Source organism: Fusarium keratoplasticum, chromosome 15 (genome assembly GCF_025433545.1).
Source record: "Fusarium keratoplasticum isolate Fu6.1 chromosome 15, whole genome shotgun sequence".
Taxonomy (NCBI): domain Eukaryota; kingdom Fungi; phylum Ascomycota; class Sordariomycetes; order Hypocreales; family Nectriaceae; genus Fusarium; species Fusarium keratoplasticum.
In genome coordinates this window covers 132087-233087 of record NC_070543.1, presented here as the reverse complement: position 1 = coordinate 233087, position 101001 = coordinate 132087, and the positions used below count along the sequence as shown (strand labels likewise).

At 47.4% G+C, this 101001-nt stretch overlaps 26 protein-coding genes across 26 annotated transcripts; 9 read left to right on the top strand and 17 right to left on the bottom strand.

Annotated features, from left to right (window-relative positions):
* Positions 1 to 10609: 10609 nt before the first annotated feature.
* Positions 10610 to 12130, bottom strand: NCS57_01490100 (uncharacterized protein; the record flags this gene model as incomplete). The annotated part of the gene is made up of 1 exon (XM_053064486.1): positions 10610 to 12130. The coding sequence occupies one exon, from the start codon at positions 12128 to 12130 to the stop codon at positions 10610 to 10612; it is 1521 nt and encodes a 506-aa protein (XP_052906114.1).
* A 1056-nt stretch (positions 12131 to 13186) lies between these two features.
* Positions 13187 to 14038, top strand: NCS57_01490000 (Acetoacetate decarboxylase; the record flags this gene model as incomplete). The annotated part of the gene is made up of 1 exon (XM_053064485.1): positions 13187 to 14038. One exon carries the CDS (start codon positions 13187 to 13189, stop codon positions 14036 to 14038), a length of 852 nt encoding a protein of 283 aa, XP_052906113.1.
* A 345-nt stretch (positions 14039 to 14383) lies between these two features.
* On the bottom strand, positions 14384 to 14960 carry NCS57_01489900 (Zn(2)-C6 fungal-type domain-containing protein; the record flags this gene model as incomplete). The annotated part of the gene is made up of 2 exons (XM_053064484.1): positions 14384 to 14425; positions 14511 to 14960. The coding sequence occupies 2 exons, from the start codon at positions 14958 to 14960 to the stop codon at positions 14384 to 14386; spliced, it is 492 nt and encodes a 163-aa protein (XP_052906112.1).
* A 982-nt stretch (positions 14961 to 15942) lies between these two features.
* On the bottom strand, positions 15943 to 17517 carry NCS57_01489800 (uncharacterized protein; the record flags this gene model as incomplete). The annotated part of the gene is made up of 1 exon (XM_053064483.1): positions 15943 to 17517. The coding sequence occupies one exon, from the start codon at positions 17515 to 17517 to the stop codon at positions 15943 to 15945; it is 1575 nt and encodes a 524-aa protein (XP_052906111.1).
* A 1043-nt stretch (positions 17518 to 18560) lies between these two features.
* On the top strand, positions 18561 to 19209 carry NCS57_01489700 (DAO domain-containing protein; the record flags this gene model as incomplete). Its single annotated transcript, XM_053064482.1, has 2 exons — positions 18561 to 18953; positions 19021 to 19209. 2 exons carry the CDS (start codon positions 18561 to 18563, stop codon positions 19207 to 19209), a joined length of 582 nt encoding a protein of 193 aa, XP_052906110.1.
* Positions 19210 to 20269: 1060 nt separating this feature from the next.
* NCS57_01489600 (Succinate-semialdehyde dehydrogenase) lies at positions 20270 to 20950 on the bottom strand (the record flags this gene model as incomplete). Its single annotated transcript, XM_053064481.1, has 1 exon — positions 20270 to 20950. The coding sequence occupies one exon, from the start codon at positions 20948 to 20950 to the stop codon at positions 20270 to 20272; it is 681 nt and encodes a 226-aa protein (XP_052906109.1).
* Positions 20951 to 22460: 1510 nt separating this feature from the next.
* On the top strand, positions 22461 to 23194 carry NCS57_01489500 (2,5-dichloro-2,5-cyclohexadiene-1,4-diol dehydrogenase; the record flags this gene model as incomplete). The annotated part of the gene is made up of 2 exons (XM_053064480.1): positions 22461 to 22505; positions 22556 to 23194. 2 exons carry the CDS (start codon positions 22461 to 22463, stop codon positions 23192 to 23194), a joined length of 684 nt encoding a protein of 227 aa, XP_052906108.1.
* Positions 23195 to 23818: 624 nt separating this feature from the next.
* On the bottom strand, positions 23819 to 24652 carry NCS57_01489400 (uncharacterized protein; the record flags this gene model as incomplete). The annotated part of the gene is made up of 1 exon (XM_053064479.1): positions 23819 to 24652. One exon carries the CDS (start codon positions 24650 to 24652, stop codon positions 23819 to 23821), a length of 834 nt encoding a protein of 277 aa, XP_052906107.1.
* Positions 24653 to 36680: 12028 nt separating this feature from the next.
* Positions 36681 to 38654, bottom strand: NCS57_01489300 (HET domain-containing protein; the record flags this gene model as incomplete). Its single annotated transcript, XM_053064478.1, has 1 exon — positions 36681 to 38654. The coding sequence occupies one exon, from the start codon at positions 38652 to 38654 to the stop codon at positions 36681 to 36683; it is 1974 nt and encodes a 657-aa protein (XP_052906106.1).
* Positions 38655 to 48139: 9485 nt separating this feature from the next.
* On the top strand, positions 48140 to 51099 carry NCS57_01489200 (uncharacterized protein; the record flags this gene model as incomplete). Its single annotated transcript, XM_053064477.1, has 8 exons — positions 48140 to 48334; positions 48392 to 48979; positions 49037 to 49160; positions 49229 to 49742; positions 49796 to 49994; positions 50047 to 50250; positions 50304 to 50430; positions 50486 to 51099. The coding sequence occupies 8 exons, from the start codon at positions 48140 to 48142 to the stop codon at positions 51097 to 51099; spliced, it is 2565 nt and encodes an 854-aa protein (XP_052906105.1).
* A 3478-nt stretch (positions 51100 to 54577) lies between these two features.
* NCS57_01489100 (uncharacterized protein) lies at positions 54578 to 56104 on the bottom strand (the record flags this gene model as incomplete). The annotated part of the gene is made up of 5 exons (XM_053064476.1): positions 54578 to 54718; positions 54781 to 55177; positions 55238 to 55485; positions 55539 to 55783; positions 55843 to 56104. The coding sequence occupies 5 exons, from the start codon at positions 56102 to 56104 to the stop codon at positions 54578 to 54580; spliced, it is 1293 nt and encodes a 430-aa protein (XP_052906104.1).
* A 658-nt stretch (positions 56105 to 56762) lies between these two features.
* NCS57_01489000 (Carboxylic ester hydrolase) lies at positions 56763 to 58358 on the bottom strand (the record flags this gene model as incomplete). The annotated part of the gene is made up of 1 exon (XM_053064475.1): positions 56763 to 58358. The coding sequence occupies one exon, from the start codon at positions 58356 to 58358 to the stop codon at positions 56763 to 56765; it is 1596 nt and encodes a 531-aa protein (XP_052906103.1).
* Positions 58359 to 59848: 1490 nt separating this feature from the next.
* Positions 59849 to 61333, bottom strand: NCS57_01488900 (Heterokaryon incompatibility protein; the record flags this gene model as incomplete). Its single annotated transcript, XM_053064474.1, has 1 exon — positions 59849 to 61333. One exon carries the CDS (start codon positions 61331 to 61333, stop codon positions 59849 to 59851), a length of 1485 nt encoding a protein of 494 aa, XP_052906102.1.
* Positions 61334 to 62098: 765 nt separating this feature from the next.
* Positions 62099 to 63085, bottom strand: NCS57_01488800 (uncharacterized protein; the record flags this gene model as incomplete). The annotated part of the gene is made up of 1 exon (XM_053064473.1): positions 62099 to 63085. The coding sequence occupies one exon, from the start codon at positions 63083 to 63085 to the stop codon at positions 62099 to 62101; it is 987 nt and encodes a 328-aa protein (XP_052906101.1).
* A 939-nt stretch (positions 63086 to 64024) lies between these two features.
* On the top strand, positions 64025 to 66187 carry NCS57_01488700 (HET domain-containing protein; the record flags this gene model as incomplete). Its single annotated transcript, XM_053064472.1, has 3 exons — positions 64025 to 64445; positions 64495 to 64729; positions 64786 to 66187. The coding sequence occupies 3 exons, from the start codon at positions 64025 to 64027 to the stop codon at positions 66185 to 66187; spliced, it is 2058 nt and encodes a 685-aa protein (XP_052906100.1).
* A 3822-nt stretch (positions 66188 to 70009) lies between these two features.
* Positions 70010 to 70947, bottom strand: NCS57_01488600 (uncharacterized protein; the record flags this gene model as incomplete). Its single annotated transcript, XM_053064471.1, has 2 exons — positions 70010 to 70335; positions 70665 to 70947. The coding sequence occupies 2 exons, from the start codon at positions 70945 to 70947 to the stop codon at positions 70010 to 70012; spliced, it is 609 nt and encodes a 202-aa protein (XP_052906099.1).
* A 3294-nt stretch (positions 70948 to 74241) lies between these two features.
* On the bottom strand, positions 74242 to 75300 carry NCS57_01488500 (Epimerase domain-containing protein; the record flags this gene model as incomplete). The annotated part of the gene is made up of 1 exon (XM_053064470.1): positions 74242 to 75300. The coding sequence occupies one exon, from the start codon at positions 75298 to 75300 to the stop codon at positions 74242 to 74244; it is 1059 nt and encodes a 352-aa protein (XP_052906098.1).
* A 493-nt stretch (positions 75301 to 75793) lies between these two features.
* Positions 75794 to 77430, bottom strand: NCS57_01488400 (MFS domain-containing protein; the record flags this gene model as incomplete). The annotated part of the gene is made up of 4 exons (XM_053064469.1): positions 75794 to 76427; positions 76479 to 76803; positions 76859 to 77156; positions 77224 to 77430. 4 exons carry the CDS (start codon positions 77428 to 77430, stop codon positions 75794 to 75796), a joined length of 1464 nt encoding a protein of 487 aa, XP_052906097.1.
* A 697-nt stretch (positions 77431 to 78127) lies between these two features.
* On the top strand, positions 78128 to 80992 carry NCS57_01488300 (Alpha-L-rhamnosidase; the record flags this gene model as incomplete). Its single annotated transcript, XM_053064468.1, has 3 exons — positions 78128 to 78502; positions 78559 to 79856; positions 79909 to 80992. 3 exons carry the CDS (start codon positions 78128 to 78130, stop codon positions 80990 to 80992), a joined length of 2757 nt encoding a protein of 918 aa, XP_052906096.1.
* An 812-nt stretch (positions 80993 to 81804) lies between these two features.
* NCS57_01488200 (uncharacterized protein) lies at positions 81805 to 83233 on the bottom strand (the record flags this gene model as incomplete). The annotated part of the gene is made up of 4 exons (XM_053064467.1): positions 81805 to 82053; positions 82109 to 82923; positions 82975 to 83147; positions 83214 to 83233. The coding sequence occupies 4 exons, from the start codon at positions 83231 to 83233 to the stop codon at positions 81805 to 81807; spliced, it is 1257 nt and encodes a 418-aa protein (XP_052906095.1).
* A 1137-nt stretch (positions 83234 to 84370) lies between these two features.
* On the top strand, positions 84371 to 86078 carry NCS57_01488100 (Aldedh domain-containing protein; the record flags this gene model as incomplete). Its single annotated transcript, XM_053064466.1, has 4 exons — positions 84371 to 84492; positions 84550 to 84751; positions 84820 to 85695; positions 85749 to 86078. 4 exons carry the CDS (start codon positions 84371 to 84373, stop codon positions 86076 to 86078), a joined length of 1530 nt encoding a protein of 509 aa, XP_052906094.1.
* Positions 86079 to 86635: 557 nt separating this feature from the next.
* NCS57_01488000 (Aa-trans domain-containing protein) lies at positions 86636 to 88484 on the bottom strand (the record flags this gene model as incomplete). Its single annotated transcript, XM_053064465.1, has 9 exons — positions 86636 to 86839; positions 86905 to 87013; positions 87080 to 87150; positions 87201 to 87333; positions 87387 to 87522; positions 87577 to 87899; positions 87960 to 88089; positions 88149 to 88279; positions 88342 to 88484. The coding sequence occupies 9 exons, from the start codon at positions 88482 to 88484 to the stop codon at positions 86636 to 86638; spliced, it is 1380 nt and encodes a 459-aa protein (XP_052906093.1).
* A 691-nt stretch (positions 88485 to 89175) lies between these two features.
* On the bottom strand, positions 89176 to 89875 carry NCS57_01487900 (uncharacterized protein; the record flags this gene model as incomplete). Its single annotated transcript, XM_053064464.1, has 2 exons — positions 89176 to 89639; positions 89695 to 89875. 2 exons carry the CDS (start codon positions 89873 to 89875, stop codon positions 89176 to 89178), a joined length of 645 nt encoding a protein of 214 aa, XP_052906092.1.
* A 490-nt stretch (positions 89876 to 90365) lies between these two features.
* On the top strand, positions 90366 to 96741 carry NCS57_01487800 (Zn(2)-C6 fungal-type domain-containing protein; the record flags this gene model as incomplete). Its single annotated transcript, XM_053064463.1, has 8 exons — positions 90366 to 92288; positions 92791 to 92885; positions 92941 to 93748; positions 93797 to 94423; positions 94484 to 95055; positions 95111 to 95908; positions 95970 to 96030; positions 96085 to 96741. The coding sequence occupies 8 exons, from the start codon at positions 90366 to 90368 to the stop codon at positions 96739 to 96741; spliced, it is 5541 nt and encodes a 1846-aa protein (XP_052906091.1).
* Positions 96742 to 96920: 179 nt separating this feature from the next.
* On the bottom strand, positions 96921 to 97892 carry NCS57_01487700 (uncharacterized protein; the record flags this gene model as incomplete). The annotated part of the gene is made up of 1 exon (XM_053064462.1): positions 96921 to 97892. One exon carries the CDS (start codon positions 97890 to 97892, stop codon positions 96921 to 96923), a length of 972 nt encoding a protein of 323 aa, XP_052906090.1.
* Positions 97893 to 98748: 856 nt separating this feature from the next.
* NCS57_01487600 (HET-domain-containing protein) lies at positions 98749 to 100370 on the top strand (the record flags this gene model as incomplete). Its single annotated transcript, XM_053064461.1, has 2 exons — positions 98749 to 100289; positions 100343 to 100370. 2 exons carry the CDS (start codon positions 98749 to 98751, stop codon positions 100368 to 100370), a joined length of 1569 nt encoding a protein of 522 aa, XP_052906089.1.
* Between the last annotated feature and the right edge of the window lie 631 nt (positions 100371 to 101001).

Below are 101001 nucleotides of genomic sequence, written 5' to 3'. Positions count from 1 at the left end.
AGCTATCTTATATATAATTACTTTTATTCCCTTTATAAGAGACTTTAATATTTTAAGAATTAATTCTAAAGAGCTATTTTAATACTTTTTAATTTATCTTTTAAGGTATTTAGACTAAGATCTAGCCTTAAGTATAATCTTTAGGGTCCTTAAAACCTAAGGGGTAAAAGGTTTAGCCTCCTCCTCGGTAAGTATTAGAGTCTATAGCTATATATTAAGCTTTAAAATTATAATTTCTAGGTTAAGAGGAATAAGGCTAGCTTCTTTAAAAGCCCCCTTAATATTTCTTTTTATTATAATAGCCTTTTATATTATATAAAAGGCTAAAAAGAACTTAGTTTTTAAAATATAAGTAATAAAGTATTTAATTAAATATTTTATTTCTTAATTATAAGTTTTTTTTAATAACTTAAAGTACTTAATATTAAGGGGCTAAAATAAATAAAATAAATAAGGTAATATATAAAGCTAAATAATTTTCTTTTTCTTATAATATTTCTTAAATTTAATAAAATAATAATTTTTATAATTATTAAGGATTAAAAAGTAATAATAATTATTTAATTACTTAACATATATATATAGCAAGTGTCACAGTTATGCAAGTGTCACAATTTGATTTTAGTTAAAACAAGGGTTTTTTAAAAAATTCTAGAAAATTAAAACTAAGCTTAAAAAGGCTAAAAATTAGAAGTTAGTATAATTATACATCATATTACTCACCCTAATTCTTATAGATTATTAGAAAAATTCGTATAGGGAAGTATAGAGAAAACCTATTCGCACTGTATAAATAGCTATTTCTCTATAAAGTAGATTTTTTAAAAATCTATAAAAATTATATATAGTTTATCTATAAGTTAAATAGCTGGAAACACTCTTTTTAAGTTTTTAGCTATTCTATGTAAGTTTTTATTAAAGTTAGAAAATCCTAGTTTTAGTGCACAGTCCAGCTGTGACACTTGCATGACTGTGACACTTGCTTATCATATACGTTAGCTATATATTAATTAAAATATTTTAGTTATTTTAAATTAATTTTATTATTAATCTAATTATTTTAAGTTATTATAATAGCTTAATTACTTAAGAAGTTATTATTTTAATATTAATTAATAAGGTAATATTAGCTTATATTAATAATAAATAGCTAGATTACTTAGCCTTTTATATTAATTACTTAAATAATTATAATCTATTCTTAGTTTCTAAGTTATATTAATTTTAGCTTTAAATACCTTTCTAAACCTATAATAATTATTTTACTTATAATTATACCTATAAGAAAGCTAATCTTATTAAAGTTATATAAATTATCTAATTAAATATTATATTTTATAATTATATTCTTTATAAGCTAAAACTAATTATAAATAATTATTAAGTTTTTATATTTAGCTTTTTAATAATTATATTTCTAAAAAAAATATATCTTAAGCTCTAAGTATTACTTAATAAAATTATAAGCCTAATATATATTAATTAATAATATATTATAATTAATAAGTAATTAATTAGTTATTTCTTTAATATTATAAAGCTAAGGGGGGAATCCTTATAAATCTAGGTTAAGAATAAAATACTTAAGGATCTCTTTCTCTAGCTTAAATAGCTTATATAATTTAGGGATAATATTAGCTTAGGCTTAGATATTATTATATTAGGCATAAAGGGTATTATAAGTAACTTAATAGATCTTTATAATATATTAAAGGATTAATTTTAAGTTATTTTAATAAGCCTAAAGGGTAAGAAAGACCTTAGCCTCTTTATTAGATTATAATATATTGGGTAATTAAAAATTAATTAATTAAATAGTAATAATATAGGTTAAGGGATTTTTAATTAGTTTACTTATCTAATTAGTTTACTTATTAAGTATATTAGGTATTTTTATAATATATTATTAATTATTTATTAAAATATAATAAGTATATTTATAAGTCTAAAGGGTATAATAAGATATTTAAATAATTTATATATAATATATATAGTAATTTTTTATTTATATTTTTTTTAATTTAAATAAATTTATAAGCTTTATTAAGGTTAAATATTATAAAGTATTTCTTAAAAATTAATCCTTTATCTTACTAATAAAAAGTAATAATATATAATCTTTAATTATAATAATATTAAATAGCTTAAAATTAATATAAAGCTAAAATATTTTATTTTTCTTTAAAATAAATATAATAAAATATTTAATAAATTACTTATTTTTCTTAATATATTTCTTTTATAATATATCTTTAATATATTTCTTTAATATTAATAATTATATTTTATTAAGTAAATAAAATTTATTAAAGCTAAGTTATTTTTTATTTATAAATTTAATTTCTAAGTTATAATATATATATTTAAGTAATTTTATTTTAAGTTCTTTTATAAAAAGCTTTTTATAAATATAATATTATAATAAAATATCTTTAAATTTTTTTTTTAATATTTTCTTAATTTACTTAAGGTTTTTTTCTAACATACTTAATAAGCAAGCGCTATAGTCAAGCAAGCGCCGTACCTAAACTATGTACTAAAATTTAAAAGTTTTAACCCTAATAAAAACCGCACTAAAATATCTAGAAACCTAAAAAGTGGGTTTTTAGCTATTTAACTTATAAATAAATTATATATAATTCTTTTAGATTTTTAAAAAATTCCCTTTATAGAGAAATAGCTAAATATATAGTATAAATATATTTTTTTATTACTTATATAAGAAGTAATTTTTTAAAAAATATATAAAAATTAGAATAGGTTTCTTTATAAATAAATAGCCTAACTTTAAGATTATATCTAGTTTAGGCTTAAAATAAATTTCTTAGAAATTTTAAAAGAACTTTTTATTTTAGTAGGATTTATACTATAGGGTAAAGTGCGGCGCTTACTTAACTGCGGCGCTTACTTAACTGCGGCGCTTACTTATTAAGTATGTTAATTTATAAAATTATTATATAATATATATAATAAGTAAATATTATAATTATATAAGTATTATAAAAATCTTAACCTCTAAGCTAGAAATTATAATAAACATACTATAAGCTATTTAATTAATTAAAATTACTTATTATATTTTTCCCTAGATATCTTAATTATTACCTAATAAGTCCTTATATTATAACTAGGCTTATTATAGATATTATAATACTAAATACTTAGTTACGCTAACCTTCCTTAATTATTACTTTATAATAATTTAGCTACTACTTATATATTAGTATTTATTTAATTAATTACTTACCTTCCTTCTTTTATTATTATAACCTCTTTTTTCTATAACTAGGTCTATTTTACCCTTTAGCATTAACCTAGTATTTTATTTACTTATTAAAAGTCTTAGATCTTTGCCCTTATAAGAGCTATTATATATATAATTATCTTTATTTTTCTTATAAGAGACTTTAATACCTAAAGAATTAATTCTAAAAAGCTATTTTAATACCTTTTAATTTATTTTTTAAGGTATTTAAATTAAGGTTAGGCCTTAAATATAATCTTTAGGGTCCTTAATACCTAAAAAATTAATTAATTAAAAGCCTTTTTAATTAATATTAATATCTATAGTTATATATTAAGCTTTAAGATTATATTTTTTAAATTAAGAGAAATAAGCCTAGCTTTTTTAAATAATACCTTAATATTTTTTTTATTATAATAGCTTTATATATTATATAAAAGGCTAAAAAAAACTTAGTTTTTTAAATATAAATTATAAAGTATTTAATTAAATATTTTATTTATTAATTATAAGCTTATTTTAATATATAAAAATATTTAATATTAAGGGACTAAAATAAATAAAACAAATAAAATAAAAAAATAAATAAAATAAAAAAAATAAATAAAATAAATAAAATAAATAAAATAAAATAAAATAAATAAAATAAATAAAATAAAAAAAAAATAAATAAAATAAAAAAAATAAAAAAAATAAAATAAAAAAAATAAAATAAAATAAAATAAATAAAATAAATAAAATAAAAAAAATAAAATAAAAAAATAAAATAAAATAAAATAAAAAAATAAATAAAATAAATAAAATAAAATAAAAATAAAAAAAAAATAAAATAAATAAAATAAATAAAATAAATAAAATAAATAAAATAAATAAAATAAATAAAATAAATAAAATAAATAAAATAAATAAAATAAATAAAATAATATAAAAAAGTAAATAATATTTCTTTTTTTATAATATTTCTTAAATTTAATAAAATAATAATTTTTATAATTATTAAAAATTAAGAGCTAATAAGAATTAATTAATTAATTAATTATATATTAATTAAAGTATTTAAATTACTTAAAATTAATATTATTATTAATTTAATTATTTTAAGTTATTATAATAACTTAATTACTTAAAAGGTTATTTTTTTAATATTAATTAATAAGGTAATGTTAGCTTATATTAACAATAAATAATAAAATTAATTAGCCTTTTATATTAATTATTTAAATTATTATAATTTATTCTTAGTTTTTAAGTTATATTAATTTTAGCTTTAAATACCTTTTTAAGCTTATAATAATTATTTTATTTATAATTATATTTATAAAAAAGCTAATCTTATTAAAGTTATAAATATTATTTAATTAGATATTATACTTTATAAATATATTTATTATAAGCTAAAATTAATTATAGATAATAATTAAGTCTTTATACTTAGCTCTTTAATAATTATAGTTTTAAAAAAAATATATCTTAGGTCTAAGTATTACTTAATAAAGTTTAAAGCCTAATATGTATTAATTAATAATTCATCGCAGTTAATAAGTAATTAATTAGTTATTTTCTTAATACTATAAAGCTAGGGGAGAAATTCTTATAAATCTAAGTTAAGAATAAAATAAATAACAATCTATTCCTCTAAATTAGAAAGCTAATATAACTATAAGATAATATTATATTAAGATTAAATATTATACTATTAGTAATATAAGATATAATAATAGACTATATAGATAATTATAGTTTATTAAATACTTAACTTAGGGTTATTTTATATAGCCTAAAGTATAAAAAGGATTCTAGCCTTAATAAAACCTTATAATATATTAGGTAATTAGGAATTAATTAATTAAATAAAGATAATATAAGTTAAGGGATTTTTATCATACTTATATTATATTTCTTTTAATATAGAGGTATTTTATATTTATTTTTTCTTAATTTCTTTAATATTTTTAATAAAAATTTAAAATCTTCTATTATATCCTAAGTTATTACTTATTATAAAAGGTATCTTATTAATAAAAAAAGTACTTAGCTAATTCTTTAATTAAAATATAAGTTATAATATTATAACTATAAGTACCTAAGCATAAGGTTATAATACTTATTTAATATTATCTTAAATAAAATCCCTTAGTTTGTTCTTTTAATAAAAACCTTAAGGTAATTAATTTTATAATAAATAATTCTATTATTATAATTAAAAGGGGTTCCTTTTAAGTTAATAATTATATAAGGCGCTTATTTATATTTTTATAATAACTTAAGACTATTTATTATTATTAGGTTAAAGTAATTTTACTTAACGTATATGCATAGCGAGTGTCTCAGTCAACCGAGTGTCTTAAAATACCCTATAGTAGGATTTCCATTTTAAAGAGAATTCTCTTAAAAAATTCTAGAAATTTTAATTAAGGCTAAAAATAGCTAAGGCTTTAAATTTAGCTTATTAATATTAGTATAAATAATATATATTTTTATAGAATATTTAAAAAAATCTCTTATAAGGTAGTTTAGAAAAAAATATATTCGCACTATATAAATAGCTTTTCTCTATAAAGGGATTTTTTAAAAAAAAATTATAAAAATCAGATTTAGCTTATTTATAAGTTAAATAGCTAAAAGTTATTTTTTTAAGTATCTAGCTATTTTATTTTAGTTTTTATTAAAGTTTAAAAATCCTACTTTTAGTGCACAGTCTAGCTAAGACACTTGGTTAACTAAGACACTCGCTATGCATATATGTTAGTTTTATTATTTATTAAAGTATTTTATTATTTTCTCCTAATTTATATTTTTAATTCTAAGTATTATTACTAATATACTTTATTTATAAAATAAAAGGCCTTTTAAGGTAATTCTTTCTTATATTTATTTATTTATTACCCTATATTAAATAAAGTATTTAGTTTTTATTATTATATAACTAAAATACTTAAACTTATATTTTTTATTTATATAGGCTTTATAATTATAATTATTTACTTAGCTATTAATTTAATACTAATAGCTTTATTTTATAACTTAATTACTTTTCTTTAGTTTAGTAATGTTTAATTTATCTTAGTTTTCTTAATTAATATATTTTTATTAGTTTTTAATTTAAAAAATAATTTATTTTTTATCTTAAATAATATAATAAAATTCTAAGGAGTATTATATATTTATAATACTAATAGATTTATAGTAATATATTACTTTATATTCTTTTATTTTATATTATAAATAACAGTTATTATTTAGCTAGTATAATAAGGCGACTAAGAAATAGTCTTATTTTTACTTTTCTTCTTAATAAGTCTTATATTAATAATATTAATATAATATCTATAAGATATTAATATACTTCTAGTATATTAGGTATATTTATATATTATCTTATTAATTAAAGGGTATTTCTAGGTATTATGGGTTTTTAGCTAGTTTCTTATAATAGGCTTAAATATAAATTTCTTATTTATTAATTATATCTATATATTCTTATATTATTTAGATATACCTTTCTTATATATTATTTTAATAATAATTATTATTTTTATTATAGAATTAGGGGTAATATTCTTCTTTTTATAATTTTTTATTATTTTTTTAAAGATTTTATTATTTAAGGTATCCCTAAAATAATTCTTTTTATAATTTTAAAGCATTATACTTAAACTAAGTATAATTAATATTATTACTATTTACCTTAGTAATTTAATTATTATATAATAATCTATTATATTAATTTATTTTTTATTATTTATATATTTTATTATATTTTTATAATACTTTAACCTAATATTATAGGCATAGGGTATTATTATATTATATAAGGTTATTTTATTAATTAACCTTATAATAGACTATAGTAGGTATTTAGGATTATATATTTTTATTATACTTTATAATTTATTTCTTATAATTAAACCCTTTTATAATAACTTCTTAAAAATTAATTTATTTCTCTTTTATTAAGAGTAATAATTAGCCGATTATTAGTACTATAGTCTTAGATTATTTATTAAATTATCTAAGTATAGTAATAATATATTATTTTATTTATATGCCCTTAGTAGGTTTAGGTTCTAGAAGTAATATTTATTATCCTAAGATATTAAAATAATTAATCTTTAGGGCTTTAATTAGTTTATAAAGGTATATCTTTATAATATTATTAATTATATAATTTTTTTAATTTATTCTTTTATTAAATATATTACTTAATAAAATATAATAGTATCTTTTAATTAGAATCTTATTTTAGTATATCTTTATTATATTATTCTAAGTATTTTAATAATATAAATAGCTATTTATAATTTATTATCTATTTAGGTAATTCTTATATATTTTTTATTTTTTATAAGGAATTATTATTAAGTTAGCTAATAATAATATCCCTCCTTAATATTATATCATTTCTTATAATAAATCTTTTTAATCTAATTTATTTTATAATATTAATAATATTTAAGCTTAGAATAATTTTATTTATTTTTTTTAAATAGCTCTAAGTTCTATAAGTTATATATATATCTTATAAGAAGTTTTTTTTTTATAGCTAATAAATTTTATAATTATCTTATTATTAATATTAATTTAAAAAATAAAAGTTAAAATTTACCCCCTTTAGCTTATTATATTTTATAATCTTTTTTTTATATCTTTTATCTTATTATTTATTAATTTTAATAGCTAATATAATATATTTATTAAGGTTATTAAATTAATTTATTTTATATAATTTATCCTTAACCTTTAATTTTAATTCTTAATAAAATACTTCTATAAGAGATTTAATATTAAATTTAGTCTTTAAAGTTAATTATCTAAATAAAACTATATAAGTAGTATATAATTTTATTTAATTAAAAATAAATAATTATATAATTATTTATTATTTTTTAATTATAAATTTAAATATATCTTTTAGGGTAATTTTAAAGGTATCTTAGTCTAAGAAAATATTAATAATATCTTAGTCTTAGTTTATTTTTTTATTAAAAAGAAAGTCCTTAGTAATAAGTTCTATCTATATAGCTATAATACCTTCTATAAGTTATCCTATAAATAAGGCCTTAGCCTTAGCGCTTATAAGCTTAATTAAAAGAATTTAAAATATCTCTTAAAATAAATTAAAAATAAAATAAAATCTCTTACTTCTTTATTAAATAATATTAGTTTAAGTAGCTTAATTACTTCTTTAATATCCCTAGTAAGTATAAGGTTAATTATAGGGAGCGATATAGCCTATTGTTATATTTATCTACTAAGTTAATTAATTATAGCATAGAGTTAATAGATTTTAGTAATTATCTTTATAATACTAGGGGGTATATTATATATAGGTAAGTAGCCTTAGTTAATACTTAGGGTACTAGGAATATTATTATTAGATATATTAATAATAATATAATATTACTTAGGGTAATATTTAATAATTTACTAAATAAGAGCTATTAGTATATAATAAGAAGGTATTTCCTAAGAGATAAATTAATTATATTAGGTTTATATTAATATAAGATTAAATAATATATTTTAAAATAAAAGATATAAATTATATCTAATAATATACTTAAAGGTATTAAATATAATTAAGTTATATTAATAACTAAAATAATTAATATATAAAAAAATATAATAAGTATATATTATATATTATATAAGTTATTAAGGCCTAAGTAAATAAGTTAAGGTTATTTATTATACTTTTAATAAGTAGTATATATTAGCTTATAATTATTAAGTTAGGGGAAATAAGTACTAAGCCGTTTTAGGCTATTAGGTAATTTCTTATATATAGAAAAAGGTTAGAGGCCGCGGCTTCTAATTATTATTATCTTCTTTATCTATTATAATAAAAAAAAAGAGCTTTAGGCTTTCTTCCTCGGCGTAATTATTATTATTATTAATTAATTATTTACCTTTATTATTTTCTATATTATTAAGATTATAAAATAATATATAAAATCTTTTTTTTAAAAGATTATAAAAAGAAATATATACTAAAAGATCTAATTATATAATATAATATATTTTATTTTTTTAATAAATTATTAAAATAAGTAATTTAGTTTTAATATAAATTAGCTAGTTATTATAAGGTATTATTAATATATAATCCTAGGTATATCTAAGTTATAATATTATTATTTAAAATAATTTATTTAATTTATTAATTATTAATAAGCTAGGCTTATTATTTATAAACTTAATTATTATATTTATATTATATATTAAAAAACATTTTATATTAGTTTTAATTTTAGTTTTTTTTAAAATTAATATAATTTAAAATATAAAAAAATTAATATTTATTTATAATAATTATAAAAATTAAAGCTATAATTATAATTATAATAATAAAATCCCTAGTATTATATAATTTCTTAATTATAATTCTTATAAATATTATATTTATAAATATTATATTAATAAAAAATATTTTTAAATATTTTTTATTTTTTATTTTTATTTTTTTATATAAAAATTAAAATAATTAAATACTTTATAAAAAGCTTTATTTTTTATAATAATATAACTAAATATAATTCTTTAGTTATTAATAATAAAAGATTTAAAAAAAAAAGCTATTTTATTAAAAAAATAAAATATATTAATTATATAGCTTAAATTTCTAATATATTTTTCTTTAGTAACTTTTTAAAAAAAAAAATCTTATATACTATCCCGTGATCTTAATATTATAGAAAATAATAAGGGCAAATAATTAATTAATAATAATAATAATTATACTAAGGAAGAGAGCCTTAAAGCTCCCCTTTCTTATTATAACTAATAAAAAAGATAATAATAATTAGGGGCCGCGGCCTCTAACCTTTTTCTATATATAAGAAATTACCTAATGGCTCAAAACGGCTTAGCACGTATTTCCCCTAACTCACTATTATATTAATATTAAGATTATAATACTATAATATATTAAAAATAAATATTTTATTATAGTTAGAGCCTCGCCCTCGATGGGGTAACTAAGCCTGAAGATCGTTGGTTCCCGAGCTACTCCGACCTTCTGACTCAGCAAATTTCTCCAAAAGCCAGATTGTCGCAGGCGCTAGAGTGTGTAGTTGTCAAATACTTACTAACCCGGACCCGAAAGGCACCACTAATAAGTCTGTTGAAGTTGAAGAAGGGCTTAGAAGCAGGTTCCAGAGCAAAGCAGTGCAGTTTCAAGGGCGACAGGTGCGACGAAAAGTCCGAGATTATAACAACAGGGGCAATATAGTCCATTGCCAAGGGAAGGCAAGAAAGATGTACGGAAACGAAATAGCCACCAACCTTCAATCACTCGTACATGGTGCGTCTTTCAAAAGGATCCCCTACCCTTCAGGTACAGTGTTCCTTCATACGTCACCCAACTCAATCGTACATCTCAGGATCAGCTAGTTTGAAAGCGTTTCTTCCGTGCGCAAACCAAAAGACCAGAGCATATACGCCGACAACCCCCAGAACTGCAGATACATAGTTCATCTCATCAGCGACGGCCGGGATATAATAAGGAAAACAGAAAAACACGAGGGCGGCTAAGGACCAGGCCAGAGTGAAGAAATTGGTGAAGTATCCAAGGACAGGAAACCAGAAAGGGCCCGGTGTCACCTTGGATCGTCCAGAATAGAGCAGACATAGAATACTGGCTGAATAGGAAATGTACTGGAATAGGATACCACCCGCCACGAGTGAGTTAAAAGCTAGTTTCGAGGCCAGGTAGAGACAGCCCAAGATGACGACCCAGAGATTGGACCACAGGTGGGCCCAAATGGGTGCGTCGTAAGGGGCCCTTGCGATGCGACTGATATAGCTGTGAAAGGGAAACCCGCGGTCTCGGCTGAAAGACCAGGCCATTCGAGACTGCCAAGTATGGCAACCAATTACGGCCCCAAAGGCCGAGGCGGTAACGAACGACTGCAGGGCGATAGCAGCTGCCTTGCTGTTGTAAATCTGGCGGAAGATCTCTAGCGAGGGAACGGTTGCTGAAAGGGCGGCATCGAGGTCCTGGACCGAGAAGGCAAACGCAAGGATAATAGGTAACCCGGTACAGAAGCCCAATGCCACAGTGCACAAAAGGGCCTTGGGGATATTCTTGCGCGGTTGGGGAATCTCATCGGCAAGATGGGTGATGGCATCAAGGCAGGAAAATGACCATGCGCTCGGGTTTAAGCCGATCAGAAAAGCGATGCCGTTCGGCCAGCCGGAGATGTTGGAAATGTTGAGGAGGACCATATGAGCTCCCTGCTTGTGTGAATCTCCCGCCAGGCAGGAGACAAAGACAGCGAACAGCATGGCGGGCGTGAAAATGAGTAGAGACCGGCTGACCCATGGCAGGCTATGCTCGAAGAAGTTGAATCCAAATGCCACCAGGTTAATGATCTGGTAGCCGACGAAGGTCACCCAGGGTTCAGGCTCAAACGACGGATGGGTCATGGAGATCATAGAAAGGATGATCTGGGTCACAACGAGGTTGACTGAAGCTGTGACGCAGAGACCGCTGGCCCAGCTGACGATGCCAATCATGAATGACAAGAATCGACGGCATGAGGGAGGCCCGAGTTTTCCGACCCAGTAGTATTGCCCTCCAGAATGGGGGAAGGCAGAGGCCAGCTCGCCGAGGCTAACGGCAATGCAGAGCCCCGAAAATGCCATTGCCAGGAAGCCCCAGAACAAGACCGGGGGGCCACCAAAAGGTAGGGCATTGCCAAGCCCAACTATCATTCCGACAGCTGTGTTCGTTATAGAATGCCCAAGACCCATGGCAGTCCAGATGGTGAATGGCTCATCATGCATCCGTTGTGTGTTAATGACCTGGCCTTCAGTCGGTTCGTCGACATGATTGCTGCGTTCCAAACCACGCTTGGATGTCGACGTCGCCGTGTCCCTGGACATTGTCGTCATTGGTAGTCGTCGGAGTTGACAAGCGGTGCGGAGTGGAGAAGTGAAAATGGAAGATAGATTGACAAGATCAAGACACGTTGGGTCAAAGAGAACTGTCAGGGAGGAAGGGAATGGATGAGCAAGAGAGATGATAACTGAGAAGGTGAGATTGGGAGTGTCAAAGGCGAAGTCAGGGCAAAGTTTTAAGTAGGCCGGGGGGCTGCTCGAGTGTTGGCCAGAAAGTGACGGGCTGAAGAAGCTGTTCAAGATACAGCTTAATCAAATGACAGGGGATAGGGGTGGCGAGTATGCGGTACCCCAGAGTTTGCAGGTGACCGTGACGAAGCAAGATACGAAGTATAGCTGAACCAGCAACTCGGGTTAAAGGAGGGGAGACGGCATGCATACTTGACTGCAAAGAGCTAAACTCCGAGGTATACTCTCCATAATCGACATATGGTAATAGTTATGAGCTATACCACTTCAGGCCAGAGTGCGAGGACACCTTGGCTCCGAACCTTCCCCGCACGATACTGCGATATCTGCTGTAGATATGATGATTCCAAAAATCACCCCGCGTTTCGGCGGGTCCGAGGAGGTTGGGGGGCAATATCCTTATTCAGGAGAACTGCGAGGTGCAGTTCTCCTGAGTGGACAATCAATGCTGACCTTCGGCATCCATCTCCTTAGCCGCGCGAAGGCATCCAACTCGTACGAGACATCTCTCAATCAACGCACTGAATCTATCATGGAACATCAACAGGGCCACTAATTCTCGCATATCATCTATTAGCGCTCTAGCCGCGGAACGAGTACAGTTTGGGTGCCTACACGTAGTCAAGGACATACCTACCCCGCCATGGAGGCTGGTTGTCGGCGATGGAGCAGCTAGCTACTGTACGCTTTCAGGACTGTAAAGGTTTTTTCGCGGCATCATGAGAAGGAGGAAGGAGGAAGGTGGCCGACCAGACAAGATAAATACGGCCTCTTCCCGGTCCCCTCATGTCATTTTCTCTCCGACTTGTACCCCCATTTCCATCGCCATCTTCGCAGTACCTTATCGCTACCATGTCATTTGTCGCTACCCCCGAAGAGGTCGAGGCCTTCCAGCGCCTCTCTTCTGACCCTCGCTTCTCTCAAGAGCTCATTGCTCTCGACTTTACGACCACACCCGAGTTCATTAAGAGCGTGCTGCCCCCCAACTTTGAACCTGGCGACTCGCCTACCGGCCATATCAGCGTCGGCACCTTTGAGAGCAAGCTCTGCGGCGAGTTTGACTGCGCCATGGTCTCGATAGACGTCAAGTTCAAGGGCCAAACTGGCACCTACCTGCTTGAGCTTATCGTCAGCGGCGACATGCCCGTCACCTGGGGCCGCGAGGTCTGGGGAGAGGTTAAGAAGACGGGCACTTGTAAAATCTGGCGGTCCGGCAACTACCGTTATGCCGTGGCCGAGCGCAACGGCATCCGCCTCATCGAGCTCCAGGGCGAGTTTGGCGATGACCAACCTCCTCGTGTACGAGAGAACACGGCCTATGAAATCAAGGCCTACCCTCACTCCATGGGCAAAGGGCTCCAGTGGGAGCCCAAGGTCAATCAGCTGAAGGTTGTCGAGTACGACACCCGCTGGTCTGTCGGGAGCGGCCGAATCACGGTCCGCGGGACTTCGTCTGATCCCCTGCACAGTATCCCCATCAAGTCCATCAGCGATTTTGCCTATGTCTCCGGCCGCTCCGATTATACTGTTGTCGCAGACTACAACCTGGGCGTCACCGATGCCTACTTGCCCTACCTTGTCGGTCGTCACTATGACGACCTCCGAAATTTCAAGGTTGGGATTGAGTGGACATATATGGAGGACGAAGAGCACGACCCTGAGCCGACGCTGGTGCAGCGACTGAAGACGCCAGCGAAGAATTGAAGCATTGGAGGCGGATCTCGTGATTTGACGGGGGCCGCCCTGGTCCCAGGGTTCGGAGGAGCAAGAGGACTCGCTGAGATAGATATCTATACATGGTCAATTAATACACGCACCTCGTTGCTATTTTGCTGAGTACTCTATAGTACCTACCTGCCGTATGTACCTACACGTACTGCATGGTATGTCACCCTAACCCAAGCGCAAGACCGCGCCCAACCATCACCTCAAGCCAGGAGACCTGTTGACCCTGATCGCGAAGCGACCAAACCTGTTCAATGAGACCTGCACTCGTTGCATAGACCGGAATGCGTGAGACAGATACCAAATGTGAACCCGAGCGCTTCACTAGAAGTCGCTGCTGCGTGAAAGCTGCAGGGAGTTCCGACCCTGCAATGAGCAATAGCGGGCCCATCCAGTTAATAACGGTGTCATTTTGTGGGAGATTTTTTATCGTCTCCATAATGCCAAGTACCTTCTCCATGAGGATCGAAGCGTCCACGGGGTCGATCGGAGTAGAGATGCGCTGGGCCTGATACAACATGATGTCGCCGATGTCCCTGTAGCCTTCCGCAAGTTGAAGGAGCCGGGGTTCATCAGGGCTTCCCGTTGGGGGTTCCCAGTCCAAGAGTCGTCGCCTCAAGTGCCGTTCATGATCAGACGAGTGGCCTTGTCCCTCAACTACCCGACGGTAGTAGTATCCGATCTCGGTGAGGATGGGACACAGCGTTGTAGCGACTCCGGTGACGGGATGGACTGTGGTGCTGAAGGGTGCTCGCCCGGCGGCGCGTAAAACAGCCTCGTCGGTCGGCGGCTGTTGTAAGGCGGGAGCCAAGTAGGACGAAAAGCACTCGCAATATAAGAACAATCCGAGGATGTAAAATGCAAAAGCGTCTGTAGGCTCCTTGTCCAAGATGAGGGGCATTACCCTGCGAACGCCCATCAGGAACTCACTGCCATAGTCCCGACCTGAACGGTCCAACCAACTGGATGAAACGCAAAGAATGAGGGATGACAAGGTCAAGGTCCGCAGTAGAGTCTGTCGATTAGAACTGGCTGATTGTATTCGGGTGATCTCTCCCTGAAGAGACACAATAGCCAAGTTCCTCTCATTCAACGCGTAGCCAAGGCCATTCAAGGAAAAACCATTGCGATGAGCACTGGACACGCTCTGAATCGCGTGGCGGAGAGCTCTTGACCGCTGTAAATATCTTGCCAGGGGATACGACAGTGGATTTGCGGGCGGCGGGAACATGGCCATGACGAGGCAGGCCGTGTCGTACCAATATCGGAGCGTGTCATCTTCGAGGGCCGGCCCAGGAGTTGAAGAGTTGGACGCTGTGATCCAAGGCCTTTCGATTTGCCAAGTGTCAAAGTGGAAGTTCCCCGTGCAAACCTCACCGCGGGCAACGCATCGAGAGCAAGAGGGCTGCTGCTCGTCGCACTTGACTTTTCGGCGTTTGCATTGCTCGCAGCCAGTGCGCTGCTTTAAGGATCTGGACCCAGACCTGGATCCAGGGGGCGGGCGTAATCTCTTGCTCATTTGGAGATGGGAGAGTTGGACCTGAACTGCAGGCCTTGGCACGACTGAATGCATGAGGCCGCGCGGCACGGATTAACGTATTACCGCTCACTCTAGATCCTATTGTAATGGTGTCAAGAGTGGTGGCCGACATAATATCACAACCCTCCCCTCCCAAAAAGGCGTACTCATGTGCTCGATCTCTGGGGCATTGAGCATACCTAGTGATCCAAAAAAACAAATTGAAAATAACGCTGAATTTTTACACCTCAACATCTCCTCACGCATTGCCGATAGTAAGAGACCAAGGTTGACGAATGCCCGAACGTGACTTTTATTATGTTTATCAATTAAAACTGAGGTGCGTGCTTACAGCGTCGCTAACTTAGACAGCTGTTGCATCAATAACATCAAAGATGAACTGACCAGAACCACTAACCACCCAATAGACACCAACCACGAGCCCCCAGATACCAAACACGATAATGGAATAATTCATGGTATCTCCAGTAACTGGCAGATAGATCGGAAACAGCGAGATAACACTGATGAAAATTCCCCAAGCTACTGCGAAGATATTGAGCGAGTACCCAATCCACGACACCTTGCCAATATCAAAATAGCGGTCGGGCAGAATCGACCGGCCGCGACAGAGCAAAACCACAATGGGTGCAATGAAGACGAGCTGATATGAGACTGTGACACTGGACGCGATAGCATTCCACGCCAAATCACCGGCCAAATAGAGGAGCCCTAGTAGTAATGTGGCCACGAACGAGGCGACCAAGGCACGAAGAGGGACGTCAATCTTGGGTTCTACATGTGCGAAGTACGCCGAGAAGGGCACGCCTTGCTGCCGCGCCATGGCCCAAATGAGACGCGATGAGGCCGTCATCACCTGCGACGCCACAAAGATAGCAAGCAGCACCATGATTGTCGTCGCCACGGCCAGTCCGGCTTTGAGGCCTATTGCATTGACGTAGAGCTGCAAGTACACTGCTCCGAGGGTAGTGTTGACCAGCTTGTCGAATCTCCCCATCGAGTACAGCAGAAAGACGCCAAACCCGAACGACATGGCGGTGGATATCGCCACAGAGAGGGACAGGACCAGCGGGATGGTCTTCTTAGGATTCTTAGTTTCTTCCGAAAGGTGCACTACTGCATCGAGGCCAGTAGCAGCGAATGTCGACTGGGTAAGCGAGAGGAGAAAGACCATGGCGTTGCTGGACCATCCGGTTTCGTTGATGAATGTCTTGAAAACGAAGTCGGCCGACTGAGGGTGGAAGTCGGACGCCCAGATGCCGACGGTCAAGAATAGCGAGACCATGAGCCACACCAGCGACGCGATGTTGAAGGCTGGGTAATACTTGGGTAAGATGTTGATGGGTATGTCCAGCAAGCAGATTGCCCAGTAGAGCAGAACGACCTGGTATCGCGGCCACTCGTACCCGTTGAGGAGAGTGACGAGCGCCGTTAGCGTCTGTGCCGCCGCAAAATTGGACGCCGCAGTTCCCGTCAGATACGCTAGGATGTTCATCCAGCCGGTCAAGTAGCTGAAAAGGGCACCGCTGTTTCGGTCCGTCATCTGGGTGATCCAGTATTGGGAGCCGCCCGCATGCGGCCATATCGAGGCCAGCTCCGACAGGCATAGGGCGGTGGCTATCTGGAAGACGCCGACGACGAGGGCGCCGTAGATGAGAGCGACGGGCCCGCCCACGTAGACGAAGGTGCCAGCGATGACGAGGTAGTTGGACCACGAGGCCATGACGGAAAGCTGGTAGCCGAGGAGGGGCCAGAAGGTGAAACGCTTTTCGAGGGCCACGTCTTGCAAGAAGCTGGCGTCTGGGGAGATTCGGTGACTGGTTGAGCTTGCACGTTTCATGGGTTTGGCGCCCAAGGTGTCGTCCTTGGGAACATGGCCCTGTTCAGAGGCGGCGTTGGACAGAGAGGAATGGTTCATGTCTAGTGGAGAGATAATTGTGAGAGTCTGGATGGAGCGAGACGAGATGATTGAGAGTGGCTGTTGTAAGGAAAATTATGGGCAGTTATGATGAACTCTCTCTTTGGTTATCTGTGCCGTTTAACCGGAACTGGCGAGGCAGATATCAAGCGGAGGCAGCTTGGATGAGCATTATCGGGGGGGGGTTTCGATTGCTCCCTCGCACTTCGTCTTAAATGGGTTAGTATGGGGGGACATGCACCCGCTCGCTTGGGACTACGGGGTCAAGTGGCAAGACAACGGGGTGGAATGTTACCTACCCCAGATTGATAATGGACTAGCTAGAGATTTGGATCTACAGTATTACAGTAAAGTACCTATCTACTTATCTACCACACCTTGAACCCCACACTGTTCGCACTTCTTCTTGAAAGGGAACTGCCGAGCGGAATCTGGATGTCAATGCAAGTTATGAGGCGAGTCAGATGGAGAAGAAGGTGGAAGCGAGCTCCCGATGGTTCATTTATTAGCCCCTTGTAAGCAGGCCACCCTGAATGAATTCCCAGGACCATAGTTTCTGGGGGCCCCGCACTGGGGAATTCCTAGCCATGTTTTTGATTTGCTGGTATGGAACTTCAAGGCAAAACCCGACCCCACCCAAATTGCGTCCCCAAATCAGGGGCCTGTACCGTTTCAGGCAAGATAAGTGAGAGTAGAGAGTTATCTTGTGCATTGCTTAGTTTGCCTTCTAAACTTGGTTAAGTTAAAGGGCTGGAAGATCTGAGTCAAGCAGGAGTCAACACGCATCCAGTTGTATTTATACCCTCCTGGCTGTTTGTATGGCGAAATACGGAATCACTCGTACAGATTCATGAAGTCAGTTCAACCTCCCATCCTGAAACACATTGGATAACTCGATGCCTTTCACGCCTCTTTGTTTGGCAAAATAAGGATATCTTTTCCATCCTGTCCTTGCACATTCATTCTTCGTTCTGCTTCCCAAAGACTATACGCCAGTCTTCTCAACTACCTACTTTATCTTCTTCTCTACCAAATCATTCGACATGCCGAGTTCCCTTGGGGGCGTCTATGAGCCGGGAATCGTCGACCCTGGTGTCCCTCGCCCAAATCCCGCCCAGTCTTACTGGCAGACAGAACCACACCCACTGGTCGAGCACCAGTCGCCCTGGCCAACTAGCGCCGTGGACGTCGTCATCATTGGTTCTGGTGTGACTGGGACAAACTTGGCCCCCAACTTGGTGGCAAAGCATCCCGGATTCAAAGTAGTCGTTGTCGACTCGCGCAGCCTCTGCTCGGGTGCGACTGGCCGCAACGGTGGACATATCAAGACAGCGACTTTTGCTGTCTGGGAAGACCGCAAGAGACCTTATGGCATCGAGGAGGCCGCCCGTCTCACCGCCTTCGAGCACAGTCATCTAGATGCTATGATCAGTGCTGTAAGGGAATAAAGGAATCGACTGCAACCCCACATATACTGAAGGCTTGGATGCCTACTTTGACCAGAAGGCTTTTGACAAGGCATGCCTGGCCCTCGACCACATGCGCGCCTCTGCGCCTCAACTCGCGAAACGATATCATGTATACACCAACAGAGACTACCTACAGAGCGCCCCGAAGCTATCCCACCGATGCGTAGGCGCCATCGGTAGTTCCGCCGCGTCTGTCTGGCCGTATAAGCTCGTTACTGGATGATGGCCCGCCTGATAGAGGCTGGAAAAGTTAATGTCCAGACAGGTACCACGGTCCGCAATCGATGACGTTGCCGGGAAGGAGTTTGCCCTCGTCCACACTAGCTGTGGTGTAATCCACGCTCGCTAGATAGTGGATGCCGCAAACGGGTAGATTGGCCATCTCTTTCCAGAGCTACGGCCTTTCATCTCGTCTGTCCGAGGCAATGTGGTGCACTACGGACCAATGGATGGACAACAGCGAGGCGGAAACTCATCAGCACTAGGCTTCGAGAGTCGATATTCTTTCCGGCTACGCTATGCCCCCAAGGAATACGACTATCTGATCCAACGTCAGAAAGGCGATGTTGTGGTCGGCCATGTCAATTGCGGTCGTCGCACCGCTGGGGACGATACCAAGACTGATATGCTGCCCCTAGCTCATCTACGTGGATGCTTTCACGAGGTCGCCGCTCAGCCATCACCTACAGTCCCCGCGGCCGCCCGACACGTCTGACCTGGCAATCTGTGGGCAAGCACAGTCGCGTATTGGTAGCGAAGTTGTAAGACGAGTGAAGCAAGATGTTTATGTAGTCGGATGACCTGGTTTGAGAGGGAAATAAAATGCAGGTAGAGAAGCCGATAGTGACGAGAAATTGATAGTTTATTTGTGTTAGTCGTCCAGATTTTAATACTATCAGAGTTTATGGCTTGTTTACGCGCCGTAGTAGGACTGAGAATCGATTTTTGGCTTTACATCGGTATTCATTACGAAGGATCCTGAGCCTATTTTGTTCCCACCACCATCGTCTTCAAGACCGCGTAATCCCCCACACCATATTTCGACCCTTCCCTCCCAAACCCAGACTCTCTTACGCCCCCGAATGGTACTGCGGCAACGCTGATGACACCGGTGTTAACCCCCACCATGCCAACATCCAGAGCCTCGGACACGCGGTGAATTCGATCCACGTCACGACTGAAAACGTAACCCGCGAGGCCCACCTGGGTGTCGTTGCTAGTTCAACCACCTCCTCCTCGGTCGAAAATGAGTATATCCCCGCCACGGGACCAAATGTCTCCTCTCAAAACATTTGCATATTGGGCTTCATCCCTTTGAGCACAGTAGGAGTAAAAAAGGTAGGCTCGAGGTGCGGTAGCCTCGTCCCGCCAACTATCACCTCGGCGCCTTTGGCCACCGCGTCTTGGACGTGAATTTCCATCTTTTCCACCGCACGAATGCTTGTGGCTGGACCATGTGTCACTCCTTGGCCAAAACCATTCCCTACTTTGAACTTGGCCACTGCCTTGGAAAATTCTCTGACAAAAGTATCATGGATACCCTCCTGGACAAAGATGCGATTCGCTGCTACACAGGTCTGGCCAGATCCCCGGAATTTGGCCTCCAATGCCCCTGCTACTGCATCATCAAGGTCGGGACAGTCGTCAAAGAGGATGAAAGGCGAGTTTTCGCTAAGCTCCATGGACAACTTCTTCAACGTTCCCGAAGACTGCGTCATCAAAATCTTGCCGACGGCCGTGCTCCCCGCAAACGACACCTTTTTGATCTTTGGATGTGTCGTAAGAAGCATGCCAATGACAACGGTGTTCTCCAAGGCTGTGATGACGTTGATTACACCAGGTGCTATACCAGCGCGGTGAGCCAGCTCAACGAGAGCATTGGCCGTGAAGGGTGTCTCCCCGGCACTCTTGAGCACGACTGTACAACCAGCAGCCAGAGCGGGAGCGACTTTACGCGTCACCATGGCGGCCGGGAAGTTCCAAGGGGTGATGAGCCCACAGACGCCGACGGGCTGCCGGACGCTTGCGATGCTCCTCCCAGTGTACGAAGAAGGAATTACTGTCCCATAAATGCGTGGCGCTTCCTCAGCAAACCATTTAACATAGTTTGCTGTATAGGCAACTTCGGCTTGCGCATCGCCGAGCGCTTTGCCGCTCTCCTACGTAATCAAGGCTGCTAGGTCGTCGGCGGCTTCTCGATTTCAGGCAGCCATTGGCGCAACAAGTGAGCACGATGGCGGCCATTTGTCGCTCGAAAGAGAGGGAAAGCGGCATCAGCGGCATGAATCGCTTGCTCTGCCTCTTCAAAGGTGAGATCGGGACAGCTGCCTATGCGGACATTGGTGGCAGGATCGAGGACATCGAATGTGTTGCCATGGCCCGAGGTAATAAGTTTACCGTTGATGTATGCTCGCTCGATGAGAAGAGAAGGGTCTTTGAGCTAATGCGTTGCATCGTCTATTAGTAACCTCTTCTGAGGAAGTTCGCAGGGCATAGACACAGCACGTACAGGAGGGAGCTGATGATCCAGATTTTGAGAGAAGGTCATACCTTGGCTATATCCCTCATAGCGTTGAGATTATCGGCGCCGTGACTGCCTGGTGTTTCGAGTTTGGGACTATTGAAGTGTTATAAGCGGTTTAATCCTCGACAAATGTCTTGCAGAATGATTCTTCTGCTATGATTGAATTCCACCGGCATCGGTGGCATCTGGATTGTTTTTCAGCACTTAATACAACTCATATTGAATTCAAAGCACTGGCCTAACCTCCTCCGGCGGCTATGCGAGCGTCCACGGGTTGACACTCATTTCAGCTTCTACTTTTGTCCTGGTGTATCATGACGCCGTAGTCGGTTGTTTGAGGGCACCGCTTTGGAGTCTTGTGCGGGGAAAACTAAGCTAACTGCAAAGAGACGAAATGCGAGGCTTTGAAGATACAGCGCAGATAAGGGGGTTGCCGCTTCGAACCCTCCATAATTGCTATCCGGACCCCGGAGGTTCAGGGCTCCGTACTATCCAGATGTTTCCTTGACTTGCCCCAGAAACACGGAGAACAGGGGAAGACATTGGCCACAGCCACACGAGTCTTGGTGGAGGTCAATATCTATTTCTGCTTCGAGACAGAATGCCAGCTGAAACACGGGTGATATTGCAAGCAGACGACGTTTTAACTGGCATCCAACTCACATTTCAGCTAAACCAAGGAAAGACTAGTTAGTCTACGCTGACGAATGTTCTGTTACGACGGACGCTTTTGTGCTCTTATATAAAGCTAAACATCCGCCTTCTTGTTCTCCGGCACATCTTTAGACAAGCAAGTCCTACATCTTTACAGCACAGTCTAGCTTTGATCACAGGGTGAACCGCGGCACAAATGTGTTCTTTATTATAGTTGAAGCCCGGCCCTCGATGGGTTAACTGAGCCTGAAGATCGAACCGCGGCACTCATTCTCACCCACCCATCTTCCACCAACATGAGCCGAGAATATGATGGCAAGGTCGCCTCCTTGCCTCCCGAGGTGCCGCCGTTGCACTGCTTGATCGCAATGACGGAACGTCGCAAGCTCAGACTCTTACTGATGAGTTCAAATCAAAAGCCACTTACGTTAAAGTCGACATAACCGACTTGAGCGCCGTGGGAAAAGCCGTCAACGACGTTGTATCCTGGGGTGGCCGCCTCTACTACGCCGTCAACGCTGCAGGCATTTTCCTTGACACTGCCCGTCTCGCCGATGTAACCCTGTCTGAATTCACACAGGCCATCAATGTCAACCTGGGTGGTGCTTGGAATAGCATGCGGGAGGAAATCCGGGCTTTCCAACGCTTGAAGATCAAGGGATCTATTGTCAACATCACATCTGACGCGGGCACTGTTGCAATGGTGGATTGCTCGGCCTGCGTCGCCTCCAAGCACACCCTTGTCGGTCTCACCAAGACGGCCGCCCTTGAGTACGCGCGCGAGGGCATCCGTGTCAATTCTGTCGCCCCCGGCGACGTCGCTACGCCAATGCTGGCAGACTTCGGCACTGATACTGGCCTTGATGTTGATGTCCTTGGATCCAAGCACCCGATTGGCCGGATTGGAAGGCCCGAGGAGATTGCTGAGCTGATCTGCTTCCTGCTTTCGGACCGGGCCCAGTTCATGGTGGGCTTGAATGTCGCGATTGATGGCGGTAACACGACCTCAGGCTACTACATTCTCGATTAGTGAGGCTACCTTAGTCAGTAGGGTTTTGGAGTCGGTCAACCATGTGCGGCTCATAATACAGACGGTAGTTAATATACCAGGCCCACTGTCAAGATGACGGAATTGCACTATTAGATTAGGACATCTACAAAGTAAATGACAAAGAGTACTCACATCAAAGCCCGCCACTTCCCTTGCTTCCTTGTGATGAAGCAATACTGCGAGAGTAGACGGTGTTGTTGAAAGGTCTAAGTTACATTCCACATCCCAGCCACCCACAGATTGGACGATCATAGCCATATGACCTCAACACCTTGGAACTCGTCTTCAACGTTCATCGTCCGCCAGGTCGAGAGGAGCCAGCGTACCGATAGCACTATTGTATAGATTCAAACACTGTGTTAGCATTGGGATATGATGCTATGATGTGTTGAAAATGTGTTCTTTGTTATAGTTGAAGCCCGGCCCTTGATGGGTTAACTGAGCCAGAAGATCGTAGGCCGCATGCAGGCTCGGCTGAGAACTATGGTAATCACGAGATGGAACAACCGTTTAAGATATCGGTTGTTTATTAAGTCTATTCACTATTTTCAAGGGTCTCTCAATCGAACAGTCTATCTCCCCATTTAGAGCCGTAAACCTTCGCTAGCAGGTCTTTGCAATGGCGAGCTTTTCCGCCTTCGCTCTCGCTGACGCCCCGGGCCAGTTATCAAAGAATCGCCCGTAGACGTAAGGTCTGTAGTCCACAGATGGGTCCAGAGGGATTTCCCTGACGAGCCGAGTGTTCATTCCATATCCAGAGGTCCAGCCTGAGTTGACCTCCTTCACAGGGACTGTGTGCAAGGGGTCATCCTCCGTTCCAAGGAGAATCAACGAGGTCTGGCCCTGCATCGCCTCCTGGGAGCTGTAGGTGCGCTGGGTGACCTCAAACTCGACCAGGACAGGATCGGTCTGGAAACCACCGGAGGCACGCATGAGGGCTTTGATCTCGAAGAAGGTCGACAGCTTGGGTTCCGGAGAAGTAGTGAACTCCGGGTCGCCGAGGACAGCGTCAACCTGCATGCGAGCGCCCTTGCGCTGAGCCGTACCACAGACCTTGTGGTGGTTGCCCATCAAATGAATCTCGCCGAGCTTCTTGGGCATGGACCAAACCTCACGGCCTGTGGCAAGAGACTGGTCGCGATTGACGAAAACGGAGAGCGTGTAGCTTCCGGGTGTTCCATTGTGGATGACATCCAAGGAGAGCACGCCAGCTTCCTCGTCCTCTCCAGTGCGTTCGCCATCGATTTCCTCCACGTTGGTGCATATGTAGACTGTGCCGGTCGGGGGATTGGGGACGTCAAAACAGGGCGGCAATACATCTCGAGCAAACTCGTGAGTGGTGGTAAAAGTGACGCCAATAGCATGGTTCATGGATGTCACATGCTCGTAGAAGAGGTCATAGGCCTTGACCTCATCCTCGGTCCAAACGTAACCCATGTTGATAGTGGTAAAGAACGGATCACAGGTAGTAAAGATAAGGGCAACAAGCGGTGTTTCAATAGAATCTTGGAAAACTCCTGGGGAAGCTGCTATGGTCTGGACGTTGACCTTTTTATGTACGACCTGGATTGGATGCCGCGAGTGAAGGTTAAGAAGGGCGCCACAGCTCGGCAGTTATCTAACCATTTTCGTCAAAAGTCCGAATACTGTCGATATGCACTGGCGTCGAACGATTTACTAACGACGTGGGGTAATGCCGGTCTAACCAGACTGGACCAAAATGCGAAAACTCAGGAGAAGGGGTGCTTAGGAGGCCTGCAACGTGATTTACCATCCTTCTACGCAACCCCTCCTTTTACCCGAAAGATAACAACCCTAAGGGCCTGCCGGATCTTGCTCCAATAGCCCTTACTGAAGTGATATATACAGAAGATAAAGGGGGGTGGGAGAGGAAAAATGGACGGAAAATGTATTTGTTCTGACACAAGAATTCCCCGGCACAGCTACCCTGCAGGCGGAGCCGATAAGATACGTCTTTCTGGCCAATAGTAATTGCGGCTTCGCGGGGGTACCCCGCTTGAAAAGTCTTGGCGGCAGATTTCCCCCCGCCAAGACTCGCCTCTGGGCAAACTCCAGGGTCATAAGAGGTTGTGTATCAAAGTTGACCCGAAATTTTAAAAGCAACCCATGTGCCTTGTTTTTGACTGGCTTGCAAACTGGTCTCGGTATGTCGGAATTATTACCATAAGAGATCTAATGCTAGGTTTGGATTGTGCTGATAGACCTAAGAATTGCGCCAGAATTGCAGTCGGAGGGCTCACGGTTGCGTCAGCTTTGACTAGAGACAGGCAACCGGTGCTTTAAGCCGGGAACAAGGTTCTTTCGGTCTACATTCTGCTTGAATATAACCTCTGTGGTGCTTAGGATCGTGTTTCAAGTGGAACAACATTCGTACATGAACTAAAAATCGGACTTTCCAAGACTCACGTGACGCTGTGATAGTAGGTTCATACTTGCACCGATGTGCACTTGGTTTGAATCGTAGTCACTCTTGCTGCTCACATACTGGGGAATATGCGTCATATTTTACATCGCCACCTACTCATATAGCATTATGGATGAGGGTGGCGCGGCGTTGGCCTGGGGCCCACCAGATTGTTGCGTCGACGGGATGGAAGGTGCTCGCAGCAAAGCCATGGTCTGTGGGCTCAATAATGGCGAGGCTGTGATCCAAGAATTTCGATCTAGAGTGCTTCCGACAAGATAAAAGCCCAAGAGGGCTTCCGCCCGGCTTATGCCTCTATCTACAGCTGACAGAAGCCTTGACACAATCACCGGTGGCATGCAACTATTTCTCCATGGCATCCAGATGTCAGAGAATCTGATGGCCTCAAACACGGATGCCGCGCTCGACCAGCAGGATCAATACGCAAATTGAAGAGGGGTAGCGCAAGCCAGATGTTGCTTTTCGTGGACATGAGATCTGAGGTTCAGTTTATCGTTCCTGTCTACTCGTCGAAATCGTCATCGCCGGATAACTGCAAGTGCAGCCTGAAAGGGGTATTGGGAATCATTTCGTGATAACGAAAGACTGCATTCTTTGCCATTTAGTGCTCCTGCCTCAAGAAGAAAGGTCTCAGCACCAACGACTGTGATTTGCGGACTATTTAAATAATGCTGGTTCACTAATTTCAAACCCATCTGCTTGGTTTTCACATATAAGGCCGTACGTTATTGGTAACATTCCGTGATGATTTCCACATACCGTTGAGTGACCTTTCCGTGTTGCGTAGATTCGCCGTCCCCAGTCGTCCTCTGATGAGACCATGAAAAGACCTATTTGAACGCCTCATGTCAGAAAGCGCGAGATATCGCGAGACCCAACTGCTCGGGTGTGCTATTTAGATGTGCTATCTGGATGCCAGCTAGCTAACCGCAATCGTTTTCCCGCACGCATCGCTTTATATCTTCCCAAAAGACTGACTCTACCTTTACTAATCATGGGCATGATCAATGCCTCACGTTACCGAAGACTATAACACCACTGAGGTCTGGGGGAGAACCACGGCCATGAGACGCACCAAGTCCATAGAATACCCTCGCATTCTAGCAATTCTACCCCGAAGCACCTTCTTGCTGACGTGAAAATCCTCTAGTCACTCTATCTTGCTCAGCGGGGGATGATTTCTCTTCCTGTTGTGCATTACTTAAGCCATTGCGACCACGACCATCTTTCGGCCTGGCTATGCTTTTCTTGGTGCGGATGGAACGGTCTACCTCCCTGAGGCCCTTAATCAAAGGCGTAACGAGTTGTATACCTCTATTTTCTTTCGTAGTGTAGACGATGAAGACATCGCTTGAGACTTGAGTCAAAATTGGGATACGCTTCCTAGATTTGTCCTGTCAAACCCCAGGGCGATCTGTCCAGAAATCAAGCCTGACCAAGATCTACCTAGCTTACTTGAAGCAATAAACGCAGCCTTCTTCGTCCCAGGACCGTTTCTAGTCAGTTCGCTTAGGCATGTGGTGGTTTGATAAGCGCCAAAGACACGTTGGATCATAACGCCTCTGCTAAAATATCAGATGAGCCAAGAAATATAGTCAGCGTTTTCATATTTCGGTTCCTGACGATCTAGTTTAAGTCTACAAAGTAATCCTCCAGAACCCTGGCCAGCCCAAGCGAGCACACGCAATCGAATTCCTCACGGGAGGGATCGATACCGAACAAACACTGGTTGGTCACTTCTCGACCAGTTTACGCTCCCACTCAGCTTCAAGTAACGACTTTCATCCTCGACGGATTAAAGCTGCCAAGCCTATTTGTGCCTGGGGGTGGGGGGAACAGGGGCTCTGGAGAATCACATATGAGCCTCACAGAGGCAGATGGATGATCTGTCTGTAGGATAGGTCAAAGTCTCACTCAGAATATTCTAAAAACACAGTATGGTCGAAGATTTGTCATGAATTGCGCCAGGATTGGAAAGTGCCACGGCAATGCCCAACTGAGACGGCATATGTAGTTCCATCTTGGCCCATTCCTGCGACAAGCGAGGCAACATCTGAATCGAGGTCTCGCGGCCCTTGATGATCCGTGTCGGCCTCCTCATCGATTTTGGGTCATTTCTTCTCCCTGATGGCCCATTGCAGTTGATCATAAGGTAATTGACAGACTCTCTGCTACTCTTCTCGATCTCCTCCCGCAAGAGCTTGATGGCTTGGGCCTGATCTGATTCGATGATCCCCGGAGAGAGATGAACGCCCAAGGTACCCAGAGATTTAGCAATGTAAAACGAAAGAGCCCCAGCAGAGTCATCTTGTGTTTCGAAGTTATCATCAGGGCATGAATGATGGGCCAGGCTGCATACTAGCTCAGCGCCTTGTGATACTGCAGAGTCCTCGAAGGGGCGGTCGCATGTGTTGGAATAATCATTGGGAGGTTGGTAACAGAACAGCTCATAAATCAGACCCCAAATCCTATTTGGTAGCGCAAGAGTGAAGTGTTGATGAGTGGGCTGCTTGGGATTCCTTTCCGGTCGTGCAACAATCCTCGCAAACCTCCCCTCTAACTCGTGAACGAGGAGAGTGTATTCCTGGGATGCAACCTTCTCGCTGCCGCTCAGGAAATCTCGAGGACTATTTGTTTGAGTCTCTAGCGAAGGGTCTGAACTCAGATGAGCCTTTGGCGATCCCTCTTCCGACCATTCGAAAGTCTTTGATGTGAGACTAACAGACTGTTCATTGGGCAAGGTCCTGCTATAGAGGGATGCAGGAGGCAAGGAATGAGGCTTGAGGTGCTTGTCAGGAGGAGAACCTCCAGTAACGGCAGGTATTGGAGAGAGACTATGCCGGCATTTCCTAAGCCTTGAAATAGCTGTGGATAATGGCATTGCGTCTGGATATTGCTGCCGGGTATGGGTAGAGTAAAGGGAAAGGTAAAAAATGGTGTTGTTAGAAGTGGTACTTTAGCCATATTGTATTCAAGAAAGACGCTTATGTAGGCTTAGAGTATTTATAGGCTAATTATTAAGCGGCGGGATCTCAGAAAACTTCACTCAATACCATGTATAGTCTAGCTCCCTATCACCTGCACGGCCCTCAATATGGGAGACCATAATATCAGCAAGCCCTGGTTCCATTGAGGGGCGTTCGACCTTGCTGAATAACGCGATAGAGTTTCCATCACATCAGGAAGCATCCGTCTGTCCTTGTGAATGTAATCAGCCGATGATTATCTCACGCGCGTCTTCAAGGTTTATCGGACAGCGAGCTGCGGCGCTGATCACAGTAAACAGCATCGAGCTAGTTGAGAACTCATGATAAGAATTTTCGGCCATCGATCGTGTGTCTCTTAACAAAGGCAAGTATAGGTAGTTGCAGTAGAGCGATATATCTGAGGCCCAAGAGTTTAAGTATTGTACATGTAAGAAGAAGCTACCGCCCTCCAAACCGAACTTTCTCCTGGCTGCCACTATCTGAACCTACGGTTGTGGAAAGGCGAGGACCTTCAACAACAACAGTTCTTCCAGAACAGAGCCAGTCACGATGTGATCTAGCCTCTTTTCGAACGGCGCATACAACGACTCACCGTCGTTCAGGTCTCCATCCCAATTATTTGACTGTAAAGTTGACAACGCCATCCGATCATTCCATGAAACCCGTCGCCAGCGTTCTTCACACAAGATCTGGGCACAGAAATGTTGCTCACAGCCTCGACAGAATATCGGTTCATATCATACCCACCTACAATCTTTACGTATGACCTTATCCCGGCCTCTGCGATTGACCATGGCCATTCATCGAATTCGATGACGTGTTGATATTGTGTCCTTTATGATGGTTGAAGTCCGGCCCTTGATGGGATAACTGAGCTAGAAGACCGATTTCGATGACGCCAATGGAATGACTTGAACGAACTCCTGCCGGCGTAAGACATAGATTCCACGCCAGCAAAGCCCAGAAAGGAGGGTTCCAGGAGATTTTAGTTCTAAACAGAATTCAACGTTCCCGCCGGGCTCACTTTGCTGCCAAGGAACACGTGCAGTTGAACTTCTTGGCTGAAGTTCGTCAGGTAACCGCCACAGCTCGGGTTCGTTGCGGCTGGGGGATGAGCAGGGAATGAATGAGCGTAGCATGAGGCGCCCGTAGGCCTCGTGATAGTTAGGGGAATCGAATGCCCATGTCTTAGCTACGCCCCGCTATCCCTTGCAGTGGAGGAATTTCTGGAGCGGGCTGAATCCCTGTCCGCGTCAGCTGAAGAGTACTGAGATTTGTATGGAAAGACCATGGAGATCTAAGTATTCCTTAGCAGTAGGGTGCAAGCTTTGCTTTTGAGACGGCCCCACAAGCTCCTAACATCATCGCCGTCATCGCGATCATCGGCATCGTTCGAAATATTGCGCTGGATATCTCATCGACGTCACCGAGCCGCTCGCGACAGAGGCTCTGAATCTCTCTTGACACGTCCACGATATCAATCTACCCAACGCCTCTCAACCTCTTCAGACACTCCTGATGTCGCCAACTGATATCTCCATGGTAATCGTCGCGTAGCTCTAGCCGAGATATAAGCTCTAATATCTCGTCTATTCTAGTTCACTTAAGTAGATTTATCGAACAATAATAATACCTCGGACGGCGACTGGGAAAGAACTCCTCTTTCTATTACTAGGACGGGTAGGTTAGTATGCTAGCAAAATTGCGGGTAGGTTACTCTCGTGCGTGCCCCGGACGGTGGTAAATGGGAGGTAAAGAATCAATGTAAGAATACCGGGCAAGGTCAATTATCCATAGGCTAGGTATTGGTGTTTTTGGGCGTCAGCGGGTAAGCAAGAGAAAAGGCTTCCTAATATTGCATTTTAGCATTACGTCGGGGGTTTCTAACGTACTGTCTAGCATCATATGTTGACTTATTGTTAACTACTTTATTTCATACAACACATTCTTAGCTATGAATCCTTCTCGCAAAGCCAAATTCAGTGTTAGTATAGCATCTTAGCCGCGGATTGCGGCTGATTTTCATGCCCACGCATTAAGAATGCCTCACTGCTTGTCGCACTTCCTCCTTGTACATTAGACGAGCTGCGTCTACGGGGCAGTTCATCTCGCGGCGGGGGGCTGCGGAAGAGCTCTCTGGCGTGGTCCTCCCCATGTTTGGGGATAACAAGCCGAAAGATAGTGTGTTAGGTAGTGATGTCTTTGTAATCTCCTCCTGGCGGGCAGAGCTTTGATGTAACTGTCAGCAGGAGAAGAGTCCTTAGAGCATATTTGACTTAGTGAGATATTTGCGACGACGTCTTGGGCTCTATAACCTCTATACTATATACATAACAGTGCCGTGCGGTTCACAGTTGGCCACCGACGACGGGACCTGTCTCCTATGTTCACTAGAGACTCTTTAGAAGGCAGGTATGACTTAGTCTTTGCTTAGATTACCCGGGAAATAAGAGCCCATCATGCCAACTACAATATAGTAAGCTAGCCAGGCGCCATCTCCAACGTGACCAAAGATGCTTTTAGTATCGCCCTTGTCTACAGAACTAGCCTTATTAATGGCACCCTTAAATCCGCACATGCCTTTTGTCGAGTCTGTTTCGCTTATAGTCATCGCATAACAATTACTATTGCATTTCGAATAGTATGCCCTTCTTCCGGGTTAGGCGAAGGTCCTATTCGCCCAGTCCCAGGGGCGTACGGCCTGTCCTCGCCTAGAACTCTTTGTCTTTGCATGGGTAATTTGTAGCTCGAGAATGGAATGTTGCAATAGAAATGTGAAGTTTGTCTCAAACATCTTCGATCTATTGAACAGTCATGATAAGAAGCCAGGCTGGGAAGTGCTGGCTCTATCTCTCCGGTGATTCAAAGAACGCCAGGGACGCTTTCAAGGACCACGATTTCGAGGTTTCAGAGTGTGGCATACCTTGTCTCTTGTAAGGAGACATGCTGTCGAGCCAACTAACCACATTCTCGACATGTAGCATGGTATCGATCGAGGCTTTTCCAGAACTGGAGGGCGGCTAAGCCGATGAATCTTTCCGGCGAACCTATTCTGGAGGATTATTTCTGTTTACAATGAAAATTCCACAACAATCATGGTCTAAAAAATATCCCCCTTTGCATCGCTCCCTCTGATGAGCCCTCGCTTCCCTTGTTCGCCCATCTCACTCTAGTTTTCACGCCCAGGCTTAAGTGTAGCTCCTGGCATGGTGATAAAGTACTCGTGAGAACGTCAAATGTGTGAGATAGCCTTGTCGTTTGCGTTTGATGGAAGCTTGGATTGATCCATGACGGGAATAGCCACAGCAATGAAGCTTTCTGAAACGCATATGCCCTTCTCGTCGAAGCCAAAGATCTCTAGCTGGGCGCTGTTAGTGTTTCTGGCCATCAGCTGGTGTCCAGAGAATGGCTCACGGATCTCTGGGATCTCAATGTCCGATTAGCCAACGTGCTACAATCGAGCCATGTTCCTCACCTTGTTACCAACGAGAGTTGGAAGTTCATGACTCTGAACAGAAAGGGCATATACGTAAAGCTTGCCGGCTCCTTAAACTTTCAGAAAGAGCTTCTATCGAACAGCTGCGTTTCGTAGATTGTCGGGAATCCTGTGTGTTCCATTAAGGTGCTCCAACTTCTTGGCTCTGTCATGAAGTCTCAAGGTTTCATCTGAGGCATATGGCATCATAAGGTCAGTGTCAGTTGGGGAATTCCACACTTGAAGTTATCTAAACAATACGAAACAAAGAACAAAATATATGAGGGCTTTATCGGGGAGTTGGTGAGTTTACGAAAAAGCCAGACAGGTGACAGAAAACGACGTTACTCTAGGCCACCATACGCCCCGCGAGTAGACTTGGGGAAGCAAAACAAGAGGGAATATGGCTTCTTGAACGTTCTAATAGTGTTGGAGTTTAGAGTTGAAACTTGTTTATATCTCGAGGGTAGAGCCTACCTGCCATCATGCCTTTGAAAATCTATCCTAGCTAAATTTACCCTCTTTGCCGCTATGACTGCATTCACTTTAAAACATTGCCTACCCTTACTGGAAGCATCCGCTTGGTCTTTCTTGGGTCAGCACAGTTCTTTGATTCTGTTCAAGGTGTAACGAGATCTCACTAGAAGTATCATCCGGGACTTTCTCGCCATTGACAACATTCTCCTTCCTTTTTTCAGGCTTCTTGGAGGGGATATTGGTAGGGAACATAATGACCTGTAGCTCTGGGTGGTATTGATATTCAATTGATAGGTTCTGTGAGAGTGAATTGCAACCAGAAAAGATCAGTTTTTGTGTCCTATCGAAGTCGAATTGGAAGTGAGACACTGAGAAAAGTGTGAAAAAAAAAAAAAAAAAAAAGCAGTCTACTCAACTTAGACGAGATTAAGCAGTTCTTTTTCAGGTTTTGAGGCTCATGAAAACCCGAGATGAACTTAACAGTGCATCTGCCCCGAAGACGGCATGAATCTATTCTTACTGTCTCTCATTTTCCTTCGAGAGAAAGTCCCAGATAACCTCGTTCAGTATTGCCTCATTAGGCTGATGATCAAGAATCTTCAGCTGTATATCCAGACTAAATTTCATATTAGCGATAAGGAAGGTGTTGGTATAACCCGGAGACTCATATGAGCCAACCCCGATTTGCTGCAAACTACCGATGTGAGGCATCAAAGGTTCAATCCCTGAGACATCACCAAGTCTACACCGAAATGGAAATTTGATAATACCTCAGATACCCATAACAGACCAGATCCTCTTGTCGCTGTCATTTCCATCACCTTGCTTTGGCAACTCAAGCAGATAAAATGACTATTGACTGTATTCGGAAAAGTTGGGTTACGGCTGCTTGCGATCAATCAGATCCGCATGGACCAAGAACGCGTGAGGTTAATACGACTGAACCACACAGGCTCACAAATTGCCAGATATTCTTACACTGGGCTACCCTTTGAAAAGGAGTTTCACAGGCAACCCGACGAGTGCTTCCCTCGAACCTATTTACGGTTAGATTAAGCGCTGACGCTCCGCAAGCGCTTTATCATTCTTGGACAATTGCCTAGACAGTCTAGAGAATTGTCCAGAATAGACAAGACGGCCAATTCGCCACCATCATCAAGGCCGGGAGGGACTCAGAGGTCTTCAAGCCCTGCAATCAAGCTTATCCTTAGGGTAGAGGTACAAAGTCAAATCCCTAGGCATATACGTTCTTGCCAATTGCGACTACGGCAACTCTCGAGTTTTGGAAAGATTTTTTTTTTTTTCAGGTACAACAGCAAAATATACAGGAGTCAGTTCAGGATGGCAATTTCCCTTTATCCGGACGTCCCATGGATTTTGAGTCGCTCCTTTTCGGACTCTGCATACCATCAGGACTTTCAGGGTCCTTTGAACCCCCCTCTCTGCTGTTCTGGCCGTCTGAAGGAGGAGTAGGGGGTGGTGGTGGAGCAGGCTGCTGGCGTGAAGACGGCGGAGCTAGGTGAGGTTCTGGCATCCTGAACCTGGGATGAATGTTGAGAATGGGTTGAAGGTGAAATGGTGGAGCTCCACAACAGGCTATCGAGGTCTAACTAGAAATAACAATCAGCAATAGACCACGCAACTTGAGTCATAGACGGCATGTAGGTGCCCTGGGGCTGTGCTGTTTTGGAAATGATCACCTGAGCTTGTACCAGGTTCCTAGCAGAGGTGTGGAGAAGATATAAAAGTGCAGGAGAGTTGACACTTCTAACAGTACTCGAAAGTTGGGACGCTTGTGGATAGTAGTGGTGCTGGTGCTGTTGCGTGGAAGAAGTCAGCCTTATACCTCCCACCGACAGCTGGACAACGGAAGGGGGTGGGTAGGGGGCTTGTGCGAGGGTTGAAATGGGGACGAGGGATACATCTCGCCCATGCTGTCGACCACAGAGGCGCGCCATGAATACTCCAGGGGCCTCTTCTGATTTCCTTTCGAATGCGGGGAGGTCTTGGCCATGAAGAAGGCATCAACGTAGCTGAGAAATTCCCATAGGCAAATTTCAGAGAAACCTCCCATCTTGACCCCATTCACGTGGATCGTAACCTCATTCAATGTTGGACTGTTGGACTGACCCAGAGAGGTCTTGATGAGGCGGACTATTGATGCTAGATCACTCATCTCATAGCTTAATGCGAACCCTATAACGGTAGTTGTTATAATTGACGATGTTTAATTATAGCAAGAAGCTCTTAGTGTCGTAGAAGTGAAAGTCAGAGGCTCTCAACAGGTTGTCATGGAGGTGTTGATTTATGTAGACAGTCAATTGAGGCTAAGAATTCTTCCGTGCCTAATTTTATGCGCACAAAGAAGTAATAAGTGAAACCGATATTTAGGCCTACCTATCTAGAGTTCAAGGCCTCCTCACCAAGTAATAGCGGCAATTCCAAACTTTTGCACTCCGCATTTGATTTGACGGGATAAGGTAATACAAAAACAAAGTACGAAAAACAAATCCTCCACGACGATAGGTGGGACGTTTTCTCGGTGCTGCAATCCGCGTTTGCAGTCTCGCAACGAGGCAGGTCAAATAGCATCCAGGCAAACCATGGTGCTCCGCCTCCTCGATACCGGTCCGTACGCAAAGGCCGTCCTTCATGACTCACACCTGCAGGGCATAACAAATACCTCCAGTCTAAACAATTTCTCATTTTCAGTCTTCCGTATCAAACAACTTGCTCTCAACTTGGTCTTCTCTCAACCAGGATATGAGGCCTTGGCCACACATCGTTATACAGGTGTAAGACATGTTCGTAGTGTTGCATCCAATGTTTCGAAATGTTAAGAAGGGAAACAAGACAGATGAGACTGAAAAATCGGCTGCAGAAGACAGCCTGTTGGCATGATTCGGCACCTGTTTTATAGTTATTCTCACAAAGAAATAGTGTGTTGAGATCCTCTGTGTCACTGAACCCTGCCACTTTTGGGCAGGGGTCTTGGGGTCAACACGAGCCAGGTCGAGTCAAATTGTCAACAAAGCCTTACCTATTATGGCCGATTCTTGGGACAATCCCAAGAATCGGCCATAATAGGTAAGGCCGCCTTCATCCTGGGTAATTCTGCCATCTTATCACGCTTATCACCCTCACCGCCTACCAAAATATCATGGACCATTGACCAGCAACCGCATACTTATCGAATCAATATCTTCCTCCCAATGAGGCTCCTAGGGGGTCTACCTATTACTCGAACGCTCTACGTCACCGAAACCCGGAGTATAGGCCCTCCTTCGCCTCACCTACTTGTCATGCACAGTGCGATTACCCATATTCTGCACCTCTCTGTAGTAGGAACTACATCGATAAAATTCTGCGAGATATAGAGGGAAATGGCGTTTGAGAGGATGGTTCTACTGAGTTAGATCGTTTGGTAAAATTCCGACTGAACGGATGGTTAGTGAGGGCTGGGCCATAAGCCGATCCGTTCTGATCACCACAACCACCGTACGGCCCAGTTCTTGTTATGCCTCTACGGTGGTTTCGACAGTTTCCAGGTTCGTGATGTCCACGGAGGTTCAAGAGCACCTGCCGACAATTCGAGAGCACGGTCATAGGCACAGGTTGATGTATGTGGACAAGGCCATCATCACTCCTCTGAGCAGTCCGGGAATTGTTATGGCGAGCTTGGTGACTTTTGAAAAGAAACAATCAGCGAGCAAGAATGGAGATTACAGATCTGGCATGGTTGACTAGGTTCAGACGATCAGACGAGTCGCCAAAATCGCAGCTATATAAGCATAGGGCCATCCACGGATATCACGGTGAAGTTATAGAGAGGGAACCACAACGAGGTAATCGCGAATATGCTCAGAAACACATATATCCATGATGGTGCCCTAGTTCGCGATTGTAGTCTCGTACAAATACTCGTTCGATAGAGAAATCGCCGGTCCCTAGAGCAACACGTATATGGATGGATGAGCTCATGGTCATGGTCAAGTTATCAGGGGTCCAAGCAACAATGATCAACCAGAGAGCACAAGGATCTGGGAAGTTCCGCCATGAGTCGAGGGTATTTTCTCGAGTCTAGGATATCCTAAACCACCTTTTACAGAGCGAACTGGTCTCGCCATGCATAAATCCCTGAACGTACGCGTCACCCCAGAGTGCAAAAGTATCATCGCATTCCTCACCCTGCGGACGAAGAACAAAAGGGACGCCACAACCTTCAAATTGACAAATCATATCACCCTCAACCGATCCGGGAGGTACCAGTCCCATATACCCACCCTTGGTTACCGCAAAAGTGTAGGAGGCCATTATCAAACCCCAGCCCTTGGTGGGCTTGATGCTCGTGTCACTTTGCTCATCAGACAAAGGATGTTTAAGTTGCCCGCCCTCCGCCGAGTTCTTTGCGTATTCAACCAGAACATTGACTAGATTCTTTGTGCCTACAGCTGCTGGGGAGCCTCTGTCATCGTGGTCCATGATTCGCGTTCTCCAATGAGCGTCCTCACGGCTCATGCCAGTGGGATACGGGTCAGGCACGAGTTCCTCCGCCATCTGAAGGCTCGCCGCGAAGTTGCTTGACCAGTGCTGTATCACCCAGTCTTTTCCGACTTGGCCAGATGCCGACTTTTCGGCGCTTCGCATGTCAAGTTCTGATACTGCCATGATGGTGCCTATTTCGCAGCCCCTGACGGATAGAAATCGGCGCCTGGGACAAATATGGCATTCTAGTTGGCAATCCCTCCACCTCTCACGTTCTACCGCCCAGCTGCCGAGCCGTTTCTCAGTCTCAAGGCCAAGGTCGGGGACCCAAGACGGTAGGAAGCCTGAGATGTGGCACTTGCTACTTGGAAGGCGCATGGTCGGCTGTCTGTATGCTAGCCCGGCCAAAAGCAAGAGATTGATGCACTTCCCGGTTTCAAGATAGTAGCATGCCACGTCTGTGTATACTTGCTCACAAGAAATGGATGGATCGTAGTTTGGCTGCAATGCCGGGACGGTAGCGTCCGAGCAGAGACCGAGTAACGCATACACTGCATCACGAGGATCAGTTGCTTGTCGGTAGAATGCCAGGTCAATGACCTGCGCTAGTTTCGGTCGCTTAGAGACATCTGAACTTGAATCATGTGTCTTCAGTCTGTCGACGATGTGGGTGAAAAGTCCGAAATTCGACAGGGCCCGGGTGATGCGAGAAGCCAGCTCCCTCCGATCATCATCGTTATCATTCTTCTCAGTTAGGACAATACTGTCACCAGCGATGGCGTGCTTTGCAACAGACGCTAGATCTTTCCACTGGAGGCATGCGGTGCCGTAGATAAGGAGCAGCGACTTGGCCAAGACAACCTCCTGGAAGATCCAGGCGCGCCCCCAGTATAATTGGGCAAGAATCCCGAATAAGGCCTCCCACATGGCGGCGTTGGAGCCGTCAAAAGGATCGAAGACAAGATCCTCGCCTTGTGCAATATTCTGCCTCAGTCTGTTCATGAAATCCCCTATCGGCAAGGTGTTGCGACCCCCGAGGTGCCCAATGACGAGTGTCGCCCGAGTGTAGATGTCCGGCATCAAAGGCAGCTGGTGCTGTTTCTCAAGAGTATCACGTTGGTTGATACAAATGGCATCGATCCAAAGATACCGCGTTCTGAAAGGGACTAAAGATTGGATAGCCGTGGCACAGTTGAAAGTAATGCGAAGGGTGCGAGGTCCCTCTGGCGAGGATAGTTGGATAGTGCACATATCCATTTGATCGCTACCCCAGAGATAGGACAGAGCCCAGAAAGGTGGTGCCTCATCGAGATGTACCGTCTCCAAGGTGCAGCAAACTGTTCCCGAGATCACTTCTAACTTGAGGAGCCGGATTTCTTTCGGACGTATCAAGGGGGCGTACGGGTAATTGGATTCAGGACACGGTCTGTCCTCATCAAAAGCGCTCGGGAAGCTGATAGTACTCTCCGAGAGATTGAGTCTCTTATCCAATAGGTGAAGTTCAACGAAGTGGCCAACGAGTAGTGCCATGAGCTTGGCCATCGTCCATCTCGGAGATACAACGTTCATTTCTGCGCGAACCGAATTGAGAGAGGAGAGTAAGATAATAGTGTAAGCGACTAAGACTAATTGCCAGGTGTTTGGAAATATGGCCAGAAGCGGCCACGTCCATGGCGGCGGGTAGTGGCTCACTAAATTGTTGGCCACGAGGAAGGCAATGAACCTGAGGGCTCCGAGCTGTAACCACCACGACTCCGAGGGTCGGTCATAGTGGAGCTCAAAATCTCTATGCAGATGAAAGTAAAAGAAAAATTCAAAGAAACAAAGGTATGCATATATGACCAGTCCTAGGATGCTCCTCAAAACGGCCCAGAGAGTAGTGCTCTGCTGGGGATCGTTTGCAAAGACGAGGCTGGAGCACGCGGAGCATAGTATGCCTGCCCCGACACCGTTGAGGGCAAAAGAGAATCCGGTTTCGAGGATGAGACGGACGTTTGATGGGAAGCGTGGATGATCCAGTTCCATCGTCATGACGCTGTGATGAATAGATGAGAAATAACGGGCGGGGATCCTCACCAGGTCCGAAGAGAAGCCGTGGTAATAGATCGGAATAAAATGCCGCCGTGGTCAGAAGGCTGAGCAGAGTAGGTAACGGCAAAAACCCTGAATGCGCAATAATCCGAGTGGCGCTGTGGCTGGGATTTCAGGCATCACTGTAAGCTAGTTACGTTGGGCTGTTGGTTCTGTTTGTTCTGCCATCTTGCGATCTACCGTTTTCTATCTGGCTGCCACGTGGAAGCGTTTAACTTAAGTTTTGGGGGGTATGTGGGATCGAAGTTGAGGCTCAGATATTGTTGTACGAGCTTCCACCCGGGGAACAAGAGCCCTGTCCCGGTTAAGCAACCAAATCATCCAACACCAGAGGGTAGCAGACCAGAAGTTCCTAGACCAGAACGACCTCGAGACATCGGCACCTCAAGGCAAGCCGAAACGCTGCGACAGTTATAACCACTTCCAACCACTTCTCACTGGGATTATTTTAGCTATAGTCGTTACATCTCCTGTGCTATGGCTGAACTTCTTGCGGTGATTTAAACTAATAACAAAAGCTGTCTTTATTGAGACTTTAGAAAGCATTGCTAAGGTAGAGTGGTAAGTCCGGTGAAGCTAAGACTCTATCATTATTCTGTGCGGCGTGCTCCATGTTCTGTTAAGCTTTTAACTGGAGGGAGTGACTCAGCAGCAAGGCGAACTGAGAACAAATTCCATGGCAGAGAGACGTTTACAGAGCACATTTAGCAACCACCGAGTATCCAAATTGGGGCCTAGTAAGAGGACAAGGCCAGTTTTGAACACTGTCAACGTCATTGCCCTCGGAATCGGTCATTTAGTCGGAAAAGTTTTATCTGTCATTCGCTCTCAACGTACCTGGTCCTAGGGTAGGCATGATAGGTTACGTGGGTCAACGCTTGAGGACATTCCTCAAAACATGCGGATACCGCGACATACCTACGGAGCGTCTTGGCCATTGCTATGGATGAGAATGAATGAGGAACCATTCCGTTTATTTTGCTATTTAGTTGCTACCTCAAGTGCATGCTCACAAGGTTTTCTAACAACCCAAGCTGGATCTGCTTAGACAACCCAAGATGCCTCTTCTGACGCCCCTCACCCTCGCCCTTCTGTCAGTATTTAGCTTGGAATGTTGGAGCTGAGGTACCTGAGCCTTGAGTACTCGGTGCAGCCGGGAGATGAACCGTCGCTGGGCTTCACCAGACATTCAGCTCGTCCACCATGGCAACTCCTTGTGGCTAAGAAACGGCTGGCGCTCGGTCCTCAGGCCGTGTCTTGGCAGTGAGCTTGGCTCGATTGACTCGTGGGGGTCATAGCGTGTGTGTGGACCAACCCTAGACTGTACGCGTCGCGTTGAGACGCGTCTCTTTGTTATGATGTTGGTATGGAGGAGTGCATGCACAACGAGTTATGCACTGATCAGAGATAAGCAGAAACCTTGCATTACCTGGTACATGTTAATGCTTCTCCAGCTCATCGTGCACGGTCAGAAAGTTAAGAAAGGTCTAAAAGACCACAGGTGGCCGATGGCTCTTGGAGTAGCAATTTACTACGTTTCTATGGCTCGGTCATCTCTTCATGTCCTCGTATCGTAATCTCATTCATCATCCAATATCCAACAATTACACCTATCAGTCTCTGCAACGTCAACCGCTCGCCTCAACCTGCGCGCAAGGTGACACCGAACTCGTCATGCTGAGCTCAGGGAGGACTCGGGTCACTCCCATTCTCCCGCTTGCCACCGACTCATTACCCCTTCACTGGCAGTGTCTGGCCAGCAGAAAGCGCAGAACGCCAGACTCTCCAACAATGCCCATCTTGGCGTCCTGGCGTTCTCGACGCAACGCATCGAATACATCTCGCTTTTTTGGATCATCGTCAGGCTGAAAGCTCCGGAGAATCTTGTTGGCCGAGATGTCGACCAGGCGATGCAAGGAGTCATGGCGAAGCTGGAGTTCATGGCTGTTATAAGTGCCCCGGAGCAGCTCCATGCTGTTTGCATCCTAGGCAAAGGACGGCACTGGAGACTGTAAGTCTTTCTTCTCTGCTTCATGTTGACGGCTCTTCTCCAAGGCCTCGAGGATGGTCGTCAAGACCATGTGTCCCCAAGTCATTGCCAGGGGTGTACTAAGGCCAGGAAGTCGGGGTCTTGAACTGCGAGGCAGAAGAAGGTCTTAGAGTTGTCCATCCCTCATCGCCTTGATCCTGGCTGTTCTCTATACCAGATCGGACGGACTCGGCATCAGACACAGACAGAGTATCTAGAAGAGAAAAAGTATTTTGCGATAGCCTAGGCAGAGAGGAAAGGAGAGCGGGTTAAGACAGAGGCATCTCTGCCATCCTAGCGATGAGAGCTGCTCCTAGGCCACCAAACGGGACTAGCTAAGGCTCACTCTAGGTATCGTCAGGTGGCAGATATAACAAAAGGGCTTCAAGACGCTTACGGGCCTCCTCCAGGATATCGGGGTCAGGCTGCTATGGCTGAAAGATAGAGCCTCTAAGGGACCCATCACGTTACTGCCCCGTATTCAAGAGTAAGAGTAGTCATCGCGGAGGGAAGGGTAGAAAGGCAGTTATTAGGACCGTAGCTAGTGGAGGTTAGTACTAGCGAGTCTACTGCTCATCCTCCTGTTGACGCTACTACTGCTACTAAGCTTACTATCGTTATAGCTCAGCCTATCGCTACTTCAGTTCAGCCTACTGCCATCCGAACTCGGCCTACTGCTATTCTATCTTAGTCTACTACTCCCTCCGCTAATCTGTCTCCAGATGTTTCTACTGCAACTAGTCATTATCGGCTTCAAGCCGCCTCTCGACAAGGGCTACTTCTTCTAACCTCGCCTAGTATCCTCGAGCATCTTCTTAGCGCTCATCTTGCTCCAACTTAAGCCACTCTTATATGATGGACTAGGACTATCTAGATTTCCTAGTCCCTGACCGCCATCTTGGCTCTCTCACCCTCCAACCACGCTCGATACTGGTTAAGCCGGGTTGCTTCCAGCTGGCTTTGGTCGATTATTCTTTGAAGTTCTAGGCGTATTAGCTTAACTTGTGGTAGATTATGGCAGCTGCTTACCTATAGGAATCTAGGGTTCAACATCCATTAGGTCACCAGCAGGGAGTTAAGAGAGAGCAGCATAGAAAACCCAGGCCCAGGGGGAGCACCTAGAGGAGAAGGGAACTAGGGGCCCTAGTCCAACAAAGGGGCTCAACTCTAAGGAGGTTGGTTCTGCTATCACTGGTTCACCTAGATCCCTCCCCACGGTCACTACTCCGAGCGTTACCAATCTTATAGGCTTTAACGGGTCGCTTCATTCTTCTAGTCTAATCCATCCCGTCTAGTTGTTCGTGCTCTATCCCTAGATCTCACGTCAATAGTCGACAACTACGCAACACTACGGTGGGCATACATCATTCTCGACACCAATCTACGCCACTGAGGACTCGAATAGTTTAATTTAAACATCACCCTCCGAGTCAACAAAGTTGTCCTCGTCGTCAGATATCTCTACCACCACACTAATCGCGCTTCTAGACCCCTCCTTACCAGTAGCTATGGCCTGCTAGGCCCGCGTCGCCTCGGCGTCATCGACCTATTCGACTATTGCTGCTATCGCGGCAGTGTCATTGCCCGTGTATTCGCTGATTAAGTTGTCGGGCCATCAAGGTTGCCTCTTGTTGGTCGCTGGCGAAGGGCTGATGGAAATGGCCATCGACTGACACGCCGATAAAGACACTGGAGACAATGAAGTCCAGAATATTCCCCGACACCGGTGCCACGAGGCCCATATCCGAGTGACATCATTGAAGTGGTACAGAAATTGCTTGAATGGTGATGTCGAGATTGTGGGTCTCCCATTTCCTGCGGTGAGGGACTCATGGCGATGCTGAGCTTGGTTCGAGTCAACTCTACAGGACGCATGTGAGGTCAACACTCATGGAGATGTCATTACCAGTGAACTACTCTTTTACCTCAAGCTAGGAGCTACGACACTGACAAGAACGGGCATGGCATTACTCCTCCGACAGACATTAGTATCCGTGGCTCATTCCCTTGGCCAGCTTCATCCCAATATCCCAAAATCAGTCAAACTCCAGACGGTGCAGCTTCCGAACCGGTTCAGCCAGCTTGCCAATCGACTCCCCCAGTTCATCCTCGGCCCTGCGAAGAAGCTCGTGTCTTGGGTGTCGCAAGTTTCGCAGGGAAGCCATCATGTCGGCCAGGGCGCGAGGCATCTGACTCGAGCTATCTATCTCGAGAACCGACTTATGAAGTTTTGACATCCACAGCTCGGCCCGGACAAAGATATCACAGAGCAGGTTTCCCCGAGAGGCGACCATCATCACGCCGTCATCAAATCCTCCAATATCGTCGGCCCCTTTCCAGGTGAGCTTATCTCCCGTCTCCTCGATCGAGTCGCAGAGCCCATATGCCCCCTCTCTGAGACTCTTAAGACGGTTCTTAATGCTGTTGGTCGTGTCCACGGTGATGATGCTATGCATAATGCCAGTCCTAGAGGAGAGTGCCTCTGCCCGGTCGCGATTCACGTACAGCACGCCAAGGGGCGACTTGCCAGACCAGGAAAGGTACGCAAAAAGCTTCTGCCAAGCTAAGCGGCTGGCTTCTTAATGCCAGCGTATGGTGGCAGGGTGGCCACGGAGCTTATAGAGAAACTAGGATATATCTTTATCGATAGGGGCAAATGCACGAGATACCATTTTCTCTAAGTTACGAAGGTCCTCAGACAAGATAATCTAAGCATCACAAAAACCACCGATATCTTTAAACTCTACATGGCCTTCTGCATCCCAGAACACGCCCTTCTCGTTCAAGTACCCCTCCCCCTTGGGCCAATCTATAAGCAGCGAGACCCAGTGGTCGATATCATCGATGGCCTTGACAATACCCGAGGGAGAAGGAACGATGGGGTTGGGCGAGATGGACGACGTGGCTTTGCCAAAGGTGATGGCCGCAGACGGCTCGGGCTTCTTGGCAGAGCTGGCGGCGAAATAGCTGGGACCGACAAAGGGCGCCAGGCCAGAGAAGCTACTCTGGATGCCGGTGACAGTGTTGTTCCAGAAGGTCGTGATGCCGTAGGCGGCTGCTATGACAAACACAAGGAAGACGACTAGTAGGATCAGGAGAAGAGTGCAATATGGACCACAGGGGGGAAACCACCAGCTACCGTCGCCACCACGCCCGCCGCCACCACCCCCGAAACCGACAGCCTCGCCGTATGTGTTGTTGACAGTCAAGTTGTACGTATTTTGGTTGTTGGTTTGGATGTTATTCTGCGTCAGACCTGGGCGTGTTGAAGCCCTTGGGACTGGCTCAGTCTCTGGGAGTGAAGATGTTTAAGCCAGGGCGTCGGCTGGATTGCGCCGCGTAAGGGCAAGGTCTCCAGCTTCGTGGTCGCTGGTGTCGGCGGATTCGCGTGTGGTCAAGCCGAGGATGGGATTTTGGTTGAACAGAGCATTCAAACCCAGCAGGTCTGACATGCCATCCGCGCGAGGAATGTGGTTCGGATCAGGAGCGGGGGCAGCGTTCTCGACAGAGATGTTGAGGGGTTCTGCGACAGGGGTATCGAGGGGCTCTGGAACGGAGGGGGCAGGCCGGGACTCGGTATCGTGAGCGGTAGTAGATGCGTCGGACCGGTTGCTTCGGTGGGATCGACTGCTCCGGGCCTTGGAAAGAAAGGCTGTCAGTAGACGTCAACACCCAGCGTCTCTGACTTACCTTGCGCTCTCGTGCCACGGCTTGACCATGACGGAACAAAGCTGGCGGCGGTGGAGGGTCCCCATCTGGATTGGAGGCCATGGTGGACGGCCAGCCCTGGAGATATGGAGCGCTGAACGATGGACTGAGCGAGGACACAATATTTGAGCAAAATACGTTAGAGGGAAGGAGTCGAAGATGTTGGGGCAGAAGAGACTGGTTGGGTGGAGGTTGAGATGTTGTGCAACCTACACCAACATGATAACTGATGTCACGATCAACGTGATATCCTTTCCGCCTCCATCAACGAATTGGACTTGGTCTCAAACTGGATCATAGACAAAGACGAGACTGGCGTGTTGTTGCGGAAGCTGCTTCACCCTAAAGAACAGGAGATGGAGTCTCGTTGTTTTATCAATTTCGTACCTATTCGTCTTTTCCCCCTCCCCCATGGACAAGGCTTGTAAGGCACATTGCCTTGGCGCCCATCATCTAAGGGACTTGAAGCAGATATATGGCCGCCCAGACTTGGCCAGGATTGACTGTTCCATATCATCGATTGTTCCATTCCATACCCCATGGGAGTGCCAGTCAAGACTGGTCTCTGGGTTACGGTGAGGAGGTCAACTTGATGAGGTTGTGAGCAAGCCGAAATAACGACGGCAATAGCCAAATAACCAGGTCCGACCCGGTTAGATTGTAGGCTGTTGTCCCCTCATGGCCCGGCAAACGCCGCGTTAGTGCAATTCCATGGATGTTGGCGCGTGTAGATTTATCTACTTGCCTTGCAAAGTATCGTTCTATATATCGGAGTATCTGACTGGTTGTCTTTTGTTCTCAGGTTGTTGGTACAGTCTTCATCTTTTAGATTTCAGTCACGGGTAGATTTGCACCAGAAAGACATTACATAAGCGGATAAACCACCAAGTTTTTTTTTGTCTGACCAACCAGGAGAGCATCTCGCGATAGCCTCACTTCTCCATAATTTCAGCCCGTAATCCAGATGACGTTATAGCTCCCTGGGCAGGGCGTTTCAACACTACAGTATTAATTTCTTCTCTTGCCGCCGCGATAGAGGTGGCAATGCATCTACTGCCGGCCGCGTCAGGTAAGAAAGGCTTCCACATTTCTTCCATATGAGAGCCTTCCGAGTAGAAATTAGGCCATGCCATAAACCCGATAGGCTCGCCCATTCAGTACAAAAAACAGCCAAAGTCTTCATTTCTCGACTAAAAGACAATACACGAAATAACGCCTGGTATTCCCCAACTTACTCCAGGCCTGGGTGCCTTGGCCAAAAAGATGCAGTTCACGTAGTCAAATTCCCTATCCCTGATATCGCCCACCTATTCTCCCATGTCTTCATTCATCAGTCTCACACGGGACCCTCTCTCCATGGTCATGCCCAAACTCTGTCCCAAACAGCTCACAGAGCTTGTCATACGGATCGACCAGTTGGGACTGGCTAAAGTAGGCAGCCCCAAGCCAGCGCTTGCAGTTCAGCACAAAGAACCGACCATTGTTGGTCGCCTCGGAGCTTCCGGCCTCGAATCTCGCAAGTTGCCCAGATGACATCAGGTGAGTTGTTCAGTTACGGTGGCAGGTACAGACGGGCAGCTTCTTAAAAGTTGTATACATCGCTTTTTAGATGTTGGGAATTCCTACCGACGGTCTGCGAATATTGACAGGAGTAGGAGAAAAGATTGTATGAGAATGAGGTGCAATAATTATAGCAAAAGTACACAGTAAGGAGTAAAAGACTAGAGGGCCAAGATAATGTGATGACAAAGAAAGGTACTTTGGGTGTCTTGTCTCTCGAGTGTTGCAACGAAGCAAAGCTGCCAAAGAAAAGCATGATTGTATATCTAAGGCGCCAATGTCATCTAATGATACCTTGACATGCATATAGCGATCAAAGTGGCCGCACTGGCGTTGCTATTTCCCCCACTCCCACTAACATTCACACCTAAGAGCAATATGTCACCAGAATACAAAAAGTTCTGTGTTGATTTCAGTTGTTGATGGCCCATGTAGAGGCTTGTACGAGTGTCTCATCCGGAAATTCTCTGGCGTGAATGTTGATCTGGTAGGTATACAGCCCTCCACGAGGTTGGAGAACGGTTATGAACCAAGGCAATGACCGATGTCGATCTCAGCTGATACATCTCTACGGTAAGAAATCTCTGATTCCCTCCAGACCACCACCCGTTACTTCCCCGCCTTAGACTCTCCATCCCGCGTCAACCTTCGCAACTTGGCATTTATCCAGCGCCCATTTAACAAACTTTTACCGGATAGAATCAGTATCCTGCTAGATTGGGCCGTTTTCAGCATGAACAGCCCAGTTGCCGGCTTGGACCAAGACTTGGCCTAAGCCAGACGAGTATAGAGATGTGGCTAGAAGCTTGGTCAACGACACTGAAGCTGACATATCGGCTCGTTGTATGGTCAAAATGCACGCGCCTACGCATATGAAGGAGCTGCTGCAATGGATATGCGAGTTTCACAGGGTCGGAAGGCGTGATTAAACCCCTGGTATTCGTCCGTCTTGCGGGAGGGGCCAGATGCGTCATGGCGGCGACTGATGCTCCCCTGCTGTCGGATGCTGTCTCCAAGAGAGGACCAAACCCCTTCGCATGACTTCTTACACGGGTCCGTGCAGGGTCAGCATCTTCCTTCAACCTATGCCTTCAACTGACGGATAACACATCAGACTAGCTCTCGAAAAGAGTATTAAAGAAGCACGTAATCGAGGCAGTGGATTCCGCTATGGACCATCTCTTGTTACACAATTGATCAGTTAATACGATTTGTAAAGTGCTTCTGTCTGATAGGATGGATTGATCGTTTTGGTGGAGCAGTGTATGTCGAGCTTATGGGAATAATGTCGTTATTGCACAGTCGCGCCAGGATAGGAAAGAGACGAATAAAGAGACGAAAGTGCCTGACGCCATCCCTAGTGTTGGCCAGGTTTAAAATCACATTGCAACTCTTGGCTCTCCACCTTGTCTCGAGAGGATTTGGTACCTGGGAGAGTCGGATACACTCCGACAAACACAAACCCTGACAGGCGTTATGGCGCGAGCGCTGGCATGATCGGCGTTGTTGCGACATTAAAACTCGATCGTGTTCCTTTCTGATCGACAACCTGTACAGTGGTTCAGGGAATTGGCTCAACGGCCGGCAAGCTAGTGCTTATCACAGTTCTTATTTCACTTCACGTCCTCTACCTGCCCGTCTCGAAGTTGTGCTTTATACGTTCAATATGGCTGCGACGACGGACAAGGCAGGCCCCATCGCTGTGTCCGAATTGCCTGGGGAATCTGATCAGTCCACCTCGAATCACAACCTCTCGCATAGCTCGATCGAGGACAGGGCAAAATTGCTCGACGCTACCCCTGAGGACGTTCTCGAAGCAGAAGAGCACGCAACCACGCTAAGCTTGGAAGAGACCAAGAGGGTAAGTAGCCATTGATATGCAGTGAGCTCCTCGATCTAATTATTGCCTCATGGAAAGCTCGCCGAGAACCTCATCTCCTTCCACCAAAAAGACTCCAATTTCAACTCCGAGTCCATTGATCGTCTTTCCAACTTTATCCAGCATTCAGAAGTCTTTGAAAAACCGGACGCTCACGCAGCATATATTTCCGACATAAAGACCGAAGTGGCTCTCTTGACCTTCAACTCGCCCTATGCAGAAGTCCGAGCCGTCGTCAGCAATAAGGACGACACATCGGCCCCAGCCGGAACGCTTCGCGCCTGGACGATTGGTTTGGTTTTCGTAGCCCTTCAAAGTTTCGTGAATCAGTTCTTCTCCTTGCGTCAACCGGCTATTCTCCTCGATGCTACTGTCGTACAGCTACTCTCCTTCCCATTGGGAAAGGCCTGGGAGAGACTGGTACCGACGGGCGAGGTTAATCTATTTGGCTTGCGTTTTAGGCCTAATCCAGGCCATTTCACCCAAAAGGAGCATATGTTGATCTCTATCATGGCGAACGTGGCTGGCACACCACCATATGGCCGCTTCATCGTCATTACAACTTGGCTTGAGAAGTACTTCAACTTATCATTTGCTTCGTCGTTTGGATTCCAAATCTGTGTTACGGTGAGTGACTTATTAAAGGAGTGGTGAGGCGACATGTCAACTAATTATGACGCCTAGATCTCTCAGAATCTAATGGGCTTTGGACTTGCGGGGCTGGCTAGAAGATTCTTGGTTTACCCGGCCTTCTGCATCTGGCCTCGTTCGCTAGCCACCGTGGCAATGAACCAGTCCCTGCACAACGGTAAGCCAACCTCGTCACCACTGACTCCCATCACACAGAGTACAGCTGACATGTGCTTCCTAAAACAGAGGGAAATACGCCTGTGCCTGGTCCTTTCAAAAGGACTTACAACCTTTCTCGATATAAGCTCTTCATGGTCGCATTCAGCGCCATGTTCATATACTTTTGGCTCCCTGAGTATTTTGCCTCGGCCCTTTCTCTCTTCAACTGGCTTGTCTGGATCTCGCCAAATAACTTCAATTTAGCTACCATTACCGGTCTCAGGAAAGGTCTCGGATTTAATCCAATACCTACTTTTGACTGGAATGTGTTGACGCATAATGTCCAACCTCTTCTCGTGCCATTCCACGTTACCTTTAATATGTTCATTGGCTGCTTCATCGGCGGGATTACAATCATCTCTCTATATTGGACTAATACCTACAATACCGCATACCTTCCGGTCAACACCAACACCATGTTCAACCAAAACGCAACGAAATATAACGTCTCGGCTATCTTGAATGAGGATGGGCTTCTCGATGAGGTCAAGTATCAGTCTTATAGTCAGGTCTATATTGCTGCTTCCTCGGTCACTTATTAGTGCGTTCATGGTCTTTTGGAACAAAGGGGCGTCCTGCTGACCAGGCTGGAAGCATTTATTTCTTCGCCGTTTACAGTGCGGTCATTTCGTATACTGGTCTCTACCACTGGAACGATCTCAAACTAGGCTTCCGCTCTCTCTGGGACAGTCTGTTCAAAAAAGATGCGAAGCGTGACGACTTCACCGATGTCCATTCGAGACTAATGAAGACCTACCGGGAGGTGCCCGAATGGTGGTACCTCATCCTTAATGTTGGTTTGGCCCTGCCAGAACATGTTTAGATGCCAGCTCACAGATTCGCAGGTTATCTCCATCATTTTTGGAGTTGTTTCTGTGGCTTGCTGGCCCACTCATACTAGCGTCGGTACCGTGTTCTTCGGCATAGCTCTCGCTCTACTCTTTACTGTCCCAACAGGCATCATCTTTGCTACTACTGGAATCGAGGTTGAGTTTAATGTCCTTGCGGAATTCATCGGTGGTGCCTGGCAACCTGGAAACGCTCTCGCTGTAAGAATTACACGTCAACGTTTTTAAACATGGCGAATACTGACTCTATCTAGATGAACTTTTTCAAAAACTTCGGTTGGGTAACGATTGCGCATGCCCTTGATTTTGCCAATGACCTCAAGCTTGGTCATTACCTAAAGATCCCTCAGCGCCAGGTATTTTGGTGTCAGATCGTCGCTAGTAAGTTGAGACAAGTTATACCTAAAGGAATGCAGAGTCCTAACTTGGATTCTAGCTGTCTTATCTGCTTTTATTAGCGTTGGTGTCATGAACTTTCAGGTCCTCAAAATTGAGGATGTCTGTCAGTCAGACCAAAAAGACAAGTTCACCTGCCCGCAAATGGAATCTTTCTTCACGGCTGCTGTTCTCTTCGGCTCAGTCGCCCCACGAAGAGTCTTTGGTGCAGGTGGCCAATATACCGCTCTTCTTGCCGCCTTTCCTGTCGGCCTCGCGCTTCCCATTATCCATTACTACGCTACAAGAAGACTGCCCCGGACACATTGGCTCACCAAGATTCATCCTGTTGTCATGATGAAAGGAGCCTATTCCTGGTCTCCCTACAATATTGGTTATATGTGGCCCGCTGTGCCTCCAGCTTGGCTTTCGTGGATATACCTTCGAAAGAGATACCTTGCGTTCTGGGCAAAGTATAATTATACTCTTTCGGCGGCATTCTCTACTGGTATAGCCATTTCCGCAGTCGTGATTTTCTTTGCTCTGAGCTATCACCAATTAGATCTTAACTGGATAGGCAATAACGCGGACAGTGGGTGCGAAGCAAATACCTGTACACGGCTGAAGTTGGCTGAAGGAGAGATTTTCGGGCCGCAGCCTGGGACATTTGTTTAAGTGGAAACTAGGATCTTGGTACTTAGCTTATTCTCACTTGGCCATTATCCACAAAGAATAACACATCGTGCTCGCGCAGGAGGCGTCTGGGAACCATCGCTTACATGCTAAAGCAGAGCGGGTATGGTGAGGGGGCTAGGAGTCATCGTGCGTCGAAGTCAACGTGACAACGCCGTGGGGCCAGCACCCAAAGTGGCCATATTACATAGCATCATGGCTGAGACTAGCCTTTCGATTTTGTCTGTACTTCCCTAACAACTTATGTATCAAAAAGATCAGCTGGTGCAAGTTTGGTTTGGTCGTCCGCTGGTCAAGTCAGGGTAGTACAAGCCGATGTTTCCTTGATAACGAAAACGACAACTTAGAGATTCAAGAAAATGAGAATCATCATGTATCTCTGTCGAGCCCATAGGAACCGCAAGGATAATGGAATCTTGGTGCAGCGTATGTCACATACGGTTTTACAACCCTAGGTGGGATTGTCTCGGTCCAAGTACGATAGGAACCTTCCTGCCATAGCTCCCGAGCAGCCTCAGGCCATCATATTTCTTTTTGTCTGGGCAGGCCCTGTTGTTTGGTTGGGCCATCTGACTTGGGGGCCTCCATGGACTGTTATTGAGCCCTTGAGACGTAGAAAAATCCACAGTTGCCACCAGAACGGGGGGTTTGGGCATTTTCCGTGTCGACCGATTCTGCGTTGAAGCTTACAACTCGCTTTACTCTCGTACACGCGTTTAGCATTACCCAAAATCCTAACTAACTAGTCCATCAGGTTGGTTAGCGTTTGGAAATAGTGGCCATCTCCGCCGAGGCAGATCGTTAGAGCCCCATGCTGCACACTGTCACGTCGCGCCCCTACCAAACACGACCTTAGCCAAGTCGTGCAATGTCGACTTAAGAGATTCTCGCTAAGTTCCATGACATCAGGATAAAGATCAGAGAGTACGATCCGCAGTTTAAGAAGATCAAATCACCTCAGACACTTTACGACGAGAGAGCATCTGCTATTCGATCTCGCATCAGGCATGCATGGACCCGGCTAGTTTCAGTCCTAGCGTCAAGTGTTTCTATCCTTCAGGATGAGATTTCCAGACTCGGCGGTCAGTTGAAAGAGCTGAAGATCGACCACAAAGCAGGACTTGAGATTGAAGAAAAGAAATACCAAGAGCAGCTCCAGAACACCACAACTGCCCTCTACCAGGATCTCATTTGCGTCATGGAGCCTCATCTGGTAGAATCGATGTTGCGGGGACTTTTCAATCGCGAGGCTTCTCAAAAAGATATTGATATGGCAACTGATTCTGCCCACCAACATCTATCTTCTTTTGGGACGTGTAGTGCAAGTAAAGGCATGAACAGTCAGACAGTGAGTCTTCCGAGGTTATCCAAACTAATCTGACCACAACTAATGGCTATAGAACAAGCGGAAAATCGACCAACGGGATATTTTAGAGCCTCCAAAGCGCCGGAGAGGCGGCGGGCCCAGACCATCCGAGCAGCTAGCAAACCAAATACCTCGCGAAAAGAATGCCTCTAAGAGCTCATCTGAACCACCACCTCGTGGACGGACCCGACGTAGCCACAGGCGCCATCGTGACGACACACCAACTCAAGAGCAAGACTTTGAGGGCATCACTAATCCAGACCCGGGCGAGGTGTACCTCGCCTTCTGGGGAAAGTCACAGGAGTGGCTGGCCATGCTCGTCCTCCCGATGCAACATCTCGAAGAGGTTGGAGTGAGCGGTACTCTTGAGACGCTCCGACCAGCTGAGATTATGCCATTATGTTATAAATACGACAAATTGACAAAAGGCTATATCTAGTGAGAAGGGTACAATGAAGGATAAAAGTTGGTCACAGAGAGCGAATTTCCTGTCATGTACTTTGACGGCCAAAACTTTCCGGCCAAGAGCGCAGTTGGCTGGGTTGCCGCCAAGGGCCTCTTCCAGCATCATCGCCACAAAACTCACCAAACACAGCCATCGGAAATTCATCTAGAACCATTACCAGACGCTCACCAGAGCTATCCGGAAAACTCCCGGAATGAAGAGTAGGTTGAGCAGGTAACAGCAGGAGAAACATCAACGAGGAATTCTAGTCCTCGTCTTCCAGCAGATGTGCCAAATACTCTGCCTCAAACACAGCCTCAACTAGAGCCTGAGCCCAACATAGAAGTAATATATATCTCAAATTCTGGGCTGGATGAGAAACCGACCGAGGACTTGAATTCTGTCGAGCCTGAGACACCAAGGCTACCAAGCCAAGCCAGACTTGAACCTAAACATCAGCCAAACCTCGTAAACTAAGCGAGTCATATAGAAATAGCGAACATCGAACACCAACCACGACTTACTTCGTTGAAGCCTTCTGAAGCATCTATGCTGGCGCAAGCTGCACTACCCGGGGTCAGATCTTCATGTCTAGCAGACTTAACGCTGATGAGGAGGCCTTTCATAGCGAGTAATTGGAACTAAGAATCTCCTATCTTGAGGCAGCATCAGATCGACGCTGTATTATAGTCATTGATCGCGAGGTCAGATCCTTTACAGCCTTTCCGAATGCAAGACATTAGTTCCGGCGCCTTTCGATACCCCGACGCCGAACAAGTAGCGCACTTTCCAACCATGGGCCAGTCCAGGGAGATTATCTCACTCTCCAAAAACAAGAAGTGGATCATGCCATAGGTGCAATGCATGAAGCTCTTAACCAGCCTAGCATGCCAGAGGCGAGACCACCGGACTCTATCGATGCCGCCCTATCCGCCATGCATGCAGCCCTTGACCTCGACTCAAGGCAAGGCTCGGTGCCGAATCCCACGTTGCCTCAGTCATACCCCGGTCTACCTCCTGCACGGCTCCAATCTTCAAACTTCACGGTACCGTCATCAGGTTTCGGGGCCTTGATGCCCCCCTTGTCCCTGCCGCCAATTTCCTCCGTAATGGAGTATGAGCCAGCGTTCCAAACACCGCCTATCCTACAAGACAGGAACCCCGGTAACGCGAAGAGTGCTTCACGTGTAGATAACTACATCGACACCCTAAGGACATTAACATTAACGAATTCCCGCCAACTAACCTTTATCGCTCCGGAAATATCTGCGTCGCGCGTGGTGGGAATAGCACCCGGCTTGGCCGCCTGGCTATACAGACTTCCTGTGCGCCTCATTGCTTATCTGGAGGACTATCTACGACGGTTTCATCTTCTACCTGGCATGAATGGATCAAAAGACGATTCTCCTCAGTTGACGCCCGCAGTATTCGGTCGTATAAAGAGAGTTGCACTCGCCCCCCAATGCCCCGTCCCTGCTTCACAGCACTTCCGGCCAAGCCTTGTTGCGTCTCTTGCTCGCTTGGATGGTGGATATAATTTGCCGCTATGTCGATGTTCCTCCACCCAGCCTAGGTGAGAGGTATTAATTCTCATTATATTAACACTTGGTGTCTCTACATCTATTTCCCAAAGCTTATCATGCATGCCTTCACAGACCAGCCAAAGCCCTCTCCCACCAAGGCATATACTCATCTCGACACCATTTCGCCAGTCTACGAAGAGCAGCCGTGATGACATAACATCCGTGGGAAGAATCAGAGGATCCAATCTTGATACTCTCCCAGATTATCTGGGACACTCTTGTCAGCAAAGTGCATCTGGGATCAAACGCGACAACGCAACACAACATACCATTCTATCGCGCCTGCGCTCGGCAAAGTCAACACGCCAGTCAGCGCCATTGACAAAAACGATGGGAAGGATAGGTAATCCTTCCCTAGACACGTGAGGTAGGCTCTCGAGATGCCGAAAATGAGCCCGAACCCATGTTCCAAGCTGGGCTGGGCCAGTGAGCTCGCCATTAGATTTAGGATTCTTGGTCTCAATACTGATGGCTATGGGCGTGTTACCCTCATCACTGAGCTTAACGTGGGCGATCCGGTTGTTTTGGTTGAGCGATTTGAAACGCTTGATTGATGAGTAAAGACGAGAGCCTTCCAGTGGCTCAATGAACATGCCATAGTCAACCTTGGCATCTTTCAGAAATGGATCTGGATCACGTAGTTCTGGGTATATTCGACACTGTGTTCTGCTTGACTGTCAGCGTTCCAGAGGGACACAACATACAAACCGTGTTCATGAAACGTACATGTTCTCATATGTGACATCTTCGTCACCCTCGTCCAGTGCAATCTCCAACAACGGAGAGTGAACACTGTCGTTCCAGGTCGATTCGTGAGACATGCGCGTCTTACACCTGACGGTCCGACGGAGGATCGAACAAATTCGACGGTAAATGTACTCGTCATTCGCCATGACGGTCTCGTCTGAAGTCACGGGCAAAAACCAGATATCTAGTGGTGGGTCCGGGAAACCCTCTTGTTCCGTGATGCGGGCCTTGTCAGGCGAGTTAATATCCGAAAGAGTACGTTTGATGATGAATAACATACTTTCATCGCGTGCGGAATAACCTGGCCGTTCTTGAGACTTGCCAAATCACGCATAAGAGCAGTAATCTTGTCGATGTCCTTGATTGCCCTGCGTTCAAGAGGGTACTCTTTCGCGCTACGCAACACGAGTTCTCGCTTCCGGGGACTTGATGAACCAGAGGCTACTGATGACATGGACATGCTCGACCCACTCTCAGAGGGCACGTAGCCTAAGCTTGCATTTGAAAGCTCTGAAAAGGCCGGTGCTGTTGTTGGTAGCTTCATCAGCAACACTCTGTAGGAGAGGCGTGTCCAAGTGACAAACCATTTTGGGTAGGGGTAGCGTCGACATCTATGGGCACGATTTTGACCTTCTTGCTCGGGCTTGGAGTACGAGGCGACGCCATGCTTTCCGTTTCTTGGTCGTACAGATGCCTTGAATCCTCGGTCTGTCCGATCCATGCCTCGATGAATGTGGACGCTGGGTCAGGCAGGGAATCGCCGTCGAGATACCACATGGGTCGGCAGTGTTTATAGTGCGTGTGGCTGAGGAGGGACGAATTGGTATCTGTGGCCAGCAGTCTCATGGAACGGTGTTGTCGTGTTGTTTGTTGTTAGGCATTGTCTATTATGTGAGGGGCCCGCTTGGTTGGTGGGACAACTGTTGCTGACATAATATAGGGAGCCAATTGAATCGCAGATATTCCTTGGAAATGGCTACCCTAGACCGAGAGGTCGCTGACTCCACTTCGTCCTGCTTTCTATATCTTATTTTTCTTTTACGACAATCACGTTAGGACGTAACCATTGGGTTATACCTATAGTGATCCGAAGTAGAAACCCCCGAGTGCATTTCTAAGCTACCCTGAAGCGTGCATCTATAGTTATTGCTCGATAAGTCAATTCGTGTTGAATTGTGCCTTCACTCCCCGTCAAGGCTAGTATTTATCAGTCCATCAACCATGGTTCTCAGGAGGAGTCACTGGATTCCGCTGCCCGACACAACCACACCTGTTTCCACACCATCGCCGGAAGCCCGTCATCCCCAGGCATTATCCACGCCTTGGCTTCTATGGTCTTTCCCTCCATTTCCTCTACCTTCGACTAGGGTCTCGTCAACGGTCGCGTCCATTTGCCCTGTCTCTGCAATCTAATCTCATTCTCAAACAATTGTTACGTAACAGAAATCATATTCACAGCAGTCCTCCTATATACGTATGCCACATAATGACAGCCACAACAGGCCTAGATACAGTTCCAGCTATCGGGATTCTTCGTATCTCCCTTTCCGTCCCAGATGTTGCGGTACGGGTATCGGCAATGCCTACGCTCGTAGTCAAACGCGCCATCTGCAGTTCCGCCGACGTTCTTGTAGCCCCCAATTGTCTCTGGCGCAACACCCTCCTCGACCCATTTCACAATAGCCAGAAGCACATTATTGTCTGGCGTCTTGCCGCCCATGTTTCCGGCGTTGTTTCCAATGCGAGAAGCCCCGTCTCCGGCACTGCAATGGCCACACCCACTGACGCGGAAGAACCTGTAAAACTCGTCCAGATGGCTACTTTTGAGGCCCATTGTTCGAGACACGTGATTATAGTAATCGTCCGAGTTCTCGGCGCTGATAAGTCCGTCCTGGAGGCCGTGCCAGTGAATCATCTTGTTGCCACGCCTGCGGAACTTAGACAGGTCTCCTTCCCAAGTCTCAATGTCATAGGGGTTCATCTCGGCACCTCTATCGTAGTCCTTGGGTCCAATCGTGTCGGGGTTCCACTTGGGGTCCTCCCAGATGACATACTGGTACCATTCTGTAGAGTAAATGAACGGTTGCTCGGCGACAACAAAGTTGAAGAGAGCGTTAGCACCAGGGACCGCTCGAGGGTAGATGTATGTCTCATTCGTGGTATATAGGGGAGAAAAGACTTTACGGACCGTCTCAACCTTGGCCTTGGTCAGGCAGTTCTTGGTCTGGCCCTTGCTGCAGATGAGAGCCTCAGGACGGTACTGACAGAGGGTAGGGTCCTCAAGCACGCCGTCATCGACGCCATCAATGCGCTCGTCGCACTGAGCCAGGACACTCTTATGCACCATTTGCCACTCGTCTGGAGTCACATGAGTAGGAGCTCCTGGGGGACCAGTGATGCCCCAGAAACTTCCAGAGCGTGCCTGAAGACCATTCCAGCGCATAGCCGGAGCACCCGCTACGTAGCCATCGTAATCTTCAGGGAAGCTCTGTGCCAACTTCATTGCTTGACGTCCACCAGTCGAGCAGCCGAGAAAGTAGGACTTGAACTTCTTGCCGTAAAAGTCCTGGGTGATCTTCTTTCCGATAACAGCACCAGTGTGCACTGCACGATAGGCAAAGTCCTCAACCACGCCTGGGTTGCGGTACATGGGCAAGCCTGAGGTTCCGTTGTGTCCGTTGTTCGTGCCAACGCTGGCGAAGCCGAAGCTGTTGCCGTATGCCATATCGTTGTAGGGCATACAGCCAGCTAATCCACCATTGCCGGTTCCTAAGAACCGACCTGTCCAGTTCAAAGGAAGCCAAACTTCGATACTGACGTTTGAGGTGGGTCCTGTCTTGACTAGCATGGCCACGCGGCAGACCTCAACGTCCATAACCTGATAGTTAGGAGCGCAGGTCGGGTGGTTGTCGGGGAAAGTGATGTTGGTACCAGCGGAGACATGCTGGGCGAAGTACACGGTGGTGTTGGGGAGTTTGAGCGACTTCTTGAGGCTGGCGCATTTGGCGGCGAAATCATCGTTGCCTTTGTTGGGAGCTGCGCATACACCCAGCCCCTGGAGGAGGCTGGGAAGCAGCAGGGTCGAGAAGTTGACGCGCATAGTGCCCGGTGACAAATAACTATCAGACAAGTAGGTATTTAGCTCGCTGCCAGCCTCCTGAGCCCGACTGAGGAGTGCCTGGACAAGGAGAGGCAAGAGCTTTATTATATACATGCCTGGGGATAAACCCTTTCCATAGATGTGCCTGGTTCCTGCGGGGTGAACGGATGGTCCTAGATAGAGCAACCAGCCAATAGTTCCAAGAAAGGAGGTGGATACCTCGGTAATATCGTGCGAGGAACTACCCCAGGCTTGGCATACGGCAGCTAAAGCGGGAATGACAAGAGGGAACGTTTATCAAAAGGGTAATGATCCGAGGAATATGGGGTAAAGAGGGGGACTCCGACACCTCGGCCTGCCAGAGTTGGAATAACATGCGGGGTGCATAGACGTGAAGAAAATCGGCAGATAGCAGCCACTGAGCTAAAATAATAGGCCCGAGTAACTTATTGCCCTGCTCCACTTGGTCAGTGACAATCAATTGCTGACCTTCACCTGTCATGCTACTGTCTTGACATGGAAATATTAAGAAAGCAGACTCGTTTACACCATTTTCCTTAACAAGTGCAATAACCAATTCCATCCAAGAGCCAGCCAACAGACTTTGCGCTCGCCAGGGCTAACCCCAAGCTACAGGTGGTTCAAGATTTCTGCACCAAATTCGGAGAAGCTGCCGATCAGTTCACGACCGGGCCGGGACGAGAATCCACACAGGTTCCCCCATTCCTAGACACAGGCCTATATGACAAAGAATACAATACTCCCACAGGCATTTAGAGTCAAGACAAGATGAGCTGTCCTGAATACCGACATAATCTCGAGATCCGATTTTCATGGGAGAGACTCTAGTTTCGGTCGGCCACGGCACGGCAAACAACGGCGGACGAAGGAAGGAGATCCGACAGAAGTTCAAGATGGTTATCTGAATAATGGCAACTAAAAAAAAAATGGATCGTTCAGTCTCATTGCTGAGCTCAGATCCTCGTTTCTGATGGTTCGCAGCCCAAGCCCCCAAGAGCTTTGCCGTATCTGAGGCGTCTCAGATGCCTGCATTGGATGCGTATTGGCCCAAGAACGAAGTGACAGGACTCGGGAAACGTGTTCCAAAGAACCCGGCGGCGCTGGCGGCAATATTTATTGTAGTGTTATTTGCATCATAATCTGGCGACTTTCCTAACAGGACAGCGACGGCTACACCTGTGCGCCGCTGTGGAAGTATTGGCATCGAGCATGGTCCGCGGCTCACCAGCATGCCAAACAGCGCAGTTCTTCCTCGATTCAAGGCATTTCGAAGATGAGAACGGTGTGGGGGCGTTGCAGGATATTGTCACGAATGTTTAGTTGCACGCGAGGAGGCACCAACGTGACATAGTTTTGGGTTCGATAATGTACTGACAACGATGGAAGAGAGAGAGGAGAACGGCCTCAAATATAGCCGGGCTATTCTTCTGAACCACATGATGCACTCTAGAGCCAGCCAATTCTTGTATTCAGTAGAGTTCCAGCTCCTTTTCCTCAGCCAATACAAACGCACTCTCTTTGTCGCGAATCGAACCAATACCAATCCGGCGAAAGCTGGGGTGCCCAGTTGGTGTCTCGTGCGAAGAACTTGCCACCGGTTCTAAGATAAGAAACGTATCCCTATGAGATTTCGATTTCTCTTGGAACCTTGATCGCACAAGCAGGCAGGTATAAGTATCGAAGCCATCTCGTGAAATGGTTGCATCGTCAAATTGTCCCGCACAAGACCAAGGCATCGGGCGAGAAGAGTCCAATTCTTCCCCCTCCAGATGAAAATAAGGAGGGTTAGATCCGGATTCTGGGGCGATTCGGAAGCGGAGGTCCTTGAGGGGCCCCTTGATGACCAGGGATGTTGACTGCACGCTGGATGCCATTGCCAAGCCGGTCCAGGTGATGTTGCATGTGGATAGGAGAACATGGTCTTGTTTGGTCTCAAGATCTTGCATCGAGAGGGTCCAGTAGTCGAAGAAAATTGGGGCATTGCAAGACAGCCAGGTCCAAGAGGGTATGTTGGCCATGGCAGACTCCTTCGCCGGTCCTATTCGAAGCCATAGAAGGTCCCCAGCAAATGATTCCCTCCATAAGCCTAGGAGTGGCGAATAACCCGTTGTTTGCTGATAGTGACTTGTAATCCCCACCATTGCTGCGATTCTGTCGGCTGGAAATGTAAAGTCTCGTGCGGAATAATTTTCAATCCACTCATGCCAGATGCGCTCTTTCCGCCTCGAGGGTGCAAGCTTCAAGTGACGATCACCGCTTAGCAGTTCCAAATCTTCAAAGGTCTCGCCAGCTTGTGTTTTATAAAAACATCTGCATTGCCAATGGATCTCTGGCTTCATACAATGTACGATGCGGTGCGAGAGAAGCTCCTCTTGCAACACCCAGCCCCGGGTGCTCAAGTGGGTACTGCCCTGAAGCTTTCGTGGCGTTCCGGCTTGGAATCTGATCATAGTGCTCAGTAGCTGATCTTGTTGCTGATAAACGAAAATGCGAGGACCAGGCCCCTTGATGGCAGCTCTGTCGCTGGGATCAAGAGAACTCTCAGTCACAGAGTCCATAACGCCGTTTTCTTCCAGAAAACAACCTTGGGTACTATCTAGAGCATCGCTGGCGGCGATGTTGATTGTGCTTCCCAAGTACGTGTCCCTCATTTGAACCGCCTCTGCTTGCCAGTCCTCGGGGTCATCCTGTACAATGCACAGGGAATCAATCCAGAGGTAGCGGATACCGAGAGACCGTGTGATGTCGACAGCATCCCGAAAGGTTCGCGGAAGCAAATCTTCCGAAAGGGAGTCTTCAAAGAGAGACTTTGTCTTTGTCTTTGTCGTGGTTTGTATCGGCACATGGTGGCCCCAGGAATGGCTCAAAGTTGCATAACGAATTGGGTGCTTGTTTTGCTGAATCTGGTTCCTCGCCACGATACGAAGAGGTTCACCGACTTTAACATCAAGCATGCGCGTTGGGTACTGTTTTGCGGCCGGATGACAGACCTTGTGATTTGATTCGCAGTCCTGAAGCCATTCATTCAGAGTCGCGATTCGATCTTCAGATAACATTCTCTGCTCATTGGCTCTGCCGAACCGCCAAAATTTTGGATGCTCAAGGTCTGCTCAGACAATATAAGCGTCTTTCAAGAAAAGCATTCGATTCGTTTCTTGAATGCAGTTTACCTTTGCGTGCAGATTGGGACGAGATTCCAATCGTATCCACACAGACGTATTCCAATCCCAGTTGCTCGACGTCCATGGTCGTGTACAGGACTGCCCAGGATATCCCCTCGGTCTTCTTTGCATTTACAACTTCCAATAGAAGCTGCGGAGGTGAACTTAGGGTGGCACCTGCAAGCAGTGATGTCGCCATGGAGTACTTCTCTGACAACGACAGGTCCCATATGCTAGAACATAGAGGGCAAGACCGCGCTGAATCCTGAAGATGCAGGATATCCTGATGCCATTCACACCGTTGGGCCTTCCCACGTGGCCCGCAGTAATCCATGATCCAGCGAATGACACCTAGACATAGGCCGCATGGCGTCTGCGTTGGTCGATCCATATTGATACTTTCGAAGAGATGCGGCTGAGGGGTTTAGTTGACGATTGTCGCGCCGCTTATTTCTGGGACTACCATTTCATTGGGGAGCTTTCTTAGTCATAAGTGACTAAGAAAAGGGAGCAAAGCCTCAGGTGTCTAGTTCTCAATGCCATTTTAAGTCCTATAAACTAGATCGTTAACCTCTTTGACCGCATGTGCTCGTAATCAGGCATAGCTGCGTGAACCCAGCTCTCCAGCTTGCTCCCATCCTCGTCACCGAACTCGACCCGCCACTTGGCCGCCTCTTTAGCAATATCAAGATTGCCAGCGACCTTGTCAAGATTTACACTATCGCTGGCGCTAAGTGAACTCAACATCATTCGTGCCATAGCCGACATGTTGCTGAGCTCCTCTTGCGATGCCTTTTCCCATGAGAAGCGCAACTTGTCAGGATCCAGTCCGGCAAGCCTGGCGTACTTCGACATAAGCTCTGGGGAGGTCATCATATCATCGGCATCCAGCACAAGCGGCCGCTCTCCCCCACTACCATGCTCGGCCTCGTAAAAGTCAAATAGAGTTCTGTTCCAGATCGAAGACCTCTCAATGATGCTGGGCTCTTTGTCGGTACGGCCCAACACGTCGCTGCGTGCCGCGCGATACATGGAGGCGAGTGATAAAGCCGGGTGTCGGATAAGAAATGTTGGCTTGAAGGTCTGGAGCAATTCGTCCGAAAGCACAGTCTTATTCAATGGAGAGCGTGTGCCACTCCCCAGTGCCGTGGGTTCGCCAATCATAGTGCCTTTCCCGTGAGCGAATTCGGACTCGAAGAACGGATGGTTCAGCAGCAAAGCATGCTCCTTAAACAAGACCAACTGGCCTTCATTTTCGGCTTTCTTTATATAATCCAGCAGGTTGTCGAAGCATTGTTGCTCAACCTCGTCGATGTCTTTCTTCTCCTCCATCGTCCATTCAGACATAGGCTTCCCCTGTACCGCGTAGCGCTTGAGGATCGACGGCAGCCAGAAATACCCGCTGCTCCTTATCGGCCGGGCGCCCTGTCCCTCAAAATTAAGGATCCGGACAAGCAAATTGGATGCGGTACGAGGCGAAGTCACAAGCAAGTGACGGGCGGCCGGGGTAGGGCGCATCGTTGTGGTTGTGGCTTCTGTCGACATATTGTTCTTTGCTATCGGTGACTTGGGCTCGAGCTCGGATCGAACGAGTTGAATAGACAGACGAGCCAGTATGTACCCAAGACTGTTCTCGTGAATAGTTCAGGCAGTAAATGAGTAGCAAAGTCGGGGTCATCCCGACAATTCCAACACTTATCAATCCAGCTCGTCTTACACCGTGTGAGAAAGGCGAACTGCCACTTACAATCCTTACCTCTTTCCGTGGTATAGCCTTGTGCTGTGATCATAAACAGGGGGCTAATCTGATTAGAATACACCAATCAAGTGATACCTTTATGAAGAGAGATGATGTCTGTCTTCCTGTGACGCTTTGAGCTGGATAAGAGGAAGCTGATGCTTTATATGAGGAGTTTGAGCATGAATCTAGTCATCTCTAGAGCAGATATATCATTGCGTCACATATGAAACAGATGTTGTCATTGGCCATTCTTCAATATGCTACCAGTAATGGAATGATTGCTACGCCACCATCGGGGAAAACAAAGGCGTGAACCACCCAATAACTTGAAATATGATGTGGGGTTGTTATTATGCGGGCTGACGGTCGCGACGCGAGCATGCAGTCAGCACTTGAGGGTCATATCAGATGCTGCCTATTTCATGACAGGGTTTCCGCGTAATAGCGGTGGAGAGTAACAGCCGTAAGTGAACTGGCGTCTGAGTCAGAGTCGTACGATGTTGTTTCACACTTGGCGCTCCATTATATAAACGTCTGGGCGTCAGCATTCCGCGCAATTCTCATTCCTTTTAGAGCCTGCTTGACTTTTCTTTCATTTCCCCAATTATTGCACCATTAGGAAAACGGTCCGAGTTCTTACTTACACACCCTCTTAGGCCATAGGCTAAAAAGGGCGTTGTTGAACTTTCCTTGGATCCTAAGCGATCTAGTATTCCTAAACTGACCGTCTCAGACATCAAAACATGACCTTGTGCGATCTATGCAAGGGCATACCCTGGGAAACACTTCCTTCAGTCCCACCGGATCTCGACAGTGAATTAAGCGGGCATCCATACCTCCAACCATTCCACCGATGGCCTGAAGATATTAGAGGCTACTCTCATCATCAAAGCCTCGAAGCCTTGCGAGATTCCGCAACAGTGTTAGACTGTCATCTCTGCCGCCTGATTCTTAAGCAAGTACAATCATGCCAGTCAGAGCTGGAAGAGCTGAAGCCGAAATGGGAAGCCGATACGATGACCCGGTACGACTGGCCATTATGGGAACTTTGGATTGTGAAGCGAGAGAACGGGGGAGATGGATTTTGGGTTATGAGTTTGACGGATGGAGCAGAGAAAAAAGAGGTGAGGCTGGTGGCGGCGATTGGACTTTGTGTGAGAGATGGTGAGATTGCGCAGTTCATTTGACCCTTATTTGGTGTTGACGTCCCCAGGTGACCCGCTTGAGTCGATCATTCGCGGCCGACCAGTCGAACAACACGGAGGAACTTTGACGGCAATCTCAAGAGCCCGCAAATGGCTGAAGGAGTGCAACGAGCATCCTGGCTGCAGTCCTGGCGAGACACGATTGCCATCTCGCGTCATCGACGTGGGTGTCGACACTAACAGTCCTCACGTAAGGCTCCGCGAGACCGAGACACATGAATGTGGAAAATATATATGCTTGAGGTATTTTCAGCCGGCAGTCTATGAGCAGTGTATTGTGGCTAATGTCCATTATGAAGCTATTGCTGGGGTAATGAGCAGGCATGCACTACCACTCAAGCCACGATTGCAGATCGAAAGCGCCAAATCATAATATCCGACCTACCCAAGACGCACCAAGATGCTATTAAACTGGCACGAGAACTAGGAGTGAGATATCTGTGGATAGACAGCATCTGCATATGTCAAGATGACCACGAGAATTGGGAGCGGGAATCGGCCAAGATGCTGTCCATCTACTGCAATGCGTATCTGACCGTCGCTGCTTCGAGAGCCAAGGACAGCTCTGAAGGACTTTTTGGAGAGAGGCCGACTAGGGAATACGTTGAGCTCGGGTACACATCTGGTGACCTACGAGGGCAAGCTTTGGCGTTTAATCTACCCCTCCACGAAGAAGCCATCTCCAGCGACTACCTATCTATGCCGGATGAGCCACTCTCGGATCGCGCCTGGGGTCTACAGGAACGTGTTCTGTCACGTCGGATGCTTCTTTATGGCACTCAGCAACTGTTTTTTGAATGCAACGAGGGATTTCGAGGGGAAGATGGTCTGTCCCTCAAAGACCGATTCCAGAGTGTGCACGAGAAGTTGGAAGAAGAGTCCGAGGGAATGGAACAACACCGAAACGAGGCCAATTGTGATGACGAAAAGATTTCCAACAATAAAGCGGCATTGCTGGGATCATGGTACAGCCTTCTCTGGTTATACGGACCGCGGAAACTCACAAACGCCTCCGATAAACTCCCTGCTATGTCTGGTCTTGCTAGCGTCTTTGCAAAACGGCTTGACGACGAATACGTGGCTGGTCTTTGGCGCTCCCACCTCATAGAAGGACTTCTATGGCAAGGGTTGGGATGCAGACGAGTGCAAAAGTACAGATCGCCTTCCTGGTCATGGGCTTCCATGGATGGAATTCCCGGTCTAGGCGTCGAACAGGATTACGATACCTTGGCCAAGGTCCTGGACGTCAAGGTGGATCTTAAAGGCGTAAATCCTTACGGCGAGGTCACCGACGCAAGGATCAAGATACGGGCGCCAATGGAACGTCTCTATCTTGCTATCGAGGACTGGGACCCTAATAGAGCAGGCTTCCCTTATGACAACAATCCGAAAGTGCGTACGGCAAACGGCAAACCTGAGGGTACCCACTCCCGCTTTGACTTTGACTTCACAGCTGAAGATGCTCCGCAGGAGGCGCTGAAGATTGTGAAGAGTTTAGAGGGGGTGGAGATTTTTGCTTTGATCTTGTTGAAGGTGACGGAGGAGAGTTACGATGATCAATACCAGGCTTTGATTGTTTCAAAGGTGAAGGGGGGCGAGGAATATCAGAGGCTAGGGTTTATTTTCCTTGATGAGGAGATGTTGGGACGAAGACCGGAGGAGCAGACTGAGGAGGAAGCGCCTATAGTTACGCTTGTGTAAGGCCGTTTAACTTGAGTAATTAGGGACCCTGATAGATTGCCTACGAATGTCCCACGGGCCATTTCACAACTTATGTTTGCTTGACGCAGTTGTGCAAAAGCGCGTCACGTTCGGGGGCAATGGGTTGTCAGGGGGCTGCGGTCGCCATCGTGTCGAGTTGGCAAACATGAGCATGCAAGGTACCGAGTGGCGTCGTCCCTGCCCTGCCATGGTCGTCAAGACCGTTCCGCGATGGTCTGCATCGGAAGAGCGATTTCATCTGCGATTGTTAATGACCTAGGTGCGGTATGGTATGGTGGATGGGGTGGATCGATGGATGAAATGCCAAAATCATGGCATCGCATCCATGACGAAGCAGTGCAGGCGCAAGGCCACGGACGGGCGCAACAACAAAGAAATGAAGCAAGAGGAATGCAGACAGAAGAGACACGAATATCACATCGTGACTGGAGAGACCTTGTTCGCTTGAGCAACAAACAGGGGGGTTCGTAGCCATAACCAATCATAAGGCAGATCCCGGAGGGGCTGTGCCTGATACCAAGTGGCCGTAGGGACGGCGCGTTCTCCTTTGGTCAGTGGTACAAGGGCCTCAACACTTTGACTTTGGCCTATCACCACGCGGCGTGCAAATCATACTCTACCACCCTACACACCTGCATCATCTCTGTAGGTTTTCCCTCTTCCCAATGAGACAGCCCTCTAGTCTTAGACTTTTTTCAATGCATGAACGTATCATTTGAGACGGTCTAAGCTAAAGAAGCTATTTATACCCAAATTCTGGTTTAAGTATGCATGCCGGCCTTATACTATAAACGCGAATTGCAGCAGCAATCTGATTGACTGTGCTATCAAATTCCGAAAACACCATGATGCCATGTACACAGTATTGATCCTCCTTCAAGCTAGATGTTGCCGACGAGGCTTAACTAACCCAAAGCTCCTTGAGAACTGTCCCATCGCTGAACCCCAAGAGTTTCTATGATCACTGCGCACTGAACATACCGACCTCCTTTTTATCTGTACGATGCCACCTTTCGCGGAATCTTGCTATCCTGTGGCGATTCTGGGGCCACTGATAGCCCGCTGGAGTTCAATTCTGTAAACATAACCTCTAAGCTAACCCTTCCACAGCAATTCGTCCTCGAAACGCAGTTCAAAGAACATAAGCACCGGTTTTCTCAACTGCCACAACCATAAGTGTTCCAAAACACTATCAAGAATAAATATTTTACAATTCCCAATCCTTCTGTCTTTATTTCGAATATATGCCAAAACGTCCTCTACCTGTAAGTCTCGCCATTTTGAGGGTTGGCTCGGAAGAGCAATGTAACTTATATATAGGCGATCGACGAAACTTTATGGCCATGGCCGCCTACTAAAACACTGTTCAAATAGGAAAGGCCACTATTTTTTTCTCCGTTCCACGTCGTCCGAAGAACCCGTAGTAGCCTCAACTAAGTCAGTAAAGCACAAGACGGAGGGTAACCTGAGCAGTAGCCGTTTCTCAAGCTTTACTTAACTTCCAGCAGGTTCAGGTTAGACTATGCAGTACTGTCATTTATACTTTAGTTACGTTTTCAAAAGTATTGGCGGTTGGTATTTAATGTTGGCCCTTGGTGAGAGATTGTCCGTCTTGAGATGAAGTCATGAACATGGCAAAATAAGACATTAAATCCGGAAGTAAGGGATGTATCGATCCAGTTGAGTGATACGCGCATACGGTTTGTGCTGTCGCGAAGCTTTTATGAGTGAAAATGTTGATAGCCCTCAGGTTTGCCCAAAACTCCCCAAGCCAACAGACGATATCAGGAAATCCACGAATCCAGTCATAGCCATCGATAGGCAACACACAATAGCTTTGCAGCAGCTAGAATCGATACTAAGAGCATTGATGTTTGAGTTTATGGCAGGAGGAGGCAATTTCCTGACGTGACATTTTCGCGTCTGTCGACACACATGAGACGTCATGAAAGCCGCCACAACGGGGATTGAATGGATTCTATAAAGTATATACTACTTCGAATAGCTGAAAGACTTATCCAAACCATTTTGCAGCCATTATTTCCCGTTTATAGGGCTTTTCCTGAGATAGCCGTTCACACTGCACGACCCAAGAACTGACCTCAGCATTTGGGCATATTCCACCAGGAGGACTTATTAAGTGATATGGGCATACTCTAAAGAGTCTATCTGCTTTATTCGGCCAACACTTTCTCCCGGGCGTGTTGATTAATTGGCCTTTCATGAGTAGGCATGTGGCAGGTAATACCCACAAAACGTGATGCACCACAAGAAGGTCCCGATCCTAAAAAAAAAAGAACACACTTAAGTTAGGAAGACTAATATATAAGAAACAGGCCGCCATAATCATCCTGTGTCATCTCTAAGCTGATTTCCTGGCTTGACACTTGTTCCATTTCCTTGAATCCTACTACTCTTGAGGCTCCATGAAACAGCGACCCTCCACGCCGAATACTACGGAATGCGCAACTAGTTTAACCCTACCTGCATTTCAGTCTATGTATAATAAGTTCATGTATATTCCTGAGATGGTTAGGCCTAACCTACTGCACTTTAACAAGTAACGAGGCATTCACGGTAAACTTACTAAAGACTCTTGAGTAAAATAGCACTTGCTCTACCCTGTCAATATTATTGACAAGATGATTTCAGGTAATCATTAACGTTGAACCCTGTGTTTTGTCTTCTTACGCTAAATAACCGGGCTAGACCTAGTTATAACGTAAGATACTTGCAAACTCTTGGTTGGTTGGGGGGTGGGTGGAGGGTTGGGGTTTATCCCCTGTCAAGACTCCCAACTTGTGCCTGGTTCCAACCCTTAGTATTACCTGCTATGTGTAGGCTATAGCAGTTGGATCTGGGATCCAACTGGGCGGGACCTTTGCAAAAGAATTCATAGACTTGATGGTTTGCTGCAAGAGATTGGAAACATAAAGTCGTGCGAAACATGTTGGATAGGGATCATGGGGATGACCAAAGCTGCTCTGTGCTTTCACATATTCCCCAACACAATCAGTTAGCAATTCCGGGAGAGTTAGACCGCTGGCATAATACTTTGACATTAAACTGATAAAATAAAAAGGGTTCGCACCCTAGAAACCTGTTGGGTCAATTTCAACACAGACCGGGGTGACAATAAAGACGCACACTGGCCAAGTTTCTAACCGCCATGGGGCCTTAGAAGCATTCTGCAAAAGGGCACCATGGCTCCGTCACTTGGTGCTATATGCGCTCATGCATTATCCTGCAACTTACGTCTCGGTATCTTTGTCGAGCAGAAACGTAAGATGCCACTAACAACAAGGGAGTAATAGGTCTACCGAATGTCAAAGGACCCAGTTGCTCGCAGAACTCACGTCTTATTGGATCGTCATCGGCTAAAGCCCGACTCTGAGGTTGAGATGCTGGTAGACACCTAATGCTCTTTTGTTTAAGGCGGAGCATGACCTTAAATACCGGAGCCCCAGATGCGTCCTCACAGTGGAAGACGGTTGCAAGATTTCATATAGTGGTGGAATAATGTCCCAAGGGACAAGGATACAATCAAGCGCTATTTAATCGACGCCGCGGTACCAAGCAGCCGGTTCCAAAACCGTTGATAAAATGTAGGAGTAGGCCAAGTCATGGTGAGCCGCAGAACTATTATGACTATCTATCAGCTGTCTGCTGGCTCAGTCATCCCATCAAGGGCCGGGCTTCAACTATAAAGAAGAACACAATATCAACACTTCATAGAATTATATCGAAAGAGAAGACTAATTATAGATCAACCGCACACGCGGGATTATAATGGAAACCATTTCAAAGATTCTGTTCTAGCAGCTTGATGGCCTTGTTGAGATGCTCGATCTCATCGGTCATCCGCTTTGACGACTCCCCAAAGAGCTCCCCGTCGAGACTAATTATCTCATAGATTGCGTTTGTATTGGAGTAAGCGTTGGCTATCTCCTTCAGGGCTTTGGAGGAACCGCTTTGATCCTCGTCATCGACTTGTACGTCACCTCCCATGTCACTCAGCCAAGAAGTGTCGTCGCCATTCTTAGTCGCCTCGTCGATCATGGAGTCGTGGTTGGGCTTCAAACTACTGGATATGCCGCAAAGATATATCTGGGCATACTCTATTGAGTCTGACGCCAGTCAGTCAAACATTCTACTCCTCAAGCTTGAGCGATCCTGGATACTCGTCTTGAACACCGCGAGCATCAACTTCAGCCGATTCTCAAACTCAGCACGCGCTGGGCTCTTTGTTTCCCATGGGGTTCTGAACGAATGTTTCTTGTGCTCCTGCGAGAATAGTTAATTCCATGTATTCCTTGACTTGGGGATGATGCACTTGCCTTGGTTCCTGAGATGAAGAGATTCTTGACCGGCTGGTTTCAAATCTTCCAGAGCAAATCGGCCATCTCCATCCTCGCGGGCCCAAGTGAGTTGGTCAGCTCAGACACAAACAAAGCACTCAGGTCACTGAGCATCTTGGCTTTGTCAATCAGCATCTGCTTCTTTTTCTTGGCTGCATCACCCAAGTCGAGGTCAGGGATCAAGGGTTGAAGACGATCAATATCGCTGACAGCCAACTCAAGTCCAGGTTCCCAGAGTTCAATGTGAACCACCAAGGGTATTACGGGTCGGAAATCGTCATAGGGGGTATCCGGGCCGAAGACTTTGACCATGGCATCAGAGTAAGCGGTTGTTACATAGGCCCCTCCGGAACTAGCAACTGTCCATGCGGTACGGACCATGGTACTCGCAGTACCTGATGCCTAGTTTTTGGCCTCGATGAAGGTCCCTTTCCCAAAAGACGATATTCTCAAGCCAAGTATCATCTGACCGCACTGCACCAAGCCAGGGAGGTTCTCGACCATGATCCACCCCAAAGCCAACAACAAGGAACAAAGTAGTGCAAGCCACCTGAAGGGAGCCTTCACAGCCGATACCAAGGATTTAAAGGCTCTGGTGACGGCTGACTTGAAGGAAGCCTGGATAGGCTGGATGTTTTGACCCGGGCTGGCCCTGGCTTTGTCACCCTCGTTCGGAGCTTGGGAGTCATCGAATTCGTCAGGCTGTGGAGAATTGCGAGAGGACTTTTCCTCGGTGTCTGTGACGAAGGTAGTCCTCGTCTTTGGCTTGGAACGAGAAGCATTGCCAGTAGGCCCATTCGACTCTTGCTGAGGGATCTCGAGGAGACACTCCGCTTGCGATCCGATACGCAGAAAGTGCTGGCGTGCGAAAGAGCATTGAGGGAGGCGGTGCGTCGGCTGCTTGAGTCCATCAAGGCGCCTGATCCCAAGGACCGTCCAGTCATGGTGAAGACTGGCGAGTGGGTGGTGAAGAGGAAGAAGAGTGAGAGAGAGAGCTTCCATAGGGCGATCCCGCGCCTTTCGGGAGTGTGAGGATTTGCCGATGAAGGAGCACTACCCAGATCACCCGAGCCACAAGGACGTGTTGGATGAGCTGCAAGAAAGGGACGAGGCAGTTGGCGAAGAGGAGGTGGAGCAAGATACCTTTCAACTGTTCGTACCGGACCCATCTCAGGTCTTTCAGCTGTTGTATTGGTCTTGGGGCAACCTGACTTATCTTGATGCCTGGATGTGGAATACGATGTAGGAGAAGGGCTTGGTCTGAGTTGGCGCCCAAGGCGAGATTCTAGATAGAGTAACATCAACCATTTAGCCAGGTATTGACCAAAGACCACCGCTGAGCGTTCTTTCCAATGGGGCCGTTGTCGAACAAAACTTGTTGGCTGGCCTTGAATAACATCCAGCCATCCTCGTCATCCAAGCCGAGTAAGCAGGTCCCATGACAGATTATGAGGAATGCGCAACTGCTGGCCGATTCAGAAGTATTATGAGTGAAAACACATGACATGCAAAAGAAACAAGGTGAACACATTCTTCAAGTCCTATCGACGAAACAAACCAATCTAAGAACGCCGGATCCTTCACCACGTACAGAAAAGAACAGCATCATGTGTTTTCCCTTTTACTCCTTCGCCCATTACCCATATCTATCCCAGACCCGTGTATCATTCTCATGTTCCAACCCATCCAGTTCACCTTCTCAGCCTACTGATCCACAAACGACACCGTCTTGCGGCGCTTGGCAATCGGAGCGGAGGTCTCATTCTCGTGCTCCTTGGCAGCACCGTGTCTCTTCGTGGGGTTTATTGGTCGAGTATGGTCAAGTCGCATGGGTCGAGGACCACCAGGCCGCTGGTTGCCAGTTCCCGGGAGCGCCGAGTACGATCTTCTATGGGAGCGAGGAGGATTCTTGGGGAAACTGGCCAGTGTCTTTGCCAACCTTGAACCAGTTGGCAACAGGGCTCTGAGCTTCCGAGCCCGCGTTGATTGGGGGACAGGGGGTCGCAAGATGGATTGGAGATCTCAGTCGACGATCTCGATGAGGCGCTGGCTGGGGTGCTGACAGATTATTCATCAGCCTGGTCACCGAAGCCTCGGGCTGAGCCTCATGTTCCAAAGGCTGACGCACCGAAGCGTTCACCGGTGGAGGATCTTCAATCTCCATACACTCGACACCTTGAGCAAGTTCCTCCAGTGGACCCATCCTTGGGGGAGGCACATCAAAGATGGTCCCAGAGAATGTGTGGCCTCGGCTCCTCGGTGTCCCCTCGCTCCGCGAAAGCTTTCCCCCGATCATGCCCATGTTTTGGCTGGATGTTGGCGTTTGGGCTTCAGGTCCTCTTCTCCGAATCGGAGTTCTCGAGGGCGTCCGGGGGGGTTGCAGCCCGCGCCGAGGAGTGCGTGTAGGTCTCACTTGGGAGGATGCTGCTCCGCTCGATCGGTTCCTCCATCTCTACTCTAATCTCCATGACTTCTGGTCTCCATGACTCGTCTCTATCCTCATCTCCATGACCTCACCACCATGACCCTCATCTCCATGACCTTACCTCTATGGCCCTTGCCTGCTCTGATCTCCGATTTTCTCGTGGCTCTTGCCATGGCTCCTTTCCCAGTATCTAGCACATCATGATCTGAGGCTGGCTCCCTCCGCTGTGCCCATCCCAGCGACGTGGCTCGTAGCTCTGCTCGTCCAAGTGATTGCTTGCTGTGATTATGCAATCGAGCATTTGTACACAGCTGAAATTCCCATCGTCTTGGCAATTTCAAGGCACTGAGCTTACCGTCGCGTAGAGGTTGGCAAGTTCCAGAGGCATAAAAACACGTTAGGTGGGAGCGGGACGCGACTAGACGCGCTCCTTGAAACACATGCCGATCGTGTCGCGTCCTCAGCCAATCACATAACCCCTTGGTCTCTCTGAACCCCAGTAAGCTCCAAGCGCGTCCGATGCACTACCAATATTGAGCAAGCCAGGGCCTCAACCTGGAGGCGAGTGGGGAGGCGAGCCGTCCAGACGCGCCTGGAAAGCCCCTCGGTCGCGATCTTGTTCCAGTTCAGGGGGCAAGTCTCACGCCCGAGCCTCCTGTTGGCCAAGCAGACTGGCAGCCGCTGCGTCGTGCTCCCCAGACGACTCTCCTAGACAAGTACGTTTTCTTTCTCGCCGTGCCACCGAGACGCGCGCCCAGCCAGTCTTGGCTGCTCGGTCAACTGAGGTTGTCGCGTACCAGACTCAACCACCGCACAACGCCCAGAGAGGCACCAGTTGGGCAACTGCGTTTCTGCCCTCTGAAGCGTATCGTCGGCCATGGCGCCTACACACAGACTCCTCTTCATCATCTGGCTTTTCCCACACTGGACGAATTACTCATGGCCGGCAACGGTGCCCTGGGCTCTGATCAAGGGAACGTCCCGAACATGGGCCCGACTGTCCCTCTTCCTCTCTTCTACTGAATGCATGCCGCTACCGGCGCTCTGAAACACAACAGGGTGCCTATTATAAAGCTCATTGAGGCCATTGAAGAAGGGCCTAAAGTCAGGTCTGCGGGAGGACAGCCTCAAATCGAATTAGATGACACTTGGTCTTTTCTGTACATCGAACTCGCCCTGGATTCCTTGACAGCTGGACTAATACTGCTTCGATTTGCCATCTCCATGATGGTCCAGGATGTATTTTAATATCATACACTTTCAACGGTAGACATTAGTGAGTTAATAGCCTTCCCAATCTTGCCCACATTCTCGTCTCTCAGCTGCGCAGCCGCTTCATAAGATAGTCGGTAGAGATGAAATGCGCTCGAGAACGACAAACGATGGTCGGTCCACCCAGTGGCCATCCTTAACTTTTTCGAACTTGTCCACTGTGGAAAGCCAATCGCCATTGCCAGTGAAGCATCCTCATCGGTTGCAACATCTTTGAGATTTACATACTTGACTCCGCCTGCAATGCCGTACTCTTTGATTATTGCGTTGATAATTTGTTCGGCCGTTTCATAACGCTCGGATGAGATATTGAATACCTCACCCTCGACGGTTTGTCGGGGTGCAGAAGCGATGGCAACATATGCCTCGGCGCAGTCGTCGATATGCAGCGAATGGCATATCCAACTGGGCTGTGTTGGCGCGATAAGAATCCGGTCTCGTGGGTTCTCGGCCGACGCTGCCCTAGAGCCAGCTCGAAAGCAGACACTGTAATAGCTTGACGCTCGGCCATAGACATTGGTCGGTCGGACAAGAACAGCCGCAAAAGCGTTGGTGCTCTCAAAGATTCTTGGTGCATGTTGCACTCGAGCAGCAGCAAATGGAGGTGGACGAAGGTCCGACAATTCGTCATGTGGTGCCACGCCGGGGTCATCAGAGAGATGAGGTCCAACGCCATAATCTTTACTTCCTGCGGTAAAGATCACCAATGGCCGTACACCATTCGCCGTGCTGGATATTGACAGAGTCTGAAGGAGACTAACTATGTTTTGGAAGTGCGGCACGTAGTCCAAAGTGTTCTCCGTGGTAGAAACGATTACATCCAAAGTCGATGGAAGAAGCGCTCCGATGGCTTTGTGGGAGACGACATCGTCAATACTGCCAATGATTGGTATGATTTCCTCCGCTGTTAGTGATGTGCTTGACTGCACGGAACGGATGAGCCCATATGTCACCCATCCAGCACGCACAAAGGCGCAGGCTACGGCTTTTCCGATGTAGCCGTTCGCACCAGTAACCAGAACCGTTTTGGCGCCCATAGTCGCAGACTGAGAGCAAAGATTGATCTTAAACGCAAACAGATTGTGAATGGAAATGCAACTTCTAAACTCTGGGTCATGGTTCATTAAAGGCTGTCGCGATGACAAATCCATCTCGAGGTGATGCCAAGATTGACCTTGATTACAAATGCACCTGGGTGGTGCGATAGACAGTATAGGCAGAGCTATGTAGACCTGTTGTGATGCTGAGAGTGACGATCGCGTGCTGTCCGTCCTCTTTGTCAATGGCTTAATCAATTTCACTCTATAGGCATGGCACGGGCAATTAGAAGGGAAAACGCGTCGTGTTTTGGCTTGCAGCTAAACGCCTGTGCATGGAAACGCATAAGCTTCAGGTGTGCTACGGCTGTAGTATTTCTGTAGAGTTGCTCTGAGGCCCCCGCCCCCTGGCCTTGTGCATGGGAACGCGCCTCATTTCGAGCTTCCAGAAGGGGGTAGAAATCTTCTGAGCTGAATACTTGAGTAGGCCCAGTTAAACCTGCCTTTCTTCAACATGTGCCGACACTGAGGCTTCTTTCTGCATAGCCATAGCACCAACCGGGTCATCCAGTGCGTGAGGGACGAGCTGATCGCCGAAAAGGACATCCATCTGCTCCAAAGTGCGGCCTTTGGTTTCAGGGTAAAAGAGCCAAAAGCAGAGGAAGGCGATGAGGTTAAAGACGAAGAAGACGTAAAAGTAGCGAAATCCGATATGGGAGAGTGCGCTTGGGGAAAATTGCGCAAAGACAAGGTTGACAAGCCAATTCGTAAACGTGGTGATGGCGTTACCTAGGGCGCGTACCTCGACGGGAAAGATCTCGGCCGGGTAGACCCAGGAGATGATACCCAGAGGAGTATAAAACAGGCTGAATACAAAGTTCATAGCTACCATGGAGCGTAGTTGGTTGGCATTGTCTGGGTTGATGTACTGTGCTTGAACGGCGTTGACGAGAAGAGAGGCACCGAGGAAGGCAGCTGAGACCATGAGTGGCTTGACGCGGCCGACTCTGTCAAGCATCCAGAGACCGATGGTGCAGTAGACAATGGAGAGAGCACCGCTAATACCGATGATCATCAAGGAGGTCTGTGTGCCGATGCCCAAGAGCTCGTAGATACGAGGTCCATAGCTAGTCAAGGCTTAGCAACTATTTGAAACAACCAAAGACGACATGACCCACTAGTTGATAACGTTGATGCCAGAGAGGGGCCCAAAAGCCTGGATTCCACATCCGAGCAAGAGTCGCTTCCTCCACGAGGGCTTTGTGAGGATGGACATGGCAGACACCTTGCCAATCTCCCGGTCGGCGGCGATGACGTCTCGGATCTCTATAAACTCGAGGTCGATCTGGGAAGCATTCTCGCCTTTTCGTAGCTTATTGAGGACGATTCGTGCTTCTTCATGTTTATCCTTCTCCATGAGCCATCGAGGCGACTCGTTCAGGAACCAGATGCCGGTCACGAGGATCAGGGCAGGGACGCACTGGAAGGCGAGGGGGAATCGCCCTGCGAATCGTTAGCGAGACGTGATGGAAACATCCACCGGGTTGCCGTGACGAACAAGAAAAGTCTGTCTTGGAAAATGAGCATCCATAACCTAGCCACTGTGCCACTAGGAAGCCCCAGCTGAGGAACCACTGGAGAAGGCCAGACAGAGCACCTCTCCACTTGGGTGTAGAGATCTCAGAGGCGTACATCGGGATCGTACTGGTTAGCATGCCCACGGCCACACCACCGATGAACCGGCCAGCAATGAGCATGGCCATCGACGTGGATCCGGCCTGCAGAGCCGAACCGAGGAGCGAGACCACAGACCCGGAGAAGATGGTCATCTTGCGACCAAGAATATCCGCGACAGCCTAGGGGAAAGCAAGTAACAAGTCAGTCTCACTTGGCCATAGACTTGGATGGAATGGGGATCCCGACCATGTTGATCATAGTTCCGAGGACGGCGCCGCCCTGAAAAGAACTGACAATGCCTCCAGCAGTGTCATCGCTAGGAGAATCAAAGTATTGCTTGAAGTGTGGAAGAGCAATGGTGGAGCTGATGATGCCCGAGTCGTAGCCGAAGAGGAAACCTCCGACGGCCAGGAAGGCCGCCGAGGCAATGGTGATGGCATCACCGCTGGGCATGGCTACTGTCGTTGAAGAGTGAGATAGGGTTGAAGGAGGGATATGGAGCCAAAGTCTGGGGATGCTGGAGGTTTATATAGCGCTACGCTACCCCGGATTCGCTTTGTCGGTGCAATGCGGAGGAGTTGGCGAGCCACACGCTGATGGGGTAACTCTCGATTCAGCGCCAGGGACTCTCTGCCCGGGGATTAGACTGGGGCTTTCGATTGTCTGGTGATCTCGGGGGCATCTAGACCGAGTGATGGCCACCTTCATTTGCAAGATTTGCCAACATGTCACCGTCTTTGGTAAACATGGTTCGTTCCCCATGCTTCCCCAGCACAGAACTGGTAGGGTAGGGGTCCATGCGAGCAAGCGGCGTGGAGCAGGTCCAGGTCCAGCTTGTTAGCTACACCCCACCACCACCACCACCACCACCTGGCTGATGGAGACACATGCCCGGCTTTGTCGAGTTTTCCGGCGCTCTCCATCGACGCCGTCACCGACATCTAGAGCTAGTGATCCGCATCGCGGGTCCTTCTGTTCGGAAGTCAGGTCAGACAGCAGGAAATGGCTCGCGAGTGTATCAAGCGGTCACCCATCAAACGGGCCAGTTTGACCCGAAGACAAGCCAGGGGCAACTCGGCTTCGCGTCAAAAGGCCGACCCCCGAAGTCTGAATCGATCGTCCACACTTTCTACACGCAACAACATTCACCATGCAGGTCATCGGCTGTGGCATCCACGGCTTTGGCGAAACCATCGGCATCGACGTTGACGAGTTCCGAGTCTTCTGGAAGCTCGACGTCGCCGACGAGCATGGCAAACAGGTGGCATACCGCATCGTCGTGTCGGAAAGCAAAGTCGTCGACGAGCACGGCCTTTGCTTCAACTCTGGCCGCGTAGAGAGCAATGAGCAACGCAACATCCTCTGTAACCCTCGAGACGGCTTCAAGTCGACGACGCCCTACTACTGGACCGTGACCGTCTGGGACCAGCATGGGAATGAAGCCATCAGCTCCATCAACGAGTTCTACACGTCGTACCCTCGGTCATCGAGACTGCTGCCGCCTTACAGCATGAACCAAACCTATGTGAATACCAGACACCTCCATGTCCCTCCCTGCCTTGAGATTGCTGACCCAGACAGATGCCGCACTCTAGCCTCATATTCCGCACTTGGTTCGAGGATGAGGTAAACCGCTGGAAGGCCGTATGGATCGGCAACGGAAGTGACAAGCCTCTCTATCTCCGGAAATCCTTCACGTTCCGGTGCAAGCCTTCACGCGTTATCGTTCTTGCCTCGGGCCTGGGCCATTTCAATCTTGCCATCAATGGCAGGTCGGCCTCGTCGCATGTACTAGACCCCGGCTGGACCAACTATCACAGGACAGTCCAGTTTGTCGGGTACGACGTGACACAGCACATCTCCCAAGGGGAGAATGCCATCGGAGCCCATGTGGGCAATGGCTTCTACGCCGGGGACCAAGGAGATCGCTTCTTCTGGCCTATGTATGAGGATAATACGTACGTGCGTTACGGAAACGAACTGTGCTTCTTTGCCGAGATCCATGCGCACTATGCGGATGGTACGCATGAGTGTATCATCTCCGATCCGAGCTGGAAGGTCCGCAAGAGCGCCACGACGCTTGCGAATGTCTACGCTTCTGAAGATCATGACAGGCGGGCGTATCCAGTTGGCTGGGATGCACCAGGTTTTGATGATGTAGACTGGCAGCTTGCTAAGCCGCTCACGGGGCCAAGAGGCAAGTTGCACTACCAGAGCCAACATCCCGTCATCTTGCACAACACTTTTACACCTGTCTGCCAAGTCGTGGTCAAGCCAGGGGTCATCATGTACGATCTCGGCCAGAATGCGTCAATCATGGTACGAGTCATAGCCAGCGGCATCGCCGGGGCAGAGTATCGCGTCAGGTACTCGGAGACGATCGGAGAAGACGGCCTGGTACTCATGCCGGATCCCTTGTTCAAGGAGTTCGAGACGGGTGTCTACTCAAAGATCACACTCTCAGGCCAAGAGGAGCAAGAAGTTTGGACGCCTGACTTTAGCTTCACGAGCGCCCGATACATCCAGATCGAAGGAGCCTCACTTGACGGCAAGGACGGTCTTCCCATCATTCACTCTCTGACTGCTCGCCACGTCTCATCTGGCGCCCCGAAGCTTGGCTTCGTCAAGACGGACAAAGAAGATGTCAACGCCTTGATAAACGCCTGCTACTGGACATTTAGCTCCAACATCTTTAGCTACCACACCGACTGTCCGCAGATCGAAAAGTTTGGATGGCTGGAGGTGACATCTCTTCTCTTCCCGGCCACACAGTACGTGCGAGATATGGAAGCTGTGTACTCCAAGATCCTGGATGACATTATTGACGCCCAAGACCCTTCCGGTCTTGTACCCACTATGGCGCCCTTGGTCAGATACATGTATGTCCTTTCTTCTGTTCTCGCTCTGGTAACCACTGACACGGGTTGAAAGGTGTGGTCCGATGCATGACACCATCACCTGGGGAGGCGCCGTCTGCTTGCTCCCAGAGCTTGTCAAACATTACTACGGTAGCACAAGTGTCTTTGCAAAGATCTATCGACCATGCGTACAGTACATGGAATACATGCTAGGCAAAGAACGGCTCGGCGGGCTCATCGAACACGGCCTCGGGGACTGGGGCTACGCCATTGCGTTTGGGAACCACCAAGCAAATATCGAAACGGCCATCTACTACAAGTGCCTGCAAAACGTGGCCATGATGGCCAAGGAACTGGGCTTCGCTAGTGACGAGGCAAGATTCACCTCCTGGGCTGAACGAATATACGCTGTCTACAACCAACAGCTCCTCGTCACTGACAAGAAGACGTTTCCCTACGCCTTCTATACCTCTCGGGACAATCCCAACACACAGGACCGTACCATGGTAGCCCAGGCTGTAGCCCTCCAGCACGGTCTCGTCCCACCGCAGCACCGCGCCGACGTCATCCAAGCCTTTGTTGCCGCTGCCGAAGACTCGGGGCATGTCATGCGCGCCGGTGAAATCGGCCTTAAGTACCTCTGGAACACGCTGGCAGAGCAGGACGTGGACCGGCCCGACATTGTGCTCAACATGATTCGACAAGAGGAGCACCCCTCGTACATGCGGTTCCTGCGGCGTGGGGAGACGAGCCTGCTGGAGTTCTGGCAGGACAACTGCCGCTCCAAGTGCCACGACATGCTCGGGACGATATACGAGTGGTTCTACGACTCGGCACTCGGCGTCAGGCCGCTGACGGACGCGTATCGCACGTGGAGGCTCAGGCCATGCTTCAAGGCCGAGTTTGACTATGTCGAGGGGGAGATCGAGTCGCCCTATGGCTTGATATCAGTTCGTTTCGACCGTAGAGGCAAACTGGATAAGGCAAAGGCTGATGTAGATGTCAGCGTGCCGGCTGGGACTTTGTGCGAGCTTGTTCTGCCATGTGAGAACAGCACGGCGGAGATTCAGAGGCTGCCGGTCAATGAGACTAGGAGCTTCAAGGGCAAGACGTTGACGTTGCTCCAGGGCCATTATAGATTAGACATCACAGCTTAGACCGACAGTCTAGTACATGCTCTTAGACTCCTTTCCCGGGGTTCCAGAACCAGACTTGTGGTGCGTAAAGTGAATGTTTGTAGCAATTCCACGGATATAAGTGCCAAGGTCACGTTTGAGGCATTGGCACTGGATTGTCCCTAGTCAATGGGCTGAGGGTAGATTGAGCACACGTGGAAGCGGAATCGCGACATACCTTGAGCTAGCCATCATCTCGCCTGTCCTCACCCTTCACGGGCCTCAAGGTTGTCGAAGGTCCCGATCCGATGAAACATTCCGTCACGGGGGCTACGGAACTCTATCCAGGGGTTGTCTCTGGCGCCGGCTTTCCACCGATTTGATTGGTGCCCCTCCCCGGCCTTACTGTGATCTGGTTGGCAGTTCACCTACTCCCGGCTTTGAAGCTGAACTATTGGCTGAAGGGATTGAAAGCCGGCACGAGGTGGATGCTCGTTAGCTAGTGCCACCCCCTCTCCACAAGAGCTCCTCCACCTTGTCTGGCGTCCAAGAGATGACCCCGAAAGTAAGGGGTTGCATGCTTAGTTACCTACGAGCCGGAACCTGCAAAGTCCAGACCAAAGCTAGGCCCAAGAGCGGGACTTTGCTGGAGCGAGGATTTGAGTAACCACCGAGATTAACTGCCAAGATTGAGAGGAAGTCAACTTATGCCTCATGGATTGAACCGCCCGTCCACTTCCGCATGTCAAGGTAGAGATGCTTTGTGCATTATACATAAAACGAGTCCAGGCCTTGCGTTTGCCTGCTCCAGATGATATCGCCCCAGTTCACACTCCCTGCAAGGACCTCTCAGGCTACCCTGCGGCTCCTCCAAAAGTTTCCGAGTTTTGTATGTCCATCATCATAGATTGAGTAACGCGGCTCCTTTCAAAGTGAACATTTCCAAGTTGGCTCGCATCCGAATCAGGCCATGCATCATCCGCCTTGTCCTCAAGTGCCAAAGAATGTGCAATGAGGAACTTGACCATCCACTTGTCAAAGCGGTGGGTGTTTCTGCTGAGAGATCTTATGCAATTCTTCTGGAACACCACCAGCCGATTTATCTGCGACGAATAGTAAGCAACAGATGCAAGATATTGCCTCACAGCGGCTCAATACCATAAGCTCCACGCTCGGCCAGTAGCTTCGTAGTTGTACCAGTGACTTGAGGTTCGATTCGAGGCGACTCTTGGAGTCTTCGAGCTCATGAGGCTCGCCGAACAGGTACGTGTGCAGCAGCACCGAAGAAGACACAATCGTGACATGGCCCACAATGTTGTACAGTGCCGGGGCTCCGGGAACCTCCCGCGAGGCTTTGAGCACATCACATATAATCGCCGCGTGAGCTTTGCAGCGATCTGCATATTTCTTGCCGTTCCTCGTAGAAGGCCGACGCTGGTCGAGGTACTGGTAGAAGAGCAGCGTGTAGTAGTGATGATAGCCTAGATGGAAAGCAATAAAGACGCTGCCGAGGCCCCGGCTTACAAACGCTGCCAGGTTTTCCATGGAGAATGCCAACCCGGGGTCGAGGTTCTGCTCAAAGGCGTCGAGATCGGCTTCGAGGCGTCGAACCGACTCATCCATCAGAGCCTCGTCCCACGTGTCTGTCTCGGCGAGCTCCCTGTGAAGTTGTTGTATCTGGGTGTATATCTTGACCAGTCTCACCATGTGCCCCCATAGTCCGGGCCTCCATTCCGAATCAGCGATATCCGGGTCTCCTGGCATCATCATGGAGAAGACGTATTCGTCCATGGGCACCCGGGGCTGCTTGGCTTGCCATCCAAACTGGCGCGACAGGTTTGAACCACCACTGGCCCAGGTGTCGGTGATGAAACAAGTCCAGAATATGCGGCGTTTTGTTTCGCGCGTGATTCCATCATCAGCCTCGTTGCAAATGCCAAGATTAAGCATCTGAGCCATGCGATTGGCAAGTGCTGGATGACATGATTAGCCACGAGTCGTGTCCTATCCACGGAGCAATGTACCAAAGTATAACGACTCAACATCTGCGTGGCAATCACCCATAGAGTTGTTTCCCACCAGGATACACGCTTGGATGTTCTCAATGCAGATATGCTCGAGATCGTCCTTCAACGCCACCTTTCCCTGGGCGCAATACACGGGCCCGCGGGAGCGTATGTCGGGCTGTGTGGCAAACCTGGTGCTCTGTCAACCTAGTCGCTAAATGATATGAGCCAATGCCGGCCAGGGTGTGCGAATGTACCGTGCCGCCATGCCCATCATGCTCAGAAGAACAGGCGGAGAGGCGGTGCCCGCGACGACGCTTGCTTTGAAGGAGGGCTGGTGAAAGAGGCTGTGAGGCTGGTCATGAATGAATCGAAAGTAGAGATCGACCAAGTGAATGGTCTCTTCGCTGGAACGAGTTGATACAACTGGAGGAAGGGACTGTGCGGACTGGAGGCTATTGATGGCGGCTGAGCATGGCAGGTTTCGCTGGATACATTGAGAACATGCCAAATCGCCTGTCCGGTCGCATCTTCGCTTTCCACTCCTACACTGCAAGCATGCCTTTACAGGTCGCATAGTGCTGCACGCAGGCCGGAACGCTGGGCATAGGGAGATCAATGACTGCGAGTAGTGACAAGAGCTGGTGATGCAATTTGATACCCCGCCAAGTAGCGGTCTGCGTGGCCTCAGGCAACCAGCCAAACGACATGACCCAATTGTGGGTGAAGAACGATCGATCACTACTTGAACAGCACTGCCCGTTGGCTCATGTCATATACTCCCATCTTTTGATGAATTACAAACAATCTGGCCCGTAACCTCAAGTGCCTCTCGGGTAGATGCAGCTGAAAGTGGTGCGAGCGGCTCGAGCTCCTCAAGATCTTGGATACATGACTCAAACTATTCGCTCCGGACCTGGAAGGCATCCAACATGAATTCGACTAGGTGGACGGGGACTGGCACAGTGGACTCGCCAGGTTCATTCTTAGGAATGAGCAGGTCCTGGCTGAATTGAAACCCCTCTGAGATGGGATATGGGGCAAATTCTCACACTTCTCTGCCCTCAAATGTATATCCTGGGAGGAAGTTGAAGTAATGAACCGAAATGGCCCGAGCCTTGGTGGAAAGACCTCTTGAATGAATCGAATAGCCCCCCCTCTATGAGGAACCGGCCCGGTGTTGTTGATAATGTAGGCGCGGACAAGTGCTAGCGCCGGAAAAACGCGACGCTCGGTCAGATCTCGCTCCCCCTATCCCCCGGGCCCCGACCCATGTGACCAGACATGTGCTACAGTCGATGTGAAGAAGAATAACCGGGAAAATTCAAAAAGAAAGAATAGCAGGCTTGAGGAGAAATCTTCAGTTTTAGCTCTCACCTTGTTCATCACATTCTTCCCTGAAGTGCAGGCAGCCATGGCTTCATCCCTCCATATCACCTTGCCCAATGGGCTTGAGTATTCTCAGCCAACCGGACTTTTCATCGATAATGAGTTCATGGAAGCATCTGGAGATGCGCTCACGGTCATCAATCCCGCGTGCGTACTCTTCCTCGGTTGCTCTTGCTAACAAATCTCGACTAACCTCCGAGACAGCACCGAGGAAGACATCGCTACTTTCACAGGGGCGTCCGGTAACGATGTCAATGCTGCTGTTGCTGCTGCTCGGCGGGCCTTTGAGGGTCCGTGGTCGGAGCTCCCGGCCGCTGAACGTGGGAATCTCCTCATGAAACTTGCGAGTCTCATTGACCGGGATCGTGAGCTTCTTGCGAGCATTGACGCGATGGACAATGGCAAGGTAAGAGAAAAATGGCATTCCTCTATTCATGTTCTTCCTTCTAAACACTTTGTTTTTGCTTTCATCAGACATTTTCTGCAGCTCTCAACGTAGACATCGCTGCCTCACACAACGTCTTCAAATATTATGCTGGCGCAGCAGACAAACTCAGCGGGAGCACGGTTGAAACGTATCCTTCCAAGTTTGCGTATGTACTGCGTGAGCCTCTTGGCGTCTGCGGACAGATTATTCCATGGTATCTTGCCGGCACTGCCATCTGGAATATGCATGCTAAGAGATGTAGGAATTTCCCCTTCATGATGTTGGCCTGGAAGGTCGCCCCTGCTCTTGCTTGTGGCAACACAATCGTCCTGAAGCCCGCCGAACAGACGCCCCTCTCTGCTCTGTATTTCGGCAAGCTAGTTGTTGAAGCTGGGTTCCCTCCTGGCGTTGTGAATATCGTGCCTGGTCTCGGAAGCGTTACCGGAAAAGCTCTCGCAGAGCATATGGATGTTGACAAGATCGCCTTTACAGGGAGTACCACCACTGGAAGAGCAATCATGCGCTCTGCTGCGTCTAACCTGAAGAACATCACCCTCGAGTGTGGTGGGAAGAACCCCAGCATCGTCTTTGACGATGCAGACCTAGATCAAGCTGTGAAATGGTGCCACGTGGGCATCATGGATAATCAAGGACAGACTTGTATCTCGACCTCGAGGATTTATGTCCAAGAAGGTGTCTACGATCGCTTTGTTGAAAAGTTTGCCGAGGTCACGCGAAAGCATCACCTCCTTGGGGACCCCTTTGATCCAAACACCTGGCAGGGACCGCAGATCTCCAAGGCACAGTATGAGAAGGTGCTATCGTACATTGAAGAGGGAAAGAAGAGCGGTGCCCGCCTCGTCTACGGTGGTGCCACACATGGACAGAAGGGGTATTTTATCGAACCCACCGCTTTTGCTGATGTAAGTTGACCCCCGACCGGCTTGGACGCTCAACTAATTATGCTTAATTGTAGACGACTGAGGATATGAAGATTGTTCAGGAAGAGATTTTCGGCCCTGTTGTCGCCATCTCCAAGTTCAAGACCTTCGATGAGGTCCTGGTCAAGGCGAACAACAGCTGTTACGGACTTTCTGCAGCAGTCTTCACGGAAAACATCACCAAGGGGCACCAAATGGCGAGAAGGCTACAGGCTGGCATGGTCTTCTTGAATTCTTCGGGCGATACACACTATGGGGTTCCCTTTGGGGGGTATAAATCCTCTGGCATTGGCCGGGAACTCGGACAGTACGCCCTCGATGCATACACGCAGACGAAGGCGGTGCATGTGAATTTGGGAAATTGAATGTGTTGGGTTCCTAGAACTCAAATTCACGCTTATAGAGTACATATGCCATCCTGCGCTCAATGCGGTCACGGCTTCGGGCTTATTTTCTCTGCTGTTCGCTCAACTCGCTGTTCACCATTGTCTGTATAGAACGGGCTCCTCATCTCGGGCTTCGTAAGAAAATTATTGAGTGATCTAATCCCCAACTCTGAACGTGGACTCCATGAAGAAGGTATTAAGAAAATGGTATATATCAGAATAAACTCTCGCCCACGTCTTTCATCTAAAGTAACCAGCAGTGTGGCCCAGCTGGTATCCCTTGGCGAGGCCCCGTGAAGCCAGCAGCTCCCCTGACATGCTCACAGTTCCACAAGCTCGAAAGAAATACATTATTTACATGGTATTCTAGTCTGCTAGTCACTATGTCATCATAATCTCCCTTCCGCTACGAGGATTGGAAAGTAGGCTACACAGAAGAGTAATGCCAAGGTGATATGAGTTGATGGGAGACAAAATATAGCTAGGCGACGACAACACTGCCTTACACTTCCCCCTTCTAGTCTTATAACCGTGAATTAAGAGCAAGTGAACGGACTTCCCACGGTACCAAGCCTGTACGCATCGATGATGCTCTGGATGGTCGTGTAGGTTCCAGTAACGGTCATGAATGCCCCCAGAACAACAGTGAAAATGTGGAAGTAGCACAGCACGTGCTTGACCTTGTTGGTTCCACGTGACTCCCAGTCCATGTACAAACCCATAAAGGCGGGAATGATCAACTATCTCGGGTGTTAGCAGCTGGATAATCTCTCAAAGCCTTCAATGGGGGGATGGATCAACGTACGCAAGTCGGAGCGCAGCAGAGCGAGCCGATGAGGCCAATGAGATAGCTGAAGAAAGGCACAGCTCCAGCAATAATGAATGCAACTGCGCTGATGCCAATAGTAGAGCCCCTAATTAATGTATCAGTAAATGGAGCTGGGATGACGTTTGAGCGAGATGGGGGTGGAGTAACATACAGCCAGACTGTCCAGTGAATCAAACTGTGGTTTTGGAGGTGCTCAGAATTTCGAAGGATGCGGACGAGCAGCTGGGCATTTTGTTAGCTGAGCCACAACGGGCTCAAGGAGAGCAACTGACAAATTTGGCCGCAAGATGGACCCAAAGAGTGGATGTCATGATGAAGCCCGGAATCGAGACGCCATAGGCAATCTTCTCCAATGTTCCTCCAGCACTTCCCAACGATGGGCTGGCGACATACTGACCACAGTACCTGCTCACAAGTCAGACAGTGATTTCCAACTCCACACATCAGGAAATGCTTACACATAGACAACTAGTGCGAAGGAGATGTAGCAGGCAACCAGGAAACCTTGGGAGGAGAAAAGGGCCTTGGTGAAGGATTTGGGAGTCTTCATCTCGGCAATGACAGGCATGAAGGTCGGCGTGGAGCCATAGCCCGCTACCGTTCTTGTAAGCATGTGGCATTCTACTGAAATGACGAGGCATAGCTTACCGAAGAGGTTGATGGCGGCAACAAATCCAGGAATAAAAGTAGGTGTCCCAACGGCCAAAACCTCCATATCAAATGGGCCTTCCTGAGGAGCGGCAGCAGGCCGATCAACCTGCGTAACGCCGACAACAACGATGAAGACGGCTGTGAAGATGGAGGCGAATCCAATCCATGTCAGGATGGCCAACCTGCCTAGAGTCTGGATGCTGGCGACCAGTGCGGTACAAATAGCGGCAACCAAGGTCCAGACCACGGTACAGACGTGTTTGCTCGAGAGAACCTGGAACCCCTGCGCCAGTCCTATAAAGCCCGAACCAGTTGCCAGGCTATTCGTAGGGTTAGCAAGAAGGTACCTTTCACCATGATGAGCTCTGGGGTATACATACATCCAAGTGAGAAGGAAAAGCCCTCCGGCAACTTCGCGAGCAATGGGACCGCCCATGAGTCCCGCAGCATCTGCAATATTATGGACGCCAGAATAGCGCATTCGGAAGGCGTACATGATGTAGGCGTAGTCTTGGAACGGCGTTAGTGTTCATTGCGCAAAGACCAGGGGCAACACGCGTCTCACGTACAGGTTGTCAAGGCGCCCCAGCAGACGAGGAGGATGATGCCAGGTCCGTAACCGACAATGCTGAATGCAGAGGGAATTGCCAGGACACCAGTGGCGAAGCAAAGCTTTGAGAGAATGATGGCGGTTCGAATCCTATCATCACAGAGTCAGCATCTCAGTTGGTCGAGCGCCGGGGCGCGGGGGTGGTATCTAACCATCCAAGAGCACGGTATTCCGCCTGCTGGAAGACTTCACCACCATCCTCGATAACCTCGGACTTCAAGTCCTCTCCCGACCCCCGACGAGGGCTACCCTTCTCGGGCGAATGCTGGATGGAATCTGTTGGGGAGGACGCCATGGCGAAGAGTTTGCAAGTCTTTCTCAGGGAGGACAGGACGGATGCTCAGGGCCGAGAAAATGATCAGTTGGCTCAGTCTGGATGAGACGATGCCTTCGAGGAGGATGAAGCTTTATAGCCTGCTCGGGAAGGGGGGGTTCCAACCCGTGGTATATCGGAGGGACGGACTGCTGAACTGATACGGAGATGGAGATCCCCATTGTCAAACCTGGCACGAGATTCTGGGGTGCGTTTGGGGCATGTACATGACTCAAAGCTGGGGTTTGATGGGCCTAGCCACCGCCAAAACCCGACGCGAGCTGATTTCCGTGCCACCCCAGGTCCCAATCACGCTGGGTTTGTTGTCGAGGTGGAGACGAGATAACGAACGCCGGTAATCAGAGAACAGAGCCGGTCCCTGTCAGCTCGCCCGATACAGTATAGTACGTGAGTTGAGTTCCCTCTGGCCGGCATGAGCGAGCCAATGTCCGACGCTAGCGAATTTCCGTGTAGGGGTTCCCCAAATGATGGTGCGGGGGACTGACCGACTCTCTGGACACCAATGGCCCCCGGCAAGCCACTGGCGGTCGAGCTGATAGATGGCTGATGATTCGAGATACAGACCTCACTGATCACGCAGAAATTGTTGTAGAGAAGCTTTCTGGAATAAACTTGACTTGTCTGCTAAACTTTATGGTTGACACTGACTAGATCAGGCCTTGCTAACCCCCCTAAACATGTACTCAACCCCTTTTATCTCAATCGTCTGACCCTCAGTCCACCTACTATCCCAAGTCTCGATGGCTTCAGAGCCTTGTGCCGCAGTAGGGAGACCAGCCGTTGCCCCATCTTCGAACGTGAGCTTCCAAGTGCTCCCAATCACGTCCCGATCTTCTCTCCGGGCAGCAAAACCCCCCTGGGTCTTCTGTATGGCCAGAAATATGCTCCCGACCTTGCCAATGAAAGCAGACCCATCACTGCTTTGAAGAATCCACGAAAGTTCCCCAGGAGACTTCTGCGTGATGTCTCTCCAGACCTCTTCGTAATCAGTGGGGACGCCTCCCAGAGGATAGGTACCAATCTCAAGATCATCTCCATTCGGCAGCTTCTCGAAGTGAGCGTCGTCTGGAATGGTCAGGTCGAGCGAGTCAATAATATGAGTCCATCGAAAGGTAGCTGTTCAGCTGTGTCAACCAACGGTTCCGGTGGGATGGTAGGTCGTGAGACGTACGGGGGTCCTCTTTGAGGACGATCCGCTCACCAGCTCGACTCCATTGGATCGCGCCGGATTCTTTGACCACGCGTAGGTCAATAAAGTATCCTCCAACATTGAGTGCCACGGTATCTGTATCTTCATAGGCGGCCTCAGGGAGCCAGCGGACGCTGATGCGTTGGACGGCTTGAGATGGCATGGTGGTAATGGCCGCCCGAGTTGTGAGACGTAATAGATGAACAACGAACAAGACAGCTGGCGATAATTTTCAGAGGAAACTGTCCAGATTGGGTACTGGAAGAAGAAAGGATGTGAAAAGCAGAACGCTGTTGTAATGAACCCCCTCCACACATTCCCCACACACGGCCCAAACCCCAATCCCAGGAAACGCAGCTGGCTTGCCTAGTTGCATTATTAGTGCCGGGGATTGGCGTCCGAGGATCGGAACCTCGCTATCGCTACAGCGTGCTTCACCAGCTCGGTATCACGCGAGCATGCTGTCCGGCCCGGGGCATTCTTGAGCTTGCTCAGGGGAAGATGGCTATACAAAAAGATGACGATGGCCGGGCCGGTGACAGGCCCATATGCTCAAAAGACCCTCCCTGCACTCGTAATCACTGTCAGACACGTCCCCAGCCCAGCCACTTCTCATTCCCTCCCCTATGCCGACAGATCTCTCTGGCAGAACCATGAAGACACTGAACCTGGTTGGAGCGTCGATTGACGATCTCCAGGCCGCCCTATCATCAGGTAGCTTAACGAGCGTCGAGTTGGTTGCGCTGTACCTCCGCCGCGTGGCTCGCTACGACTGCCACGGGTTGGCTCTTAACTCAATTCCTGTTCTCAATCAGCATGTCTTTGACGAAGCCGCCGCCTCCGACGATCGTCGAGCGAATGAACAGCCCGTTGGTCGCCTTGAAGGTATCCCATATACCGTCAAGGACAGCTACAAGGTCAAAGGCATGACAGTCGCCAGCGGATCCCCGGCATTTAAGGATCTCATCGCCAACGAGGATGCCTTTACTATCTCTGCTATCAGAGCCCAGGGGGGCGTGCTCATCGGCCGTACGAACATGCCGCCAATGGCATATGGTGGAATGCAGCGAGGCATCTATGGACGCGCCGAGAGCCCATACAATCCCGCATGCTTGGCCGCCGCCTGGGCGTCTGGTTCCTCCAACGGGTCTGCAGTTTCAACAGCAGCTTCCATGGCAGCCTTTGGAATGGCCGAAGAGACAGTTTCTTCTGGACGATCTCCTGCGTCGAACAATGCCCTCCTAGCGTACACGCCCTCAAGAGGATGGCTTTCCATACGTGGCAACTGGCCCCTCTACCCGACTTGCGACGTGGTGGTGCCACATACGAGAACGATGGATGACTTGCTGAGGCTCCTCGAGGTCATCACAGCGAAGGATTCTTCAACTGAAGGCGATTTCTGGAGACATCAGCCATTCATCAAACTGGCTGAGCCATGGGGCCCGCTAGGTCCAACTGCAGGGTTGTTCCGAAGCATTTCAGAGGCCGTCTCACTGAAAGGCCGACGCATCGCGGTCCCTAGTATGTACATTGGCGGGCCTGCGCCGCATGGCGCTACGCCGGTCTTCACGAGTGACGACGTCATGCAACTATGGCAACATGCGCAGAGGGAGCTGGAGGCCCTGGGCGCCGAGATTGTCGCTGTTTCCGATTTCCCTGCTGTCACAGGATATGAGAACCCGTCTTCGCTTCCAGAGGGGTCCGCACGCCTGCCAGATGACTGGAACTGGTACGAGAGGGGTCCCATAGTTGCTCATGGATGGGAGAGCTTCTTACGGGATAATGCAGACCCCAAGCTTTCCAGTTTGTCTTGTGTCGACGAATTCAACATCTTCCCGCACTCCATGCGAACGCCAGTCGAGCTGAAGCATGTTCCAGCATCAAACTCGATTCATTGGGGCAAGCTTTTCAGCTATACCCGTGAGACGCCCATGTTTGAGACCAAGAATCTGGAGACCGCCGTCAATGCACTCGAGGCCATGCGCAAACAACTTGTGGATGATTATCTTGACGAGTACAAGTGCGACTTCTTCGTCTTCCCGTGTCAGGGCGATGTGGCGGCCGCAGACTCGGATATCGACCCAGACGCGGCCGCTCACGCATGGGAGAACGGAGTCTGGTACAGCCATGGAAACAGAGCCCTTCGCCACCTGGGCATCCCGTCTGTGACGGTACCGATGGGTATCATGGCCAAGAAACAGATGCCTGTCGGTCTGACTTTTGCAGGCCGGGCATACGACGACGCTGATCTACTCAGATGGGCCAATGCCTTCGAGAAGCGTACTCGGCTGCGCATTGAGCCTCCCCACACGCCAGCTCTGGACTCGGATGTGATCCAGCTGAAGGCCGCACCTGCAGCTCTGATCAGACAAGCGAGACCACTTCTCAATGTAGAGACGTATGAGGTTTCTCCTAACGGAGCGAATAACCTCTTGCTCAAGATCCAGGGAACGCTGCAGGTTAATGAAGATGTACAGGGCGCCGTCAATCCCGTCGTAGAAGTCATGGTCAATGGCGAAGATATCCCATCAGAGCAGATCCACATCACCAGTCGCTCCAATATGGCCAGTTTTGAGGTAACGGCTTCCACATCTCGACCAACGATGAGAGAGGCACGGGAACAGACGACGGAGCCGGTGGCGAGGGATAAGGCCATGGTGGTTGTTTTGGCCAGAGCCGCCCCTGGTTGCAGGCCCTCGGGGCTCTTAAGGCTTGTCTAGGGAGATTCTATGTAGTTAGCACACGTTAATTTTACACGCTCCAGGTGGCGGCGAAGTCCCTGTCACGTGGGGCCCACATCTCCTGATAGCCCAGGAGCGTATCCGACATTCTATGATTCCAAACTTTCCACCGTCACCTCCCAACCTTGCTGGAATCCAGGTACACTGAATACCCTGCCATGGTCTGAGTGGCGCGGTAACGTGCTGGCAGTACCATGACACATCATGATCTCTCATTCAAGATCAAAAAGGCATCAGTCCGTCCCCGCTTGCTCGAGATGTTACCGGCTCAAGCAAAAGGTGGGTAACCACGTCCTACCCTTGACCGCTCCTTAGAATCTTACTCGTGCCCCCGTAGTGCGATAGGGGCACTCCCAGATGTCGCCGGTGTATAGCGGCTGGGGCGGAATGCATGGCGGTCAACCGACAGACTGCAGCTGAAATACCACGCAGGTGGGTTGCATCTCTAGGCCCATGTCAAACCAAGTCCTAGGTTAACCTCGACCAGTCTGCTCCAACATCTGGAACAGCAACTAGAAGAGCTCCAGCGCACAAAAAGCCTCCCCGATGTGGCCAGTGTTGGCGCTGATGGTAACCGCTCGCGTGGGGATCTCGACCAGAGTCATGCCAGGGCTCTGGAAATGGCTACCCTGTCCATTACAGCCCACATGACGCCGGACTTGTTTGACTCGGACGTTAGGATTCAACATCGGGCCAAGCTCTTCTATCCCTCAGAACGGCCGCCTCTGAAAATTCCGGTCCGTGGCCTCTATTTCCATGATCAAACAAGAAGCGCCGGCAGGGCGTATGCCTCCCAGTTCTCTCACTTCAAGGCGACCAACATCCCTATCCACGTGGCTCGGCGTCTGTTCAAGAAATACATGGATGAGGTCCTCCCAAGGTTCCCCTGCTTCATGGAGGAAGATCTCGATAATTATTTCGAATCCTTCTATGGCCATGGTACTCTCGGTCAACAGCAGACTACCATGCCTAGCTTTATAGTCCCAATGATCCTGGCCATCAGCTCGCTTACGTCGAACAGTCACGATTTCCCAAAAGTCGCAGCGTTGAGTGAGTCGCTGCATGCCGATGCTCTGGAGAACGCTCAGCTTCTTAAAACTTCATCAGTTGCAAGCCTTCAGTGTCTCGTTCTCCTCATCCAACTGGGGCTTCTCCTCCCTCACACCGCCAACTGCTGGTTCATCACAGGCGAAGCGATGCGCATGGCAGTTGGTCTGGGACTGCATCAGGAACCGGACCCAGCCATTATCCCTGATCCAGCCCATGCCGAACTACGAAGGAGGATCTTTTGGACGGTTCGACCTCATACCCAACTCATCCCCTCCTAAGTTGACCATGTGCAGATCTACCAACTCGACCGAATCGTCGGCATTGCTGCTGGATGTCCCGTAGCTCTGAGTGATGCACACATTAGTGTTCACCTCCCATACAACGGCGGTGACCCTCATACGACTCCAGAATGGTTCGGTCTTCAGAGGTCTCATGACTTCCGCGAGGCACAGTTTCTAATTCATACCCGCATACGCATCATCCAGTCCCAAATCCACGGTGTCCAGTTTTTCGACCAGCCTTTTCCCAACCACTTCGAGGATTATGATTCCTGGGTTCAGTCCATGATAGATCTCATCAAGAGTCTTGTGAACCAAGGAGCGACTGATGGGCTAGCACGCTCGCGTCTGGAGTCCGCAGCCTACCAGTGCGAGGTACTGCTTCACAGGCCCTGCTCAAGGAACATGGCCGTCTCTGCATCCTCTTTGATAGCCGCTGCGACTGCATCAATCCACCTCATCACGTCACATATTCAAGCTGTTCGATCTGGCGGTTTCATCATGGCATTTGAGTTGACTAATAGTGCTTTCCAGGCTGGCATGGTGCTACTCTACGTTGTTCGCAACCACGCAGCAGAACTCGAGGGCACGCCGATTCTCGTGTCCGGCTACGAAGCGCTGGACGCTCTCATACAGCTTCTGGTAACTCTTATGTACCTGCCTTCGTTGCAAGCCGAGTTTGTTTGCTGACACCGATGGCAGGACGCGTTATCTATTCGTTGGCCTGCCGTGGCAGACACGGCACATTATATCCGGGAATTGGTCGACACATGTCGACGGAACCAGATTGGCCAAGATGGTAGCGACTATGACATGAGCGTCCTCGAGGAGCTCGACTGTTTAGTGACCCAGCGCCGCGTTCACACCATACGCCATAGGAATATTCCGTTCCCTCCGCATGCCAAGCCTGGCCCCCAGTCAGATACGGCGAGCCAGACAAGCTGTGGGTTTCTGGATGATGATGAATGGTGGCGTGCATTCATCAATGACGACGTGGAAATGGACGGGAGTCCCTCTATGCGTCACGAAGCTCTGGTTGATTTCGCCTTGCCTGAAGCCCGAGTGACCCGTCCTGAACCCCAAAATCCTGACACATCGGCTTCAACTCCGGTTGCAGAGCTTGACAAAATCTTGGGAGCGCTGCCATCCTGCAGCTTCTGCCGCGACCGCCGCATAAAATGCCACCAGCAGCTGCCGGCATGTAGGGAATGCCTTCGTGTATCGCGAGAATGCATGATTTTTGACCCAGTGCAGGGGAGGAATGTATCCATGAGGTATGTGTCCTAAATTGCCGAGTCATTCTTGAGAGGATATTTAGCAGAGATGTAGGCGCATTGGGTTCCTCGTCGACAAGATCAAGCAGCTCTCTCAGGAGGCGCTCTCAGAGAATCACTCAGAAAACCCTAGACAAACGCTTCTGGATTCAACCATTCTCGTTCCTTTGGATGAATGGAAACTGAAATCAACATCAGCAGTCCCCTCCGAGCATACGTCCACGATTTTCTTCGGCCGCTGGAGTTCCCTGGGCTGTCTTCGAAGCTTCCTGCGTCAAAAGGAGGCATATGTATTGCCGAAAGATGTTCATCGAGCTAACTGTTTCTCTCCTTACCTTGTTCAAGGCTCAAGCTCTCTCCCCGCCGCGCCTCCGCCCATGTCTATGGCAATCAGCCTGTTCCAGCTCTTTGCCCGGTCCGCAAACGTATTCTACCCAATCCTGCAACCAGCCAAGCTGGACGAAATATTGGCACAATTCTACGCGAATGATGACCGCTGTTTGCAGTCTGATACCCGGGAATTCTTCTTTCTCGTTCTCGCCGTGTCCTCGCGTATTGGCCAAGTCGGCCAAGCGAACCCGTCCTCACAAGCGGATGGTTACTTCCGCAGTGCCGTCTCAGAAATGAGCACGTCATGTAATCATGCATCACGAGCCGAGAATATTGCTCTCCTGCAGAGGACTCTTCTGATCTGCCTGTATCTACTTCTCAGTCCAGGGTCGGGCGATGTGTGGCGGCACCTCGGTTTTGCTATTCGTCACTTCTTCGACCTAGCCCACCGGCCATCCATGGAAGAGGATCAGTTCCACGATATTCTATGCACCCTAACGAGGACGCTATATTGCCTAGAGAGGTTAGAATAACCGTCATCTCGGTCTCGGGTAGAGCTAGCAGAACTAATACTCCCGGCGTAGTCAGCTATCCATCGCATTTGCGCGGCCCAGTTTGTTAAACATTGGCGATGCTCTTCGACAGGTGTGTAGTGGCAGCGCCTGGGGGCATGACTTTTGACTGACGGTCTCATCGCAGGAACTGGCCAACAGGACAACGGATAATCTTGAGGAACAGATCTCCATATTTTCGTATCTGATATCTCTGCAGATGTTACAAATACACAGCGCTCTGCTCCAGCACAACTCACAATCAGTAAAGGGGGCCGCTTCCATATGTCGAAGCCCCGCAGAGGAGGCACGCGAGTATTGCCGAGGTCTCGACGAATGGCTCGTCCGATGGAAGGAATTCGTCGAGACCGTTCCAGACGACGACGATGATGGCGTATCCAGGTCCGAACTCTCTGCCTGGGGCCAGTTTCATTACCACCTAGCTGTCTTCCGCGCCTCTCTCCTCTGGCCGACGCCAGGGGGCAGGACGACGATGCTGTGCCGGGCCGTGGCCGACACAGGCCTTGAACTCTTCCGACATCAGCGGCTCTTCGCACGGTTGTACTCTGGAGGGCACAATGGGAGGCTGCCACCCTTGGTATTTCCCCTGAGTTGGACAATGGGTCACGCTGTTCTCGGACTGGGGCTCTCTGCTATTTCTGGGGACTTGACTTATGAAGACGAAGCGGAGAGAGCATCTTCCCTGGGCCGGTGTTCCGTATTACTAGCAGTTCTGGAGGTAGACCCGGACTATCTCTTGGCTGGTCTGAGTCCTATCTTGGATAACTTGCGGGAATGGTTATAGTGGATATAAGACCCTGTACTTCTTTTCAATATACCATTAAGTAGAATATAACATTCTACTAGTTCCAAATTTGTTTTCTTATATACAAAGAACATTGATAGCTCAGCCGGTGTTTTTCATAACGGATACGGTAGGTTACATCGCTATCTATACTATCTCCCCTTGCCCTTAGTCGACAATTATTTGTTTATAGCTTCAGACTGGGCTTCAGCCTTTCCCTCAATTGCAACTCGTCGCTTCCTTGCTTCATGTAGAGGGTACACACAAAGGCATGATGCAAAAATAATTGTCAGCCCATTCCACAACTGAGCACCCAAAAAGGAACGACCATGAGTATCTATCGCCAAAGCAATCGGAGTCCCGATCAGAGCACCGAAGCCTGCTGCGCCGTACACTACTCCCATTCGAGTGCCAATGACGGCTAAAGACGGGCTGAGATATGGAATGATGAACGCGGGCAATGTAGTCACAGCGCCAGAAAAGAATCCGTAGGGAACGAGAAAAGCAGCAAATCCGCCGAGGTTATGAACAACGATCCAGCATAGCGCCAGGGTTCCAGCCACCACTGAGTTGAACAGCAGAATAGTTTCGGCGGAAAGGAGCTTCCGTTCCACCATCGTTGCAGGGATAATTCTTCCGAGGGCTTGGGCAGCATTCGGGACAGCCAACATATAATATGCAAGGTCCTCAGGTACGGGGTGATCGAGTCCAACGAGGCCGAATGTAGGCGTAAGGATATAAGGTACGAGGAAGCCTAGCCACATAAAGAAAGAGGCCAAGACAAAGACAGTGAACGCCCGGTCCTTGATGATAGATCTGTCGAACAGCTGCCGTGTTGGCTTTTTGACGGCCTGGACGCTTGGTTTGATAATAACGGCAGCGACGCTGAGGGTGAAGAGGGCGATGAATCCCATGGTTCGGCAAGCCCAGCCGAAACCTCCAGTATTGAGCAAGTGACGGACAACGATGGGATAGATAACACCACCAAAAGATCCACCAGCAGTCGCACAGCCAAGAGCGAGACCACGGTGAGAGATGAAGTACAGAGGAATCATGGCAACGCTGGGGATGTACAAGAGTCCCGTGCATATTCCCCCGAGCACTCCCCATGTCAACATGACTTGGTAGTATTGTGTTGCCAGACTCAACATCATGAATGCTAAAACAATCATGAGAGACGAAGCGATTAGGATGGGGTAGAAATGTCCTTGACCAAACAAGGGGCCCGAAATAACGCCGATGATAAGAATCAAGGACAGCCGAAGTGTTCCAATCCAGGATATGGAGGAAGAGGAATGCTGACGAAGAAGAGTGGTCTCGTAATATATCTGGAATACACCAAAGCTGTTTGCAAGGCCAAAGCTGTTGAAAGTAATGAGAAAGGAACCGAGGACCTGGAGCCAAGCGACAAGTCCGCCATCTGGAGGTGGCTGGCTTGACGCGGTGAGGTTCCAATAACGAAAGATTCCTCTGCCTTTCTTTAGTTCCTAGTCGAGTGACATGTCGCCGCGTTGGGATGCCATTGTAAATGAACGACGTTGGTGCCTGTCTTGTTGATACTTTGATAGCTGTTACGATTCACAAGAGCCCAAAGGGAAGACTATATAAGTAACTCTGCAATTGGCCTTGCAAAAATACTTATAACTTTGCTATTACTTTTAATATATAATAGGGCTATTTAATTATTTAAGTTAAGTTATATATATTATAACGCTAAATTCTTTAAAATAGTCTAAACTTAATTTTTAAAGTATTTAGCTTACGCCTTGGCCTTGGTCCATATCAGCCAATAGGTAAGATAAATCTTCCTAAGCCAAACCCAAAGTGCACTACAAATAAATAAGAGCTCTTAGCTAACCCGCTTATAAATCATAGCCTTAGGCTGCAACGCAATGAGGGGAATTAATGCCCAAAGTAATAGATATACTAACCAGCGAAGTTTATTAGCGTGCCAAACCTTAGCCCATGGCATAGTCTGCTGCATCGCTTAACTCTGAAATGAGTAAAATGAGTCCCAGAGATCTTGTCTGCGCAGCCTGCTGGGATGCTATTTTTTCGACCCCTGCATTTCGAGAATTCGGTATTATCAATGGCCAAGAGCAACGAATTAGATACCAGTCGTCCCTCGGCCAAATGGCCCTGAAAGCATGCTCCTGGTGTTCACTAATCCGACTTCTGAAACCCAGCGCAGATGATATCGTGCCCAAAGACGAGCAGCCTCCTGGGGATGAAATCGATGTTATGTTTGGGCATATTCCATCGTCTATGATCACCGAGGTTTTTACTCCGGCCGGCGCAAACCGTTTCGCACTCTGGATAAACGGTACTGCGTTTTACATGACCGCTTTTACTCGCCCAGCCGATCCAGCAGCTTCTTGCGTCACCGCTCGAGAGTTAGATCCTATCGTCTTCTCACGCAAAGCAACCAGCCAGATCTCGAAATGGCTATCAGACTGTTCGCAACACCCCGACTGTCCACAAAGAGAGGCAAAACCTCTGCCGACCAGAGTCATTGATTTAGGCGAAGAAAGAAATTCCCAGGTTCGACTTCTGGAAACGGGCCACAGCTTTGGGGAATACGTCGCGCTCTCGTATTGCTGGGGATCGGACCAACCAGGCAAAACCATAAGATCCAACTTGAACGGTCGTTTGGCAAACTTGGATGAACGAATCCTATCAAAAACTATCCAAGACGCCCTAAAAGTTACCAGGGCGTTGAACATGCGATATCTTTGGGTAGATGCTATTTGCATCTTGCAAGACTCGGATCAGGACAAGAATCATGAACTGGCCAACATGTGCAACATCTACCGTAACTCAGCGGTTACGGTATTTGCCACGAGTGCTAGTAACTCCCAAGAGGGCTTTCTTCATCCAAGGAAGCCGCCAGATCCTGCAGCCCTAATTCCGTTCTGGAATGTGGATGGTGAGCTGGGCACGGTATCTCTCACGGTGGAAGGCTGGTACAATGACGACGAAGAACCTATCAACCGCCGCGGCTGGACCTTTCAGGAAAGGTTTCTCTCTCCAAGATCACTTTTTTATGCTTCCCATACGCTGCAGTACCAATGCCAGCATGGCACAGTAAATCTTGGAGGCTCAATCAACATCCCCGCCTCGTTTGGAGACTTGCGGCTTCCATCAACCTGTCTTGACTTGCGACTACAGCCCAAGTCAGAGATCACCGACACGCAGGAGCTTGGGAGGATGTGGGCGTATATCGTGTCCATGTACTCGGGTCGGAAACTATCCAATATTGAAGACAAGCTGACGGCCTTCGCTGGAGTCGCGGAAGCTCTAGAGCCATTATTTCTGGGATTGTATATCTCCGGACTTTGGACGGGCGAAACTCTGCCCCGAACCTTACTCTGGCAGGCATCAGCGACTGAACCCTATATTCCTTGTCCAGACTACACTGCGCCCTCTTGGTCCTGGGCGTCTCTCAACAGTCCCGTACGGTTTAGCTCCATGTACATGGACCATACTCATGAGTGGTATCACGCCGACGTTCTCGAAGTCCACAATGTCCTTGTTGAGGATAGCCTACCGTACGGACGGGTCTCAGGCGGCTCGTTAACTCTCCGCGTTCACATACGGCAAGGCAAATTCCTGTCGGGGCAGCATATTGAGTGGACCCACCAAATGACGTCTGCTGGTGGGACTTCATCCTCTGCTTCCGCAACTCTTGACCTGAGAGTCTTCGACTGCGAGATTGTTTGTGCTGCTACAACGATGAGGACACACATACTAGTGGACGGTGATTCTATGGCTTCTAAAACCGCAGCTCTCGCATTTCCCCCCAAGACCCGACAATCAGGGCAAAGGGCAGCTGCTATTGATGGTCTTATACTCAAACCGGATGCGGATGGCAGCGGCAGATATACTCGAATTGGTTGTTTTAGAGGTGCCGATGAGTCTGAGTTTATTAGGTGCCCAAGGCAAATAGTAGTTCTTTTTTAATATCTAGTCGCTAATATTACTGCTATGGTAAACTAGCTCGTTCTTAATACCCTGGTATCTATTTCTCCTAGGCTCTATAATTAGGATATTTAAAACCCTTTATATATTATAAGAATTAAAACTTAATATTTATATTAATTAACCTTATTTAATATATAGTCCTTTAGTTTAGTTATTAAATTTAAAGTTAATTATAAACTAATATACTTAATAAGTAAACTAATTAAATAAATAAACTAATTATAAATCTTAAATTACCTTAATAAAAATCATAATAAAAATACTATAAATTATTTAATT